Source organism: Pimephales promelas, chromosome 1 (assembly GCF_988280905.1).
Source record: "Pimephales promelas chromosome 1, fPimPro1.hap1.1, whole genome shotgun sequence".
Lineage (NCBI taxonomy): Eukaryota > Metazoa > Chordata > Actinopteri > Cypriniformes > Leuciscidae > Pimephales > Pimephales promelas.
This window is the reverse complement of record NC_142769.1, coordinates 32,921,626-33,065,804: the sequence shown is the minus strand read 5'-3', so window position 1 is coordinate 33,065,804 and position 144,179 is coordinate 32,921,626. Positions and strand designations below refer to the sequence as shown.

At 38.8% G+C, this 144,179-nt stretch overlaps 2 protein-coding genes across 2 annotated transcripts; one reads left to right on the top strand and one right to left on the bottom strand.

Moving 5' to 3' along the window:
- Positions 1-36,634: 36,634 nt before the first annotated feature.
- On the bottom strand, positions 36,635-136,365 carry nfatc3a (nuclear factor of activated T cells 3a). Its single transcript, XM_039688554.2, has 10 exons — positions 135,871-136,365; positions 100,058-101,231; positions 87,702-87,864; positions 71,184-71,383; positions 66,900-67,072; positions 66,676-66,816; positions 58,584-58,639; positions 58,173-58,299; positions 54,420-55,436; positions 36,635-40,937 (listed from the first exon to the last, which is right to left on the bottom strand). Exons 1-10 carry the CDS (start codon positions 135,959-135,961, stop codon positions 40,858-40,860), a joined length of 3,222 nt encoding a protein of 1,073 aa, XP_039544488.2. The 5' UTR covers positions 135,962-136,365; the 3' UTR covers positions 36,635-40,857.
- Positions 109,340-111,099, top strand: LOC148998457 (uncharacterized). Its single transcript, XM_089131849.1, has 2 exons — positions 109,340-110,966; positions 111,068-111,099. The coding sequence occupies exons 1-2, from the start codon at positions 109,340-109,342 to the stop codon at positions 111,097-111,099; spliced, it is 1,659 nt and encodes a 552-aa protein (XP_088987975.1).
- Positions 136,366-144,179: the final 7,814 nt, after the last annotated feature.

The following is a 144,179-nucleotide window of genomic DNA, read 5'->3' as shown; positions in this document are numbered from 1 at the left end:
AGTTTCATGGCCCTCTATCAGAATCCAGAGTTTTGAGAAGATTAGGGATTCTTAATTTTTCGCCCAAAAAAAAACGTAAGGGGTAACACTGTCGTTTTTTTTTCTGGTCGAAATTTTGAATTTCGATATCTCAGCTCTGGAAGGGTCTAGAGCCTCCATTGTTGCACTCAGGTCTATGTCTCATGGCCCTCTATCAGAATCCAGAGTTTTGAGAAGATTAGGGATTCTTAATTTTTCGCCCCCCCCCAAAAAAAACGTAAGGGGTAACACTGTCGTTTTTTTTTTCTGGTCGAAATGTTGAATTTCGATATCTCAGCTCTGGAAGGGTCTAGAGCCTCCATTGTTGCACTCAGGTCTAAGTCTCATGGCCCTCTATCAGAATCCAGAGTTTTGAGAAGATTGGGGATACTTAATTTTTCGCCCAAAAAAAAAAACGTAAGGGGTAACACTGTCGTTTTTTTTTCGGGTCGAAATTTTGAGTTTAGATATCTCAGCACTGGAAGGGTCTAGAGCCTCCATTTTTGCACTCAGGTTTAAGTCTCATGGCCGTCTATCAGAATCCAGAGTTTTGAGAAGATTGGAGAAACTTCATTTTTCGCCCGAAAAAAAAAAAACGAAAGGGGTACCACTGTCGGGTTTTTTTTCGGGTCGAAATTTTGAGTTTCGATATCTCAGCTCTGGAAGAGTCTAGAGCCTCCATTGTTGCACTCAGGTCTAAGTCTCATGGCCCTCTATAAGAATCCAGAGTTTTGAGAAGATTGGGGATGCTTAATTTTTCGCCCCCCAAAAAAAACGTAAGGGGTAACACTGTCGTTTTTTTTACAGGTCGAAATTTTGATTTTCGATATCTCAGCTCTGGAAGGGTTTAGAGCCTCCATTGTTGCACTCAGGTCTAAGTCTCATGGCCCTCTATCAGAATCCAGAGTTTTGAGAAGATTGGGGATACTTAATTTTTCGCCCAAAAAAAAAAACGTAAGGGGTAACACTGTCGTTTTTTTTTTCTGGTCGAAATTTTGAATTTCGATATCTCAGCTCTGGAAGGGTCTAGAGCCTCCATTGTTGCACTCAGGTCTATGTCTCATGGCCCTCTATCAGAATCCAGAGTTTTGAGAAGATTGGGGATACTTAATTTTTCGCCCAAAAAAAAAACAAAAACGTAAGGGGTAACACTGTCGTTTTTTTTTTCTGGTCGAAATTTTGACTTTCGATATCTCACCTCTGGAAGGGTCTAGAGCCTCCATTTTTGCACTCAGGTTTAAGTCTCATGGCCCTCTATCAGAATCCAGAGTTTTGAGAAGATTGGAGCAACTTCATTTTTCGCCCGAAAAAAAAAAACGAAAGGGGTACCACTGTCGTTTTTTTTTTTCGGGTCGAAATTTTGAGTTTCGATATCTCAGCTCTGGAAGAGTCTAGAGCCTCTATTGTTGCACTCAGGTCTAAGTCTCATGGCCCTCTATCAGAATCCAGAGTTTTGAGAAGATTGGGGATACTTAATTTTTCGCCCCCCCAAAAAAACGTAAGGGGTAACACTGTCGTTTTTTTTTTCGGGTCGAAATTTTGAGTTTAGATATCTCAGCACTGGAAGGGTCTAGAGCCTCCATTGTTGCACTCAGGTCTATGTCTCATGGCCCTCTATCAGAATCCAGAGTTTTGAGAAGATTGGGGATACTTAATTTTTCGCCCAAAAAAAAAAAAACGTAAGGGGTAACACTGTCGTTTTTTTTTTCTGGTCGAAATTTTGAATTTCGATATCTCAGCTCTGGAAGGGTCTAGAGCCTCCATTGTTGCACTCAGGTCTATGTCTCATGGCCCTCTATCAGAATCCAGAGTTTTGAGAAGATTGGGGATACTTAATTTTTCGCCCAAAAAAAAAATCGTAAGGGGTAACACTGTCGGTTTTTTTTTTCGGGTCGAAATTTTGAGTTTCGATATCTCAGCTCTGGAAGAGTCTAGAGCCTCTATTGTTGCACTCAGGTCTAAGTCTCATGGCCCTCTATCAGAATCCAGAGTTTTGAGAAGATTGGGGATACTTAATTTTTCTGCCCAGAAAAAAAACGTAAGGGGTAACACTGTCGTTTTTTTTTCGGGTCGAAATTTTGAGTTTCGATATCTCAGCTCTGGAAGGGTCTAGAGCCTCCATTTTTGCACTCAGGTCTAAGACTCACGGGCCTCTATCAGAATCCAGAGTTTTGAGAAGATTGGGGATACTTAATTTTTCGCCCCAAAAAAAAAACGTAAGGGGTAACACTGTCGTTTTTTTTTTTGGGTCGAACTTTTGATTTTCGATATCTCAGCTCTGGAAGAGCCTAGAGCCTCCATTGTTGCACTTAGGTCTAAGTCTCATGGTCCTCTATCAGAATCCAGAGTTTTGAGAAGATTGGGGATACTTAATTTTTCGCCCCAGAAAAAAAAAACGTAAGGGGTAACACTGTCGTTTTTTTTTCTGGTCAAAATTTTGAGTTTCGACATCTCAGCTCTGGAAGGGTCTAGAGCCTCCATTGTTGCACTCAGGTCTATGTCTCATGGCCCTCTATCAGAATCCAGAGTTTTGAGAAGATTGGGGATACTTAATTTTTCGCCCAAAAAAAAATGTAAGGGGTAACACTGTCGGTTTTTTTTCTGGTCGAAATTTTGATTTTCGATATCTCAGCTCTAGAAGGGTCTAGAGCCTCCATTTTTGCACTCAGGTTTAAGTCTCATGGCCCTCTATCAGAATCCAGAGTTTTGAGAAGATTGGAGAAACTTCATTTTTCACCTGAAAAAAAAAAAACGAAAGGGGTAACACTGTCGTTTTTTTTTTCGGGTCGAAATTTTGACTTTAGATATCTCAGCACTGGAAGGGTCTAGAACCTCCATTGTTGCACTCAGGTCTATGTCTCATGGCCCTCTATCAGAATCCAGAGTTTTGAGAAGATTGGGGATACTTAATTTTTCGCCAAAAAAAAAAAAACGTAAGGGGTAACACTGTCGTTTTTTTTTCTGGTCGAAATTTTGAATTTCGATATCTCAGCTCTGGAAAGGTCTAGAGCCTCCATTGTTGCACTCAGGTCTATGTCTCATGGCCCTCTATCAGAATCCAGAGTTTTGAGAAGATTGGGGATACTTAATTTTTCGCCCAAAAAAAAAAAAAAACGTAAGGGGTAACACTGTCGTTTTTTTTTTCTGGTCGAAATTTTGATTTTCGATATCTCAGCTGTAGAAGGGTCTAGAGCCTCCATTTTTGCACTCAGGTTTAAGTCTCATGGCCCTCTATCAGAATCCAGAGTTTTGAGAAGATTGGAGAAACTTCATTTTTCACCTGAAAAAAAAAAACGAAAGGGGTACCACTGTCGTTTTTTTGTTCGGGTCGAAATTTTGAGTTTCGATATCTCAGCTCTGGAAGGGTCTAGAGCCTCCATTTTTGCACTCAAGTCTAAGTCTCATGGCCCTCTATCAGAATCCAGAGGTTTGAGAAGATTGGGGATACTTAATTTTTCGCCCAAAAAAAAAACGTAAGGGGTAACACTCTCGTTTTTTTTTTCTGGTCGAATTTTTTAATTTCGATATCTCAGCTCTGGAAGGGTCTAGAGCCTCCATTTTTGCACTCAGGTCTAAGGCTCACGGCCCTCTATCAGAATCCAGAGTTTTGAGAAGTTTGGGGATACTTAATTAATCCAGAGTTTTGAGAAGTTTGGGGATACTTAATTTTTCGCCCAAAAAAAACCGTAAGGGGTAACACTGTCATTTTTTTTTTCGGGTCGAAATTTTGATTTTCGATATCTCAGCTCTGGAAGGGTCTAGAGCCTCCATTGTTGCACTCAGGTCCAAATCTCATGGCCCTCTATCAGAATCCAGAGTTTTGAGAAGATTGGGGATACTTAATTTTTCGCCCAAAAAAAAAAACGTAAGGGGTAACACTGTCGTTTTTTTTTCGGGTCGAAATTTTGAGTTTCGACATCTCAGCTCTGGAAGGGTCTAGAGCCTCCATTGTTGCACTCAGGTCTATGTCTCATGGCCCTCTATCAGAATCCAGAGTTTTGAGAAGATTGGGGATACTTCATTTTTCGCCCAAAAAAAAAAAAACGTATGGGGTAACACTGTCGTTTTTTTTTTCTGGTCGAAATTTTGAATTTCGATATCTCAGCTCTGGAAGGGTCTAGAGCCTCCATTGTTGCACTCAGGTCTATGTCTCATGGCCCTCTATCAGAATCCAGAGTTTTGAGAAGATTAGGGATTCTTAATTTTTCGCCCCCCCAAAAAAAACGTAAGGGGTAACACTGTCGTTTTTTTTTCAGGTCGAATTTTTGATATTCGATATCTCAGCTCTGGAAGGGTCTAGAGCCTCCATTGTTGCACTCAGGTCTATGTCTCATGGCCCTCTATCAGAATCCAGAGTTTTGAGAAGATTGGGGATACTTAATTTTTCACCCCAAAAAAAAAAACCGTAAGGGGTAACACTGTCGTTTTTTTTTTCTGGTCGAAATGTTGAATTTCGATATCTCAGCTCTGGAAGGGTCTAGAGCCTCCATTTTTGCACTCAGGTCTATGTCTCATGGCCCTCTATCAGAATCCAGAGTTTTGAGAAGATTGGGGATACTTAATTTTTCGCCAAAAAAAAAAAAACGTAAGGGGTAACACTGTCGTTTTTTTTTCTGGTCGAAATTTTGACTTTCGATATCTCAGCTCTGGAAGGGTCTAGAGCCTCCATTTTTGCACTCAGGTCTAAGACTCACGGGCCTCTATCAGAATCCAGAGTTTTGAGAAGATTGGGGATACTTAATTTTTCGCCCCCAAAAAAAACGTAAGGGGTAACACTGTCGTTTTTTTTTGGGTCGAACTTTTGATTTTCGATATCTCAGCTCTGGAAGAGCCTAGAGCCTCCATTGTTGCACTTAGGTCTAAGTCTCATGGTCCTCTATCAGAATCCAGAGTTTTGAGAAGATTGGGGATACTTAATTTTTCGCCCAAAAAAAAAAAACGTAAGGGGTAACACTGTCGTTTTTTTTTTTCGGGTCGAAATTTTGAGTTTCGATATCTCAGCACTGGAAGGGTCTAGAGCCTCCATTGTTGCACTCAGGTCTATGTCTCATGGCCCTCTATCAGAATCCAGAGTTTTGAGAAGATTGGGGATACTAAATTTTTCGCCGAAAAAAAAAACGTAAGGGGTAACACTGTCGTTTTTTTTTTTTCTGGTCGAAATTTTGAATTTCGATATCTCAGCTCTGGAAGGGTCTAGAGCCTCCATTGTTGCACTCAGGTCTATGTCTCATGGCCCTCTATCAGAATCCAGAGTTTTGAGAAGATTGGGGATACTTAATTTTTCGCCCAAAAAAAAAACGTAAGGGGTAACACTGTCGTTTTTTTTTCTGGTCGAAATTTTGATTTTCGATATCTCAGCTCTGGAAAGTTCTAGAGCCTCCATTTTTGCACTCAGGTTTAAGTCTCATGGCCCTCTATCAGAATCCAGAGTTTTGAGAAGATTGGGGATACTTAATTTTTCGCCCCCCAAAAAAACGTAAGGGGTAACACTGTCGTTTTTTTTTCGGGTCGAAATTTTGAGTTTAGATATCTCAGCACTGGAAGGGTCTAGAGCCTCCATTGTTGCACTCAGGTCTATGTCTCATGGCCCTCTATCAGAATCCAGAATTTTGAGAAGATTGGGGATACTTAATTTTTCGCCAAAAAAAAAACGTAAGGGGTAACACTGTCGTTTTTTTTTCTGGTCGAAATTTTGAATTTCGATATCTCAGCTCTAGAAGGGTCTAGAGCCTCCATTGTTGCACTCAGGTCTATGTCTCATGGCCCTCTATCAGAATCCAGAGTTTTGAGAAGATTGGGGATACTTAATTTTTCGCCCAAAAAAAAAAAACGTAAGGGGTAACACTGTCATTTTTTTTCGGGTCGAAATTTTGAGTTTCGATATCTCAGCACTGGAAGGGTCTAGCGCCTCCATTGTTGCACTCAGGTCTATGTCTCATGGCCCTCTGTCAGAATCCAGAGTTTTGAGAAGATTGGGGATACTTAATTTTTCGCCCCCAAAAAAAAAACGTAAGGGGTAACACTGTCGTTTTTTTTTCGGGTCGAAATTTTGAGTTTCGATATCTCAGCACTGGAAGGGTCTAGAGCCTCCATTGTTGCACTCAGGTCTATGTCTCATGGCCCTCTGTCAGAATCCAGAGTTTTGAGAAGATTGGGGATACTTAATTTTTCGCCCAAAAAAAAAAAACGTAAGGGGTAACACTGTCGTTTTTTTTTCTGGTCAAAATTTTGATTTTCGATATCTCAGCTCTGGAAGGGTCTAGAGCCTCCATTTTTGCACTCAGGTTTAAGTCTCATGGCCCTCTATCAGAATCCAGGCTTGGCCAGGTGTAGAGATTTTTACATAAACAACACTTTTGCTAGTTTTAAGGACCTCTCAGAGAAATTCCAATTGTCACAGTCCAGCCTATTTCGTTACCTTCAAGTAAGACATTTTGTTCAATCTCAGAGCTCAACTTTTCCTTACTTGCCACCTACGTCACTATTGGATACATATCTACTTTCTCCTACTTCTCTTAATGGGCAAGTTGCAACAATATATAACACTGTTATGTCCTCAAATGATGTTTTAATTGACAGAATAAGGGGTGAGTGGGTAAAGGACATAGGTAGTGAAATACCCGATGAAGTTTGGGACGAGGCTCTTAATAGAGTAAATGGATCGACCTATTGTGCACGCCTCAACCTAATACAGCTTAAAGTCCTCCACCGTGCTTATTACACAAAATGTAGACTTTCCAAAATTTATCCAAATGTTGATGACTTGTGTGATAGATGCAAAGGTGAAAAGGTAGACTTTTTTCATATGTTTTGGGCTTGTCAAAAACTGAGTGACTATTGGACATTCATATTTAAAACATTAAATGAGGCCTTTAGCTTGGATATAAAACCTAGTGTTGAAGTTGCTATTTTTGGAGTACCAGAACATGGAGTATCATTGACAAATAAAGTAAAAAATGTTATTGCTTTTGCCACCTTATTAGCTAGAAGGAGAATATTATTGGAGTGGAAATCAACAAATCCACCTAAAGCCTCAATGTGGTTATGTGATCTAATATCATATTTAAAATTAGAGAAAATTAAAAATTTAATGAAAGGATCGTTGAAAAATTTTATCAGACTTGGCAACCCATGATTACATATTTTGAGAAGATGAGGACTCTCCCACCTATTGATCAATGTTAGATGTGATTGTCAATTTGGGTATTGTTCTGTAGTTATGTACGGACCACGAACATGTCAGAATTTCATTATTGGCTATGTATGTTTATTTATTTATTATTTATTTTTATTTATTATTTATTTCTTTTTTTGTATTTTGTATTTTGTATTTTTTTTTTTTTGGGGGGGGGGATATTATTATTATTGATATTTTTGTTTTGACTTGTATGTAATATATTGTTATTTATTTTGGCGGAATGGGTTATTGTGGGGGAAAAACTTTAACTTTGATTGTATCTGCTTTATGTTAATGCTTTCTGTTAATGCTTTGAAAAAGTTGATAAATAAATATATATAAAAAAAAAAATCCAGAGTTTTGAGAAGATTGGGGATACTTAATTTTTCGCCCCCAAAAAAAACGTAAGGGGTAACACTGTCGTTTTTTTTTTTTCGGGTCGAAATTTTGAGTTTAGATATCTCAGCACTGGAAGGGTCTAGAGCCTCCATTGTTGCACTCAGGTCTATGTCTCATGGCCCTCTATCAGAATCCAGAGTTTTGAAAAGATTGGGGATACTTAATTTTTCGCCCAAAAAAAAAAAAACGTAAGGGGTAACACTGTCGTTTTTTTTTCTGGTCGAAATTTTGAATTTCGATATCTCAGCTCTGGAAGGGTCTAGAGCAGGGGCGAAAATTTCATCAAAATGTTGGGGGGGACAATAAACATAACAATTCTCAAGAGCAAATTTTGAAGGGGACACCAATAATACAGGCAAAAAATAACAGAGGAAAGCCTTACTACTATTATTAGTGTAGCATGGAGATCATTTCATTATACTTCTTAAAATTTCTTTCTGGTTTAAGCCAGCGGCGAATCTGTTTACATACTCTCCTCACGCAGCGCAGCGATTTCATTTCATTCATTGACTCATTCTTTAACTATATTAAATGATATAAACCAACAAAATCACAGTGAAAGCGTTACAATCTAAATGCACAGCGCACCCGGACTTTCTCACCAGTGTATGGCCAGCAATATTGTAATGTTTAATGACATGAAGATAATGTCTGTTCTAAGTTATTATTGTACTGTACAATTAAAAACAATCGTTCCTGAGTCTGCAGTCTGAAAACTTTACCTCAGAGCATCCGTTTACTGAATGAATTGAGAATATCACCTGAAAAATCCAATAACCAGCAAGTCATTCAAGCAGCTGATTTCTGTAAATAAATGCAAAACTAAATGCATATTGCAGCATAGGGCGAAGTCAGGATCCGTCAGCACCGATTTGAGACAAAAATAATTTAAATTGTATATAATACTATGTAAATGGCGCTCTGTGGCGCAGCAGGGTTTTGAACACGGTCCAGAGCCGTCGCTGGGCGCCGCGGACAGACGCCGAACGGCGCCGCCGGTGTGTGTACACTTATAGAGAATAATGTGTTCGAATTTTAAAGACGTGGCGCTGCGCGACGCGACGCTTCTCGTCCGGTGTGCGACCCCTTTACTGGAGTTCCACAACTACTCAAAAACTGTTTTTCTCTCCCACCACCGGAATGTGTGTGTCTAAGGTAAAAGGGACGGAGGCGTCTGAGGTAAAAGGGACGGAGGCAGTGGACCAACGCACTGTGAGGCAAGGGAGGGGGGTCTCAAAATGTTTAGAACGCTTTTTTCGATATTGCCCCGTTTGCATTTGTGTTATTTTATTTCTTAATTATTTTAAGAACATATCAATACATTATTTACAATACACATATTTTAATGTTTTTTTGGGGGGGACAACCCTCAGATAGGGGGGGTCCTGACCCCCCCGACCCCCCCGCGATTTCCGCCTATGGTCTAGAGCCTCCATTGTTGCACTCAGGTCTATGTCTCATGGCCCTCTATCAGAATCCAGAGTTTTGAGAAGATTGGGGATACTTCATTTTTCGCCCAAAAAAAAAAACGTAAGGGGTAACACTGTCGTTTTTTTTTCTGGTCGAAATTTTGATTTTCGATATCTCAGCTCTGGAAAGGTCTAGAGCCTCCATTTTTGCACTCAGGTTTAAGTCTCATGGCCCTATATCAGAATCCAGAGTTTTGAGAAGATTGGGGATACTTAATTTTTCGCCCCAAAAAAAAAAACGTAAGGGGTAACACTGTCGGTTTTTTTTCGGGTCGAAATTTTGATTTTCGATATCTCAGCTCTGGAAGGGTCTAGAGCCTCCATTTTTGCACTCAGGTTTAAGTCTCATGGCCCTCTATCAGAATCCAGAGTTTTGAGAAGATTGGAGAAACTTCATTTTTCGCCCGAAAAAAACAAAAAACGAAAGGGGTACCACTGTCGTTTTTTTTTTTTCGGGTCGAAATTTTGACTTTCGATATCTCAGCTCTGGAAGGGTCTAGAGCCTCCATTTTTGCACTCAGGTCTAAGACTCACGGGCCTCTATCAGAATCCAGAGTTTTGAGAAGATTGGGGATACTTAATTTTTCGCCCCCCCAAAAAAAAAACGTAAGGGGTAACACTGTCGTTTTTTTTTTTGGGTCGAACTTTTGATTTTCGATATCTCAGCTCTGGAAGAGCCTAGAGCCTCCATTGTTGCACTTAGGTCTAAGTCTCATGGTCCTCTATCAGAATCCAGAGTTTTGAGAAGATTGGGGATACTTAATTTTTCGCCCAAAAAAAAAAAAACGTAAGGGGTAACACTGTCATTTTTTTTTCGGGTCGAAATTTTGAGTTTCGATATCTCAGCACTGGAAGGGTCTAGAGCCTCCATTGTTGCACTCAGGTCTATGTCTCATGGCCCTCTGTCAGAATCCAGAGTTTTGAGAAGATTGGGGATACTTAATTTTTCGCCCAAAAAAAAAAAAACGTAAGGGGTAACACTGTCATTTTTTTTTCGGGTCGAAATTTTGAGTTTCGATATCTCAGCACTGGAAGGGTCTAGAGCCTCCATTGTTGCACTCAGGTCTATGTCTCATGGCCCTCTGTCAGAATCCAGAGTTTTGAGAAGATTGGGGATACTTAATTTTTCGCCCAAAAAAAAAAAAACGTAAGGGGTAACACTGTCGTTTTTTTTCGGGTCGAAATTTTGAGTTTCGATATCTCAGCACTGGAAGGGTCCAGAGCCTCCATTGTTGCACTCAGGTCTATGTCTCATGGCCCTCTATCAGAATCCAGAGTTTTGAGAAGATTGGGGATACTTAATTTTTCGCCCAAAAAAAAAAACGTAAGGGGTAACACTGTCGTTTTTTTTTCTGGTCGAAATTTTGATTTTCGATATCTCAGCTCTGGAAAGGTCTAGAGCCTCCATTTTTGCACTCAGGTTTAAGTCTCATGGCCCTCTATCAGAATCCAGAGTTTTGAGAAGATTGGGGATACTTAATTTTTCGCCAAAAAAAAAAAACGTAAGGGGTAACACTGTCGTTTTTTTTTCTGGTCGAAATTTTGAATTTCGATATCTCAGCTCTAGAAGGGTCTAGAGCCTCCATTGTTGCACTCAGGTCTATGTCTCATGGCCCTCTATCAGAATCCAGAGTTTTGAGAAGATTGGGGATACTTAATTTTTCGCCCAAAAAAAAAAAACTGTAAGGGGTAACACTGTCGTTTTTTTTTCTGGTCGAAATTTTGATTTTCGATATCTCGGCTCTGGAAAGGTCTAGAGCCTCCATTTTTGCACTCAGGTTTAAGTCTCATGGCCCTCTATCAGAATCCAGAGTTTTGAGAAGATTGGGGATACTTAATTTTTCGCCCAAAAAAAAAAAACGTAAGGGGTAACACTGTCGTTTTTTTTTCTGGTCAAAATTTTGATTTTCGATATCTCAGCTCTGGAAGGGTCTAGAGCCTCCATTTTTGCACTCAGGTTTAAGTCTCATGGCCCTCTATCAGAATCCAGGCTTGGCCAGGTGTAGAGATTTTTACATAAACAACACTTTTGCTAGTTTTAAGGACCTCTCAGAGAAATTCCAATTGTCACAGTCCAGCCTATTTCGTTACCTTCAAGTAAGACATTTTGTTCAATCTCAGAGCTCAACTTTTCCTTACTTGCCACCTACTTCACTATTGGATACAATTCTACTTTCTCCTACTTCTCTTAATGGGCAAATTGCAACAATATATAACACTGTTATGTCCTCAAATGATGTTTTAATTGACAGAATAAGGGGTGAGTGGGTAAAGGACATAGGTAGTGAAATACCCGATGAAGTTTGGGACGAGGCTCTTAATAGAGTAAATGGATCGACCTATTGTGCACGCCTCAACCTAATACAGCTTAAAGTCCTCCACCGTGCTTATTACACAAAATGTAGACTTTCCAAAATTTATCCAAATGTTGATGACTTGTGTGATAGATGCAAAGGTGAAAAGGTAGGCTTTTTTCATATGTTTTGGGCTTGTCAAAAACTGAGTGACTATTGGACATTCATATTTAAAACATTAAACGAGGCCTTTAGCTTGGATATAAAACCTAGTGTTGAAGTTGCTATTTTTGGAGTACCAGAACATGGAGTATCATTGACAAATAAAGTAAAAAATGTTATTGCTTTTGCCACCTTATTAGCTAGAAGGAGAATATTATTGGAGTGGAAATCAACAAATCCACCTAAAGCCTCAATGTGGTTATGTGATCTAATATCATATTTAAAATTAGAGAAAATTAAAAATTTAATTAAAGGATCGTTGAAAAATTTTATCAGACTTGGCAACCCATGATTACATATTTTGAGAAGATGAGGACTCTCCCACCTATTGATCAATGTTAGATGTGATTGTCAATTTGGGTATTGTTCTGTAGTTATGTACGGACCACGAACATGTCAGAATTTCATTATTGGCTATGTATGTTTATTTATTTATTATTTATTTTTATTTATTATTTATTTATTTTTTTGTATTTTGTATTTTGTATTTTTTTTTTTTTTGGGGGGGGGGATATTATTATTATTGATATTTTTGTTTTGACTTGTATGTAATATATTGTTATTTATTTTGGCGGAATGGGTTATTGTGGGGGAAAAACTTTAACTTTGATTGTATCTGCTTTATGTTAATGCTTTCTGTTAATGCTTTGAAAAAGTTGATAAATAAATATATATAAAAAAAAGAATCCAGAGTTTTGAGAAGATTGGGGATACTTAATTTTTCGCCCCCCAAAAAAAAAACGTAAGGGGTAACACTGTCGTTTTTTTTTTTCGGGTCGAAATTTTGAGTTTAGATATCTCAGCACTGGAAGGGTCTAGAGCCTCCATTGTTGCACTCAGGTCTATGTCTCATGGCCCTCTATCAGAATCCAGAGTTTTGAGAAGATTGGGGATACTTAATTTTTCGCCCAAAAAAAAAAAAACGTAAGGGGTAACACTGTCGTTTTTTTTTCTGGTCGAAATTTTGAATTTCGATATCTCAGCTCTGGAAGGGTCTAGAGCCTCCATTGTTGCACTCAGGTCTATGTCTCATGGCCCTCTATCAGAATCCAGAGTTTTGAGAAGATTGGGGATACTTAATTTTTCGCCCCAAAAAAAAAACGTAAGGGGTAACACTGTCGTTTTTTTTTCTGGTCGAAATTTTGAATTTCGATATCTCAGCTCTGGAAGGGTCTAGAGCCTCCATTGTTGCACTCAGGTCTATGTCTCATGGCCCTCTATCAGAATCCAGAGTTTTGAGAAGATTGGGGATACTTAATTTTTCGCCCAAAAAAAAAAAACGTAAGGGGTAACACTGTCGTTTTTTTTTCTGGTCGAAATTTTGATTTTCGATATCTCAGCTCTGGAAAGGTCTAGAGCCTCCATTTTTGCACTCAGGTTTAAGTCTCATGGCCCTCTATCAGAATCCAGAGTTTTGAGAAGATTGGGGATACTTAATTTTTCGCCCCAAAAAAAAAACGTAAGGGGTAACACTGTCGTTTTTTTTTCTGGTCGAAATTTTGAATTTCGATATCTCAGCTCTGGAAGGGTCTAGAGCCTCCATTGTTGCACTCAGGTCTATGTCTCATGGCCCTCTATCAGAATCCAGAGTTTTGAGAAGATTGGGGATACTTAATTTTTCGCCCAAAAAAAAAAAAACGTAAGGGGTAACACTGTCGTTTTTTTTTCTGGTCGAAATTTTGATTTTCGATATCTCAGCTCTGGAAGGGTCTAGAGCCTCCATTTTTGCACTCAGGTTTAAGTCTCATGGCCCTCTATCAGAATCCAGAGTTTTGAGAAGATTGGAGAAACTTCATTTTTCGCCCGAAAAAAAAAACGAAAGGGGTACCACTGTCGTTTTTTTTTTTTCGGGTCGAAATTTTGACTTTCGATATCTCAGCTCTGGAAGGGTCTAGAGCCTCCATTTTTGCACTCAGGTCTAAGACTCACGGGCCTCTATCAGAATCCAGAGTTTTGAGAAGATTGGGGATACTTAATTTTTCGCCCCCCCAAAAAAAACGTAAGGGGTAACACTGTCGTTTTTTTTTTCTGGTCGAACTTTTGATTTTCGATATCTCAGCTCTGGAAGGGTCTAGAGCCTCCATTTTTGCACTCAGGTCTAAGACTCACGGGCCTCTATCAGAATCCAGAGTTTTGAGAAGATTGGGGATACTTAATTTTTCGCCCCCCAAAAAAAAACGTAAGGGGTAACACTGTCGTTTTTTTTTTTGGGTCCAACTTTTGATTTTCGATATCTCAGCTCTGGAAGAGCCTAGAGCCTCCATTGTTGCACTTAGGTCTAAGTCTCATGGTCCTCTATCAGAATCAAGAGTTTTGAGAAGATTGGGGATACTTAATTTTTCGCCCAAAAAAAAAACGTAAGGGGTAACACTGTCATTTTTTTTTCGGGTCGAAATTTTGAGTTTCAATATCTCAGCACTGGAAGGGTCTAGAGCCTCCATTGTTGCACTCAGGTCTATGTCTCATGGCCCTCTGTCAGAATCCAGAGTTTTGAGAAGATTGGGGATACTTAATTTTTCGCCCAAAAAAAAAAAACGTAAGGGGTAACACTGTCGTTTTTTTTTCGGGTCGAAATTTTGAGTTTCGATATCTCAGCACTGGAAGGGTCTAGAGCCTCCATTGTTGCACTCAGGTCTATGTCTCATGGCCCTCTATCAGAATCCAGAGTTTTGAGAAGATTGGGGATACTAAATTTTTCGCCGAAAAAAAAAACGTAAGGGGTAACACTGTCGTTTTTTTTTTCTGGTCGAAATTTTGAATTTCGATATCTCAGCTCTGGAAGGGTCTAGAGCCTCCATTGTTGCACTCAGGTCTATGTCTCATGGCCCTCTATCAGAATCCAGAGTTTTGAGAAGATTGGGGATACTTAATTTTTCGCCCAAAAAAAAAACGTAAGGGGTAACACTGTCGTTTTTTTTTCTGGTCGAAATTTTGATTTTCGATATCTCAGCTCTGGAAAGGTCTAGAGCCTCCATTTTTGCACTCAGGTTTAAGTCTCATGGCCCTCTATCAGAATCCAGAGTTTTGAGAAGATTGGGGATACTTAATTTTTCGCCCCCCAAAAAAACGTAAGGGGTAACACTGTCGTTTTTTTTTCGGGTCGAAATTTTGAGTTTAGATATCTCAGCACTGGAAGGGTCTAGAGCCTCCATTAGCCGCGTTTCCACTGCCGGGCCAGGGCCGGGCCGTGCTAGTGCGTGCCAGGGCCAGTCGCGTTTCCACTGTCACTTCCGGGGCTTGATCGGGGCTTCCTCAGGGCCAACGGCCAGGATTTCTGGCCCGTCGAATACCTTGGGCCAGAGGGGGCCATCTCGGGCTAGAGGCGTGCTCAAGGTAAAAGGCGGAGTTTATCGGTGTTATGGAACGTTATGATCTGAAGCAAGATGCACATAGGGGTGTCCATGTTTAACCTATTAACCGTTTAAAATTGCATAACAGTTTAATTTGAACTGTAGGCCTAAGCCAAATGCTGCGCAAAAATATATAGGCTACATATCGACGAATTTTCAGATATTTGTTTGATTTTTTTGCCCCTTAAACATTTAAAATATTTGACAAATTAATATGAAAAAAATATATATTTTACTGGTTTTCTGAGGCCAAATTAGAACCTGGAAATGATATTTTCCCCGCAGTGCTGAACGAGAAGAGCCGTAACCACAGCCTACAGAAAGGGGATTAGGCTATAGGTGATTTATAGGCTATAATAAATGTGTCTGATAATAAAATAATATAAAATAACGAGGCATTAATTGTTTATTAATAAAAACTATTGTTTTCTAAATGATTTTCGGCTAAAAACATATCTCTATCTCCGGATGCACATTTAGAGAGAAATTAATTAGCTACATAATTACATAGTCAGAAGATATTGGCTTTCGATTCGAATTTGTTCGTTTTAAATTGGACATTTAAAGCTTTAATCTGACTAAAGCTTTAAATGTCCAATTTAAAACGAACAAATTCGAATGCGGTGGCTGTTTCAGGTCTCGCGCTTCAGTTCACGGAGATCATGAAGCGCGCCTTGATTAATTGTTAAAGCACAACGTTTTCTTGTTATTGTGAGTTTACGCAAATAAATGTATTTGTGAATAATGTATTATTATTTTCTGTATGACCAGAAATGAAAGAGTATTTTAAGTTATTTCCACTGAAAGAAATGCAATGAAACTGCAATTCACATGGGCGTCTCGCAGCTATCAGTGCGTGCTCCACACACACTGATATGCGTCAAAAATATTGTGTTTATTTGTGCTCTGTTCCTTTTTTGGATAAAGGCGTCTTCTACATATGCAGCCTAATAAAATGTTACAATAATGATGATGATGGTTATTATTATTACTATTATTATTATTATTTGCAGACACGGAGATTTTGTGAAATGGACGTTTTGCTTATTTTCAATTGGCAATTTCAGTTTGAAGGGTGATGGAAATGCGGCTTTAACTGCTCCGTACTTGCTGCGTTTTATTTCTATAAATTAATTTCGTTTCAAATGGGGTCCAATCAGTTATTAAAGGTGTTAAAAAATTAACTCTGTATTTTGAGGTTGCGGCGCGCACACTATGCACCGGTTAACGGTTAATGAATAACTTGAAAACGTGCCCGCAGCCCTACTTGTTATATCGCGCAAAAAATCGCTGCTTGAAATGGAGAATCGCCTGTACTGGTCTCGTGACACTATTACAGCCACTGCGGCAGGTGAGGTAATATACATGCTATCTTCCTAATTTAAAAAATAAATTAATTAATAATACCCGCTGAAATGGGTTGGGTTTTATGACGTTTGATCCAGAAAGGCGTGTTAGGGGTGGGGTCTGGGGCAGCGCTGTGGGGCTACTGGCCCGGCTGTGGAAACGCAAGCCCGGTGCTTGAGGCCCGAGGCCACTAGCTCGGCTCGGCTCGCTGTTAGCTCTGGCCCAGCCCTAGCCCGGCAGTGGAAACGCGGCTATTGTTGCACTCAGGTCTATGTCTCATGGCCCTCTATCAGAATCCAGAGTTTTGAGAAGATTGGGGATACTTAATTTTTCGCCAAAAAAAAAAACGTAAGGGGTAACACTGTCGTTTTTTTTTCTGGTCGAAATTTTGAATTTCGATATCTCAGCTCTAGAAGGGTCTAGAGCCTCCATTGTTGCACTCAGGTCTATGTCTCATGGCCCTCTATCAGAATCCAGAGTTTTGAGAAGATTGGGGATACTTAATTTTTCGCCCAAAAAAAAAAAACGTAAGGGGTAACACTGTCGTTTTTTTTTTCTGGTCAAAATTTTGATTTTCGATATCTCAGCTCTGGAAGGGTCTAGAGCCTCCATTTTTGCACTCAGGTTTAAGTCTCATGGCCCTCTATCAGAATCCAGGCTTGGCCAGGTGTAGAGATTTTTACATAAACAACACTTTTGCTAGTTTTAAGGACCTCTCAGAGAAATTCCAATTGTCACAGTCCAGCCTATTTCGTTACCTTCAAGTAAGACATTTTGTTCAATCTCAGAGCTCAACTTTTCCTTACTTGCCACCTACTTCACTATTGGATACAATTCTACTTTCTCCTACTTCTCTTAATGGGCAAATTGCAACAATATATAAAACTGTTATGTCCTCAAATGATGTTTTAATTGACAGAATAAGGGGTGAGTGGGTAAAGGACATAGGTAGTGAAATACCCGATGAAGTTTGGGACGAGGCTCTTAATAGAGTAAATGGATCGACCTATTGTGCACGCCTCAACCTAATACAGCTTAAAGTCCTCCACCGTGCTTATTACACAAAATGTAGACTTTCCAAAATTTATCCAAATGTTGATGACTTGTGTGATAGATGCAAAGGTGAAAAGGTAGACTTTTTTCATATGTTTTGGGCTTGTCAAAAACTGAGTGACTATTGGACATTCATATTTAAAACATTAAACGAGGCCTTTAGCTTGAATATAAAACCTAGTGTTGAAGTTGCTATTTTTGGAGTACCAGAACATGGAGTATCATTGACAAATAAAGTAAAAAATGTTATTGCTTTTGCCACCTTATTAGCTAGAAGGAGAATATTATTGGAGTGGAAATCAACAAATCCACCTAAAGCCTCAATGTGGTTATGTGATCTAATATCATATTTAAAATTAGAGAAAATTAAAAATTTAATGAAAGGATCGTTGAAAAATTTTATCAGACTTGGCAACCCATGATTACATATTTTGAGAAGATGAGGACTCTCCCACCTATTGATCAATATTAGATGTGATTGTCAATTTGGGTATTGTTCTATAGTTATGTACGGACCACGAACATGTCAGAATTTCATTATTGGCTATGTATGTTTATTTATTTATTATTTATTTTTATTTATTATTATTTTTTTTTTTTGTATTTTGTATTTTGTATTTTTTTTTTTGGGGGGGGGGGGATATTATTATTATTGATATTTTTGTTTTGACTTGTATGTAAGATATTGTTATTTATTTTGGCGGAATGGGTTATTGTGGGGGAAAAACTTTAACTTTGATTGTATCTGCTTTATGTTAATGCTTTCTGTTAATGCTTTGAAAAAGTTGATAAATAAATATATATAAAAAAAAGAATCCAGAGTTTTGAGAAGATTGGGGATACTTAATTTTTCGCCCCAAAAAAAAAAAACGTAAGGGGTAACACTGTCGTTTTTTTTTTTTCGGGTCGAAATTTTGAGTTTAGATATCTCAGCACTGGAAGGGTCTAGAGCCTCCATTGTTGCACTCAGGTCTATGTCTCATGGCCCTCTATCAGAATCCAGAGTTTTGAGAAGATTGGGGATACTTAATTTTTCGCCCAAAAAAAAAAAAAAAAACGTAAGGGGTAACACTGTCGTTTTTTTTTTTCTGGTCGAAATTTTGAATTTCGATATCTCAGCTCTGGAAGGGTCTAGAGCCTCCATTGTTGCACTCAGGTCTATGTCTCATGGCCCTCTATCAGAATCCAGAGTTTTGAGAAGATTGGGGATACTTAATTTTTCGCCCAAAAAAAAAAAACGTAAGGGGTAACACTGTCGTTTTTTTTTCTGGTCGAAATTTTGATTTTCGATATCTCAGCTCTGGAAAGGTCTAGAGCCTCCATTTTTGCACTCAGGTTTAAGTCTCATGGCCCTCTATCAGAATCCAGAGTTTTGAGAAGATTGGGGATACTTAATTTTTCGCCCCAAAAAAAAAACGTAAGGGGTAACACTGTCGTTTTTTTTTTCTGGTCGAAATTTTGAATTTCGATATCTCAGCTCTGGAAGGGTCTAGAGCCTCCATTGTTGCACTCAGGTCTATGTCTCATGGCCCTCTATCAGAATCCAGAGTTTTGAGAAGATTGGGGATACTTAATTTTTCGCCCAAAAAAAAAAACGTAAGGGGTAACACTGTCGTTTTTTTTTCTGGTCGAAATTTTGATTTTCGATATCTCAGCTCTGGAAAGGTCTAGAGCCTCCATTTTTGCACTCAGGTTTAAGTCTCATGGCCCTCTATCAGAATCCAGAGTTTTGAGAAGATTGGGGATACTTAATTTTTCGCCCCCAAAAAAAAACGTAAGGGGTAACACTGTCGGTTTTTTTTCGGGTCGAAATTTTGACTTTCGATATCTCAGCTCTGGAAGGGTCTAGAGCCTCCATTTTTGCACTCAGGTCTAAGACTCACGGGCCTCTATCAGAATCCAGAGTTTTGAGAAGATTGGGGATACTTAATTTTTCGCCCCCCAAAAAAAAACGTAAAGGGTAACACTGTCGTTTTTTTTTCTGGTCGAACTTTTGATTTTCGATATCTCAGCTCTGGAAGGGTCTAGAGCCTCCATTTTTGCACTCAGGTCTAAGACTCACGGGCCTCTATCAGAATCCAGAGTTTTGAGAAGATTGGGGATACTTAATTTTTCGCCCCCCAAAAAAAAACGTAAGGGGTAACACTGTCGTTTTTTTTTTTTGGGTCGAACTTTTGATTTTCGATATCTCAGCTCTGGAAGAGCCTAGAGCCTCCATTGTTGCACTTAGGTCTAAGTCTCATGGTCCTCTATCAGAATCCAGAGTTTTGAGAAGATTGGGGATACTTAATTTTTCGCCCAAAAAAAAAAAACGTAAGGGGTAACACTGTCATTTTTTTTTCGGGTCGAAATTTTGAGTTTCGATATCTCAGCACTGGAAGGGTCTAGAGCCTCCATTGTTGCACTCAGGTCTATGTCTCATGGCCCTCTATCAGAATCCAGAGTTTTGAGAAGATTGGGGATACTAAATTTTTCGCCGAAAAAAAAAACGTAAGGGGTAACACTGTCGTTTTTTTTTTCTGGTCGAAATTTTGAATTTCGATATCTCAGCTCTGGAAGGGTCTAGAGCCTCCATTGTTGCACTCAGGTCTATGTCTCATGGCCCTCTATCAGAATCCAGAGTTTTGAGAAGATTGGGGATACTTAATTTTTCGCCCAAAAAAAAAAACGTAAGGGGTAACACTGTCGTTTTTTTTTTCTGGTCGAAATTTTGATTTTCGATATCTCAGCTCTGGAAAGGTCTAGAGCCTCCATTTTTGCACTCAGGTTTAAGTCTCATGGCCCTCTATCAGAATCCAGAGTTTTGAGAAGATTGGGGATACTTAATTTTTCGCCCCCCAAAAAAACGTAAGGGGTAACACTGTCGTTTTTTTTCTGGTCGAAATTTTGAGTTTACATATCTCAGCACTGGAAGGGTCTAGAGCCTCCATTGTTGCACTCAGGTCTATGTCTCATGGCCCTCTATCAGAATCCAGAGTTTTGAGAAGATTGGGGATACTTAATTTTTCGCCCAAAAAAAAAAACCGTAAGGGGTAACACTGTTGTTTTTTTTTTCTGGTCGAAATGTTGACTTTCGATATCTCAGCTCTGGAAGAGTCTAGAGCCTCTATTGTTGCACTCAGGTCTAAGTCTCATGGCCCTCTATCAGAATCCAGAGTTTTGAGAATATTGGGGATACTTAATTTTTCACCCCAAAAAAAAAACGTAAAGGGTAACACTGTCGGTTTTTTTTCGGGTCGAAATTTTGATTTTCGATATCTCAGCTCTGGAAGGGTCTAGAGCCTCCATTTTTGCACTCAGGTTTAAGTCTCATGGCCCTCTATCAGAATCCAGAGTTTTGAGAAGATTGGAGAAACTTCATTTTTCGCCCGAAAAAAAAAAAACGAAAGGGGTACCACTGTCGTTTTTTTTTTTTCGGGTCGAAATTTTGACTTTCGATATCTCAGCTCTGGAAGGGTCTAGAGCCTCCATTTTTGCACTCAGGTCTAAGACTCACGGGCCTCTATCAGAATCCAGAGTTTTGAGAAGATTGGGGATACTTAATTTTTCGCCCCCCAAAAAAAAACGTAAGGGGTAACACTGTCGTTTTTTTTTTCTGGTCGAACTTTTGATTTTCGATATCTCAGCTCTGGAAGGGTCTAGAGCCTCCATTGTTGCACTCAGGTCTATGTCTCATGGCCCTCTATCAGAATCCAGAGTTTTGAGAAGATTGGGGATACTTAATTTTTCGCCCAAAAAAAAAAAAACGTAAGGGGTAACACTGTCGTTTTTTTTTCTGGTCGAAATTTTGAGTTTCGATATCTCAGCACTGGAAGGGTCTAGAGCCTCCATTGTTGCACTCAGGTCTATGTCTCATGGCCCTCTGTCAGAATCCAGAGTTTTGAGAAGATTGGGGATACTTAATTTTTCGCCCAAAAAAAAAAACGTAAGGGGTAACACTGTCGTTTTTTTTTCGGGTCGAAATTTTGAGTTTCGATATCTCAGCACTGGAAGGGTCTAGAGCCTCCATTGTTGCACTCAGGTCTATGTCTCATGGCCCTCTATCAGAATCCAGAGTTTTGAGAAGATTGGGGATACTAAATTTTTCGCCGAAAAAAAAACGTAAGGGGTAACACTGTCGTTTTTTTTTTTCGGGTCGAAATTTTGAGTTTCGATATCTCAGCACTGGAAGGGTCTAGAACCTCCATTGTTGCACTCAGGTTTATGTCTCATGGCCCTCTATCAGAATCCAGAGTTTTGAGAAGATTGGGGATACTAAATTTTTCGCCCAAAAAAAAAAAGCGTAAGGGGTAACACTGTCGTTTTTTTTTCTGGTCGAAATTTTGAATTTCGATATCTCAGCTCTGGAAGGGTCTAGAGCCTCCATTTTTGCACTCAGGTCTATGTCTCATGGCCCTCTATCAGAATCCAGAGTTTCGTGAAGATTGGGGATACTTAATTTTTCGCCCCAAAAAAAAACGTAAGGGGTGACACTGTCGGTTTTTTTTTTCAGGTCGAAATTTTGAATTTCGATATCTCAGCTCTGGAAGGGTCTAGAGCCTCCATTGTTGCACTCAGATCTAAGTCTCATGGCCCTCTATCAGAATCCAGAGTTTTGAGAAGATTGGGGATACTTAATTTTTCGCCCCCCAAAAAAAACGTAAGGGCTAACACTGTCGTTTTTTTTTCTGGTCGAAATTTTAAGTTTCGATATCTCAGCACTGGAAGGGTCTAGAGCCTCCATTGTTGCACTCAGGTCTATGTCTCATGGCCCTTTATCAGAATCCAGAGTTTTGAGAAGATTGGGGATACTTAATTTTTCGCCCCAAAAAAAAAAACGTAAGGGGTAACACTGTCGTTTTTTTTTCTGGTCGAAATTTTGAATTTCGATATCTCAGCTCTGGAAGGGTCTAGAGCCTCCATTGTTGCACTCAGGTCTATGTCTCATGGCCCTCTATTAGAATCCAGAGTTTTGAGAAGATTGGGGATACTTAATTTTTCGCCCAAAAAAAAAAAACGTAAGGGGTAACACTGTCGTTTTTTTTTCAGGTCGAAATTTTGAGTTTAGATATCTCAGCACTGGAAGGGTCTAGAGCCTCCATTGTTGTACTCAGGTCTATGTCTCATGGCCCTCTATCAGAATCCAGAGTTTTGAGAAGATTGGGGATACTTAATTTTTCGCCCAAAAAAAAAAAAACGTAAGGGGTAACACTGTCGTTTTTTTTTTCTGGTCGAAATTTTTATAATTTCGATATCTCAGCTCTGGAAGGGTCTAGAGCCTCCATTGTTGCACTCAGGTCTATGTCTCATGGCCCTCTATCAGAATCCAGAGTTTTGAGAAGATTGGGGATACTTAATTTTTCGCCCAAAAAAAAAAACGTAAGGGGTAACACTGTCGTTTTTTTTCTGGTCGAAATTTTGATTTTCGATATCTCAGCTCTGGAAAGGTCTAGAGCCTCCATTTTTGCACTCAGGTTTAAGTCTCATGGCCCTCTATCAGAATCCAGAGTTTTGAGAAGATTGGGGATACTTAATTTTTCACCCAATAAAAAAAAACGTAAGGGGTAACACTGTTGTTTTTTTTTCGGGTCGAAATTTTGAGTTTCGATATTTCAGCACTGGAAGGGTCTAGAGCCTCCATTGTTGCACTCAAGTCTAAGTCTCATGGCCCTCTATCAGAATCCAGAGTTTTGAGAAGATTGGGGATACTAAATTTTTCGCCCCAAAAAAAAACACGTAAGGGGTAACACTGTCGTTTTTTTTTCGGGTCGAAATTTTGATTTTCGATATCTCAGCTCTGGAAGGGTCTAGAGCCTCCATTGTTGCACTCAAGTCTAAGTCTCAAGGCCCTCTATCAGAATCCAGAGTTTTGAGAAGATTGGGGATACTTAAATTTTCGCCCAAAAAAAAACCGTAAGGGGTAACACTGTCTTTTTTTTTCGGGTCGAAATTTTGAGTTTCGATATCTCAGCACTGGAAGGGTCTAGAGCCTCCATTGTTGCACTCAGGTCTATGTCTCATTGCCCTCTTCAAGTAAATGTAGTCCGATACTGTCCGGCTCTGTTTTTCCGGTGTCCCCCAGCTCCTCGTTTAAGCAAAAGGTACTTTAAAACAACGTATTACATCGAAGTTAAACCACGTTAACCGTGTTAACCATAACCTTTTAAATACTCGACCTAGTTCCGTTGTTTAGCAACGAGAAGAAACTCCTGTAACTTTAGTGCCCAACCCATCACGACAAGACGTGAAATAATCACGTTGGTCCACTTTGGAAAACGTGTAGATGTCACGGTTTAACTGCAGTGATAGTTTAAACTCAAAACCATAAATAGGGCTATACTGCCCTCTTGTGTCAAATTCTTTCTATATTTATTTTTCCAACAAATAACCCGCAATAAAAATCCATCCAATACAACTTTGAACTCAACACATTCAGTAGCTCAGTTGATAAAGCGTTGGGCTTCAATCAAGAAGACCTGAGTTCAAATCCCAGTCTTGCTTACATTAAATTGTTGTGATTTTATCAAACAAAGTGGCCAAAACAACATTTCTCCAGCCGACAAGACGTGAAATAATCACTTTGGTCCACTTTGGAAAACGTGTAGATGTCTCTCTCAAACTAGAAACTTACACTTAAACTGAAACTTAAACTTACCATAACGACCTATTGGTTTTTGACATTTTGACACCAACGACCTATTGGACCTAACGACTTTTTGGTTTAAGTGCTATAACACGCTTTGATGATTGGGCTGCGTTTGCCTGAACTTTTCTCCAAAACTATACAGTAAAATGACTTTTGATCGCTCTCTCTCTTCTCTCTCTCTCTCTCTTCTGAACTGCGAATGTCAAATTTCACAGACATATGGTTTAATTAAAATATAGTTCATACTGTATATAGAAATGGCTGGCGATATAAACATGTTCAAGATAACGTCTTTATAGGAATAATAAATAATTTCTCCAGTACCGACAGCAGAACCGATAACGTCCGAGCTTATCGATACAGCGGTCTTTCAAAATTCAGTACCGGGGCCCGTTTAATACCGGGTTTCGGTACCCATCCCTAATCATTACATATATTAATAATGAGTGTATACATATACAAACATTAAATTCAACAAAAAAAATGCTAAATAAATTTATCGATAATTAATATTAATATTCAATTTAATTTACATTACTAAAGTAGGCAATAATAATGTATAATAAAAAATCAAATTATATATATACATTCATAAACATTCATAATTAACAATTAAATGTAAAAAAAATGATGTATGATAATTAACATTATCATGAGCATGAATAAATTAAATCTTTAAAAATAAAATTTAAATTAATGTAAATCATATAGGCCTACAAACATTAAAATAATAATAAAAAATGAAAAAGTCATGTTTTTTAAAAATATATATATTTTTTGTCTCCGAATAAGATGGAAAATAGCAGAAAGTAGTGTCTAAAAAACGTAAATATTAACAATAAAAATGTATGATAATGTTTAATAATATGAACATGAATGCATTATAATTGGTATAATTAATATTTAAGCCTAGAAACATAATAACAACAAACAAACAATATTAAAAGTCATGTGTTAAGAAAAGATCATGAAATTGTATTATTTGTGTCCTGATACGATGGAAAATATCAGGCAAAAGAGTCAAAATCAATTTTGGCGTCCTTCAGCACCCATACCGTAACTGCAGGATTTGACGCGCATGCAAAAAAAAAAAAAAAAAAAAGTGCGGCTAGCTTGACCGTGTATTTTCCACGCGCAGCCCACTTGACCGCAGTGTTCTAAGCGCGAACACCCGACGTGCACATGTACTAAAAGCTTGTCTAACAGCGCCTGGTTGCTGGACTAAGTTATCTTTGGAGTATTATTTCGCTATTACTCTCAAATACACACAAGGTTTACATAAAAACATTTGGTTATGTCTAAACACAAAGCAAACCGAGAAAATTGAGAGAAATCTGCTTGTCAAATGCTCCGTGTATATTAGTCGCGTCGCGCATAGGTCTTAAAGTGACAGTAGCCCTAATAATAAACATGCAGCCGCTTGTTCTTAAAGGGATAGTTGACCCCAAAATAAAAATTCTGTCATTGTTTATTCACTGTAATGTTGTTCCAAACCTGTATTAATTTATTTCTTGTGCTGAAGAAAAAAGATATTTTGAAGAATGTGGGTAACCAGACAGTTGCTGGTCCCCATTGACATCCATAGGGAAAAATTTACTATGGAAAATTACTGTATTTAAATACTATAAAACTATATACTACATACTATATAAAATACTATATTTTCCTGCTTTTTTGTCCTTAGCCAATCACATGCCTGATTGATGTGGCATCCATATATAAAAAAAAAAGATTTGCCATATGCAGCTGTTTCTACATTTGGCACCAAAAATCGAAACTGATTTCCCCCTTGGTGTTGAATAGAACATTCCAGCTTTTGGGGCAAATTTTCTTTGTCGTTTACTCAACTTACCCATGGTTAACTTTGTTAATGTTAATGTTTTTTTTTTCTCCAGCCCTCTGCCATGGCTGCTGATATTGAGAGAGCTGTCACCCTGCCAAGCACACCTCGATTAGTTGTCCCAGGTATAATCTTCCCTTATTTTGTAAAAGTTCATTCTTTATTGAATTCATGTGTTTGACGGAGGACTGTTGCACATAAAAAAATAATTTATTTGAGTTGTTGATGGAGGGTGTACGGGTCAAAGGAGATAGTAATGTTCAAGTGGTGGTGTGGAAGTCTTTCTCCACTTGAACATTACTGAATTTATCTAGGTGGCAATAGTGTGTTGTGCAGCTTTTAGTTATCATATTGTTAATGTTTCATATCATATTGTTATCATAATGTTTTAGAAGAGATACTTCATGGCCCAGACACATGGAATATATCTGTGGAAGGAGCATGTGTGATGGGGCCCCACAGTAACCTCCTGCATGGACTGGCAGCAGTCTTCGCTGCCTACTTTGTCTTTAACTTGCAATATCCAGCAGAAGTCGCAAGCACACTTGAATTCCTTCAGAGGTGAGTTTAAACATGACACTGTCATGAAAATGATTATAGCAATTATGGAGGTATATTTGATTTAAATCAACTTAATGCCTGTGACAGTGCGATTTGTAGTTGTAGAGAAAATCCACACATTACACACACACACACACACACACACACACACACACACATCAAGAAATGTGAAGTTGTGGAGAAATTTTGCACATGCTCAAATCAGTATGTGAATTTACCCAAATCATTTTAAGCGAACTTAAAATACAATTGTGCATCATTTCATAAAGTTCATATACGTTTATGAAATGAAATGCACAATTGTATTTTAAGTTCACGCTGAAACTACATTTTTCTTTTTCTTTTTTAAATAATCCATTAAACTTGCTGAGAAATGATTGTGTGAACTAAAATGAGCAGTATACATATACAAGACATATACAAGAAATATTCTTCAAGGTTGCAACTCTCATTGGATGAATTCACATATTGATTTACAGTTGTTCATAAATTTCTCCACGACTTCACATTTCTTGATGCTGGTGTATAAATGCGTTTCACACCAAATCACTGCAGCAACTGTATCAAAAATGTGAGCGTACAAGTTCATTAAAGGGATAGTTCACTTTGAAATAAATTTTTGATATGTTTTAGCTTACCTCAAGGGCATCCAAGATGTAGGTGTCTTTGTTTCCACAGTATTTTCCATTTTGATATATTTTTAGGTCAAACCGTTCCTGTCTGTCAGTCATATAATGGAGGTGTATGGTCACCACTTCAAAGAGCATGCACAGAGAAGTCCAAATTAAACTAGATTCAATGACTCATGAATGTAAGTACACATTGATGGCCTAAGACATGAAACGAGTGGTTTGTGTGAGAAAACGAACAGTATTTATATCGTTTTTACCTCTTGTAACCACAGCCGTATCCAACTGATCTGACGGCACGGAGGCTTTGGTCTGCACAAGCCCCGGAAGTGATCTCTTGTGCATGTACACACATTGTTTACACAGACTTTAGAAGTTTAACTTTTCACTGTGAAGATCTAAACATATTTAGATGTACAGGAAATCGCAATGGAAGACGATTTCGATATTTAGATCTTCACAGTGAAAGGTAAAACTTCCGAAATCTGTGTAAACAATGAGTGACGCACATGCGCGAGAGATCACTTCCGGGGCTTTCTGGCGCGCTTGCGCAGATAGAAGCGGCCTCGCCCTCGCCCTCAGAGTACTTGGACGTCACTGCGATTACACAAGGTAAAAACGATATTAATACCGTTTGTTTTCTCTCACAAACCGCTCGTTTCGTGTCTTAGGCCATCAATGTGTACTTACATTTACGAGTCATTAAATCATGTTTAATTTGGACTACTCTGTGCATGCTCTTTGCATGTCCTAAAAATATCAAAATTGAAAATACTGTGGAAACAAAGACACCTACATCTTGGATGCCCTTGAGGTAAGCTAAAACATCAAAAGGAATTTGAGATGGTGTAATTTGGGAAAAATGTTTACAAGTTTGCAACTCTTAAAATATTTCTCTCTTTGGCTTCAAATTTACTGATACACATGCATGGCTTTTGTCTATAACTACAAATCACACTGTCACAGGCGTTCAGTTGATTTGAATCAAATATACCTCCATTAGTAATGACGAAAACGAACAGTATTTATGTTGTTTTTACCTCTTGTAATCACAGCCACGTTCAAGTGATCTAAGGGCACGGGCGCTTTGTGGCTGTGGCTACATGAGGTAAAAACGATATAAATACTGTTCATTTTCTCACACAAACCGCTCGTTTCGTGTCTTAGGCCATCAATGTTTACTTACATTTACGAGTCATTAAATCATGTTTAATTTGGACTTCTCTGTGCATGCTCTTTGAGGTGGTGACAATAGACCTCCATTACATGACTGACAGACAGATATCAAAATTGAAAATACTGTGGAAACAAAGACACCTACATCTTGGATACCCTTGAGGTAAGCTAAAACATACCAAAAATGTATATCAAAGTGAACTATCCCTGTAATGTTTCATGTCATGGTAATGACCATGTCATATCAGTCTTAAATGTTATCTGATAAGTGTGTTTCCCTCCCTGTTTTCAGAGCCTTTTGCAGCATCCCCAGATGGGCAGGCAGAGAAAAAAACATCCAAAATGTGCATTGTGGACTCGTTTTCTCATTTTTTTTCAAGAGAAAATAAAAATATATATTTAAAAAAAAAAGTGTTTTGTTTTTCTTTGCAGAAGTCTGAAAGAGGACATTTATCCAAGTTACAATATTTAATTGTAATATTTACAATATGCTGTCCTATGAAATTACAGAAAATACCTAAAATTACAGGAAATTCCTGGCTACTGAGTTGCCGTAAATATAAAATTTTGCTGTAAAATTTACAGTATTCTATCCTGTAAAATTACAGTATCTTGTTGTAGTTATTTTACAATAGCAGTCCTGTATACTGTTTACAGTAAATTTACGGCAACTATTAGCCAGGACTTTCCTGTAAAATTACAAGAAATTTCTAACAGTGTGGTCATAAAGGGATGGACATGGTCAGAAACAATGCTCAGGTAGGCCATGGCATTTAAACAATGCCCAATTGGCATGTAGGGGTCTAAAGTGTGCCAAGAAAACATCCCCCACACCATTACACCACCACCACCAGCCTAACTGTACATCTGCATCAGATACCTGTGTGTGTGTTTACGGGGGTTTCACGTCAGATACCTGTCCTAACTGTACATCTGCATCAGATACCTTTGTGTGTGTGTTTAGGGGGGTTTCATGTCAGATACCTGTCCTAATTGTACATCTGCATCAGATACCTGTGTGTGTGTTTAGGGGGGTTTCATGTCAGATACCTGTCCTAACTGTTACATCTGCATCAAATACCTGTGTGTGTGTTTAGGGGGGTTTCATGTCAGATACCTGTCCTAATTGTACATCTGCATCAGATACCTGTGTGTGTGTTTAGGGGGGTTTCATGTCAGATACCTGTCCTAACTGTTACATCTGCATCAGATACCTGTGTGTGTGTTTACGGGGGTTTCACGTCAGATACCTGTCCTAACTGTACATCTGCATCAGATACCTGTGTGTGTGTTTACGGGGGTTTCACGTCAGATACCTGTCCTAACTGTACATCTGCATCAGATACCTGTGTGTGTGTTTACAGGGGTTTAACGCGAGATACCTGTCCTAACTGTACATCTGCATCAGATACCTGTGTGTGTGTTTACGGGGGTTTCACATCAGATACCTGTCCTAACTGTGCATCTGCATCAAATACCTGTGTGTGTGTTTACGGGGGTTTCACGTCAGATACCTGTCCTAACTGTTACATCTGCATCAAATACCTGTGTGTGTGTTTACGGGGGTTTCACGTCAGATACCTGTCCTAACTGTTACATCTGCATCAAATACCTGTGTGTGTGTTTACGGGGGTTTCACGTCAGATACCTGTCCTAACTGTTACATCTGCATCAAATACCTGTGTGTGTGTTTACGGGGGTTTCACGTCAGATACCTGTCCTAACTGTTACATCTGCATCAAATACCTGTGTGTGTGTTTACGGGGGTTTCACGTCAGATACCTGTCCTAACTGTGCATCTGCATCAGATACCTGTGTGTGTGTTTACGGGGGTTTCACGTCAGATACCTGTCCTAATTGTACATCTGCATCAGATACCTGTGTGTGTGTTTAGGGGGGTTTCATGTCAGATACCTGTCCTAATTGTACATCTGCATCAGATACCTGTGTGTGTGTTTACGGGGGTTTCACGTCAGATACCTGTCCTAACTGTACATCTGCATCAGATACCTGTGTGTGTGTTTAGGGGGGTTTCACGTCAGATACCTGTCCTAACTGTACATCTGCATCAGATACCTGTGTGTGTGTTTACAGGGGTTTAACGCGAGATACCTGTCCTAACTGTGCATCTGCATCAGATACCTGTGTGTGTGTTTACGGGGGTTTCATGTCAGATACCTGTCCTAACTGTTACATCTGCATCAGATACCTGTGTGTGTGTTTACGGGGGTTTCACGTCAGATACCTGTCCTAACTGTACATCTGCATCAGATACCTGTGTGTGTGTTTACAGGGGTTTAACGTCAGATACCTGTCCTAACTGTTACATCTGCATCAAATACCTGTGTGTGTGTTTACGGGGGTTTCATGTCAGATACCTGTCCTAACTGTACATCTGCATCAAATACCTGTGTGTGTGTTTACAGGGGTTTCATGTCAGATACCTGTCCTAACTGTACATCTGCATCAGATACCTGTGTGTGTGTGTTTACGGGGGTTTCATGTCAGATACCTGTCCTAACTGTTACATCTGCATCAGATACCTGTGTGTGTGTTTACGGGGGTTTCACGTCAGATACCTGTCCTAACTGTACATCTGCATCAAATACCTGTGTGTGTGTTTTACGGGGGTTTCACGTCAGATACCTGTCCTAACTGTTACATCTGCATCAAATACCTGTGTGTGTGTTTACGGGGGTTTCACGTCAGATACCTGTCCTAACTGTACATCTGCATCAGATACCTGTGTGTGTGTGTTTACGGGGGTTTCACGTCAGATACCTGTCCTAACTGTTACATCTGCATCAAATACCTGTGTGTGTGTTTAGGGGGGTTTCATGTCAGATACCTGTCCTAATTGTACATCTGCATCAGATACCTGTGTGTGTGTTTAGGGGGGTTTCATGTCAGATACCTGTCCTAACTGTTACATCTGCATCAGATACCTGTGTGTGTGTTTACGGGGGTTTCACGTCAGATACCTGTCCTAACTGTTACATCTGCATCAAATACCTGTGTGTGTGTTTACGGGGGTTTCACGTCAGATACCTGTCCTAACTGTACATCTGCATCAGATACCTGTGTGTGTGTGTTTACGGGGGTTTCACGTCAGATACCTGTCCTAACTGTTACATCTGCATCAGATACCTGTGTGTGTGTTTTACGGGGGTTTCACGTCAGATACCTGTCCTAACTGTTACATCTGCATCAGATACCTGTGTGTGTGTTTATGGGGGTTTCATGTCAGATACCTGTCCTAACTGTACATCTGCATCAGATACCTGTGTGTGTGTTTACGGGGGTTTCACGTCAGATACCTGTCCTAACTGTTACATCTGCATCAAATACCTGTGTGTGTGTTTACGGGGGTTTCACGTCAGATACCTGTCCTAACTGTTACATCTGCATCAAATACCTGTGTGTGTGTTTACGGGGGTTTCACGTCAGATACCTGTCCTAACTGTTACATCTGCATCAGATACCTGTGTGTGTGTTTACGGGGGTTTCACGTCAGATACCTGTCCTAACTGTCACATCTGCATCAGATACCTGTGTGTGTGTTTATGGGGGTTTCATGTCAGATACCTGTCCTAACTGTACATCTGCATCAGATACCTGTGTGTGTGTTTACGGGGGTTTCACGTCAGATACCTGTCCTAACTGTTACATCTGCATCAGATACCTGTGTGTGTGTTTATGGGGGTTTCATGTCAGATACCTGTCCTAACTGTACATCTGCATCAAATACCTGTGTGTGTGTTTACGGGGGTTTCACGTCAGATACCTGTCCTAACTGTTACATCTGCATCAGATACCTGTGTGTGTGTTTATGGGGGTTTCATGTCAGATACCTGTCCTAACTGTACATCTGCATCAAATACCTGTGTGTGTGTTTACGGGGGTTTCACGTCAGATACCTGTCCTAACTGTTACATCTGCATCAGATACCTGTGTGTGTGTTTATGGGGGTTTCATGTCAGATACCTGTCCTAACTGTTACATCTGCATCAAATACCTGTGTGTGTGTTTACGGGGGTTTCACGTCAGATACCTGTCCTAACTGTTACATCTGCATCAAATACCTGTGTGTGTGTTTACGGGGGTTTCACGTCAGATACCTGTCCTAACTGTACATCTGCATCAAATACCTGTGTGTGTGTTTACGGGGGTTTCACGTCAGATACCTGTCCTAACTGTTACATCTGCATCAGATACCTGTGTGTGTGTTTATGGGGGTTTCATGTCAGATACCTGTCCTAACTGTTACATCTGCATCAAATACCTGTGTGTGTGTTTACGGGGGTTTCACGTCAGATACCTGTCCTAACTGTTACATCTGCATCAAATACCTGTGTGTGTGTTTACGGGGGTTTCACGTCAGATACCTGTCCTAACTGTTACATCTGCATCAAATACCTGTGTGTGTGTTTACGGGGGTTTCATGTCAGATACCTGTCCTAACTGTTACATCTGCATCAGATACCTGTGTGTGTGTGTTTACAGGGGTTTCATGTCAGATACCTGTCCTAACTGTACATCTGCATCAGATACCTGTGTGTGTGTTTACGGGGGTTTCATGTCAGATACCTGTCCTAACTGTTACATCTGCATCAGATACCAGTGTGTGTGTTTAGGGGGGTTTCATGTCAGATACCTGTCCTAACTGTTACATCTGCATACCTGTGTGTTAACGCGAGATACCTGTCCTAACTGTACATCTGCATCAAATACCTGTGTGTGTTTACAGGGGTTTACTAGCTACTGATGATATGAAACAAAGTCTCAACTTTCAAATATTGTCATTTAAGTAATTTAAACAATACCGTTTTCAAGTTCATATCCACCGACGTTACTGACAGCTTGTTGTCGGACAAAGTTGCTTATTCGGCGTTATGATTGGCCAGGCCACCTGTCAATCAAACCCCCGTGGGCAGCAGGGCAAAATACATTTATTCTACATGTAACTTGTGAACGATCGACCTGCTGCTGCAAGTAGGCCTATAGATGATGGCTGCCTGCGCCTTATTAGAATACATCAACCAATAAATCGCCTTTACTCTTCACTTCATTCTAGTCTATTCTTAAAACACAATGTCATCATCGACCCCACAAACTTTCGGTAAGTTTGAATATTAACTTGATGGATGTATAATTTTGCTTTTTGTGTTTGATTAAACTCTATATTCGCCTAATTGGACTGGAGATTCAACCCGGTATCACGACAAGACGTGAAATAATCACGTTGGTCCACTTTGGAAAACGTGTAGATGTCACGGTTTAACCCCTTCAAACGTGAAACATAAGGTGCGTTCCATTGGACTGTAAGTAGACTGCGAAGTGGACTTCACAGGGTATTTCGCCATCTTAAGTGAGATTCCAAAATTCGAAGGGAACGAAGATGTTCAGTTCGAACCCAGCTAAAAATGTTACGTTCCCAGGACGTTCTAGTAGCCAAATGAGTAAAACGTCTATTTTTCCGGCGTCACCCAGCTCCTCGTTTAAGCAAAAGGTTCGCTAAAACAACGCATTACATCGACGTTAAACCACGTTAACCGTGTTAACCATAACCTTTTAAATACTCGACCTACCGTTGCTTAGCAACGGGAAGAAACTCCTGTAACTTCAGTGCTGTTAGTACCTTAGTGCTTACAGATTAGGAAACATTAGTGTGTTCGCTGCAATTGTAATGTTATACTTTTAAAATAGGTTAACATCCGGGTATCCCTCCACTGGAAAGTGTTAACGCAAACGTGTAAAGGTGCGTTCCATTCGACAGGGTCCCTACGCAGTGTTCACTGCTCCCTACTCCCTGAACACGGTAACGTTATATCAGTTGAAGAGGACTTCACTGACTTCCTGTGAAGTGAATCGATGTGCCGTTTGCAGTGCCCTATAAGCACTAAGGTACTAACGGCACTGAAGTCACAGGAGTTTCTTCCCGTTGCTAAGCAACGGTAGGTCGAGTATTTAAAAGGTTATGGTTAACACGGTTAACGTGGTTTAACGTCGATGTAATGCGTTGTTTTAGCGAACCTTTTGCTTAAAAGAGGAGCTGGGGGACGCCGGAAAAATAGACGTTTTACTCATTTGGCTACTTCATTAAAACGTGACATTTTGACGTTTTTTTCGGCGTGGATCAAGGCAAATGAATCATTTTCATCTTGAAAATAATACTTTTTTGTATTTTAATTAGGCTAATAGAACATTTCTCAGTGATCGTCAATAAAACAAAATTCCATTTTTTCTCGGTTTAATGAAAACCAATAGGTCGTTATGGCAGCGGCGATTGCGTGTAGAATAGGTCAAACGTGTAAGTTTCACGTTTGAGGGGGTTAACTTAAACCGTGACATCTACACGTTTTCCAAAGTGGACCAACGTGATTATTTCACGTCTTGTCGTGATACCGGGTTGCACTTGCAACGTGACAGACGCTGTTAATAAAGATGCTGTCGCCATGTCGTGAGCTTAGAATTATAAGGTTCTATCTCCGTTTAGGGTAGTTCTGAGATATTGAGCATCAAAGTTTTTACATCCCAGCTGGCAAAACTGTTATGTAGCATAATCTTCTATTATAGCTCAACAAGACCATCACCCTACAGGTACTTTGTGAATAAAATATCAAAATCCTGGCACATTTTGAAATGGGATTTTTTAAGATGACCCCAATGGAGATAGAACCTTTTAAGTCTGAGAGCTCTGATTCTGTTTGAAATTATAAGGTTCTATCTCCACTTTTACAAATAAAACCCCACATTTCAAAGAATAATTGTATATAACCATTGATAATATAATATAATAGTATAGTATCAAAGCCAAGCAAGCAAGTTTGTAAGAAAAAAAAATATTTTCAAAGAACATGGACATGGAGTAATTACACAATACTACACCTCACTCCTCTGTACTGTAAAAAAACATTTAGGAAGCATCTTACATTAAAAACGTTTAATTTAGTAGATTAACACAAAATATTGTAACATCATGAAAATTATGTTTTCATCCCTTATTATTCTGTATGTCTGTTTTGTTATGTATGATGTACTTCATGTTATGTAATTTATGTTGTCATGACTCAAGTTTCCAACCTTCTATCTTTACTTTCTAAATACTGCCTTGTAGTATGCTTTGTCAACTGCAGGCATGTACTTGAACATGGATAAATATTAGACAGATTAGACAATGGGACCCACTGAGGCACTGTCCAGGACTCAACAGAATAAACAGTCACAGTTGCATTGCTTGGATATTGAATCTAGTGGAGATAGAACCTTATAATCCCAACTTGGTTAATGTTTTGTGAGATGGAACCTTTGTATTTTATTAATAACTACTAACAAAATATTTTTTTTTTTTACAAAAATAACACCACACAGGCATTAATAAACACCTAATACCTGACAATTGCATTGCTTAGCACCTGTACAGTACTTCCTAAATTGAAGGGTGTTTTCGTATAAAATTATTTTCTCTGTAGTTGTCTTTATGCCACATTTTCTATCTGTGCCATTGGTTTCCCAGATACTTTTCCAGTACCGCAAAACAAAGCAGTGTTTATACAAAACACAATCTTACTCACAATCTTGTCAGGCTACAGAGCTAAGAGGTGGGTTTTGATTTGTCTGTCCGTGTTCATTCAGGGTTTTGATTGGATATTGAATCTACTGGAGATAGAACCTTATAATCCCAACTCGGTTTATGTTTTGTGAGATGGAACCTTTTTATTTTATTAATAACTACTAACAAAATATTTTTTTTACAAAAATAACACCACACAGGCATTAATAAACACCTAATGGATCAGATTATGTCAAAAACTCAATTTCGACCAAAAGTGGAGATAGAACCTTATAATTCTAAGCTCACGCTGTGTGTCAATAATGTTAATTAAACATCAGAAAGAAAGTAATTTAACGTTACTGTATTTGACTGAATTACTTTTGCAAAATTAACAAGAATGAATGTTGAATTTATAGTGAAAACCATGTAGGCTATTGTATATTTGATTACTTTATATAATATAATATTATTCAGTGCTTAAAGTTTTTCGTAAGTCGATTTATTGTTTGAATGCATTGTTTGAATAATGATTTTCCTTGTTTTATACAGATAAATAAATGTTACAATCGGAGTGACATCGCCTCATTCCTAAACGTGTAATACCTTCATCTTCATATATGATTAATATCTTACCCTCACGTTCTTTCTCTCTCTCTCTTTATATTTTTTTAATTATTATTTAATTTTCACCTCTTTCTTTATTTTGATGACCATGACTGAACATGTTGATACATTGTACTACAAACTAGCGCGTTTATGATTACGATAATAAATTAAAATATGATAACAAATAACAGTTTGCAATGTCAAGACCATTTTTGTACAGCTAAAATAACGAGATGGTCCTCTCTGCAGAACACAAATGTCATTTTTGATGCATGCAGAATTCGGGTCACAATGACAGATTGACACGATAAGAGACATTTGGGCATTTATTCTTTTTATTGATACACTACCTCAGAAGAGCATATGCCGCACGGTGTTCCCTTTGAATAATTTCAAAAAGCACTGCAGTCTTAAAAATTACAAAATGTTAAATACAAAATGTACATGAAACAACAATACAAGGCTCCGTAAACATTAACTGAACCTGTACTTTTATTTTACAAACCATCCAAGCAACCCAAACTTTAGGAATGACATCCATTTCAAAGTATCAAAAATAGAGTTCTGGTGTCTGTGTTGTCATCTGCATGTAAAATGGGAACACATTGTTCCATCTTTGGTTTCTAAAGAGTGAAAATAGGTGCAAATCATGGGACCCTGCTTCATCCCAGAACTCCCCCTCAGTTTGTTTGATTGTTTTTCTGTCTTGATTCTCAAAAACACTATTCCTAAATCAAACTCAAACCATGACACACATTCTCTAAAACTGAATTTTAACACAAGTTAAGGCTTTCCTATGTAGATTTGATAGTTTAAATTAAATAGTCAAAAGTGGCATTAAAAATACCGGTCAATATATGTAAGGGTTCACATACAACAAAATATATATACTTACATACAGTATAGATGCAAGAATAACAAGCGAACCTGCTATTTGTATGTTTGAAAATGTCACACCATCATCCTTGCATAGCCTTGTGTATCAGTGTGCTTTTCCACCATTTAAATTTGAAGTTTTTTTTAAAGATACAAAAACAAATATTTACAATTCATTGGATAGAAACTGACAGAAGCGCATACACACAAAACCGTTAAGACGCTTGCTCTGTGCATGAATAGACACATCTCGACACAGAACTCTTGTCTGGCATACTACTCTATGAAGAAGCATCTCTACAGCATCTAGTCTAGAGGCATCAAGGTTTTCTTTTTTCCTTTTTTTCTTATAGGCAAAAGGCAGGTTTATAGTGCATAGCAGTTATTTTCTCTTTCAAACATAATTAACAGTCATGGATACAGCTGTCTGTCTCCCAAAGACTGAAAAAGATAAGAAAAAAATCTTACTTGAATTGTGCCAGTTTTCATGAAAAAAAAAAAAAAAACAGTTGAAAAAACAACTGTAATCTCCAAATCAAAATTTTAAGGCAAGAAACCAATACAAATTCATAGATTTGTTAGCATCAAACGGCATCTGCTCTGGCAGTGTCCGTCGTATGTGTCCCAAAAAGTGAAGTACAGAGGAAACCTGCCTAAATAGTTTTTGTCCACATGAGAGCAAATTATGAGCGGGCTGATAGGTTTGGACGCTGGTTTGATTTTCAACCTTTATGAAAAGTCCTAGAATACAGAAGGGACACAAACTGAGAGAAGCTTGCAAGTCCCTCTGTAGTAACAGATAATTCACTTGTTGATTGTCAGGACACAACCTTTTATTACACACACAAAAAGAAAAAAAGGTTATTCCCCGACATCAAACCTATGTTTTTTCATAATTTTTTCTTTGATCAAAGGCACAAAGCAAGTATCAGCATAGTCAACATATATACATACATATAGTCATAGTCAAGTATAATAGTCAAGCCCAAAATTATTCATACCCCTGGCAAATTCTGACTTAAATTCTTACTTTTATTCAACCAGCAAGTTTTTTCTTGATTAGAAATGACACAGGCATATCCTAGAAGATAATAAGAAGATGTACAAGAGGAATAATTGTGGAAAAAATGACAACTCATCTTTTATTGACATTTGAACAAAAAGTAGCATGTCCAAAATAATTCATACTCTTTGCAAACTGTCACAGTCTATGGGGAAATCCAAAGATCTATACCTTTCCAAACAGTTCAAGCTGTTCAAAAGCATCCCAATTACCCCGATTCATTGGGAATAGTTGTTTTAATCAACAGCAGGTGAAAAACAGAAACTCTCTGCTGTTGGTTTGAGGACCGTCATGGCCAAGACAAAGGAGCTCACTGAGGACCTGCAGCTGCGCATTGTAGCTGCTCACAAGTCAGGAATGGGCTATAAGAACATATCTAAATGTTTTGAAGTTCCCGTGACTACAGTGCAAAGTATTATTAAAAAATACAAGACGTTCCACAATATGAAAAAAAATCAGAGGTTCGTGGTCGGAAGCCAAAAGTGACATCTGTGCTGGCCAGGAGGATAGTGAGATAAAAAGGTAGAGTAAAGAATCCAAGGATCACCACCAAGGCCGTCCTGATAAATCTGGGCTCTGCTGGTGGCAACATCTCATGGCAGACAGTACGGACACTGCACTCCGCTGGGTTCTTTATACTTCTGTGTCGGACCTACGCCGGAGCCTCTACTCTGTAGACTACACGTTGGTTTAAATTTATACTTCTGTGTTTTTTTCCGCGTTGATGCCCCCAGAGGGAACATGTGAAACCTGAGGGAGCGGTTCTAGCAAACCAATCACAGTGCTTGCGTCCACAGAGAATTGATCGTTGTTACATTTTTGGAGAGGTGCACGTCAGGGTACGCGTGCTACACACAGCCTATGCTGTAGCTACAGCGGTCGACACAGAAGAATAAATTGGGCTTTAGTCACACAAAAACCCGCTCGGCCTTTGCAAATGCTCATCTGGACAGAGAAGAAGACTTCTGGTCTTATGTTTTATGGTCTGATGAAATTAAATTGAATTGTTTTGCCACAATGATGTAGCCTTCATTTGGCGTAAAAAAGGAGAAGCCTTTGAGCAATACATCAAAATTCTCAACAACATCAGGCAGTCTGCAGAGAAAATTAGGTGGAAACAATGAACATTTCAGCACCACAATGACCCAAAACACACAGCAAAAGTGATGAAGAAATGGTTAGCAGACAAAACCATTCACATTTTGCAGTGGCCCAACCCTGAAATAAATCCCATTGAGAATCTGTGGAGGGAGTAAAGATCAGGGTGATGGCAAGGAGACCCTCCGACCTGAAAGAGTTAGAGCTCATCGCTAAAGATGAATGGCCAAAAATACCAGTGGAGACATGCAAAAAGCTGGTCAGCAATTATAGCAAGCATTTGATTGCTGAAATAGCCAATAAAGGCTTTTCCATTGAGTATTGAGACAGGTATGAATCGTTTTGGACATGCCACTTTTTTTTTCAAATGTAAATAAAAGATAAGTAATCATTTTTTCCACAATGATACCTCTTGTACATCGTCATATTATCTTCTGGAAGTGTCATTTCTAATCAAGAAAAAACTAAAATAAGTCAGAATTTGACAGGGGTATGAATAATTTAGGGCTTGGCTGTGTATATATATATATATATATATATATATACACACTGGTATATATATGTGGACTTGATTCTCTTCAGACCTTTTGGTCTAGGGTCATGAGTTCATCTTCCCATCAACTGTACAAAACGTGTTATCTTAAGAGTCTGAGAACAATTCCTTTGACTTTTAAAGCACAGCACTGTGAAAGTAAGATTGGACTAACACAATTCACAGCATTCCAGAACACAAGATGAAGCTCAGCTACTTCTAAGTATAAAATACACACGCTGGATTTAACCATGTCCTCATTTAAAAAAAAAAGAAAGAAGAAAAAACTAATATAAATTCTCAGCAGAAAATCTGTTAACGATCACAGCTACTATATAAGGCATTTGTTCAACCTGAAGAGGAAATGGGCCAATCATTAAACATTATCTACACAGCTCATAAAGGTTACTAGACATGTGGAATGTTGCATATTATTACTACAGCGCCTGAGGGCCCGTCCACTAGAGGGCAGCACTGAGAGAATGTGTACTGGAAAAGGCGGCGTTTCCGCTGGTAAGAAGGCGAAACGTGGGCATCTATCACGGTTCGAGCAGCCCTTGGCTATCCCACTAAGGTGACTGTAAAATTGCTGCATATTCCGGTCAGGGATGAGGGTGCTCGACTGCATAGCTAGCCAATCTGAGGGGTGAATCTGCAAGCCGCAAATAATAATACATCATGCTGTCAGAGAGCCCTGAATTATTGGTTTTATTTCCAAGAGAATTAATCCAAGTTTACCCACTCAACCACGTCTGCACATGTGTAAAGTACACCTGATTTTGCATATAGTGCATAGCTGTGTTCATGAATCAAGAGTAAGTAATATCAGTTGTTTAAATTGCTTCAGGATCCACACTGGGGAAGGTGGTTTTTAGCCTATTGGGGTAAAACTCTGGGTGAAATCTCGCCGACAAGCTCTGGAGTCCTGTGAAGAGTATCTGTCGAGTCTGACATGGCGTGTTGTGGGTTAGGACTGACTGTGTGCAGATGGAGAGCCCCCATGAGCCCCTGGGGCCTGAGACATGTCTCTGCCTATGATCTCATTCACTGAAAGACACAAAAAAAGACATTATTTACATTTAGTGAAAAAGAAAGTAAAAAAGACTGTATTTCAAAGACTGATATGGCAGGAGGTACACTACTGTTCAATAGTTTGGGGTTGGTAAGATTTTTGTTTTGTTTTTGAAAGACGTCTCACTACTAAGGCTGTAAAATATTATTACAATTTAAACTTTTCATTTGAACTCTTAATGTCAATTATTTCTGATGTCAAAGCTGAATTTTTAGCATCACTGCTCCAGTCTTTATGATAATAAATCATTCTATGCTGATCTGGTGCGGCTCAAGAAACATTTCTTAACATTTTTTTAGTAAACTCAGATGCATTATTTGAAATAGAACATGTTCTTTCTAAATAGAAGCATTCATTTCTCAAAGAAAAAAAAAAGAAGGTCATACTGATGATTTTAAAAATAATTTCTACACCTAACCACTGAAAGGCAGTGTTGAGCTATGTAAAGTCGAGTACAGATGTCATCCTTAAGGGCTGATAGAAATAAAAGACAAGTAAAAGGGTGTTGAAAAATATAACTTTGGTATGTGACTACTCAGAAAACAGTTGTGTGCGAATGTGGGTCTGTGTGTGTAAGTTCTGACAGCAGCAGTCTTATTAAGATGACCACAACACAGGCTATAAAACCATTCTCCGTTTCTTTTACTCCTAGGCTTTATTGCAGGCAGTTGCATCAGTTCATTATGAGTTTAATGGCCTTTGATTACGTTTCCTCTCGCCTGTTTGGCTTGGGCTTTTAGAGCACTATGAAATGCCTGTATAAAATTGATCCATTGTTAAAACACATGTTCCATCCCAGAAGACAGTGGTGCAAGTGTGGTAATTACTTTAGCAGGCAGCGAGACTGATGTTAAGCAAGCAGCAGTTTGTCCCAGCAGGGTTCTGATTAATCCAATGGAAATGTGACCATATCTCCACATGTTCTACTGGATAGTGGACTTTCTCATATAGCATATAACATCTTGTTTTAGCAAGCACGGCGATATTGCTGCCATGACATAATCAGGCAATGACAATCATAATACAAAAGTTCATCCTCTATATATGGAGAAAAAAAAAACAACAGAGAGAGAGAGAGAGAAAACTAACTAGGCAAAGACGGTTCATTACCTTATGGAAAAAAAGATTGTTCCTTAGGAGAGATGGCGAGTTTTGACACACTCACCACAACATTCAATCACCAGATTTCCAAGCTTGTCATCGGAGTAAAAAACATCTATAAAAGGTGATGACAAATCTGAGGGAAAAGCCGAGGAGCAGATAAACAGGTTTGACTGTTGAAGTGGGCCTCAGGTATCATTCATTTGGGAGCCTGCCTCTGCAAGCGAGTTAATAATCCCTGCATTCCTTATCCAGACAAACCATGACTGACTGGGATGGACCATGTTTCACCACATTTTCCAACAGAACCAAAAAAAAACAAAAAAAAAAACGGTGAGCTCAGTCATAGTGAACGAATATTGCCTAAACAGGACAGTAGACATATATTATATTTGGTAAAGAGATCAAAAGGCAGAGAGCAGGGCATGGTGATAAAAATAGCATGAAAGGTAAATTAAAGAATATGTGCGTTTAAATGTGAACTATGGCAGAGGCTGTAACAAAATAAGCGGTAGAACACCATGTAAGGGACAATGCTGATCTGCTCGATAAATCGAAATAATGAGCATCTGCTATTATAAATAGTCCTTGTGTAGGGTGAGTATTTAAAGCAGTTGTGTGGTGTGCATTAGTATGCAACGCTACTGTTTGTGATTGCTTACACACGACTCTTTGGAGTTTAAAAAAAATCTAAATGTCACGAGAACTAACTATAGCGCCATCACATTAGTATCGTTCAGTTTACACGTGCCACATTTGCATAAGTATTGTAGTTATTCGTTTTTACTGAAGATTATATCTTATGTTGCTTTGTGCACAGTCTTTTATTAGTGTTTTTATTCATGTTGATTAGGTTTATACTATTCACAGTTATTTTGTGTGTTTGAAGTTTAGCGCTGTTTTGGTACATTTCTCATGTGGTGGATGTTATTATTTTGTGATGGGTTTGTGTGAAAGTTGCATGTCTGAGTGTGTGTGTTGTGTTTCAAATGCCCAGCCGCTGTCACAGATCATCCTGTTGGCGTAGGCGGCTCTTCCTCTTGCATGAACACACTTCACACATGCAGATTGCGTGATTGCGAGTTCTGCTTTAAAAGCCACTCGACGTGCTGTCTGCCTCTCACGCCGCACAAACAATCTAACAATCTCACTCACACACACTGCACAAACCTGCACTGCACAACCTCACACACATTGTAGTAGATTGATACAATTGAAACATACTGAGTAAATATAAATGTCACCATCCTCTGCACACTTTATACAGTAATCTGCAACTCTCATCAAAGGTGTTTAAGGCATATTAAACAAAATAAATGAATTATAGTGCAAATTCCACTAAATGTGCCATAAACGACTAACTTTTGAAGATGTTTTTAAAAGCAATAATAAAATAAACGTTATTTTAAATTTGGATTTAATGGCACAATATGGTTTAATTTAGCCATTGCCATGGAGCATTAAACAAGCACACTTAAACATCTGGTAAAGAGAGGGGGAAAAAAAGAAAAGCAAAAAAAAGTATGTCAGTACACAGTCAGTCAATAAATCCAGACAGCTATTTAATCAGCGTCTGTGGTGTGCCTGTGGTATTGGCAGATTTTTAAGGGTACCGTTTTTTTAGAGAAGTCTAATAAGTCATCTGCCACGGTATTTACTCTACTTTGAAGAGGACTTTCCTATTTTAAAACGTTATTTTCCTGTCTCCTCCTAGATCAAAAGTTTTCTTTTCTCACTTTTTCCATTTTGTGTGACACAAAAGCACACTGTAGTTTCCCATGTTCATTCAAACACACACATACACGCAGCAGTTTCAATGCATGCTCTCTTTGTTTAACGTTTGGACCAGTTTGGAAAGCAAGTCACCTCACAAAATTCTGGATTTACAAGTCGTTCCATTCCCATTACAGCTATGCACTATATGCAGTTATATAATATAACACAGCACAAAGTACAAATCTCAACAACAAATTGAGGGAGTAAATGTCTAAACTGAGACCTGAGTTCTGTCGATATTAGCGATGCATCTGACTCAGTGAAATACGGGAAGTTACTGTGCAATATATCGCAATATAGCAGCAACTGACTTGAGAGGTTTCAACATCGTCTTTCCCCACATGTAAGAAAGCATGATTCATCTCGATCTCTTTCGCACAATGCTTAGAGTCTCAGCTAAGAGTCTTTAAAAAGGGGATCCTCTGTGGATGAGTGGAAGGGGCCATCCCTTATTAACATATAATATACAGGGTCTGAGTCTGAGAGCTTGCCGACAGCAAAACTCTGAGCTGGGGTAAATGATATTATTTGGCGGTACTGCCCCAAGACTGTGAATCACTGGACTAGCCGCTACACTGGCTGACCGTTAACCAAGGCACTTTCAAGATGGCTGTCACATTCTGACTAAATGGTTACTGGATCAAACTATTTTTTTTTTCTTTTAACTTAAGGGGAATACACTCATTTGTTCCCACACAAGTTAGCCCTACTGAGTGACATCTTAATTTAAGCAAAATTTGCAATACTTTTACCAATTCTGGAATAGTTTTAAAAATGTTGTGCATTTTACTTAAATGTATATTGTAAAAAAACAAAAAACAAAAAAAAAAAACAAATCAAATAAACTAACATTTTAAACTGCATTTAGAAATGAACAGAGTTGCAAAATTGCAAAAGTTAAAAAAAAATTAACCCATTTCCTAAAATAGGAGCTATAAAATGTAATTCCATTGTAGGTGAGATCCTGTTGATATATATTTTTGTTCTATTTTCAAAGCAGTGACTGTGTTGTGTTATGATGGAAAGTATTATACTAGGTAAGACTGACCTCATCAGCCAGAGAAACTGATAGAGAACATCTTTTCCATTTAGGAAAAAAAGTCAGATGTTAAAATGAACTTATCTGTAGCTTTAAAATTACAGATAGTGAAATGTGAAATGTAGACTGTGTTTCATGACAGGGTGTTTTTTTTTATTTTTCAACCCTTATGACCTCGGCCACAATGTACAGTAAACTACACAACTCCAAAAAAGAGTGTGCAAGTAAGAGAGGCAAACGGTGGCTGAGAGAGCACAAAGGGAGCAGTTAGTTTGATCAGTGAATCATATTGTGGATTCCCCATCTAAAGAGTCAGCCAGTGATTCACCCCATGCATTTTCTTCAACCAGAGGCTTCAGCAACCTCTTTAACATGTTTTACATGATTATTCACTCACTTTAATGATCAGTACAGCATAGAAAAACTGCATACCAGTGTAGGTGCCGTAAAAAAACTCAAGCCAATCGTCGCATTTTAATGTGTGTTTTTTTTCAATTATGGAAAATAAATAAATACTTAGGAGCTCTTCGAGTGGCTAGATTAGACCAGGTGAATAAAACAAAATGTTCCTAATGAAAGTTCGGGAGGAGCACAATCTTATAACTAAGAAGATGAGATCAAAGCACAAAGTGCATACACACATGCTGCACTCCTTACCATAATTATTCTGGCCTCCCTCCTCTAAATACACATTTTCTTTTTAGAACTAGATTAATTTTTGACTGAGTTATTTAGAGATAGACAGAGGAGAAAAGTTGCCAACAAAACAAATAAAGGCAAAATTCAAATTATGACATTCGAAACAGAATTATCTAGTACATTTAACCATTTAGCACACACTTACAACTCAACTTACAAATGAGAAAAGACAAGCTCAAGCAATTTATCAAAGAGCAATTTATCAAAAATATTGTAACAATACTGTAACAAAAGCCGTAAAAAAACTCAAAGCACAAAGTGCATACACTTTGTAACAATATTGAACATAACTTACAAACCCAAACATTTAAATTCACAATTTTCTCACCCTCGTGCCGTTTTAAATCCTGTATCTAATATTTATTTATCTGTCCTTTCTTCCGTCGGACATAAAATAAGATTTTGGAAAAATGCCTTGAAAGGCATTAAACCTGTGAGGTTACAAATATTCATCAAAATATTTTTTTTTGCTACACAGTAGACAGAAAATTAATTTTCATTTTGGGTAAACAAAACAACAATACAGAAAATATATATATATATATATAAAACAGAAAGAACGTTTTATTTCCCACTCAAAATATACCCATAATGAGTAGGGCCCTATGAAATCATTTTTTTTTTTTTTTCAAATTCCATTAAAATATTTTGGGAATTAAATTTTGGTAATCAAAAAGCATGTCTAATTAATTGAAATCATAGAACTTATACAATTTAACCTCAGTTTATTACAAGTTTAACAAAAAATAAGTTGTTTAGTGCACTAAGTAAAACATTTTTATTTTTATCAAATTCTTTGTTATCTGTTTTAAGCTTTTCTGGATTCCATTTTAATGGTTGAGTTAAATTTTTAGTAATCAAAAAGCATGTCTAATTTAATAAAAAAACAACAACCTAATATTAATAACAAATATGTATATGTATGTATATATATATATATATATATATATATATATATATATATATATATATATTACATTTTTGTATTCTCTTCTGGCAATCAAATATTGGCATAAAACAATTATTTCATTTTAGGCCTGTCACGCTAAATTTATTTTTACAAAACAAATTCAAAATTATTGCAATAAACAATAATATTGTCGTTCTGAGACCATTTACATCTAAAATAATGATAATGACATGATAATGCAGGTAGGCTACACCTTTTCAAAGATCAATAAACCTTTATTTCTAAAGACTATTTAACACACTGAAAATGGAAAACATTTTAAATATCCACAATAAATGAACAAAACAACCAAAAACAATAAAAGCAATGTACTCTCAGTCTCTGTTAACAAAACATGCACTTGAATAAATACCAAAACCAATAAATAAAGAGAATAAGCTCTAGTTCACTCCTCCTAGGCTAAGGAACCGAGAGTTGTCATCCAGTCTCTTTGGTAGAGAGAGAGATACGAGGAAAACAAACAAGCACGCGAATGGAATTATCGTGGCCGGAAAATTTATTGAGTTAATTTTTTTTATTGTGCGATTAATTGATTTATTGACTATCACTATAGGCCTATTTCATTTATTTTTTTATCATATGAAATTAAACAAACTTTTTTGTTTTAGTGATTGAGCTAGCAGGCAATACTAACTGCCGAGCAGACAGGATATCAATTTACTTCACACGTTCCATGTGAGATGTGCAACCAGAGGGAATAATATACTCGATAAGATATATACTAATATGGCTCACGTACACAGAGCTCAGGCGTACCCCCACCTGAGTCTCTCTGACCATGTTTCACTCTTCTTATACCCCTGCTATATCCCGAAGGTCAGATCCACTAGGCCCTTAATTAGGTCTGTTAGGACGAGGCCTGATGATGCAATCCCCAGACTCCAGGATTGATTTGACTCCACCGACTGGGACATCTTTAGAGGACAGGTGTTGACACCGCTCTCTAGATGAATTCACTGAATCAGATTTGGATTACTGTACATCAACTTCGGTGTGGATACCGTTACATCTTCGAAGCAGGTCTGTGTAGCTCAAATTCTGGATGACACCAAAACTAAAAACATGAATTAACGCCAGAGATATAGCTTATAGATCTGGAGACACTGAGGCATACAGTGCAGCCAGGGCAGCTCTTAGAAGGGGCATCAGATATGCCAAATTGGCATAGAAGAACCGCACTAAGCCACACTTTTACAACTCCTCAAACCCCCGGCAGGTGTGGGAGGGCATTAAGGCAATCACAGACCAAGGGAGTGACATCCCTCCCCAATCTAGCTGTGCCACCTTAGTTGAAGAACTTAACATCTTTTATGCCTGCTTTGACAGAGATAACAAAGGCTCTGTGTTGCTCCCTCTCCCCATTATGACGCCGCCCTAGTCTTATGCACTCATGATGTCAGATTTTGCCTATGCAACATCAATCCAAGGAAAGCAGCAGGACCAGATGGAGTACAGGGTCGGGTGCTTAAAGACTGTGCAGCAGAGCTAACAATGGTCTTCACTACCATCTTTAATCTGTCACTGGCGACCTCATGGTTTCCTGTATGCTTGAAATCAGCCATAATAGTTCCAGTCCCCAAACACAATGCCTGAACGACTACAGGTCAGTGGCACTCACCTCCATCATTGCGAAATGTTTTGAGAGACTGGTCATCGCACATATAAAAACTGCCATACCGCCTCACTAGATCAATACCAGTTTGCATACAGGAAGAACAGGTCAACAGAGGATGTCCTAGCTATTGTGTTACACACTTTGCTAGAACATCTAGAGCACAAGAACACATATGCGAGGCTTCTATTTGTCGATTTCAGTTCAGCATTCAACACAATCTTGCCAAATAAACTTTGCAACAAACTACTGTACATGGACTTGGACTGGGCACCACATTATGTAACTGGATACTGGACTTTCTAGCAAACCACACACAATATGTCAGAGTAGGCAAGCACACGTCCTCCTCCCTGATTATTAAAACCGGGGCTCACTTAGTTTTCACACATGACTGCAGTTCTTTCTCCCCATCCAACTATGTAATAAAATTTGCCGACGACACAACAGTGCTCGGACTCATCACCGTGAATAACGAGACTGCATACAGGCGAGAGGTCCAACTGCTGGCGGCATGGTGCAGCAGCAACAACTTGACCCTCAACACAAAGACAACCAAAGAAATCATTGTGGATACCACTGTGCAGTGGAGAGTGTGTTGACCTACGGGTTACTGGTGTGGTTTGCTGCCTGCACCAGCTCAGAGAAGGAGGCCCTACACAGAGTGGTGAGGGCGGCAGGAAAGATCATTGGGGTCAATCTCCCAGATATCCCAACTGTGTACCCTCCCATGAACTGAGTGAAGAACATTCTCCAGGACCATTTACAACCACCACATCACCTCTTCCATCAGGTCTATCCGGGCCAAAACCAGTAGGCTGTAATAGTCTTTATCCCCATGCAGCCAGACTGTTTAATGAGCAGTCTACCCCCCATTCCCCATCGGACATCCCTCTGTGACATGTTTCTGTTCATATACCCTCAATACCTGTGATCTGGACTTTGTGGCAAAAACACTCCAACAACCTTACCTTTATTAGATTTATTAATTGCATCATGTATTTTACTGGACATAGCACTTTGGGGTTTACTGGTATCTATGGGGGTTAAATTAGGTACAAAGTTATGTGTAATTTAAATTTAATTTATGGGGACACATATTGATAAGGAAAATGGGCGAGCAACTTAAATCTATATGCCTGTCTAGTCTGTTTTTTTGGGTACTTTCCTGTTATCCGGACCCCACCATACCATTTCTGAACTATAGTCATCCCTGATTGGTCTTAACCCCAGTCACGGGTAGGTTTAGGGGCGGGGTTAGGGGTAGGGCATCGTGGGGTCCGGATAACAGGAAAGTACCTAATTTATTAATATTAGTGTCAGTATTATAATTACATTGAAACGTAGCTAAATTGTACTGTACAACTTTAATATATTTCTGTCACAATTTCAAGCTAAACTCAAATTCCATATTATACAGTAAATTCAGTTTTTATGACTGGATTCCGAGATACCGTCCATGTTTTTCGCATCGCAGAAATCATACTGCATTAAATGAGGTGAAAATGTCATGCAAGAGAATGAATAAGTCTGAGTTGGAGTTTCCTAGTCAGGGAGCACACCCATGTCACATCAATTCCCAAGGATATTTGCACCATTCTACATCTCTGTAGCCAAACACCACAGCATTGCAAACTGGACCGACCACAATGCCGCTGCACGCCTCCGCCAAGACCTCAGAATTATGCTCCTGAAACTAATTGTACGGAAAGATGACACAAAACCAGGTTTCCACTGGATTCAGAAGAGTTCTCTGATTGTGTTTAACGAGCTGTATTTGGCCCAGAGCTCTGTTTTTTCCCTTCTACACTCTCTTTTTTTCCCCCAGAGATGAGAGGAGTTGTGTTATTAATTTGACAGCCACTGGCTAAAGACTACAGACCTGGGATATGTTGCACAATGAAGTTTCCGTACCCACAAACGGAAAGAGGAAAACAGACACAAGTAACAAATGAGGGCAGCATATGATATGAGAATATATACGTTACAAGGAGCAGTTCATAAAATCTGATTATTGTTACTTTAGTAAGTTCCATGTTCAAACAAACTCTCATCCAATGGCGAAACAGACTGACACTGATATATTAGCTCCGAGTTTGTGTACAGTACGACAGGGATGCGGGACCCGAAGACAGCAGGCTTTTGCCTATTATTAACCCAGATCAGTGCACTCATGCCGGGCTGGCAGCTGCACACAGACGTCCACGAGAACAAAGCAGCGCAAGCATACTCCTGCGTACACATCTCAAATACAGACCTCTGGGAGGAAATTAATTAAATACAATTGACATTAAAAAGAGAGGAGAGGAGAGAAGAGATGAGGCAAGAGAAAACAGAAGTGACTAAGGCTAGAGTATAAGTACAGACACACACTGTTCCTCCTGTTCAGCATGAGGGAACTAATCCAAACTCATCAGGGAAAATATGGCACCCAACTCCTTATGCTCGCCTAACACGGACACACACACATACGGCCTGGCCTCCTCAGCACATAAGCAGTCTACATTTAATCAAGGATATCATGTTGAGAGATACACGCAGTGGTACGAATAGTAGACTGCTCAAATTACAATACTCTTTTAATAACTATATTCTATTCCTTCTATGACCTTTCTGTTTGAGAGTGTGTGTGTTTGTGTCAATTCCCTGCTTTTTTGTCATCCATCTGTCAGTCTGTCTGTAGCCCCTCCCCAACACCACCTGCAAAGAGTCTTTGACATCACCTGTGCCATCTGTTCACACACACACACACACACACAAACACACACCGCCGTATTTGTCCATGAAAAACCCCAAACCGTTTCAGCCCTTTAATATTAGCTTTCTATATAAATAAACTTTAATCCATCCAGTTGTAGTACTGGCTCCATGCAGACCTGGAATAAAAACAATAGAACCAGAATATCAGGTGTGATTCCTGCCTACCACAATTTGCTAGTAAGCACTATTAAAACCAGTTTAACCAGTATCAAAACAGCTTTGGAAATGAAAGCCGGTGTGATTTGTAAATAAACACAAGGTTTTAAACGATCACAGAAATCAGACATCTCCCAGAATGCACTATCACTGACAGAGTGACTGAATTCTACCACTGAATTCTGCTGAAAAGTGATTCATCAAGTATCTGGGGCCATAAAAGTGCCAGGAAAGTGTGATTAAGAACTGCAGTCTGACTGATACATAAACTTACATTTAAATCTAGTGAAACTCTCAGCCAGCTGCAGGGCACTCGCTGTTAACCATAAAAAGTGATTCATGATTCTTATGAATGAGACAAGACAGCAAGAAAGATTTAAACGTTGAGTCTATACTTAAATGCAATAAACAATCATATTTATGACATGATACATATTAATATATGGGATATGGTAAATAAATAAATGTCATTTGAGATGAGATAAATAAATTGTCATTTGAGAACTTTATTAGCATTTTTCTAAATTGTGTTTATAAATTTGCAGTTTATTCAATTAGGCCAAGCATAATGCTTTAGCAAAACATGCTGTACATTTCAATAACAGTGGCAGCTGTATGCTGATGTGAAAGAAGGTTTATGTCAGTGACTGGAGCTGTGTTCTGTTCTATTTGCAGTTCATTTCTGACCTCCTTAACAACTCGACAGTGCTCAAGAGCTTCAGTCAGAATGACACAGACCCTATTTATAGTGTGTGCTTTAGGGAGGATACAGTCTCTGGTGGAATCAGTTCAAAATTTCACTTTAAAAAAAGGTTCAACTTCATCACATCTCACACACTGACTGCATGAAGGCATATGTTACAGTACACATGAGCAACATGTAGGCAGTGAGTATTTGTGTGGTTGAGCATGCCTACTTTGAAATACTGAGCGTGTATGAGTGTAATTCATTTGATATATAGATCTTGACATTGTTGGCCTGTGGTCTTTTTTTTCCATGTCTTACTCTCACTGTGCATATAACTTAAAATATTTAATTTTATACAAGAAAACAGCTCGTATTAATTAATTAATCAATTATTAGTAGCCTCTTGTAGTGTCTCAGGAGATCTTGCTCAATGCTTAATGCTCATTTTTTTGTGAGTACCAAATCAGCATAGAATGATTTTTTGAAGGATGCGACACTGAAGACTGGAGTAATTGCTGCTAAAATTCAGCTTTGCCCTCACAGGAATAAATTCAATTTAAAATATAAAAGTTATTTTAAATTGGAATAATGTTTCACAAAGCATATTTCACATATTTTTCAAAAATATTGGGTCATATTGAGTACATTGCATTGTGGGAGCATGCACAATTGTATACAGGTCGGACTCAACATTTAGCCTTGTCATGTGCTTGTCCTTTAAACAAATAAACGGGCCATTCACTTGTCCGGAAAGATGAATATATATATTTTTAACATACTATAGTATATACTGCAGAAAGAGCGAGAGTAATAAAGTAGTAAGCGACTCCAAACACAGCCTCTCTGTTTCCCTCCCCCACACTACTAACTTTACTAGGTCTCATAATTCTTGCTAAGAAGGATTAACAGTGTAATGAATCCGCCCCATGCCATAACACTCTTAAGATCTGGAACCTGCCAACCACTCTAACGTCCCAGGCAACTTGTGCATGCAAATTCATTTTAGTAAATGAAGCATTAACTCTACTAGTTCCTGTTATGAATAAGCTACTACTGCACAGATTCACACATATGTATTTACCCATAATCTATTATTCACACACTTTTCGACTGATTAAATTATTGCAAATACCTGTCATTCTCTAATATTCATGTCATATAGGAATAAAGTGAATAAAAGGGTAATTATTTCAGTGAGTACAACAGAAACTACAACAAAGGGAGGAAAACAGACATGCCTGCAGGCGGGACTCATGCATTGTAGTTTTGGTCATCATAGCTAGGCTAAATCAAATACAACCTGGAGTGGCCCAGTCAAAAGTCAGTGGACATTATACATGCCAACTGTCTACATATTTAAAATCTAAAATCTCAGAGCTACGAAATCTTCCGGTATAGTATTCTCCCCCAGAAAACTGTTGTAATATTGAACTCTTTCTGTCATATTTTTATGCCCTGTATTTTATTTACATGTCAATCACAATGAATTATATTATAATCAGTGGTGGAGGAAGTACTGAATCTCAGTACTTAAGTAAAAGTACAAATACCCAGATAAATATTTACTTTAGTAAAAGTAGAAGTAACACAATGACAACCATACTTAAGTAAAAAGTAAAAAGTACTTTATTTTCAATGTACTTTAAGTATTAAAAGTAAAAGTACTTGCATAACAATGTATTATCTTAATGTCTATTTTCTTATGATTAATAAAACATTTAATTCTAACTCATTCAACCTAATAGCCTACTCCTATAATGATGTTCAATAATGATGGAAAAAAATGTCACCATTTCTGAAACAAGCTTGCAATTAGGCAATATCATGCTTATCCTTACTATATGTTAATAACTATGTTTGGCAGTAAACGCGATTCATTTATGGTGTAATTCTGAACCTCTTGGCTTGCCATAATCCTAACCAAACCAAACGTATATTACACACGGTGTGTTTCCTATGCACGTAAAAACAAATTTTCGCGTATGAGTTGCATGATAAACACACTGCGTGAGTGCGTGCGAGACGCATTTAGTGTGACCGGGTTAATATACTGTATCTATGGCAACCAAACGTCACTGGTGAGACAAACGTGCAACGAAGGGATGGTCAGATGACGTTTTGGCAGGGGAAAAACTGATCAGAAAATGTAACGAAAATGTAACAGAAGTTGTAGAAATGTAGTGGAGTAGAAAGTATAATAATTGCTGCAAAATGTAACGAAGTAAAAGTAAAAAGTATGCACTATTTATTGTACTTAAGTAAAGTAAAGATACGTGAAAAATGTACTTAAGTAAAGTAACGAAGTATTTGTACTTCGTTACATTCCACCACTGATTATAATATAGTATAATACATATATTAACTGTAGTAAACATAACATTTTATATTATATTAAAACCAGATTTTGAGTTTTAGAAGCTTTACATGTCTTTAGTCTAAAGGTAATGATATAATATCAATATTGGTTTGTCCTGTTGTGGGAGTATTCCTGAAGGTTTAATTTTGTGCGTAATTTTCTCACAATTTCCACACACTGTGCTGCACCGGAGGATGCGGTGGCCACTGTGGCTAAATATGGAAGTGATCAGGCACATTCAAAATGTTATTAAGCATCAAAAGATGAAAATACACTGTTTAACAAAGTGCAAAGACTCACCATCGTCAAGCGTAATGTCCTGCAAGCCAATGGTACGGAAAGTGGGCTCTCTATCTTCTGGCTCCTGTTTGATGTTCAGTCTCTCTTCCTGTTGGGTCAGGGGGTGCACCAAAGGACCTGAAGGGGACAACCCAGCCAAAACAGGGCTGCTATCCTGCGGGGAAGGCTGTCCAGATAGCGCCATGGGCCCCAAAGGGCTGCTGGATGTAGGAGACGGGGAGGTAGGGGAATGGTAGGGGAGGGAATGGATCTGGGGGGACGAGGGCCCAGAGTGGGGAGATGGCACCATTCTAGGGGGAGCACTGGAGGGTGTGGGGCAGGAGGCAGACCGCTGCCCGGCTGGATGGTAAACCAGTGGACGCTGCAGCTGTGGGACCTGCTGTCCCAGCGTGTGTGTGGGTGATGGGACCTGCCCTGGAGTGGGACAGTGATAGCCTAGGGAGTGAAGGTGAGGGGCAGAGTGGGCCATGACCTGGTTGCTACCTGTACAGGCTGCAAGGCTGAGGCTGGGGCAAGACCCCGGCGGCACTCCAGAGGTGGGTATTGAAGAAGCCGGGCCATACACCATCCCCAAACCCAGGGTGTGACACCCGGATGGATCGGCCTGGAAGGGCAACCTCTCGTAGGCCTGTGCTGAGCTCGCAGTCATAGGAAGACTGTGCTGGCTGTTGAAGGGCATGTTGTGCTGTATGGGTGGGTAAGATGGCCTGGCAGTGGCAGAAGGGCCTGGGTGGAAGGGCATCTGGCATTCGGGAGGCGCATTCAGTCCTTGAGCCTGAAGATGGGGCAGGTGGGGAAGAGTTGGGGAGCCCGTTGGGGCGCAGGGGGCCTGGAGTGGATGCAGGCCTGCAGCCAGGCCACGTGGGGAGCTAGACAGAAGGCCGTCTGGTGGGTGGGAGTGCTCTGGGGAGGACAGCGGCTGAGCGCAGACCAAACTGGCAGCATGGACTAAAGGCATAGACATGGGTGGCACGGCAGGGGAGTCCAGATCATCCCTATGTTCCTGCTTGACCAAGACTGGAAGGATAGAGAAAGATGGAGTGAGAGTGAGAGTATGAGTGTGAGAGAGAGAGAGAGAGAGAGAGAGAGAGAGAGAGATAAAAATAATGAAGAGAAAAAATTTAATTCATAATCTTAACATAACATACATCTTTAGCTATAAAATGTCACTGAATTAGTCTGAACAGTAATTATCTGTTTCACTAGTTTGAATCTTTTCAGTAATATTAGTAATACCTCTAAGTATTTTTATTTATACTTTTATTGTGATCGCATTGAGAGTTATTGAGATCTCATGATGCCATTACATTAGCATATCAAACTGATTAACCATACTGGTTTGGCAATTTCTTTTAAAGTTTAATAGATTCACAGTACTAATGAACTCTTGTCCCATTTCCCATCTCAGTTAAAACTGACAGCAAAATTATATGACTGACAAATGTTCAAGAACTATGCTCAGTATAAAAATGACATATATTTCATAATGATCCAGTATTTCCATCAAAGTCTCTTCTTCTCTTCTACATGTGCACACAATGAGTAATAGTAACACAGTGTTCAGTAACCCATTTCCCGATCTGCCATTTCCCTGGCTCGCATGAGTGGGGGATATTTTTACTTGCTGTGGACTCTGAGAGAGCATATGTTGCCTGCTTGAGTGCCATGCAAACCAGTGCTGAATTTGGGAACTGAAGAATGCTGTCTGCCCTCCAGCAAATGGGAACCAAAATCCAGTTCACAGCCCATACGCTGCTGCAAGGCCATTACTGCAGTACTGCAGTTTCCTGATCTGAAGCGCAAGTGGTGACCATGTGTGGGAGAGAGTGTGAATGCATTTGAGTCATTGTGCATTTACAATACATTCGAAATAAAGCTTGGTTTTAGTTGATAAATACAACTAATAGCATTCATTTCCAGGTGAATTTTGGACCAAAGCTGGTGGATTTGTCTGTGACCAACATAGAAGCCTCAAACATTCAATTAGGTGAATTACAAACTACTTCCTTGCAGGCCCAACAGCATTCCCATTCTATTTAGTTTAAATCTGGATTAAGATATCTGCTCATCACATCAGACATGTTATTCATTACCCATAAAAAGTCTGGCTCTACTCTAACAACACAGCACCTCAGCCCTTCCCCCTGCTATGCCACTTTCTCAGTGGGCTGATGCCATGGCAACCACAGTCGCCGTGGCCTGTTCATAATATTGGCTGCCTGCGCTGTCGTCTGATTGGCTGAAACCCAACGGGTTAGTGTGGAAAACAGGAAACCCTAATTTGAGTGGGTGCTTTGTGGAGCGGAGAGGGTGGGCGGGAGGCTGGGCCTATCTCGCTCTCTCACTCTCCCTCTCTTTTTGACTTTCTCGATCTCTTTTACAGGTTAGCATGCAACTTAGAGACAAAGAAAAAAAGTTGCTCACGTGTGATTCAATTACGCCAACGCTGTTTTTCGGTTTGACTCACTTTGGGAAATTAATACCAAACCAGCTTATAGCTTTGAGAACCACACACAATTACACTTCATTAGAAACTCTATAATCCATAATTAGATTTCGCCTTTCACTGCACCCTGGATGTCGGTCTATTCCATCAGATGTATAAATATCAATTTCAAAAGCAGAGCTAATAATGTGCTGATGTAATGCATGTCAATTCAACATGTGAGACAAATTATTATTGCCATGTGAATCATCAAACTCATGATTCAACCGACTTATCATAGGGAAAATCTTCCAAAATGCAAAGCAGTTCTGCAGAATATGACTCTTAAGACAGATGAAGCCAACGGGAGATTGAAACAGAACGAGAGCATTTAATGAGAACGAGAAAAAAAGAAAGACAAAGACATTGAAGGGGTCCAGTTCTTGAGTACCCCAAATTTGCATGCCCCCTGCCACATGTAAATCATGCTGATTCTTTCTTTATGTGTTTTACATGAGCGGTTACCAGGTGCTCAACTGTTACTGGAACAACCTCATCCCTAACCACACTGGTGCACAGTGCAGAGGAACGCTGGCATGATCAAACGGGTGACTATGTTGTGAAAACCCACATATGTACCATTCTTGTTACTGTTAGGTGAAGTTAGCAAGAAACTGCTTTGCATGAAGGCCAGACTCAATCCAATTCTTGATGTAATGTGGACATTAAGTCGGATTTGTCATAAATTATATAATAGATTACATGATTCAATATACTTTATATTGCATTTTCTTGTTTATATTATGACTTATCAATAATTGATTGATATTATTGTGGTTATTGTTGGTTTTTTTTACTGTAAAATGTAACCACAATTACAAAAACATATTAAGAAAATTGATAACAGAGCTGTACTGAGTAAAATACAACCTGAACCTGTGAGGCACTTAAGATTTTTACTCTTGTATTAAAGATTTCCATTTCACATAAATGCTGTTCTGTTGAACTTCCCAGTCATCTAGAATCCAGAAAAAAGTGTTGAACACTGGAGCAATGGCTGCAGAAATTTCAGTTTTGCCATGACTGGAATAAATTACATTTTAAAACTAAATAAAATAACTGTGTGTGTATATATATATATATATATATATATATATATATTTCACAATAATATTTTTCTTGTATGTTTGATAAAATATATGCAGCCTTTGTAAGCATACAGAAGTCTATATACTTTTCTATGAGGCCATACAAGTAAATGACATTGCTAAGTTAAGAGCACAAAATATATTCCGAGCTAAATTTGTAATGTGCTGTATAATACAAACCTGGCAGATAGGTAAAGCGGTGTGACTGACTCCTTTTCCGTTTGCCATTGCACATGTAGAACTGCACCTGCACAGCTGAAGTGACCGTCTTACTGTGATAAGGAGGCACCTCCACCACAATGCTTGACTACAGATGGAGACATAACTTTACTAAACAACACATCATGGATGTCTGAGGCAAACCTCTCAAAGTTGATCCACAGAAGAATACAAAGTTCAAATATAGTCAAAACATTACATGGCCTCAAATCTATCATGTGATAAATATTCAAAAGACTGAAGAGAATTTCAGCTTTTAGTTCAGTTAAAGACAAAACAGACTGGAAAAGGGTATGTAGACATTTTTATGTCTGTGCTTTTGTTGGCAAAACAAAGCAATGTAGACATGTAAAAAGGAAAGCATTTACTTACTCCTTGACTCTTTTCTCTGATGATCTTCGCCTCCACCTCCCACTGCGGTCTTCCATCTGAAGAAAGAAAAGCGTTAGCTACATATGCAGGAACAACATATTAGGTCAGGTAGCATCCACAAGAACTCAATGGACCAATATTTGCCCCTCAAAATTAGGTAACTTGACCCTCTCATCATTACTGCCCAACTATCATCATGTCTTCCAACATTCCTCTGAAACTTTCAAGATCTAGGTTAAAAATAGCTAATCAGCAATAGGGAGCTTTACTCCTGCATGTTTCTACAGGTGCTCCAGCACTGAATCCAGTAAGAAGCTTGAAAAATTGTGCTTCACCTTTAGAATAATAAGATGATTAATTGAATTTGCTTGCAAACGATAAGCCTTTTTCCACAAAGGGAAAGAGACTCAATTGCTCAAATAGATCAAAATGTCAGCTCTGTGCAAGGACTGCGCACAGCAATGGCCTGACCATGAAAACAAATGTTATATTAAATACTTCCATGAAAGAGGGCTAGAAATGCTGGAGCTTTATTAGCAGAGTGAGTTCTTCACAGTGGGCTACTCAAGAGGCTCTTTAATGAAAATCAGATCTCACTCTGTTTGCCCTTTACTGACAGGAATAGAAAAAGACTCTTAGGCCTCTAACAGGTAATGATGTCATTTATAAGGCCGTTAGAGTCTTAGAGAGATGTGTGGAATAACTTTATTTATTGTTGAATAATGGCAAGATGCGTGGAATAAATGTATTCATTGCAAAACACCTCCACGTGCTGTCCGAGGAGAGGCACAGAATCTCTCAGAAACATGCTGTCATCTAATTTTTCCTTTGAAATGAAGCCAGTCAACTATGCAGATGTCTTACAGACAGAAAATAAAAGCCAAGGTACCAGCTGACTGGTTAAAGGAGCTGTATGTAAGAAATTTATTTCAAATAATCATAAATAGTCATAATAATCAAGGGTCGGTGCTGGGTCCACTTTTATTTACCATTTATGTGAATGATCTTGGCTCAAATGTCCATAACGCTCTGTTTCATTTTTATACTGATGACACAATTATTTACAGTTGTGGAGAAACCCTTCACGAGACTTTTCAGTACCTGCAGGATGCCTTTGATGTTGTACAATCTAGGCTTTTTGACTTGAAGCTTGTGCTGAATGCAAATAAAACAAAGGCAGTCTTGTTCTCAAATAAAAGGAGCTCCACGGCTATCACTCCAAATATTGTAACCCTGCAGGGAAATGTAATTGAACGTGTGGCTGAGTATAAGTACCTGGGGCTTTTACTTGATGAACATTTGACTTTTAAGGCTCATATCCAAAATTTAGCCTGGAAACTTAGGTTAAAGCTTGGATTCTGTTTTAGGAACAGGGCCTGCTTTTCCCTTGCATCAAGGAAAAAATTGGTTGAGGTTACCTTTTTGTCTCTTTTGGATTATGGCGATTTTTTTATATATGCACGCGCCAAATAAATATTTGCACCAACTGGACTCAGTTTATCATGGCGCACTTAGGTTGTAACCCCTTACAACATTGTTGCACTCTGTATGATCTGGTCCAGTGGCCCTCCCTTGCTCAGCGCAGGCTAACCCGGTGCCGATTGTTTATGTATAAATCCATTATTGGGACATTGCCCCCTTATTTATGTAGGCTTATATCCTTCAAGGCCAGCACTCGTTCCCTGCGGTCCAATGATTATCTCCACATGATTGTGCCTAGGGCTCGAACAGAGTTAGGGAAGCAGGCATTTAGAATCTCTGCCCCATCAGCGTGGAACCTATTACAGAATGACTTAAAACTTGATAACTTGGTCTCCTTTGGTCACTTTAAGAGGCTAGTAAAGTATCAGGAAACAGCCACAATGGGCACCTGTCCCTGCTTCCCAAATTAGGATAAGTGTATAATATTTTAATTTGTTACATAGTATTTTTAACTGTTGTAAGGTCATTGTATTTTACTTTTTAAGCGTTGTAATTAATTGTTAATGTATTTATAATGTCTTGTATGTTTATTGTATTTATTTATTTATTTTTGTTTTGTATTTTATGTGAAACCTTTACTGCGGCCTTCTTGGCCAGGGCTCCTTCGCAAAAGAGACTTGTACTCAAAGGATTTCCCTGGTTAAATAAGGGTTAAATAAAGTAAAAAAAAAATGGCCTTGATATGCCATTAGACATTAAGAAATCATGTTAATTTCAAATACTTTACTGACAACAGTAGTCCAGACAGGATATTGTCATTTAAAAAGTGCAGTTGTAGCCCTCAACTGATGTTGATGTTGTCATGTTGTGTGTTTTGGTCTGATCTACCAATCACAAAGTCACTAGTGTTGCAGCATGCGGGTTGCCAGCTCTGCTCTAGTTAACACAGCTGCAGCTACAAACGTGTCGGATAAAAAAAATGTTGGATCTGGCAACCTCGAGTCAGAGGGGAGGGGATACACTGCTCTAAAGTAATTTGAAAGTGATTGCAGTACCAGTTTTGGCCACAATCTTACATACGGCTCCTTCAAGACAAATCCTGATCCTGGTATGAAAAACAGTCACTTCATGGACCATAAATTACATTAACTAAAAGGCACAGGTCTCTTAAACACATTTCCAGCTTTGAAGTTTGTGCTTGACACAAGTCTAACATGGAACAGACAGCAGTATACTCCCAAGAATGTCTGAAAATGTGAGAATACAAACAAAAAACCTTTCAAAGGGGTAATGTAGTGGGCACTGTTTGAGGACTGCTATCAAACTGAAGATACCAATGTGAGACGTTTCATTATCACCTGGTGCATTACACTCCAGAGACTGCCGTTTACACAAGGTAACTGTGTAGACTCAACTCCCCTCAGTGTCAAAAGGCATTTTGTTCATATAAGAATGACCTTGGACGCCTGTAACTTCAGCAGTAGTAGTACAGCAGCACATGTTGACATTCATCGGACACCGGAGAGGGCCCCACATGAGGGCAGGTTCAAACAGGAATGAGACTCCCAAGCACACACACTCGCTGTCCTAATTCTTCAGCTCAGAAACACTGCTGTTCTGTTATCACTAGTGTGATAAACAAAACTCACGAAAACAATTAATTCTGGCAAAACCATACAAAGCCTTTATGTGTCATTATGTGGAATTATGTCCTGCTGGCAAGCAAAAACTAGCCTCAATTGAAACAGATGGTAAATGTAACTCTTCACTAATAATTTCCTGAATCATTAATTATAAAAACTTTTTTTTGTTAGCTTTCCTGGGTCTGATTTTTTTTTTCCATAGTAAACACTCAATTGCACTTACTATTTCTTATCTGCCATACATATAATGTCACTATAACCAAAACAAATAAATTAATGTTTCAGAACTATAGGGGGAAAAGAGTGTTAACCCTGTAAAGCCTGAAATATTAATAATAAAAAAACAACAGTTTCATGAACCAGATTAGTTTTTTTTTTAATACAATAGACTTTTGGCTCATATATAATAGAGCAAAATATGGAGTTTGTACTCTAGGAAGAAAAACAGAGAATGGGTGAACTATCTTTTAAGTTTCTTTTTATTCCTGAATACAAGGATCTGAATCATTCAATTAGATTATACACAATGTGTCAAATTTAGACATTTAGTTCAAATTTTCAATCCCCTTCCTCTCATATGTCCTGCTTTGTTCCCTACTGCTAGAGTGGTCCCAAGGAACGAATGTCTCTCAGATGGATGGCTCCGTGCCAGTCTAAAAGACTTCTCCTTATATTTTGAAATGAATTGTGGATATAATTTTATGAATTCCAGACTCTGTCAACTTTTATCCAGAGATCTTAGACAACAAGATTCAGCATGGGTTATTGGAGCACGAAAAAAGTCTCAGTCTTAACCAGTCAGCTCTAAAGATTATAATACTGCATCAATCTGTGGCATGTTCTCATGAATAATACAAAAACTTCACTCTATTAAGGGTGCACATAGTAAATACCTTATTACAAAGTTTTACACACACACACACTCACAGAAAAAAGGAATAATAATAAATATTCTATTATACTAAACATTATAGAATTATACTAAAAAGAATAAAACAAATCCATGTTAAGAAAACATGAGCTCAAAACTACTCATTTTTATCTCACTTGTTATATTTTTAATGGCTTATTGCAAATAGAGCATCAGTATTAGACATCAGTAACCAACAGTTTGCTGCCAGGTCGATATAAAATCCAAGACCAGTGTCATATTACTGAGCGCTCCTTTAAAAACATGTAGGATTTCAAACACAACTATGGAACACATTCTTGCAAATCACACAGATACTACTTGATGAGCTCCTGCTCAAAAAGATATTAACTTTTCCCCTGGAGCTGCTCAAGGCCAGATGTGAGAGCTAAATTTCCATCCTACTTTTAAAGCAATCCAGGACTTTCCATTTTTCTACAATGCAACAAAAGCATGGGTAATCACCATATAGATTGCCTAGAGGGGTTGCCACTTCACAGGGAGCCAATTAGAGGAGAGGTAAGTTCCAAAGGGTGTCTCTCTGAGTCAGTTTGTTGGGTTAGTACAGCCCTATGTGTTTATGTGTAAACTCCTATTGATTGAGTCAGTGTGTCATTGTCTCAAACTAGAAACACACACACACACACACACAAGGCAGGCCAAGACTCGTATTCCCAGAATGCCTTTCATTCATTGCCTTCATCTGAGGCAGGTCCTAACTTGTGTTTAATTACAAACAGGTGTGTCCATGAGTGATGGAAATGGAAAAAGAGAAGTGTTGCTTATCAAAGAATTTCAAAAAGAGTACACAAATGATGCAGGAGAGAGACAAGGAAAAATATGATCTACTATGCTAGTTATAAAGAGTAATAGAGTGTCAGAAAAAAATAAATAAATAAATGAAAAAATAAGAAAGGAAGGAAAAAGGGAGACTGTCTGCTGGAGAAGATACACTCTGAGGGCACCATACAGACAGAGCACTGCTGAGGCTTACAGTATGAAAGTCTCATAAAGCCTCTTGAAAGCACAGTGACTAAAAGCTGAGGCTTCAGACTGATGGCCACATGGTAGGCCTTAAGGCCTATGTGTCAAATGAGAGAGAAAGAGCAACATACAACAATTGAGCTTTATTCACTTATCAGGCAGACGTAACTAGCAATATTCAAAACTAAATATATTGAAAACGGACTGATCTGGTGGTTTGTCTGAATGAATAGCCGACTAATCAGTCCTGACTGTCAGTTGAGAATGAGAAGTGAGAAATTGACACTCCCTAACAATTTACACATCACTCCAGTTTCCCAAAGCTATACTGTACATACTTTAACTATAAACCACCTGATCTTGATGTTTTTAACAATGGTTTAGCTTCAGTAAGACAGAGATTAGTTCAGGTATAACTGTGACCCAAGGATTGAAGAAGACGGAAAACGGGTAAGGAGTAGGGATGCTCCGATCAGGATTTTTGGGGCCGATCACCGATCCCAGATTACTGGAATCTGTCTCACCCGATACCGATCACCGATTACAGGGATCACCAATTACTGGGATGCTTTGTTAGATTTTGTGGCCATTTAGAGAGGAAGAGAGAGATTGAGAAAGAGAGAGTGGGGATAGAGATTATGAGATTCATTTCTCTCCCAAAGCTTACTTCTTCCTGTGCGTTTACACCACCGCCGGCGAGAGCATCAAAGTGGCCGGAAGTCGTTCATTTTCAATGAGAGGCGGCGAGCTCCGGCGAGGGCGGCACGACGCGTCTTGGACGGTGAGATCGACAAGGAGAGTTGAAGTCAGGTCAACTTTATGGTAATAAGCAATGACTCGGTTTGGCAGTAACCAATTAGAATGTAGAAGTGCTCCATTTGAGAGAATTTCAGAGAATGCAGCACTGTACACACCGGAACTCTTGTTCCGATCACATTAGTTCCCAAGCAAAATACAGGAAGTTGATTATTTGAATTTGATAAGAAGGTGTGCAACACTCAGGCATGTGATTTTTAGCTAAGGACCAAAAAAAGCAGGAAAATATACTGAGAATATACTGAGAGTATATTTTCAGCAAAAATAACGATTTTGATTTTAGTTTTCAAAAAGACCATGCGTTCGATCTATGTCAGAGCATCAGAGCGAATCTTTCCACGGCGTTGTTGGCAAGGGTGTGAACGTACGGTTAAAGCTGCAGTCGGCAAGTCTGGCAGATTGAGTGGACTTAGGCAAAATTTTGAATGTTTACAACTCTTGTGCCCCTCCCCACAATCTCCCACGAAGTTCATGCTCGTCAGTGCGTGCACCAGCTTTTCTGTGAACGCGCCCGTCTCATCAACATCCATCAACATTCTTCCAAAAAGCCGAACTTTATTCCATCATCTAGACATGTTTATACACCTAACGTTACGTTCACACGGATTTCAGAGCAAACAAAGCTAACGAACCTGCCCAACAAGTGCTAATGTAAACTATCCATATCAACACACTTGGACAAACAAGCTACTTAGATTACTGACGTAACACTAAGACATAAAGTAACTGGTTGATAAAGCGCAATTACCTGTCGAGAAGAAATGTTGCAAGCTCTGCATCCAGCTTGAACCAAATTAAATTACTTAAATGTCCACCTTTCAAAATGGCGATATTGACAGATCTCACACCCCCCTGCGCTGATTGGACCCGATGAACCGGGAGCGGTGGATTTTTGCAAAACAAATAACACGCTCCAGGTGGCGTTAGAAGCTCGGGTTTTTTCTAAAACCACTTTATTTTTGTGTTCCGTCAGATTGTAGTGTCGATTTCACTGAATATGATAAAAAAAATGTTGCCGACGGCAGCTTTAAGCAATCGATATTTTAGTAAATAAATTTGTTTGCAAGAACCCTTGCTAAATTATTTTAAACAGATTAAGAAAGCCACCACTGCTGGTCACATGGTTAAATGAATTTGTTTAGAGCTAATGAAGTCATGTCCTACCACTTTAAGGATTGATATTGTCCCCCACCAATTTTTGTAACATTGAGGCACGGATATACCCAATACAAATAAATAAAGCATCTCCAGTTAAATAGCAGGAGCATTCAAAATAAAAAAATCTAGCGCTAAAATGTGTTTGTTTGTTTGTTTCTGAACACAAGCTGAGCGCTCGTTGTCGCTGCTATCAGTGTCAGGGATATAGTGTTCTCTGTGGCTCGCGCAGTCTTCACTCGGACGCTTGCTTCAATCTATCGCCGTTGCGGACGGACTGTATTCTTTCCGGTGATTTTAAGGGTTGATCAGAGAGGCTGCACAGTTTGACAGTTTGACACAGTTTGAAGCGAAAAGCGGCGTGGTACACACATTGCAGATTGATTGCTAATGAATTGTCCTTTTCACACACCTTGTAGAATTGCCAGACTGGTGAAGCCATTTTTACCAGGGCATAAAAAATTGTCTTGCGAGTTTTGCGTCATCTGATCGGCTTTTCTGGATCGGCCTTTATAGAGACCGCAGATCACACATCCCAAAGCAATTATCGGCCGATTATGATCGGCGACCGATCAATCAGAGCACCCTTAGTGAGGAGTAATATTTGCTCACAGTGAATGATAAAGACATTTACAGTGCATACTGGGCTGTGCTTGCAGAGCTTGCAACAACCTGCTAAAAGGATTTAGTACTAACCAAACTCAAGTAACGATGCTAGGTGGAGGGATCTAATATCACTCTAAAAGGGGTTAATTTTGATATAATGACCTGCTGACTGAACATTAGCCAGCTTACGTACACAGCTACTTACCAAATAAATAAATAAATGGGTATGAAATATTGATTTGACTTTAAATTATGTATAAAGTGAGGAAAAAGTATGCAAGAAGAGAGATACTCGAGAGACTCAAGAGATATGAAACTGGCATTGTTATGTAACTAACTACTGTATGTAAATTGTTTCCCTTAGACAATTATTTAATATATAAGGAAATATAAGGAAATGCATTTTTTAATAATAATAAAAAAATAATAGAAATGACAGATCAAGTATTCCTGAGAGCCATATAATAAGCAAAAACATTACATGAAGAAGAAAAAAATGTCTAAAACTCCCATCTAAAATAGCACTTGAACCTCTCATGTGTAGGAGCATTCTTACCTGGACCTTTCTCCAGAAAAATGACCTTTGACTCAGGGAAGAAGTTGGAGCCAGTGATAACCATTTCCTCTCCTCCACTCACTGGGAAGCTGCTAATACTGGCCTTCTCCACCTGTGGTAACTCCTGTGCTGAGCGTTGGGCTATTTAATCACAATTACAGATAAGACAGTCAAATCTACAGAGAGAATATTTTCTTAAATATATGTTTATGTAGAAAACGTACAGCACTCCACTGGAATTGAAGCAGCCTGCAGTGAGACCACTTTTCCATTAGGTTGTGGGATGTGAACCCGGAACACCACGCGGACTCGAGTGTTTTTTCGTCCAATATCAGTCTCTCCTTTTCTCAGCTCGATGTCAGAGTTCCTCAACTTCAAGATTCCAGCACAGTCAATACTGAAAAACACAGCAATAGAAGCATGTCAGTAAGGAGTATCCATGTATATGTAGCAGGGTGACTGAATCCACTTAGGAGGATATCATTCACCTGTGCTTAATTTATTAAGCCCCCTCCCCTTTTCTTGATATATATGAGATGTGTGGTGGCCACTTTGTATGCGTCTTGGTATCGCCCGCTTGACCTCATCTGTGGCTGCCGCAGGTATGTGATTGTATGGGGAAACTCGTGCTTTCCTGTCTTGTGCTGGCGGTTTTATATGAATTTCTCTTGCTGTCAGGTTGCGGCGGTGGGCTGTTTCTCCCGCTGCTGCATGTTTGCTGCCCACTCTCTCAGGTATGTGTAGCCTCTTCGTTCAATGGGCAAAAATTGGCTGTGGTTGGCAACTTGTGATTTACTATCTGCAGTGGCAACGATAGAATGTCATTTATATGAACCTGAGAAGCTGTTTTATATTATGGTGTACGACAACGAAGCAGTTTGTGAGCAGTATCCCTCCGTGGTATGTAAGATTATGGTTTTGGGTATTAATAACTTGCTGTTGTTGTCTAAACTGTATCTTTCTGCTCGGCAGGCCCCCCTGCATCACTGAGTCTTTTGGGCTAATCCGGGGAACCGTGTATCACTGATGACGTGATCGTGTATACCTACGACTGTGTCGCTGTTTTGCCTCGACCTAAGTGATGGAAACCTTTTTTTACTGCTGTAATTCTATCGCATGCCGTTTGAGAAGTTTGTGCATCCATTTGACTTTGTGGAAGGCCTGTAACTACTGGTCGCCGCCGATCGGAGCTAACGAGTGCCAAACGGTATGGTGTGCTCACATCGAGTGTGTCTTCTGGCATTTAACCTTCACGTGTGCAGTGGGTATTTGTAGTGAACTATTGTGGGGGGTTTGTCTTCCAATTCGCAGCTGACCCATACCTCCAGACACCCCCACTCTTAGTTAATTTGTTTTATTTAATGTTTGTGTGTGTGTGTGTGTGTGTGTGTGTGTGTGTGCGTGCGCATCTCATTATGATGCTTGTGAAAAGTTTTAGATTTTGAATTTTTAACTGTTTAATATTTTGTCGACAAACAAACATAAACTTTTCTATTTGCTAAGACTCATGTCTTTTCACCCATCTCATGCAAAACGAACCTGTGTGCCCTTAGGGCTATTTCCCTGGTTTTCCGGGATGGCGTAGCAGATCATATTATATTGTCACTTCTGTTAGTGTGGTAAAACATAGGGATGCAACGATACCGTTTTTTCAAAACCGATCCGATCCGATACCAAAATTCTGAGTATCGGCCGATACCGATACCAATCCAATATTTTTATTTTATTTTTAAACTAATAAAAAATATAGCAATTTCCTCAATTAGCCCCTTAAAATATATCTCCAGTATATAGTCCTAAACAACAGTTGATTATGAAAGATTGCCACCCTTTATTCAAACACTACTATATATATATAAGAAAATACAGGTACTTCAGTACTTAAAGCTAGCTAGCTACCAACAGGTTTAAAGTTAAAACAGTTTAACAGCAGTATTCTAGATTGTAATGTGTGTGTTTAACACAATCTACTTAATACAGACAGCTTCATTATAAAGATAAACAACAAATCACCAAAATATATGATCATAATCTATGACAAAAATGCTATTATAAACTAGATTAGTGAATAATACATATTGCTCTTTGTATTGTTGTAAAATACATTCATGAAAAACAATATAACAAAAATGAAAAAGATAATTATTTTAGATATAAGGCTACTAAAAAATTGAGACAAGTTTTAAGTGTATAGCACAGCTATTTAATGAGGCAGCAACATTAATAATTATTAATGTTAATAAGCTTTAATTGCGTGACTGCATTATGATATGAATGACTCCAACACAGTGCGGCACAAAGCGCTTATGCGCATTCCGAGCGGAGAATGATGCGCTTGAAACCACGTGGAGTAACAGCACGCAGCCGAGTATGCACCCTATGCATGCTGCGCGTCGAGTCCGCTTTGAAAAGTTCAAAGCACAAAGGAAATATATACAGTATGTATCTATAAAATAGTTTATTGAACCTTTTCTTTAAACAGTTTTAAATTTCAGTTACTGTGCGCGTGAAGAACAATAGTGCTGAGTGACTCTGTTGAGATCTAACCGACAGCGTCCGACACCTGGTAGTAACACGATTAAGTTACAGCAATAAAGTCCAGCAAGATAATGTTGTTTTATGCGAAAACATAGACCTTTATCTACAGATTAAGTATAATAGTATAAACATTGAATCATCTTGAAGATAGTTTCATCATTTACTGTAACCGAATGCGACGCGCTGTTTGAGTGCTGAATGGAGAATGACTGACAGCCGCGAGAGGGAAAAGTTTATGTGATCTTGAATTTAATGACTTAAATATTAATTTCTCTCTCACATAATGGCTTCAGAACAATTACAATAGAGTGCACGAAAACGTTATGGTACTTTAGAATGTTTTTGTGCCTTCTGTGGGGCTTAACAATAACATACTGGAGGAACTTAGGGCTTTCGGGAAGCTATAACCTGAGGAAATATCACAAGTATCCAGTCTGTAGAGTGGAATGGCGAGTGAAGTGAAGTGAAGACACCTGAGAGGGTCCGCTACTAGCTGGTTGAAGCGAGTACATGAGAGGACACAGGCTCCACTCGGAGATTTAGAATCTGGCGAATGTGTTAGGTGTCGCCCAGCCTGCAGCTCTGCAGATGTCTGCCAGCGAGGCGCCATGCGCTAGAGCCCAAGGGGACAACACACTCCGGGTGGAGTGGACAGTCACACCAGGGGGGCACGGTTGACCTTGCTGCTGGTGTGCCAAAATAATGGCATCCACTATCCACTGGGACAGCCTTTGCTTGGAGAGAACCTTTCCCTTCAGCTTCCCACCATAACAAACAAAGAGCTGGTCTGAGGTCCTGAAACACTGCGTTCTGTCTACATAGGCACATAGAGCACGTACTGGACAGAGCAGTGCTAAGGCTGGGTCTGCCTCCTCCAAGGGCAGCGCTTGCAGGTTCACCACCTGGTCCCGGAAAGGAGTGGTAGGAACCTTGGGCACATATCCAGGCCGGGGTCTCAGGATCCCGGGCTACTAAGAGTAGCCCAGCCAGAATTGCAGGCACGCTTTGTCAACGGAGAATGCGTGCAGGTCCCCTACCCTCTTGATGGAGGCCAAAGCAACCAGAAGCGCTGTTTCATTGACAGGACTGGGGATGGAGACGCCATTCTCCAGGGAGGGGCTAAAGGAGTGAGAGGGTGAGAGCTTGGTGGTGAGAGCTCGGGGTGAGAGCTCGACGGCTGCATGGTTCAGGGCTTCGTGGATATAAATGGCATGAAGGGACCTCAGATGCTTCTGACTCCATATGAGGAGGTGGCGAGTTGCGACATACGGCGGAGTGCAGACCACCATGACGGTTGATATACGATACGAACATTTCGCCAATATTGTTCTCTCTCCATTGACTTCCAGTTAAGACTGGGTCCTCCATACATCTCTGATCTCCTTTCAGCCCACCATAATGTTTTTAGAAATCTCAGGTCAAGCAGTAGTCTACAGCTGACTGTTCCGAGGACACGTCTACAATTAAAAGGAGACTGTGCCTTTTCAGTGGCTGCTCCACAGCTTTGGAACATCTGCCATCTTATATAAAGACTGCACCAACATACATTGATTTTAAATTGTTGCTTAAAACCCACTTATTTACTGCTACTTATGGTCATATGCAGCTCTAGTGGTATTGCATTGTTTTGTGCATTGTTTATTTTTGGTTTATTGTTTTATGGATACTTGTTTACAATTTGTACAGCACTTTGACTGTTGTTTTTAAATATGCTCTATAAATAAATATGACTGACTGACTTTATCATTCAACATGTCAACTTTACAATTTTTTTGTAAATACATTTTTTTTGTGAGGGCTATCTTTAATGATAGGTAGGTTAGGGGATAAACAATATTATTAGGCCAAAATAAAAGCAAAAGAAGTCAAATGGAAAGTCCCCAACACAATAGAAAAACAAATGTGCATGTGTATGTGTGAGAGAAATTAAGAGAGAATCAAGGTTGAAGTAAAGAACTGCTGGCAGGTACCTGGCAGACATATTGTTTTCAGGAAGGAGAGGAATCTCGAGAACTTTTGTGCTGGTGATGACAATTTCCTGGCTTGCCGTGGCAACAGTTTTTCCTGTGATGCGGTGAACCTGGTAGAATGCGTGCGGCCTCAAATAACGGTCATCCGCTGTCCCGATGAACATTTGCAGGTTTACTGGCTTCTCACTGAAGCCAACGAGCTGTTAAAAAAGTGAAGAAATTATTAAATGACCCCACTCAACACCTTTTTTTGATCAGTATATTTTTCTGTACTAATACAAAAAGTCAATGGAGAAATTCTATGGGCTTTTTGACGATGGAATCAGGGCGATGGTAACAAAATTGCATCATCCCTGTAGCCCTTTATAGCCCAACTCTTATATTTTTGACAGGCTGTATTCATCTAAAGGCACTGGACATTCAACCAGGTCAAACTGGCAAATATTCTCCATTTGTATCACAATCATTTCCCCCCAAAGCAATCTGAAGGACACTGTGTATGTGCAATTGCTTCTCAAATCCTCATCCATGCACACTAACATCAGACGTTAGCCCACTTTTTCCAAGACGAATCTAAAACACACTGTAACTACTAATTAAAATCCAGACATGAACATAAAAATATGTTTTTGAGCCACAAGCCACAAAAATTAAATAAATGAGTGGGAAGAAAAGGTGAGAAAAGACAAACAAAACCATGAAAGACATTCTACTTTTGCTGCTAAAATAGTATAAACAGGACTTATGGAAATAGGGAAGTGAAAACCCCATTAAAATGTGATTAATTAGAAGTAACACATCATTCTGAGGTTGTTGAAGTTACAGAACAAAAAGCTTTTACAGAAGCATTTTTCTTCCTGGTGCTGCATACATTTGTACAAACATATGACCTGCCAATAAGCTTCCCAGACAGGTGAGGAGTTCACTAACAGAAGGGAGCTTTTCCACTGACATGCATGTGTGGGTGGGTGTTATTTAGGTTGAGCACACAGTCTCCTAACAATCTCTCTACTGTTGAAATGTTATGCTTGGTAAATACTGATCCAATGTAGTGAAAGAGAGAGAGAAAATGGGAAAGAGACAAAAAAGGAAGGAAGAAAAAGGGAGAGAGAGAGAGAGAGAGAGAGAGAGATGACCCATTACAGGTAACAGAAGGACCAAGCCAACCACAGCAACACAATAATGAGAAAAACATGCTTCACATTTAAACTGACAGGTCTTGAGAACAGAGCCAGACATTTGTGGATTGAGGAAAAAGAAATACACGTTGGGAAAAGAGAATCAGGCAACAACGAAAGACTTGGATTGTAGTGGGATTTGGTTATGTAGTTCCCAGGACAGCTTGGTTTTATCGCACATGTGTAACTAGGAAATTATTAAACCAAAAGGCTATGCTTTGTTTAAAAAAATGTATGGTAACTTTTTACAATAAGTTTCTATATATTAAGATTAATAGTTAACATGAAATAACAATAAAAAATTACCCTTTAGCATTTATTGTAAGGTATAAAGTACATTCAGCTGGTTGTTATTGCAGAATAAACCCACACAGCGTGATTAGGACTTGGATCACCCAAGTTGGTTTATTTTGCGATAACAACTTGACAACTTTTGCGATAACAATTTTTTGTTATGCAACAGAAGAATCTCCCTTCTGATGTGCATTTTCTCACGTATTGCACTCTACTTCCTGCTTTAGTAAATAGTTGGACACAAAATATTGATTTTTGTTGGAAGTATTTTATTGACTCACAAAATCTTTCGTTGATCTTTAGAACACAAATTAAGATATTTTTGATTAAATCTGAGAGCTGTTTCACTCTCCCATATGCTTCTAAGTAATTGAAAATTGCGGGCCCAGAAAGTTAGTAAAGACATCGTTAAGTGACTAAAGTGGCTCAACCATTCAGTTTATCAAGTGACAGGAATACTTTTTGAGTGCAAAAGACAAACAGTGAGTTCACGTAAAAGCGCAGTGCTTCTGGGTTGTACATCAGAACGTAGGCACACTATTGGCCAGCATCACACACATGACCAGCATTGACCAATAGTTAGCTTACATTCTGTTACACTACGTGATAATGTGACATTTGGGTACACCTACCTAATGTACGCCTACTGACAGTGATGTGGAAGTTACTTTTAAAAAGTAGTGTATCTCGTTACTCATTATTTCTTAAAAAAAAGTAATTCATTAATTTACTTCATTACCCCATATGGAAAGTAACTTTTTACTTTACTTGTTACTTTTACATTACATTTATGTTGCTTGACTTTTGGTAGAACCCAATATCTGTTCCTAAATGATTAGGTCTACATAAAGTTCTACTATGCATAATGCCATATATAATGCCATAAATGCATCATGCATTTATCAAAATGTTAAATATTTATGAAGAAATGCTCGTTAATGGATATGCATATGCATGGGCGGCGCTAGGGAGGGGCTAGAATGAAAGCCCCAAAGAAAAAACAAAGCTCCCCGTTAGCGCCCCCAAAAATAATTTCTGGAAGCAATTATATTCAGGCTGTATTCAATGGAAGTCCTGAACCGCATGATGAAGAAAAAAAAAAGGAAACAATCTAGATCTAGGAATCCCTTGATGAAAAAACATTGCACCGCAAAGTTTTTCCAAACGCTTTATCAGGCTCAAACTCTGTGGGATCCTCAATGTAAAGTTAAAGGGCTGTTTGGCAGACATTTAAATATTAGGAGTGTGGCAACTAAAGACGAACAACTGGAAAACTTCTAGTATTGATTTTCTTGGACTGTCAGAGACTTGGTTAACTTGTTTATCTCCGGAGGCACTTATTGTCATGCCAGGATATGATGTTTTTAGGAAAGATAGAGATCATGGGAAGATTGGGGGAGTTTCATTATATGTGAAAAGTACTATAAAATTTAAACAAATTGAATGGCTTAAGAAAACTGATAATGAATGTGTTGATGTTAAACAACTCTCTTTCAGTTGAAATTACATTTAGTTTAATCTGTCTATATCGAAAACCATCAGCAAAGCTTGAGTCCTATGATCAGTTAAAAAATCTCCATAGTTTGGATTTTAACAAAGAGGTTATATTGATGGGGGATTTTAATGTCAATTGAAATGATAAGGGTGGAAAAAAAAACCATTAGTCTATTTTAATCTTACACAGTTAATTGAACGGACCAACAAGAATAACTATTTCCGTCTGAAACCAAAATAGATTTATTGTTCACCAATTGAACAGAACGCATTAATGAGACCCTTAATCTAATGACAAGTATGTCAGATCAAAATATTATTCTTTTTGCCTGGAAACTAAAAAAAAATATTGTTCTTTTTTCCTGTCAAAACATTATGTAAATATGAATCAGTTCCAACTGATCAACAGGAAAACCTTTGGGTAGCATTAGGAGAGATTGAATGGAACGGAGAAAAGCGGAGTCATAAGAAAAACAGTGACACATTGCCCTGGCTAAATGATGAATTGAAACAATCCTTAAAATCAAAAATTACCCAATTAAAAAATAAAGTAATAAAAACACTGAGACAAGCTAAAGCCAAATTTTTCATTGATACTTTTAAAAATGCTGGAGGAAATGGGAAGAAGATATGGCAAACCATCAACAAGCTGATTGGCAGAAAACAATTATAATAATAGAGATATAGAGTTGAAAATTAACACTGAACTAGTTACAGACCCAACCATAATACAGTAGCTACTGAACTAAACACTTTCTTTTTAGATTTTGTCTATGAAATAACTCCACTTTTTAATTCACATAGCTACTCTTTTTGCTCCATTAATTATGCACAGCCGATTCTCATCTACAACAAATAACTGAATTAGAAGTATTACAAATTATGAATAGTTTAAAAATCTCGAAGGCCATGGATATCTATGCCCACACATCTGATTGATCAGTCCTTAAGTCAATCCACCACACCATCATCATGGAGGTTGTTCCTAGTCACACCCGTTTTTAAATCAGGGGAAAGATTAGATATGGATAATTATCGGCAAATCAGTATTTTACCTGTTGTTCCTAAAATAATTGAAAAATAGGTGGCCGAACTACTGATTTAACATCTCAAAAAAGCGATGATTCACTTCACCACTTCATTTGGTTTTAGGGCCCATCACTCAACAGAAACAGTTTCTATTGTTTGTTTTTGGAAAAGGATAAAGGCTTGAGTTCTTGTGTTGGTGTTCTTTTCCTAGACCTAAAGCGATCTTATGATACTGTTAATCACAAAGTTCTTCTAAATTAACATATTTTAATTTCTCAGAGTAAGCTATCAACTGGATAAATCATAGAGCATTGTCCTGTAGAAAGCAATGTGTTCGTATTAAGCAATTAAGCAATGTGGTCGTACATTTTGCGAATGTCCTGTAGGGGTCCCTCAAGTCTCCATACTTGGTCCGATTTTATTTACACTTAATATAAATGACCTGCCAGAGGCATATAAAAATGTTGATGTCCAGATGCAGATGATGGCGTAATATTTACACATGGTAAGAACTATCTGGAGATAGCATCCACACTCACATCGGCAAAGGCTCACATTGATGACCGGCTCACTAAGTCATGTCTCCATCTAAACACCAAAAAAAAAAAAAGTCTGTATGACATTCACCAAACAAAGTATGAAGGCGTCACATTCTGATGTATTCTTTAGAGGACAGGAGCAGGAGTTAATGAATTCAAGTATTTAGGAGTTATATATAGTGCCTCTGTATAAGGGGACTGTTTGATACCATTTAGATGTACCACCTTTGGCCAAAATATATTATCAATAATAGGTGGTTAACTTTGGAATAACTTTCCCCCTTCAATACGAGAGTGTCCAACATTCGACACTTTCAAAACTCAATTAAAAAAGTGGCTCTTTTTTTTATTAGCCATTCACTTTCATCGTTAAATTAAACGTAGTATAGTGGTGAATGTATGTCTTTGTTATCATGTTTTTTGTTTGTATTTATGCATTGTTTGTAATATCAATGTATATTCTAATCCATGTTACAGTGAATGACTGCTGGTTATCTTTTTGTTAGTTGTTTTTGTCACCGGCCTAGGGACTGCAGATGAAAAGTAGTATCTTTTTACTAATTCTGGCATATTTACATGGTGTATCATACAACAATGTTCAAGAATATGCATGGTCCCTATCAAATAAACTAATAAATAAATTTGTGTCTGTAGATTTCTCCTAAATTCAACAAAAGTTGGCGTTCTAAACCAACATGCTGCTCCGTGATCGTTGTCTGCACCATGTCATCACATTTATCGTTGGAAAGCTCTCTCTCATACAATGTTTTCAGATCCAAATATGGTCATTTGCAACCAATTGCAAAAATCAAAGTGAAATCTCATTGGCTGTTGTCAATTTATGACAACGTGATTCGTTCAGAATGCATCACGTGACGTGCTCTGACATTTCCACGGGAGTTCAAAATGTCGAAAGAAGCGTGACTGTCTGTGTCCTCCAAGCACACATATAGAAAAAAATGGTTGTAAAAGTAGAAAACTTCTTAAAAAAATTATCACTTTTTTTCATGAAATTTTTGCCTCATCCTTCTCTTAAATACTTTTCCATCAAGCAATGTTGTTTTTGTGAGTGCAGTGAACTCTGTGAGGTGAACAATCCCCGACAGAGAGAGACCTACAAGCAATGGGAGATTCAGGAGCAGAGGCCATGTTTATGCTCTAAGACCTGAAAAAGGTGAAGAGCTCAACTGAAAAGAACCATGACCCTGCCAACACTAAATGCTTGTAGGATTTATTTCAGTGGTGAGAGTGAACCACCCCAGGTACCAGCTCCAAACCCAACTGGCCAATTAATTTTCATTGTGTGTACGCAAAGAAAAACAAAACAAGCCTGTGTTGTTTGTGTGAATGTACATGAAACTGGCTTTAAGGTTTAATTAACTAACACTCCAATCAAAAATGTATGGTCGGTAAAAAATGTTTAATGTTATGAAAGAAGCATCTCATGCTCACAAAGGCTGCATTTATTTGTCCAAAAGTAATATTGTGAAGCAATATATAGTGATGCACTGATGTGAAAATTGAGGCCGATACCATTAACCGATATTATTGCTGTTATGGCCGATGTCGATATCAATACATATATTGTGATATAAAAATAATTTCACCAGATGACTTGAATATCTCTATTTGCAAAGAATGAATCATTCTAGAATGACTGATTTTGCCATGGAGTAAATCCGCATAGAAACTATTATTAATAGAATGTTAACTGATGTAGTTAACTAGACTTTAATAAATGGAACCTTATTGTAAAGTGCTTCCGATTTAAGTCTCTTGAGTTCAGTGTTGGACAGATCAGTTGTTTTAACCATTCATTAAAGTGAATCGGTTCAAAGGAGTCATTAGTTTGCGAATTGGACGTGTCATTAACAGACCACTGCACACGTTGTGTGATTATCCAGGCAGTTTAGGACATCGCACAGGATTTGTCTCAACACAAAAAAAAAAAAAAACATTTCATCACTAGATACTTTTTTTTGGTAACACTTTATTTTGATGGACCCCTTTGAACATTCTGTTGACTATAAGTATTGCAACTACATGTCAACTAACTTTTATTAGAGTATTAGCAGACTGTCTGCTAAGGCTAATAGACTGTCTTCAGTAGATTAGTAGACTGTCTTCTTGCATTTGATGTTTAAACTGACCAGACTTGCGCTTGTAATGTATGCGCTCGTGCAAAAACAACATCCCCGCCCCCACACTCACACATCGGCCCTATTTTGACATCGGAACGATACCACTGTATAAAAAATTGACCATATTGGTCGATATTATATTGGTGGGCGATATATCGTGCGCCACTAACAATATACAATTTAAAATAACAGTTTTCTATTTGAATATATTTAAATATACTGTACCCTCTCTCTAGTCTTGCACAGTGTGCAAGATGGATCTAAATAGTGCATCATCTCAACCAAACCTTTTGCAAACTCTGGGCAACATCAAATTTTCAATTTAATGATGGTATATGATATGAATTAAATCAACATGAAACCACATTCACAACTTATTTTACTTCCAAATTATAATTCATTTCTGACTGAGTAAAACTAATATTCTATATTCAATACTCAAATAGGAAGAGTGGACCCAGAGTTCAATAGCATAATGGAGCCAGTAATTACATTTTGATTCAAAATTGTGAAGACAAACATTTCTGTTTGAAATAAAGTGCACTGATGAATCATGCACAATAGGACTAAGAACATGTATTATATTAAAGTAAACGGTGTCAATTTTGATTTCATGTTTATTGTAAGTTTACCAAATTCATTCATTTAGATTCTGGAACGTTATAAAAGTAAGTATCCCAAATCCCTAATGGTCATTATGATGCATTATAATGTAAAATCACTTTACAGGATGATATATCAGTCCATGAACATTTATGACTTTTGGAAATTCCATGAACAAGTTGCAGCCTCAGCAGAGTTTCAGAGCGCTGCTTCAGTTTCAAGACATTTAGAGCAGCTACAAGGCGCCACATCCACAAGGAGTTTCTAAAGGCCTGCGGCTCAGCCTCTGTTGCTGACTTCAGCATGACCCCTGCACTCTTTCTCTCTCTTGACCTGTAATTTCCATTCAGAAGATATTACCAACCACCCTCAGTCCCTCCATTAAGTTAAAATAATTACAGCTGATCTCCTCTTGTATTTGCCTGCAGTGTTTAATAGTGTTTATACACTATTGTTTAAAAGTTTGTGGGTTTTTTTTTTTTTTTTTGACTGTCTGTAAAGCACTTTGGATCAACAAATATTGTCTTTATGTTGTGCTCTATAAATAAATTGACTTGACTTGAGGTTGATAGCATTTTTTAAATGTTTGCGAAATAAGTCTCTTATGCTGTCCAGGGTACATTTAATCAATAAAAAATACAGTTAAAACAGTATTATGTTTTATAATTGGAAGTTATGATTACAATTTAACTGTTTTCTGTTTGAATATATTTTGAAATCATTTATATTTAATAATTTTTATGTAATTTATTCCTGTAATCCTGCCAAAGCTGTATTTTCAGCATCATTACTCCAATCTTCAGTCACATGATCCTTCAAAAATTATTCTAATATGCTGATTTGCTGCTCAAGAAACATTTCTTATTATCCATGTTGAAAACAGTTGTGCTGCTTTATGTCTTTGTGGAAATCCTATTGTTTTCTACTTTCTAAAGGTAGTGTACGTGTTAAGCATTTTGTGGATCAACTGTGATTCACTCTACAAGGAACAGAAAGTCATTTGCATTTTGTACGACACCACTTTGTGAAGTGTCTACATTCATGCTCTATTGCGACTTTTTTTCTTCTTTTAATGCTGAAGAAAAGCTTAGAGAGGTGGCCGCGTGCTGAGAGGAAAAAAAAAACACGAAGGGACAACAGAAAAAAAGTCTTGAATGAGTTTGTGCCATCTCTCAGCAGCTACAGAAACCATTCTCTCATCATCGGCAAGCCTGAGAAATCCACAGTGTGTGTTTGTGTGATATTTCACAAGTGTCCCTGCACTGCTATTGCACTGCAGTGTCCCTTCTCTGACACTGGTTATATTAAACTGCTGACATTAAAGTCACATGCTCCATTGCTGAAATAAAGCTAGCAGGAGCAAAAATAGCCCCCCTGGGTTGCCTTCCATATTGAGGACTAAATAAAGATGTCTCATTCTGTCTGTTTCTCGTTGCATTCCCAGGTTGAAACACAGAATCAGGTGGTCTTAAAAACAGCAGGAAGACACAGTGTAGCATTCAACAAAAGCATGTGCAGCGCATGTTTTGGTGTAGCACGTTTTGCGCTGTTGTACTTTTGGCTGTATGTTTCATCGTGCCTTAACTCCCTTTATACACCCTTTACACTCTGAACTTCCCTTAAGCTTCATGTCTCGTTCCCCTGTTTCCACTCCTCCCTCTTTCTCCATCTCTCTATCCATCTTTCTCCTTCCTACCCGCTGCTGGCAAGTTGTTTCCCTGTGTTGCTCTGTGGTTGCTATGGCGAAGGCCAGCCGGTGCGTGTGTGTGCATGCACGAGTATGATTGAGTGTGTGTCTGTGTGGGTAAACCCGAGCCTAAGGGGGTGGGGAGGAGACTCAAGGTCACACAAAAACACTCGCACTAATAAACACACACACTGTGACCTCTTGCCCCAAAACGTGGATTAGCGCTGACATACTCTCTGTGCTTACTGGACAAAGTAAGAGTCTGTTCACCGATGCAGTGTTTACACAACATATGCCTGTGTGTGTGTGTGCGTATGTGTGTGTGTGTGTGTGTGTGTGAGAGAGTGTGAGTGAGAGAGAGAGAGAGAGAGAGAGAGAGAGAGAGAGAGAGAGAGAGAGAGAGAGAGAGGGATAAATAGAGGTATACACACAGAGAGCACTCAGACCCAGGAGGCTGGGTAACCTGTTGTTTAAATAAGGTCAATACACATACTCTCTCTCTCTCTCTCTCTCTCTCTCTCTCTCTCTCTCTCTCTCTCTCGCTCTCTCCCCCTCACACACACACACACACACACACACACTGTTTAAAAGGCTACACTAGGACTCCCACACAAACACATCAAGATAAACATTTGTTTAGAGTGAGTACAGCATTTACCATGGTGTGTATCTCTCTCACCCCCTCCGTACGCACTGTGCTGTGTCCTACCCTTCACTCTTCAATCCACATCAGATATAGCCTCAGGCTACTGTACAACAAAGAACTGCACTCATGAGGGTGTGCAGACAACAGGGTTGCTCCCCAGGAAAAACAACAACACAAATGTCTCTGGTCAGCACAGAAAATCACCCACCTTGAGATCTGAGGGTCACCAAGGTCAGCCATTTTGTTTTTCTGTAAACTGAATTGACAGACTATTAAGAATTTAATTGTTTTAACAAATATATGATTTTGAGTTTGTAAAAACAAATACATTTTTTTCACAAAGGAATTACTGAGTTTTACTTGCCCTGACGAAAATACTTGAAATATTTATTTTTTCATTAGCTAAAAAGTGTTCCTGTAGAGTATGGTGCTTGCATGGGTTTGATGCTCAGAGAATGCATGAACAAATGATAAATGTATACCCTGAATGCAATATAGTCACTAAAAGTCACTTTGGAAAAAAGGAAATAGGCTCATTTTACAACTCCACCAGAGTTAAACAGTTGTGTTTTACCGTTTTAGAATGTATTCAGCCGATTTTCTGATATTTAGAAGAATATCAGTAACCAGACAGTTTCTGGTCTCATTGACTTCCATAGTATATTTTTTTCCTACTATGGATGTCAATGAGACCAGAAACTGTCTGGTTACTGATATTCTTCTAAATATCAGAAAATCGGCTGAATACATTCTAAAACGGTAAAACACAACTGTTTAACTCTGGGGGAGTTGTAAAATGAGCCTATTTCCAAAAAAAGTGGAGTATCCCTTTAAATGTTGTTTGATTTTCTTTTTACTCTCTATCCAAATAAATAAATAATAACAATTAAAAAAAAATTCTTCACAAATAAGTTCTTTAAAAAAACATGGTAAATTAAATTTATAAACAATTTAGGGCCCTGATAAACCCAGTTTCCATGATTTTCACACAAGAAAACCAAGAACAAAAAATTTTATGGCGCAAAATTTCACCCACAGGAATTACATTGGTGAAAAGTTCCCTGCTTAGTGCCTGACAGGCTGATCATCCCTTCAGGCTTGTAAGGGCAAAGTTAGAGTCGGTAATTTTATACAATGGGCATGTTCAAAATGGTACTCCCAACTCAAAAGCAACATTTAAACAAGTGCTCAACAAAAACATTGGCTTTGCATTTCTGCTTTTAACCTCTCCAGCACAATGGCCATTATACATCTTCTCTGTGGTAATTGACAGCCTGCAACAGATGCTCTCAGTAGAGTTAACCTAGAATATTCCCTTACCATCATCCTTTTAAAAACACAGGGTAATTTATTTTTCATAAAGCTGATTTCCACCATCTGTGTTGATTCCACTTAGCCTTTTTTAGCCACATAAAAGCTCTGGATGAAAGGTGCAAGTGACTTTCTCTGAGAATAAAACACATGAACAGATCCTATGGCATATGTAAACTCTGCTGCCCTTTGTGAGCGTCTGTTTGTTTAACCAGTTCAATTGTAATCTTTCACTCACACATACTTACATTTAGGAAAGTCTAAGCCAGATGGGCTCAAAACTTCTCTGTCTCCACCAACATGTGTGCTGACTTTTGGTTAACAGCAAACCCAGCGAGACACGAGCAAGGTTTGTAGGGCATTACACAGCATTCCTCATAGATCTCTGAACTGTGAATTAGCCCAGTCCAAACACTAGCAGTAAACACTGTCACTTTGTTTTGCTGGTGTTTGTCTGGCTACTGTACACTGCAATCCGCATGCGGCCTTCTGTTATGGCAGCTTGACTTACACACAACTGATAAAAACACTCACACACGTTTCTTTCGATTTCACCAGAAATCACGTCTCTGTTTCTCACACAATAATTGGAGTGGTAAAGTATGTGTTTCTGGTTAAAACATTGGTTAAAACACTGCTCTTTCCCCAGTAAAGCTAATTTTACGACCATCTCTTAACCTTGTGACCTGTGTTAAGTCTACTATCCACATAAGGTCATAGTACGTTCGGGACCGAGAGCAGCTACAGATGGACTGTAGGTGGGGCTGCAACAACTAATCGATAAAATTAATTACAATCGATAATAAAAATAATCGACAACGAATCCAATTATCGATTAGTCATGTCTGCACGCAGTCACTTTACAGTAGTAAATAACACATTTCTTTGGACAAAACGCATATGTAAAATAACGGAGGAGTCGGACACAGAGCGAGCTACTGCGGGGAAAGGTGTCTGACCCAATTTATCTGAAACAAGAGAATGCTTTATATTAAAGGGGTACCTTACCGATGGCAAAACAGGCTTTCAGTCTATACAGTAGGACTAGGATGCAGGACATTTGCTGACAAATAAACATGAATTTCTCAGTCCAGGGAACTCAGAGAATGAGTAAACATGGTTCACTTCATATTCTACCAACACTGTAACAATACTGTAAAGGGGGTTGAAAATCGTCAGTTACATTTGATGCAGTTCAAACAAAAGCGTAAGCGTTTTTTGCCACATCTTGCCCTGCCATACTTTGAGAAATGCATGTGTTGAATGCTTTTGAGACAAGTTTTCCTCAGTACATAACTAACATTTTACTGTTATATGCTTATCTGTAAATTAGGTCTTTAAATCCCACGAGTATTTCCATGTTGCATTTTCCGACAATAAGCGAGTCTCCGTTAACCTGAACAGAATTCAATAACCAAGCATCAATTTTCTGTTCGTTAGCTGCAGTCCTAACTGAAGGTGAAGTATCCAGTCAGATCATCCACACACAAACACTGATTTACATTCACTTACACATTTTAGTTTTATTTATATACTATTATAGTATTTATATAGCTTTTATTTTAATATATATTTAGCTTTCTTTTTCATGTTTTTTTGTGTAATTTTGTTGTGCTTGTCTCATTTTATCCGTTTTTGTTTTTTTTCTATTTAGGTTTAATTTATTTTATTTGCAAAGGCAACATTTCTAAATTCTAAGTTCTTCATCTAACATTTATATTTTATTTCAGCTTTTATTAACAAAACAATTTTGCGAACAGTTACACTGACTCAAATGTTCTTTTCAGGTTACTTACAACAGCTTGTTTTTTTCAGTTCCATTTTACGTTTACATGGTTTCTGAGTTAAAGGCATAAGGAACATCATTAATAAATACAACATTAGAAGAACAAGTATATTTTGTGTAGCTCTCATTAGTGGCTATACTAGTGGCTGTTTGTTCACCTATTAATAGCCACCTTCTTTTTGGTTCATTAGTCAACAAATGCTTGGTAAACACAGCAAGTGCACAGCAAGTAGTAATAGATCACATTTCAAGTTAATTTCAATATCGTTCCATTCACATACTATTTCATCTCAGATTTTTTATTAATGTTTTGATTTATTTCTGTAATAACTATTTTCTAATTAAACATTGTTTGAGGTACTACCTTCTTTGCCTCCTCTGTCAAACACCCAGATGCACACATAAAAACACACAAACAGTGTCTGTAGCTTACACCTGGCATACATGTGTATAGGTCTGTCCTAACTGTCCTGACTAATTGGCAGTGCAAGTGCTGCTGACGGCAATATGGCTCAGGGAGTCTGTTCGCCGTCTCTAAGGTCCAGTCACCACAGAGCAGCTCACTCCCGGGACAGATGGAGTCTGCGGTGTCACCTGCTGACGTCACAACAACAGATACTCCACAGTAGCAGCCTAAGACTCCAGCAGCGCATGCCCCAGAAAGCATCATGGGAAACATTATCGCAAACAGCTGTTCGCTGAAAGGTCTGAAGGTATGGGAGAATTTCCATGTGCAGATTTTTCCAAACGGAACCAGGGGGTTTCAAAACCACAATCAAACAGCATAAAAGAGTCAAAATAAACAAAAACCTAAGACAAGATTAATTTAGATGAATAAATTCTGTAAAACTATTGCTAATTAATACTTATGCATTAACTACTATTAATCACCTGAAATGATAAAATAATCTAAATTATTGAAGTTTGTTTAGATCCCACCATTTTTATTACTTGATTGCTAAGTTTTATCAAAGAACTGCAGATGCATAGGCTGACCAGCTGATCTTCTTATTCAGATCGTTTGTATATGTGTATAGATGCCAATTGCTTATATGTTAACCTTTGATTTTTTTTTCTGTTCAAGTATATCTGTTCAGAATATTATTACCCATAATAGCTTTATACATAATAAGGCTCGCATCACATTTTCCCTATTTATTGAATGTGTCTTTTGTAAATAAATAAATAAATAAAATTATTTAGCCATGTTTTCAAGCAGTTTTTCCCTGTGGGTGGATCAGTGTGTGTCTACCACTGAACAGACTTCATTAATGTGAGGTAATTATGCATCCTCAGTCATAGTGTGTGGGCTATGATGTTAAAAAGTTAGTCATTAATACCCTGAAATAGCAAGTATGGCACGCTCGCTCGCACAACACTGATTCTCATGTGCATACAGGTGGTTGATGTTTAAGCATGAAAGCTGGGAAAGCCACTTTAAGCTGGAAGTGGGAAATAAATCTCAACAAACAAGACAAAAATCTGTTTTGCATAGGACAACTAAGCCAGTTTGAGATGATATGAGCTTTTTTGATATGGTGCGCCTGTTGGAAGTAGGTATCAGAAAATGGGTAAGGTCACTGTGGTCTAGTGTTGTCACGGTACCAAAATTTCAGTATTCGGTACCAATACCAGTTAAAATTCACGGTTCTCGGTACCAATTTCGGTACCAAAGCTTAGTTTAAATGTACATATATTTAAGTGTTTATCACGGTTACAAGTATGGAAACTATACATTTGTATTATAAACACTTTAGAAAAAGATTAGATAAAATGACCTAAAATAAACAATAGTATACACTAACACATTTTTAAAGTTGTTTGTAAAGTTTTAATCCATTATTTATTTAATGCACAATGAATTAAGTGAACAAACATGAACAATCAGGTGTTTGTAATAAATAACATTTTCAAACATTAATTAATGTTGTAAAAATATATTGTTCACTCAATGTGTTGATAACTAAGTAATGTTGATGAATGGTATCTTTGTAGCATTACCATAAAACATGTTTTATTTGACTTGACTGTCCTTTTATTTAATCTAAAACTGCATTCATATTTAATTTTAAAAAGGCTTTTTAAACCTGCTGAGTTATAAAGGCAAGAATACGCCTAGAACTGGCACTGACATTAAATGACAATACTAATACCAGTAGCCTACTCTGGTGTCGGGTGGATACTACTGTGCTCATTTACTCGTAAAACTACCCCGAAAGCACTTTAGAGGCCGTTCACATGTCGCGCGTGTTTTTTAATTATATTTTTGCGCGTGCTTATTCTTTCCAAAGCGCTTGCTCTCACGCGGCGTCTGTCGTTGCTATGCAACGCCAACGAGTTTTTATTATGAGCGCGCTTGAATCGCGCCTATATTTGAAATTGCGAATTTGCATGTAATCGGCCTCTTATGGCAACGTGACATTAGCCTAATCCAAAATATTTCCATATGTGGCTCTTTCCTCCTTTCGTTTCAACAAGTGGATTCAGAGAGAGAGAGAGAGCCATATCAGCGTTATAAAGAGGATGCAACTGTGCACGTTTCAGACATCGCGTCTAGAACAGAACTGGATTAACCTGGTACTCGGTACCTAGAAAAGCTGGTACCGTCACATTTTTTTTTTTTTAGTAGGCCTACCGACTTGGTACCGAAGTACCGAGTTTTTTGACAACACTACTGTGGTCATAAAGGGATGGACATGGTCAGCAACAATACTCAGGTAGGTTATAACGTTTAAGTTAGCCTGAATTGGTACAAAAGAGCCCAAAGTGTGCCAAGACAATACCCTCCACACGATTACTCTACCACCACCACCAGCCTGAACAGTTGATACAAGGCATGATGCATGTTGATTACTCCAGATTCTGAACTAATCAAGAGGAATTGGAACAAAGGGCATTGTAAAGTCAGCCCTGTAGTATAAAAGATGGAAGATGTCTGACAATGAAAGATGATCATGCAGGTAACATAACGAAGGTCATAAACAAGGAATAACGGCCAATTACACCCCAAAGACAGAGGTGTGACGTGGCAGAAATGCAGGTCTGTTATTGTGATGGTTTAATGGACCATTCGATGCCAGAGGATATGATTCAAGGGAAAGGCCTTCTTTTTTTCCTCACACGTTCAATGATCTTGGCTCCTGAGTTGTGTGTGCTTCATTAAGGCTACCACAAAAGAGGCCACTGCCTCCAAGACTATAAAATATTTACCAACAAGCTCTCTGTCTCTCTCTCTCTCTCTCTCTCTCTCTATGAGAGTTAGTCTCAATATCTCAAGAGAGTGCCAGGTAAGTTTACTTATCCGTTCAAGAGTACCACAGCAGGTTAGTAATTTGGCTTAATTTTACATAAATTATGCCATCAACTCTACTGAAGTACGCTCCCACCGGTGAGCAGCTAGTAGTAGCAAAAATGTAGTCGGTATTAAATAAAATAAAGTCTCTAATCAGACTACTATAATGCCTCCTTAGATCTAACTGAAACCAACACAGTCCCGCACTAGCTGTTACCCAGTAAAATGAATTTTATGACCAGTAATGAGGTTACTAGGCCACATAGCAGACACTTTCTGTGTGGTCTCGCTTCTCAAGTTCTGCTTCCTGTGAGGGAACGGATGGAATCACGCTGTTCCCACTTTTGTGGCCAGCGTAATGAGTTTAAAAAAAAAAAAAAAATCAAGGCTACAAGGCTTTGTATGAAAATCCAAAACCAAATTTAACCACTGGTGGTAATCAACAAACAAATGTATTCAACCAGGAAATAGCCAGGGAAAATGACATCATCAGTAAAAGTCCTGTTGTGGAGACTCACCTTGACAATAGGGTGTCCCCCAGACGCGGCTTTGACAGCCCCTCGGCTGCCTTCTGTCTCATAATGAGCTCTGTGATGAGCTTTGGGGTGAACCTCAATCTTTAGTTCATACTGCCCATACTGATTTGGCAACGGCCAGTCCAGGGGAGGCAGGGATGATACCCTGTACACAGACCAAGAGCAACATAAACAGAGCAATTACACAATGCATAGTGATGGGTCATAGATATTGTAATATTAAGACATACAAAACATGATTAATCATTGAGCAGCTATGCAACATTTTAGGATGCATAAATTTTATGTTCTTTTGCTTGTCGCAGCCACAGAAATACAACAAATCTTGAATGGTGCCAGAAGCGGTTCTCACCCCTCATGAAAAAGTGCTATGCAAGACTGTGATTCCGGACCAGAAAAACTGGCTTTGCACATGCTTCTGCACCTAGATAAAATAATACAGCTGTGGTGTGTGTGTGTGTATTTCGCCATATGTCTGTCCTCTGAGATACAGTAAATATTAGAAAGTTCTCAATTAATAGGACTTGTGATCAAAGACCATGATTACCTTTTGTAAGGGCCGGTTAAATGTTAACAGTCAGTAACGTAATATGTTTTGTGTTGTTCCAAACACAGAAGAATATTTTGAAAAAACAAATTATTTAAGTTACCATTAACTTTTTTTGTTTTTACATAAAATAAGACATTTCTAAAAATATCTTCTGCAATGTTCCGCAGAAGAAAAAAGTAATATAGGTTTGATCAAAATGAAGGTGATTGACTGATGAATTATTTATTTTTGGGATATTTAACGATATGCGAAACTATGTATTTTCTAAATCAGGTAATTTTTCAACTATTTTTTTCCCCACAGTTTTTATCTTAGTCTAGCTCTCTAACAACTCCTCTTACTTTCCTGATCACCCCTCTCCTGTAATATGACATGTACATGCCCTGCTGTCATGGTAACGTGAGATGGATCGTCAGGGGAAATTTGAGAAGGCTGTGTGTGATGGTAGTGACCTAACGATAGTGGCATAGTGGCCAGAGGAAACCAAACAGCTTTACTTGGTGAAAATGTACATTTATTATACATGCACAACTGCGGTACACAAAAAATACTTAATCTTTATCCTTAGTATACATATGACAATAAACAGGGATATTAACTCATACATTTAAATATAAACAACATATTTTAATATATAATACATATAAATGCCACATAGATCCTTTCATCAGCATTGATGAGTGTTGACGAATCACTGAAACAGAATACAGTGAGAGAGGTGCATTTACTATGTCATTCAGATAAAGTACCTCGTTCTTAAATACAGATCTACATGTTGAGGTAATCACTCCTCATAGGAACACAGCTTGTCATAGTCGACGTCGACTGAATGGCGATCACGCTAGGGAGCCAATCATCTTCGCGTACCATTGAATGAGCCAGTGGAATTGGCGTGCATGACTCGCATCACACACTGAACAAGCTTGAGGAAAATTTTAAATTGTTGCATACTTTCTCCATTTTTTAGAAAAATCTCAAGGAAACATTGTTAATAACAAACGGTTGTTGAACATTTTGTAATTGTTCTACTTGCGGGCAAAGCTTGCGGTCAAGCCGCCTCCTCTTTGCATGCCATGGAGTTGTTGCAGGTCTATCAGGCCAAGACACTCAGACATGGGTATGCACGAGGGTTGTCTAGGCCGAGTGCTCATGAGTGAGCTTCCCATTGCTGCTGACCTCACCCTCACGGGCATGAGTGTCATAGCGTGCACGGTCACTCTAGCGTTGTCCACCCTAGTGGTCCAGGAGCCCCATCGTTGGCTCAGCCTCGTTGAGATGGTGGAGGTTCGATTCCTGGTCTCCCCAAATTTCCAGGTTGGGTTGTTCGGCAATGCAGTGGAAGAGCTGCACCCAACAGCTTTCCACCACGCAGGTGCAGACGGAGGCCACCAACACTTCCTGTTCCGGCGTCCTGCTGTTGCCTCCACTCCACCGCCGCTGGCAGTTCCTCCGCCTGCTCGTCACCGAGGGCATTCCCTGCCGCTGCCTCCGGTTCCACGGGGCTCCCGCAGCAGTGTAGAGCCAACAGCAGGCAGGCCGCCCAGTCTTTCTCAAGCACTGCCAAGCCAGGTGGCAAGTGTCAGATGTAGTGTCCCTGAGACAGGCCACCTAAGGATGGGGGGGACAAGCTCTTCATATGGTTACTGTTCCGCCACTTTCTCCCTGGAGTCCAGCAGTCTCCAAATTGTCAAGAGAGCAAATTCGTTCATCCCTGGGTCCCAAGAGGGCGAGGCTGGCGTTGTGTGACCCTGTAGGACAGCCTGGCACCCCTCAGGCCCCTCGTTCACCAGCCAGCAGTAGGGTGCGTTCCAGGACCCGATCATCTGCCTTCTGACGCAACTCCTGTAGCCCCGTGGAGACAGGTAAGTGTTGCACCGCACACTCAGACTCCAGTTTTTATAAACTCCTTCTTCTTGTACCTATTATGTGGTGGGTCATGATCAGAGTGCCCCACCCCCAAGCTTGGTCCGCAGCGCTCGACCTGAATGATATGTACTTCAAATGTCTAGCCTCCGCACCACAGGCTATCCTGCATGTTGCGATTGAGGGTTCGAAATATCAGTACAGAGTCCTACCCTTCAGCACTGCCGAGGTCTCAAGAGAGAGTCTCAGTCTCACTGCCGAGGTCTCAGTCGTGGCAGTACGGCATGCCTGATGTGACAACAGATAACTCGACCTGCCGCCAAACCCTCAGCCTGTTTTCAGACCTTTCATTGCTCCTGGCCAACCGCTCCTAGAACGAGGTCCACTAATATCGACAGAGGGGCCATATACAAAGGGCATGCTTTAAAAGAGGACTGGGTGACCTCCGACTGCATTGGTATTCATTACCTCGAGTTGTTGCAGTTCACCTCACTTTGAGCCGAGCTGGTACTGGTCTAAAAAGACAGCTTTGCATGTCACAACTCGCCCTTCACCTCCTCCTTTGACTCAGAAGCTTCTGAGGTCAGTCCATTCCACTATTTCTTCCGTCCTACTCAATCATGCTGCCTCAAGACAGCTATGACCAGGGAGAATGAAGACTCCCTCCCCTGGTAGTCCAGCTACGCAAGGACCACATTGTTTTGGGCCGCATTTGCCTTTCCGGATTCGTTCCTCTGCCAGTTGCGTTATTTCTATACGAGTGGACAACCCTTGGACAGAAACTGTCTCTCAGCTGGCCCCAGGGCTCAGAAGAAATGCGTTCCCCAGTGAACCTTTTAAAAAAAGCGTCTATGCGATTCAACTCAGTGAATTTCGTCACATCTAGTGTTGAGCAGTGCTACTGTCTTGAGTCCACATGTCACTTGCACATACTGTGCGCTAGGTCAGGGGTGGTCTTGATAATTGGCCCTAATCGGCCCAACCAGACCTAGTTCCCCTAGACCGCCTTCCTGACTTCCCCTTAATACATTTCAGGGACGGGGTATGATGGCACTCACGTTCAGACCGCTGGAGAGATTCCAGGCCGGTCCTAAAAGGTAGACGCGGAGGGTCAGGTGGCTACCACAGGAATATGTAGTAGTTACCATCACTTCAGCAAGCACCCCCTAAAAAGAGGAAGTTGTGTTTATGCCAAACAGAAGTGGAACCTATTTGTTGAGTGAGTCTTCTCTCCATGAGGAGATTCTAAAGGCATTTGGTCATTTCAGAGTTCTCTTTCCTGCAAGATGGGTTGGAGTAGGCTGTTTCCTCCACCCTCAAAATGATGTTGCCTCTGTTTTTTCTTGACACATATCATGATGAAAAAGCATGGGAAGCATGTCCTGATTGCCTGAATCTGCCTCGGCCCCTCTTTATCCTCTTGGGCCTTATATCTGGTGACCGGCCCTGAGCTGGAGTTAATTAGGGATGGACCGATACAATCTTTTTCAGAATCAATCCGATCCGATACCAAAAATTCTGAGTATCAAACAATACCGATCCAATACCAGCGCTTTATAAAATCAAGTACAATTTCTTTAAAGGGCACCTATTATGCCCCTTTTTACAAGATGTAATATTGGTCTCTGGTGTCCCTAGAATGTATTTGTGAAGTTTCAGCTCAAAATACCCCACAGTTAATTTATTATAACCATTTGAAAATGTCATTTTGGGGTCTGCTTAAAAATTAGCTGTTTCGGAGGTATACGGCTTTAAATGCAAATGAGCTGCATATCCCCGCCCTGCCTTTGGATGAGGGCATAACTTGATACCTATGGCAGTCGGTAAGCAGAAGGGGAGAGCGAGAGACGCGCTGTTTTGAATGTCATTCAGCGTACGTTTGAATCGGAATATATAAATAGTACGAAGAGACTCCGGCAGAATAAATACAAATGAGAATGGACCAGTACGTCTCGGTATGGTTATTTGATACATTTATGTACTTTAGCGTTGTAATCGCGTCCCCTTTGAAATGATGGACATGTGCAACACACAGACACACAAACACTAATGTTGGCGCATTTTTTTTTTAAATTACATACACATACTGTGATAAAGTTTGCTACGTACAAGCGAAATTACATTTATGCGAGGGACCTGTGGCGTCATGTATGTTTACTTGTCATACGGGTGCTTCTGTGGCAAATGTGAGGAGATGGCTAACTTACAGAACAAGAACATATATGCAGTTTTTAATACAATATCTTTAAATATATAAAAACGTGTGGTTACACACTATACAAACAAGGTTTAAATTATATAGCCTACACAGACATCCTACGACGACAACAATTTTAGACGCATTTGTTGTTGAATTGGCTGACATTGACTGAAAAGACTATTTGCTCAAAAATCATAAAACACACTTACTGTTACTGGATGTGACGGTGGATCGCAAACAGTAGATGACGATCCACAGTTGAGGATTAACTTTTAAGCTACAACAACAGGATTAACCCACGAGTCCACGACAGAACACTTATGTTTCCAAGAGACATTACCGGCTGTCGTTGAAACAATGGAGGATGTGTGTACAGATCACAGAGGGCGGGGTCTTTGCCACAACCACACTGTCAATCAAACCCCTTTCTCACTTTCTACGTCACAAAGAGCTGGATCTCAGAACAGCTCGTTCTGAGGTAGTGCATATGATTTATTGAGATTGTAAAAAAACCACTGGGTGGATTTTTATCGTTATAGGGTGGTTTTGCTCACACACTGCCAACACACATTTATGTTCAAACACCATGTAAAAGTGAATTTTCCATAATAGGTTCCCTTTAACTCTGTGTGTTGAACTGTTAATCACACTTTTGTGAGATAAAAAACAACTCCAAAAAATATATGATCCTAATCTATCACAAAAATGCTATTATAAACTAGATTAGTGGATAATACACATTGCTCTTTGTATTGCTGTGAAATACATTCATGAAAAATAAGATAACAAAAATCAAAAAGATAAATTATTTTAGATATAGCCAAGGCTACTATAAAATTGAGACAACATGTTTTAAATGTAGAACACAGCTGTTTAATGAGGCAACAACATATGATATATAGGAAAGAACAAGAAAGGCTATTAATAAGCTTTCATTGCGTCACTACATTATAAAGCTCACTCCATTATGATATGAAAATTAACACGATTAAGTTACAGCAATAAAGTCCAGCAAGATAAAGTTGCTTTATGCAAAACCATAGACCTTTATGTTCAGATCAAGTACAATAATATTAACATTGAATCATCTTGAAGGTAGTTTCATCGTTGACTGTAACGAACGCGACACGCTGTTTGAACACTGAATGGAGAATGACTGACAGCCGCTGCGGAGGGAAACGTTTACGTGATCTTGAATTTAATGACTTAAATATTAATTTATATCTCACATAATGGCTTCAGAACACTTATAATATAGCGCACGAACACTTTATGGTACTTTAGAATGTTTTTGTGCCTTTTGTGGGGCTTAACAACACAGAATAGTATATGCACAATATCTAATTTGGGTCGGCCTCGTCTGATCGATACCCGATTCAGCAAAAACGGCAGGACTGAAGCCGATACCGATCCTGAGTATTGAACCGGCACATCCCTATTAAATAAAAAAAATAAAAATAAAAATAAAAAAAACAGTTCTCCTGGTCACGTGGTCTCTACTAGAGGGTAGGAACTTGCTCGCTTTCAGTCAACAAGTTGCGCCTGGAATTTGGGCCGGCTAACTCTCACAAGCTGAAGTTTCCTACCCCTCCCTTTCAAGGGACCAGGTTGTGAGCCTGCAAGCACTGCACCAAAGAAGGCAGACCTAACCCTGGCTTTCTCATCCACTTCTTTGCGGTTATAAGTGCACAGAATGCAAGCCTTAGTACCTCAGATCAGCTCTTGTCTGTTAAGGAAATCAGTAGAGAGGGAAGACTGTTTGGAAGACCAAGCGAGGTTGGCCCAATGAGTGGTGGCTGCCTTCATCTTGGTGAAAATCTTGAGATACAAATGTCCACTTAGGTGATAAGCTCCTCTTAAGCGAGTGTCTTTGCTGTCAGATATTCTAGAGTTGGGGGCTGGGCAACACCTATAGTTGAACCGCTGCTTCCTGTGGGCTCCCTTCTCATGACGCCAGTTTCATCGTGAGCCCAGTTCGAAGTGTCGGCTTGCTGCGCCATTCCCCTCCTATGGACTAGATACCTGCGCCATTTCTGCTCCAGTTGAGTTATCTTTAACCGAACTTTGTTGAGCTCCTCCACACCACTCCAAATTCGGACATGACGGAACGTCCAGTGTTAGGCCTACCACTCGTAAGCAGTGTGGAACCTGTGTTAGGCTGGGCCCATATGTTGCGATCCCTACGGTGATCCCATGTTTATTCTTCCACGGTACGGCTCCCCACGGCAAGGCAGTGTCTTCCCTCGGCAGAGCCTACTCTGCTGTCACTGTCGGGTTGAGTCTCTCCCGTCATAGGCTGGAGCCACGTCAGTGACATTCCATATATATTGTACTGCCTGGTCATCCACTCAGGCACCCTTCGGGCAGGATGTGGCTTTTCGCAGCATCCCTTCCTTTCATGTACGGGGAACGCTTTCCCAGTGTTCCTGTAGGAACAGCAGTTACTTCCCTGGCCAAAGCCCTGTCCCTTCTCCGCCTTAAAATTGCGGAGGGATCAGGAGGCCTTTGTCTAGGCACTGGAAGGTGGCAGCTATAGTGGCGTTTTAAATGGCTGAACCCTATTCAGTCGACGTTGACTACGTCTGACATTCTCGATTGAAAGGGAACGTCCTGGTTGCATATGCCACGCAACATTAGTGAATGAGATTAGTGAATGAGACCCATTGTCCATTAAATACATTGGCCAGTCCAAAGAGTGGGCAGGTGGGTCTTCATCTTAAAGTAAGTTATGTTTAGCTGGCTCAGCCTGGCTGTCCTAAACTAGACCCACTATAGACTAAAGCTCAATGCTGTGCCAACTTCATCAACTCTACCATAGCACTCCCATCTGTTAAACCAGTCAAGCTTTTAGATCTTTCTACTGCTGCTGACTAATAGAGCAATCAGCACACACACACACACACACACAGGTCCAATAGCAGACAGCAGAGCTCTCAGCTCATATAACAGGGGTCAAGTATCATGTCTCTTTTGTTTGAAGGTACAGCCATAAAGATGTTAGTCAACACTGCTTGTACATGTAGCTTTGCTGAACATTTCTTGACATGTTTGTGAGAAAGAGGTTGTGTTGTGTCTGACTGTGTGCTTTATCATTTGTGACTTCTGCTGTACGTGAAACTGTAAGTGTTTACATTATACATTGTGGATTATAAATGAAGGAGCCTGACTGAGTTAAAAAGTGTGTTGTGTTGGTGCGGTCGATAACAGAATGACTGTGGGTAAGGACACATTTGCGACCCACAGCCACACGCTCTCTTTACTGATTTATTGTGACAGAGGCCAGGGCACACACATAGGTGTCTTCATCTGACTAGCACACACACATACACAAAACCATTATCTGATGCACTGATATGGATAGCAGACACAATTATAACTCTTTGTGTTCATTGGCTCTCTCAACTAACTCATGCTACTCTAAATTTATATTAGCCCTCTGGTGTTGCTTTTATACATATAAAGTTGGGAGAACAACTATTTGATACACTGCCGATTTTGCAGGTTTTCCCACTTACAAATCATGAAGAAGTTTGTAATTTTTATCATAGGTACTCTTCAACTGTGAGTGACTGAATCTAAAACAAAAATCCAGAAAATCACATTGTATGATTTAAGTAATTCATTTGCATTTTATTGCATGACATAAGTATTTGATCACCTACCGACCAGTAAGAATTCCAGCTCTCACAGACCTGTTATTTTCTCTTTAAGAAGCTTTCCTGTTCTCCACTCATTATCTGTATTAACTGCACCTGTTTAAACCTGTTACCTGTATAAAAAGACATCTGTCCACTAGGGCTGTAACAACGAATCGATAAAAAAAAAAAAGATAAAAATCAGTTATTAAAATAGTTGGCAATGAATTTCATTATTGATTTGTTGTGTTGCACGATTTATTATGCCAGTCAATAATTCGCAGAGATGTTTCAGTATAAATAAAAAAAGTTGAGTTGAGCACAGAGCGGAGTAGATCTATGAGGCGCTTGGGCAAAGGCGAAGTAACCTCCGAGAGCGAGTCCGAGTGTGTCTGCGCGCGAGAGAGACTGAGTGAGTCTGAGCATTAGTAAGTTGGTACATCATTCATGGTACATAGTTATATATAATTACTATATAAGAGGCATGGAGGTTCGATAATTGGACAACCACTGAATTAGCAGACAGTGATTTGAATCAGACCGAAGATGAAAACACTTTCTTGTCTGACCCAAGTAACACTACAAGGGGAATATTTTTTCCTCAATTTGCAGCAAAGAATTTTTCAATCTTTACTCTATACAACCCAATTTACTCTAAACTGTGTGCTCGGAAAGGATGAGCTGTAAAATACCTTACACACCACATGAGGTGCTCAATCCATTGTTTTTTTTTTATATTATTTTATATTGTATTTATATTTTATATACATTGCATTTATAATTAATATTAGGATAGACCACTGATCTATACAGAATGACTGGATAGCTCATGACATCATAAACAGTGAAGTCACCGCACCACCATATTGGTATTCCCTAGTGAGCTCATGCGTTCTATTGAATCAAAAGGCAATTTGCATGATTTGACTGAGAAAACATTGCATAACGAGACACAGTTTTTAAATCTAAAGTCTCCATGAACAGCCTTACAACACAGACATCCTTAGCATTTAAATGGGTATTTGTCCCATTTAAATGGGTATTTGTCCCATTTAAATGGGTATTTGTATATTAAAGTCTAAAAGTTAAGTATATGTTAATTGTGAACTTAAAATCTCTTTCTGGTTGTGTTTGACAGATAGATCAGTAGTCTTTTTAAGTATTTGATTAGTTAGCAAGAACATGTTTAGGACATGCATAATACAAATTGTATGGGTATGTACACTTGTTTCACCTCTGTTTCACCTTATTTACACTGCACAAACCTAGGGGCCTTACAGCTGTCTGCGACACGGGTACCGGAGTTGATCGCGCCCACAAATCGGCAAATCTCATGGAATTGCTCCTGGTGTGAGTTGACACCGTATGAAGGTAGGAATAAAACATTGTCGGCATCGCAGATGTGTGCATTGTAAATAAGGTGTTTACACATAGGCCTACTCCGTTTGCAGTGCATATTTTTTTACCATATCGATGTCAAACTGTTGGAGCTTTCAATGCACACAGATGCCTGTCCAATTGCGGTGCATATACAGCAGTGCAGAGATCACCAGTTTCCACACCAAGTCTATTTCTGCTGTGCTGCAGTCACTAAATTAAAGTGACAGAGCATGGTTCGTGGTCAAACTGAACACGGATTGACATGAAAATATAGAAAATAAATGCATTTAATTAAATTAATAATAAATAATGCATTGAATAATATGTTTATTGGGTTTAAACTTGAATAACTCTGTGAAAGAACGCATAGTATGCTATACATTTTTTTAAACAACACGGAAATAGCGACAATTGTGCAATTAAATTACTATATATGGGCTTAAATTACAACCTGTGGGCAGTTTTTCTAGTTCCTTTTGTGAACTTTGTTTTACACTTGTTGATGCACAGCGGGTCATCTTAAAAGCGCCGTTGTAGCTATTGTACCAATCTCTGTATAACAGCCGTTGTAACCCTTTGCTGGTAGGGAATCGTAAGATGGCCGTTTTCGATGGCTTCACTGCCTGGTGGCAGTTTAGAACGTCATGAGCTATCCAGTCATTATATAGATCAAGGGGATAGACTAGAGATTTTATCTTCTGTTATAATTATTATTGCTATTATTATTACCTATTATCCGACTGCGCGAGACATGTCTTTTGTGTGCATTTGCTGTTTGAACTTTGACAAAAAAAAAAAACAAGTTTGTGAGTGTGTGTTTCTGTGAGTGTGAGTGCAGTGCAGAGAACAAGTTCTGACATTCAAACAAATCAACCTAATTTCAACCTCAACCTAATAAAAGTAAGGTTTTATGTCTCTAACAATTATAGAATGTACAAGCCCCTTTATATATAGCTAGGCTGTATAGGAATCTATAGGATTTTTTCCTTTTTTGCTACTACCAAATTACAGTAATCTGCCTAGAAATTTAAAGGTCCTGTCTATTTTAACATGAATATATATATATATATATATATTGTATTTACAATGGAAAAAAACGGTCCATAATTATTGCATAAATATTAATTAACAAAATTCTCTTAAAATAAAAAAAGGAAAATAGTATTGAACAAAAATATATTACATTGAATTTACTGAAAATAGAAAAAGTAATATTTTAGCAGTTCGGCCACTTTTGAACGTGAACACCACAAGCATGACTCCTGAATGAACAATATCAGTGGGTTAGCTCTGTTCTAAATGTGGTTCACTACATACCAAGAAATTATTGTAAGGCATCACTGACATGCTTCTGAAATAAAAGCGATAATCATGCTGCCTTCTAAGATTGTTTTTGGCCAAATTAGAAAGCAGAATAACATATGTTCTCCACGTTTAAAGGGATCATTTACTCATCCTCATGTCATTCTGACTTTCTACTGTGGAACATAAAATATGATGTATGAGAAAATATGAGAATTTTCACCAGGAAAAAAAATAAATGTCATCTGAACAAGCAACATCCACTTTTATTCTGATTCTGACATTGCAGTAAATCACGCTGAGTAAATTTAAGGCAAGCTAAGGCAAGCAGATAGTGTTGAACACTGTCTGGTTATGTATTTTCTCAAATATGTATTTTGGATTATTTTTAATCCCAAAAAAGCTATGCTACGGACTGTAGCTTTAAAAGTTGCCTATTTCCATAGCCAGTACTTTTATATGCCCTGTGTGATTTTGTGCTTATAATAATTGCATTTTTAGCTTAGCAACAAGCTAAACTCTGCTGGGGTAACGATGCACAATATAAAAAGCTACAATACCAGGTATCAGCTGATATTAAAAATATTTTAATTAGGGCTGAAGGAAAAATAACAAGTTGGCATCAAATATTAATATTTGCTGTTTAAAATGTATACATAGTTTCACTCCCTTTAGTAAATTACATTAGTAAATGCTAAAGTCAGATATTTTAAATACTGTCTTTATGTTGTTTCCACAACAATGTAGTGTTTTGTTATGATTCAACATTTTTGTACTTATGATTCCAAATTCTAAATGTTAGGAGTGATTAATCATTATTAATTCTTCTTTGAGTAAATATAAAATGTATCGCTATTGAATTTTTTTACATTTTTTACATTTGGATTTCCTTTGCCATCAAACACTCAGAGTTAATATTTAAAAACACTGTTAAATGTAATCATTAGCAAATCTCATAATGATTATCCATACTTTACAATTGTATTTAATATAGTTGTGATGCCTTAAATGACTTGAAGCATTTACTTTTTTAAATATTATATGATTTTAATATCTGTCATATATTGCTTATTTGACATAAGATAAAACAAAAATAACTACTGGTATATCGGCCATGTCTAACTGAAAGTTGAGTCTCCTATGCGTGTAATGAGCACTATTTGTGCATGTGACTGACCATTAAAAAAAAAGTTACTGCCAAATCAGTCACATGATGTTCTCTTTCAGTTTAGATGCTGCCTTATACAAGGCCACTGACAATGCAGTATACAACTCTCTAAGTTTTGAGAAAAGAGCTAACGTCTACACACATGAACGCCTGTAAGAAAAAGCATTATAGAGCTGTATACCTAAACTCTAAAATGGTTACCCTTACTTGCGTCTCTTCAAAGCAGAGGAGGGTGTTTACCTGAAAATAGGTGTGTGTCCTGGTTTGGGTTTGTTCCATGTAAAGTGAGATGGGACAGAAAGAAACTGCTCTCCAGATCCATCCTTCTTTATTCCGTGCATGGCATCCTCACCAGGTGAGTCAAGCAAAGGAGATACATTCCCAGAATCATCCATGCCCATGTCACCCTTCCCTGTCTGGATTGCTGCTGTACAGTCCTGGGAGGTCTTCCTGGTCTTGGAGGGGATGTCAGCTTCAGAGGGACAACATTGGAAAGGGGACATACCCATGGATGGGCTTCCTATCCAGGTGTCTTCAGTCACGCTGCCCCTGGGCGAGGGGCCGGGAGTGACAGTAGGGGAGTGATGGGGTGATAAAGAGCCCAGGCAGCATATATCAGCGCTGGAGTGGCGTCTCTTCCCACAGGGCGATGTCGGGCGCGAAGAGGGCCGTGAAGGCGAACGAGGGCTCAGCCAGTTCTCATCTGTGACACTGGTACGGGGCGAGTGACAGGGCGACTGGCGGGGTGAGAGAGAATGGCCGTGTGATTGAGAAAGGGAGTGAGGGAAGGCCTGGTGATGATGCTGCTGCTGTTGCCATACCTCCTCCTGTGGTCCAGCCTGCGGAGAGCAGCCAGGCGAAGTGAGCGGTGAGCCCAGGGTAAAACGCGCCGCTGCTTCGTTTAGTTCCGAATCCACGTCATCGTACACATGTGAGATGGATTCGCAGGACGATGCATCTGAGAACCAGCTTCGTGAGGAAAGGCTGCTACATGGACTCGGGCTCAGGGACGAATCTCGATACGAATGATCTAGAGGCAGGTATAGGTGGTCTCGAGACAGAGGTCTGTCGTGGTAGTCTCCATCCGGACCCTTGGCTCTCATCTCATCGTCGCTGGCCTCCATCTCCTGCTGGCAGCTTGGGGAAATGGAGGTGATTTGGATGCTGGGACATTCAAAGGCCTTTGGTGGGCCGTTCCCTCCGCCACCCATCCCTGTGGGCGTGTATTTAGAGTCCTGATGCTCATAGCTTTGATCATAGGTCTTTTGGTGGGCCTGCAGGGAGGGGGAGGTGGCAATGAGTTGGGATGGGGGCGGGCATCCATGCCGCTGGAGACCGTGTGATTGGTTCACCAGTAAAGGAGGTTGGCCCACATTGAGGATGTAAAATGAGGTGTTGTCATCCGTTTCTAGATCTAAAAATAAAACAAAACAACACAAATCAAAAACAATACATGACGTCAATGCAACAATTTTTTACAGACTGTGGAAAAAGCTACATGCCCAGAGCTACTAAAAACTACGACTTGGTGGTGCTCACAAACAGACTATTTTGCTTAGTGACAATGAAAAGCAGAGGAAGAGTCTGGAACCGGCTTGTTTGTATTTGTACTCTTGTATTTGCCATTGCTGTTAAAAAAATGTAAATACTGTTTGACTTCCTTTCTTTTTCATGACAAGTGGGTGCCAGAAACATAAAGCTGTGCACTGCTTCCCTTGTAAAAGGCTGTATTTCTGCTTTTCTATATGTGCTACCTACTGTCAGAGAGTGAATTTGCATTGTCTTGAAGTCCATCTGCAAAAGATTTTTGTCGCATAAATCTAAACAGACAAGTCGTATGCAAAAATCAAAACCAAATATTTGTGCAGAACATTTGGGTTGAACAGGCATTTAATGTCCCATTTACTTAACTGTCACATACATATAATAAAAGATTAAATGCAAAATATGAAATATCGAGAAAAAAAAAAGGCTTATATTTACACAAGAGGTGGGTGATCATGATTGTTGACCAGAAAAAAAAATGTCTTTGTAGTTTCCTGCACCCCTTTTCAGTGGCAATGCAGTGATACAGTAGCCTGGCTGCGCCCTCCTACGCACTTCCGCTCAATTTCATTTTACTTCTGTACTACGTCTGGGATCGCTCCATATCCTTAGGTTTCCAGAAATCAATTTTTTGTAGGACCAATCAGCGAATAGAGGGAGTGGCTGAGAAAGATGACGTTGATGTAAGCGCGTCAGTTTCAATTTAGTAATGGCAGCGGAGAAAGACGTGAGAAAAGCTATTCGGTCCGTTGTTGGAAAAGAAACTGCCGAATATACAGAATTTAAAGCCGGATTGTTATCGTCTAACCTCTTGTTGCACAACTGAGGACCAAGTGAAGGAGGCAGAAAGTTTGGAAGTTTGTGCTGGGCAGCTCGTGCACGATGACCGTGACATTTTGGACGGTCGGTTTAGCCTGGTGTTCGCGGTGTTCAGAAGCCCCGAGTCCTAGCTGCTAAACTATGGTTGAAGATCCGCTCAGGAGTCATGTCAGTCACTCATATTCCCAACTGTATATTTACTGATTCTTGTGATGAATAGAACATTTCGAGCCCCTTTGTGCACTCGTGCAGGAGGTTGGTGTGTCAGTTTTACATGTTGTAAATCATACAAATTGGTTGTGATTTAAAAAAAATAATAATTGTCATAAATAAAAATGTGAAAAACCATACTTTGAAGATATTTGACTTTCAGTTTTAGATGGCAATGGTTGATTTGTTTTACTAAAAAAAATAAATGCCACATAAAAAAGTACAAACACATACTTTGAAGACCATAATTAAGGTAATTAAAAAACAATAAGACGTAATATGAAAAATTGTTGTTTATTACACATCTGCAGATAGAGACAGACTGATCATTCACTGTAGCTGCTACAGCATTTGCGGCAGATCAGAAAACGACCACTGCGGCGTATTTGTAATGATTAGACACAGCTTCCACCGTTGAATGAATATATCACTGTCCTTCGTGTCAAATATACATTTCGAATTAATAATTGTTCCTAGATTAACAAAACCTGTGGCGCTCGTTGACTGAAATCCTATTGTAAACATAATCCTCTGATCATTCGGACTTGTTGTTTCCAGCCATTTCGGCGCGTGACATACGTCACTTTGGGCAGATCCAATAGATTTGAAGTTTAATAGTGAACCCGCCTACAAGGAAGGAAACGTTTCTCAATGGAGCGGTTCCAGACTCTATGTGGAAATGAAATGAACTAGAGTCTGGTTGAACCAGGCTAGTGATACAGGACATTAGGGCCAGAAAACCAGAACTAAGGTACTCAATACCAATACAGACAGGAGTGTGCATGAAAAAAGTCACTCACAGAAACTGCATAACGTTTACCGAAGTTTAGTGTAGTTGATGCAGTGTAATTGCTTGTATAACTAACACATAAATAATTACTGTCTATTGAGGCACTTCAAGGTCTGCGTCTGTCTGCTGATAAGGGAGATGAAAGAGAACAGGCTATTTTCTCTCCTCTCTCTCTCTCTCTCTCCTTTATTGGACTGCTGTTCTGATAGCCTTGAAAAGGAAAGATTTGGGCTAGTTGCAAACAAGCCACTGGGGAATCTGCAGACACTACAACACTAGCAACAGGTTAACAATAAGAGTGTTATGGCACAAACGGTACTGATATCTCAGTATCAGCGCAAGGGGAAGGGGTGAGAAGAACAGAGAGAGAGAGAGAGAGATCCATAGAGTCTGATCCATTTAGAAGCGGATATAATGAGATAGAGAGCCGGTGGGTTAGTCAATGGGGAGAATTTTGGGTGGGGTGACAGATAGGCTCAAATCCAGAGAGGAATAACCCATGCACACGTCATCTATCTCAGTATGTGAGCAAAAAACACACAAATTCGAAAACAAATTCGCACATAGGCGTATGCTTCAGCCCGTCACCACATAGAGACCGACCTTATTAATAACGCCAGCTCGCGCACACACACACAGATGGCTATTAAGCTCTAATACTGTACAGACACACACCCACATAGCATATTGTGCCTGTGGTCTATTAAAGGTTATTGATGAGCTTCCAGTGACTGGGCAGAGGGAGCCTGACAGGGCCAGACAGCAGTGAGCAGTCAGTGAGATGCGTTTCTACAAGCTGCATTCAGCCCTACAGAGTCAAAGAAACAGTGTTGTGATTTAACAATGTAACACAATCAGGACAGGTCTTGTTAAATATTATCTTGATTCTCCACTGGTATGTTGCTTTGGGAGAAAATCAGCTTACATGCATGTAATGAACTGTTTGAACATGAATGACTGTTTTATTTTTCTCTCTATAAATGTTTTTCGACCCCATTTCTCATCTCTCTATTCCTCTCCATCTGATCAATTTATTTATAGATGCTCCACACACTTGCTGTCATAAGACATGCCTATTTGTGATGACAGAGCTAGAGAGACAGGAAGGGGGACAAACCAACATGTCACACAAGACTCAACATGCCAATCCAACTGTGAACTCTGACCCTGCGGGAAACAGACCGCTGGGAGTTCAGTCTATCAGTCTGACACACACACTGCAATATACACAAGTAAACTAAAACATGAACTAAAACATGTTCAGAATAACATTCTACTACAGCGATCTTCCAAACCATGAGATAATCGGCAAAGGCAAAACCCATGTTTTCATTGACCCACAATTTCATTCTGAACTTAATTTTTGCTGCAAAGGAGGCTTTGATTAATCAGCCAGTTCATTAGCATAACGCTATGAATAAATGCAATGGTCATGGAGGGATAAAATAAAGGAGAAACAAGGCACTAAAAGCTTTGAGCATTGGAAGTAGTCGTGGAAAAGCAGGCTGATGATTTGATCTGATATAAGGCTCAGATCGAACATGTAAAGAGATGCTTGAGACATGTATTGTAATGCTATGGGATGGGTGTGCTTCAATGGACATATAAATTAATTTTTATTTAGTCGTCGTAAGTGATTCAGCCTCACTCTAAAATGGCTTTCACCAGGTCCCGTTTCATCACAAAATTTGTAGTCATTCAATAATTTCTATAGCCTAGCCAATCACCATAAAATATTTTGGTTTTGTAATGCACCTTATAATGCATGTATGATCTTAGCAATAATTTTAACCACAGTTATAAAACATTACAAAAGTATATTCATTGAATACCCTTTTAGAAAGTATAATGCATTAAAAAAAAAACATAACAATCATCCAATTTCAGATGACAAAACTGTCCCCGTTTATGACCTATATGATCTAAAACAGAAAATGTGGTGAGATAGTCTCTACCCTGCTTCTCAAAGTAGAGGTCTGTGAATGAAGGGAGCAGAGAGCATATGCTTCTTCTCAGCACATTAATCGTAAGAACAAAAGCATTTGCGTCAGGCCAAAAGTAAATATGCTGTTAGGCCTTCCTCAGTCGTTCCTAGATGTTCTACAAAGCTCTTAATTACAGCTTTGGAGACTCACCAATAGAGCATCAAGTCAGTTCAAACCATTTACACGCTTTTTAATTTGTACAAAGACTCTGATATTATGTGTGTTTGTGTGTGTGTGTGTGTGTGTGTAGAGAAAGAGAGAACAGAATAACAGAAAATGAGTGATGAGCAACACAACTACAGTCCCTCTCCAAGAACAGCTTGTTCCCCAAAAGACCTTTCAGACTCCCTAGCGGAGATAATGAATATCATGATGAAAGCAGTATGGCCATCCGCTGGCCCTTAGCTCACATGATAAAGATAAATACTGTAATGTGATTGCGACATCTGCATCATCTAAAAATGGAAAAGTGTGGAAAACCAGCAGCGATTACTGTCTGTAAGTGCTCTAAATTTATTCCTGTGATGGCAAATATATTATTATCAAACAGCCGCTTTATATTTCTGTAAAAACCATGTTACGTTTCTTCAGGATTATTTGAGGAATCGAAAGTTACTCAAAAAAACAGCATTTATTTGAAATAGATGTTGTACAATAGATAAGTTGTATAATATTTTGTTAAATTTATTTACAGAACCTCTCAATCAATTTAGTGTATCCTTGCTGAATAAAAGTATTAATTAATTTATTCAAAATAAATAAAATAAAATCTTACTGAACCCCAAACTTTGTCATATTTTATCTGTGCAGTACAAATACATTGCATACTTGAAGATGATTGTTGCCTTGTACACACACACACAGTTCCTGCTACCTTAATAATAATAAAAATAATAATAATAATAATAATAATAATACATTTTATTTATAGGCGCCTTACACTCAAGGACACCTTACAGACACAATAAAACAAATCAACAATAATCAAATACTCATTATTACAACCTTGGATAGCCCTACACATTAAAAAAAGTAATAATAATAATACAAAAATAAAAAGTAATAATAATAATAATAATCACATAAAAGCCTGCCGGAAAAGATGGGTCTTAAGGCGAGATTTAAAAACATGAATACTTTCACTGTTTCGCACATCCTTAAATCTGCTGGGAACGTCAGTGAGAGAAAACCTGACCCAGATCAACCCAGAACCATCTGCTGGAAGAAAATGGGGGAAACTGCAAAAGTGATTCATGACTAATATGGCATGCAGTATAGTATAATCTATGATGAGGAAAGTACAACTGATCTCATGCAGTATGAGTAGAGGAGTCTCAGTGTTGCCTGCTGTTCAGATCCACAACAGACAGGCTATCTGGTTAAATAAAGAGCCCTAAGAGGCTTTGCTGTTCCTAAGCTAATAATAGTGGGAAATCACTGCAGTGCGCTGAGAAGCACTCAATGCCTTGCCCAGTCTGTGACACTCCTAATACACAGGCTTTCACCAATAAAGTCACCCAGAGGTGAGTCCAACTGTCCCTACCTGCTGCAGTGTGTCTGTGTGTTAGTGTGCATGTTGTGTGGTTTAAGACAACAATATCAAATACAGGTTTGAGAGGGAAATCATGTCAGCGAGCAAAAGTAGGGCTGCACGATGTATAGTTTTAATATCGGTATCGCGATGTGCACATCCGCGATAGTCACATCGCAGGATGTGCGATGTGAAGTATAGGAATCGTAGTAGATTAATACATGTTCTTTTTTTATTCATAATCTCCCCATTATTCTTGCGTGAGTTTGTGTGTTCTGATGTCACATAGCAACTGCGCAACCTTCCAAAGCAATGCAATTCATTAAATTATTGGCCGTTTACTTGTCACTCATAGCACTTTAATCAAGGCATAGGCTGTTTATGATTCAGGGACGGTGGACCAAACTTGTTATGTAGTTTCATGTCTTTTTACATTAATACAATTAAGTGAAATTATCGAGATTATCGAACCTTTTTTCTATTGTTAACGATAAAGGTATACCGATAATGAATACAGACACTGTTGTATCAATCAGGCCTAATCAGCGGTTCTCAAACCTGGTCCTCAAACCACCCAAGCATTGCACATTTTAGATGTCTGTCTCCCTAAACAAACAAACCTGATTCAACTCATTAGCTCATTAGAAGAAACTCCAAGACCTGAAATGTTGTGTAAAATAAGAAAAGCATGTACAGTGTACAGTTAAATGTACAGTACAGGGGGAAAGGGGTGCTCCAGGACCTTGTTTAAGAAACACTGTGGTAGATGAATCAGCACCAAAAGGGCTTTTCATCTTTCTAAACCATGTTTTCAACAGAGGCAGAGGAACGTTTCATAATTGTAATTTAAAAGCAGGGTTAGCACTGCTTTTTACCCAGGGTCTTATTTGCATTTTTGTTTTATTTTATTTGCACAGTGGGAAACAATGTGGTGTTAGAAAGTTAAGGCTAGATGCTTTGCAAAAGACAGCCAATCGCGTGCCTCATAAACACAATAACGTGTGTTGTAAACAGTAATCAGAGTCAATTGGAGTAAAGAAGAGACATTTTACTCCATTGTCCAAAGAGTCCATTCAGGAAAAACTTGATAGTACATTCAGCAATATATAGGCCTAATATGAGGATGCTAGAGCCTTTATGTTAACAGATCACGTGTTGTGCTCGTCCAATCAATGACATCGCATTCGCAAATATGCAACTAAGGACCTTAACCCAGAGTTTAGGAATGTACAGCGTGAAAAGTCTGTTTATGAATACCAAGTATTAATTGTTATCCCAGAGTAAAGTATGATGTGTGAAACAAAACAAAAAAACAAATAATAATCGTTACAAATAATAATAATCTAACCAGGGTTAGATTAACCCAGGGTTAGGCATTTAAAGTGTGAAAAGCCCTAAACTGCAATTATTGGTTGAGGAATGCACTTACTTCAGGTACTCATTTTGGTTTATTGAGAAGTTACTGTAGGAAAACAGATCATTTAAGGGCGTAACAACATTTAAAGGGGATAGTTCACACAAAAATAAAAATTCTGTCCGGAATTCTGTCTTCTGTCTTGTCAAATGCGATTGACAATTAGCAGTTAGGATTGGCAGTATGGTTCTGTTCTGGGCAAGAACTCCCGGCGAATCCATGTAACCTAGCATGGATAAGAGCAGGGAGAGCGGCAATAACCCTCCTTACATAAAACAAAAAAGAACCAACGTGAATGTATTGCAGATTTCATTAATTAATTTTAATGCACAACATAATTAGAGAATTTTTGTCACATTCAAAGGTAATCAGAGTGCCAAACCCTGACTAGGGTTGCCGCGGTGAGGAAAATTTCCCACCGGTTAATCGACGTGTGACAACACCGGTAATCCCGGTGTCACCGTGGAGGGCAGGGCGGGGGGGTTAAATAGCTTTTAAATGCGTGCGCGTTATACTTTCACTTTCGAAATAAGCGTCAATTGCTTGAATGGACAAAAAAAAAACAACTCGCTGATAATAAAACTTTTATTTATAGACTTTTATTAGCATAACGAACGAATAAAAATAACCCCATGCATAGGCTGAAAAAAGTGAAAATCGGCAAAATGTGGGGCCAAACAAATAAGAACCATAAAACTGTCATGATTCTGCCATCATGTCTTAGATTTTTCCTGGTCTTGTGGCAGGATCGTGACAGACCCATGTTTTGTGTACAAGCGCATGGCCTGTGTGGCCATGTGCTTGTGTTGTCTCGTTACATAACCCCGCCCTCTTGTTATCCTCGTCTTGTCATTATTGTCTAGTCAGTGTCACCTGTCCTCGTCATTAGTGTTCCCTATTTATTCCCCTTGTGTTTGCTGTCCTGTGTCGGTTCATTGTGAAACCTACCGTGAGTTCTGTGTTTGACTTTATCATACTTTGTGTTTGTATCAAGCTGTGAGTATCTAGTTGAGAGTCTTGTCAAGAAGCGTTTGTTTCTATTGTTAGTTCAAAGTCTTAGTCTAGTGTGTTATACCCTGTCCTGTTTTGCCCCATCGTGGGTTTTTCTTTCTGTTTTGTCCTTTAATAAACCCCTTTGCACATCATCTGCTGTCTGCTATTGGGTTCATCAGCCATCTTCATGACAGAGGAGAGAGCGGCGTGGAGAAGCAGCCATCCACATAACAGAATGAACCGACCAACAAGAAACCCAGCAGACAGCAAGCCTATTTACCCTACTCTGCAGCCGTCAGACCCCGAACAATGGTGGCAGTCGGCCATCACCGACAGCCTGGAAGGCAAGCTTCCTTTCCCTCCTCAGGGAGAGTTGACCCTGAGGAAGTACGCCCAGGTCGTGGAGAAGAGGAGGTTTTTCTTGCCGGAGATTCTGGTCAACCGCTACTTCATCGCGGGTCTTAACGTCCATCCTCCTCTAGCTGAACGTGAGAGACTGGTCAGCCGCCCGTTCCACAAGATGGTGGACAGTCTGTCACAGAGGGAGCTGCAGGGTGCTACAAGGCCTTCATCTTCCGCTACACTTCCTGTGATCCCTGAGGGTCGTCTGTTAGCTGTTGCTACACTTGGGGACCAACCCAGTCTTGCCGCGACTCCTGAGACACCTTCCACGTCCATCAGTCTTCATGGTAAGCGTGGAAGGCACCCGTCGTGGGAGTCAGCATCCGAGTGTTCCTGCCCGGAATCCTCCTCGCCTGCAGTGAGCTCACCTGTTCCGGTAACGGTTCCTGCTTCACCTCCCTCTCCGGTCACTAGTCTGGCTACCTACTCTGCCCCGCGACCCAGGAGGAAGAAGAGGAGGAGAGGACCTTCGGGTTCGCCGTCTCTACCCCCTCCTGAGTCCGTGATGGCTCTCCAACCCGCCGCTGAAGTCGGAAGCGCTGTTCCCTGCCCCGCGGCTGTAAGCGCGATTCCGGTGGTTGCAACAGGAGACACCGTTCTTCAACCTGCTGCAGAAAGCGCCTTTTCCCAGTCGGCGTTGGGGAGATCCATCCCAGAGACTTGTACTGAGAAGGTCGTCTCTGAGTCTTCTGCTGTGTCTGCAGAGGAGAGAGCGGCAGCAGATTCCGCTGCAAGGGCTGTGGTACAGTCCGTTTCGGCTCATCAGGAGATGCCAGTCATCATCGCTGCCAGAGCCCTGTCCGAGTATTTATCCCGTCTGGTCAGAATTCTTGATTGCCCAGTCAGTCCTGTCTCATCCCCAGTCTCTGTTTCGAATGCTCCAGAGAGCGCCGATCCCAGTCCAGAAACAGTCTTCGCTGATCCCAAGTCTGCTACACAGAGCACAGATCTCAAGCCAGCTGCAGTCTTCGCTGATCCCAAGTCTGCTAAACAGAGCACAAATCCTAAGCCAGCTGACTTAGAGGCTGATCCCAGGCCAGCTGCCAAAGCTCCACAATCGACTGTTTCGCCCCGTGTCTTGTGTCCCGCACCTTTGCCTGCTTGGTCCCCCGTCAGAAGTCCCGTTACCTCATCCTCTGTGTCCTTGGAGTCCTCTATGTTGGAGTCTGCTGCCGCCAGTAAGACTGCATCCCCGTCTGTTTTCCCGGTCTTCCCTGGCTCCTCTAATTCCCGGTCTGTTTCCCCATTTGTCCCTGTCCCCACTGTTCCTGGACTTCCGTTTGTCTCCCCTGTCATGGCTCAACCCCGGACTGTTTTTCCCTTGTCCCACACCACTCCTCCCAAGCCCGCTCGGTCCTCTCGTCCTAAGCCCACTCCCCGTGGTCCCAGGACCCCTGTCCCGCCCACCCACCCTGGACTGTCGCGCAAAGACATTGTGTTTCCTCCCCCTCCTCTGCCCTGTATGATGTTTTTGATGTTTCATCCCAATCCTGTCATTGTTTATTCTTGTATGCCCTTATTATTATTTGTTATGTATTGTTGGTTCTTGTCTTTGTCCCAGTTGGTCTTGTCTCATGTTTGATGTCTCCTTGAGGAGCGTCTGGAAGCCGCTCCTTAAGGTGGGGGTTCTGTCATGATTCTGCCATCATGTCTTAGATTTTTCCTGGTCTTGTGGCAGGATCGTGACAGACCCATGTTTTGTGTACAAGCGCATGGCCTGTGTGGCCATGTGCTTGTGTTGTCTCGTTACATAACCCCGCCCTCTTGTTATCCTCGTCTTGTCATTATTGTCTAGTCAGTGTCACCTGTCCTCGTCATTAGTGTTCCCTATTTATTCCCCTTGTGTTTGCTGTCCTGTGTCGGTTCATTGTGAAACCTACCGTGAGTTCTGTGTTTGACTTTATCATACTTTGTGTTTGTATCAAGCTGTGAGTATCTAGTTGAGAGTCTTGTCAAGAAGCGTTTGTTTCTATTGTTAGTTCAAAGTCTTAGTCTAGTGTGTTATACCCTGTCCTGTTTTGCCCCATCGTGGGTTTTTCTTTCTGTTTTGTCCTTTAATAAACCCCTTTGCACATCATCTGCTGTCTGCTATTGGGTTCATCAGCCATCTTCATGACAGAGGAGAGAGCGGCGTGGAGAAGCAGCCATCCACATAACAAAAACGTTTATTAACGAATAAGAAAATAAAATAGGCCTAAATAAATTACACAAAGTTTAAATGAGATAAAACCAATTAAAAAGAGACAAATATAAAATAAAAACTTCAAAACGGACCTTAGCCTACATAAATGACATACTTTCACTTTCGAAATAAGCGTCAATTGCAATTCAGCGTCAATTGCTGGAATGGACAAAAAAAAACAAAAACAAAAAAAAAAACAACTCGCTGACAATAAACTTTTATTTAGACAGCACTTTTATTAGAATAATAAACGAATAAAATATAGACAGAACTTTTATTAGCATAACGAACGAATAAAGATAACCCCATGCATAGGCTGAAAAAAGTGAAAATCGGCAAACTGTGGGCCCAAAAACAATAAACGTTTATTAACGAATAAGAAAACAAAATAGGCCTAAATAAAAAGGACCTTAGCCTACATAAATGACAGCACTCTATAAAAAAGTAAAACACTATAAATTGGCATTTATTAACATTAATATATATTGGCCAAAATATTGCCAAACAGGCGCTTTTGCATTGCGTTTTGACACCAAATCTTCCGCCATTATCTTGCTTTTCTGTAATTTGACTCGTTCTCGTCTCCACACGTGCTAAATGGAATCCTGATGCTTGCTGATCTGTGACGTGACGGCACGCGTTGCGCAGTTCATTTTTAATTATAATGCTCTCTTCAGAACTAAATAATTGAAAATTATTATTTTTAATTAATTCAAATAAATATTTTAGCAAAAACGAATACTTTAAAAAAAAAAGTCAAGACATCGCGGTGTCACGGTGGGAAAGTGATGTCACCGGTGATGGGGCTTAAAACCGGTAACACCGTCAACACCGTCTATCGCGGCAAGCCTAACCCTGACTGGGCGAGAGGAGGAGCTAGGGATGGAGGAGGGTAAGGATCTCCTGAGAAACGCGATAGCTGATGATAATACTGATGGAGCATATATAGTGATAGGTGTCCTATTCCTATAGGTAGACGTGGATGCTAACTTGACTAGCAAGACCAGCCAGAACTGACGCTACGCTTGATTTCTGTCATCATTTACACACCCTCAAGTTGTTACAAACCTTTATGAATTTCTTTCTACACAAAAGATGATATTTTGAAGAAAATTGGTAACCAGACAATTGATGGGCCCCATTGACTTCAATAGTATGGTAAATTAATTACTATGGAAGTGAATGCGGCCCATCAACTGTTTGGTTACTGACATACAAAATATCTTTTTTTGTGTGTGTTCAGCAGAAGAGAGAAACACATACAGGTTTGGAACAACTTGAGGAGTAAATGATGACAAATTTTTCATTTGTGGGTGAACCATCCCTTTAAACACTCAAGCTTAATTTGAGTGTCCGGCTTTCTTCGATTTCTCATTTTGGCTTTATTTTCAAGTCTTGCAATTTTCCTACTTGCACATGATGTTTTGTTTTCCTAGCTTCTCTACCCAGAGTCATTTATTTTGCTGATTCTTTGTGAAAATCATGTAATAACTCAAGAATAAGCTTTAGGCCATCGATAAAATGTCAAAAGCATAAGTACACTGTTATTTTAGACACCTTAATTTGAATTCACAGAACTGACAGCCTGCGTAAACTCGTATTAGATATGCAGGTACCTGCCTCAAAGAGGGTAAATTCCTGAATTGCTTACACAATGTCCTAATCTGAATGCTTGTGAGTGTGGACATGGATAGAAAAATGGTGCAATCTAATCCGGAATTCCATATGTAGAACACATTCGCATAAATTAAAAGTTTATCAGTCTATACTGTACAAATGCCCTTAACCCCAAAATAAAACATTATAAATAAATACAAAAGTTAATGATGAAGACTTTAAATAAGAGCTTTTGCTTGACCGAACAAGCTACCTCCTAACACAACCTGCTTCTAAGAACTGCTGGCAGAGTGCCATCACTTCTAAACACAGAGTCTCTGACGTAAACCACACAGAGCAGCCCACACCTGTAGCACCGACATCTCTGTAGCACACAAATAGCCGCTTAAGAACACAATGAGACACACAGTGGGAGTGTGCGCACACAACTGAGCATGTCAGCCTTTTTCTAAGCTTGCATACGAGTGTGTGCAATATGTGTCTTTCAGTCGATGTTGGATTCTTTAATAAATCAGTTTTTTTTTTGGTTTGCTTGTGATAATGAATCCACACGAATTACTTATCAATTATCTGGTCCATTGAAAATATTCAACAGGTGAATTTATAATAAAAACAACTGTTAGTTGCAACCCTACACTGGTTATTTGTGGGCAGGCTCTATTAACAGGTCTCATAATTTCCCAAACTGATTTCTAGAGTAGCAAATACTTTACTTTTTTTTTTTTTTTTACAAGAAAAACCATAGCTTTAGGAAGTGAAAAAAGATGACTAGTCGTCTTTTCAAGAACCAAGTACATACTGCTTAGTTGTAACAGACCCAAGACTGATGATCACTCTACATATTGGAAAATATATTCAACATCACCATATCAGGTGAGACAATGAAATGGATACGACTGAAACAATGAAATCATGTTTAATTTGGACTTCTCTGGGCATGCTCTTTGAGGTGGTGACCATAGACCTGCATTATATGACTGAAAAACATGAACGGTTTGACCTAAAAATATCAAAATTGAAACTACTACAGAAACAAAGACACAACTTGGATGCCCTTGAGGTAAGCTAAAACATACCAAAAATTAATTTCAAAGTGAACTGTCCTTTTAAGCTGCAGTGTAGAGTTCTTCCTTTTTGTCGCCATCTCTGTTCGAAATCTGCAATTGCAGTTATTTGCGGAATTATCAACTTTACGTGAGTTGTAATTCAACACCTCGACAGGGCACAGCGCGGATGAACACAATGTTTAAGGAGAGTGTGAGGCTGTCAGTCGCCGCTGATTAAATCTAAAAATCACTTATCATATCATGCGAAACCGTGCAAATTATACTTTGTTCTCAAATTAAAGTCAGCATTGCATGACTACATGTAATGTGTAATGTCCTTCCGATATGTATCCTTGTTTTTGCATGTGCCCGGTTGCAGTCTTTTTTTTCTGTAGCCACTCCGAAGTCCGAACGAAGTCTTTTGCATTTTACAACGGGTGAGTTGTAATCAAATTGATAAGTTTAATTATATCAAGTGCTGTGAGAAAAGGCTATAAATCTCCATCTCCAACAACCTCTCTCTCATAGCCTACTAGCCGAGACTCCTCCTTTATGTGTACAGATGTGACGTAATGATGCAAAGACTAGAGCCAAACCGATTTATCGGCAGGCCGATATTATCGGCCGATAATAGGTATTTTCCAAAGTTTCGGTATCGGCAGTTATAATGGCCGATAAATGAATATTTCAAAAATAAAGTAAAAATGGACGAAACACGCTTCAACCATGTCATGAGTGTTGGAGTTGTATAGTTTGTCCACCAGAGGGCACTCTACAACGTCCCTGTTGGCAACACTCGTGTATAACGCGCCACACATCCCGCAACCTGCTGATCCAGGTTGCAGGTAGCTTATAAGGCAATGTAGGGACTAATTATTATTTTATTTATCAGAACTATAATATATTTTGATGTTCCTCTGTTCTGTTGTGTGACAATGCATTTTATTTTAAAAAGAAACTTGCTTCTTTTATTATCATATTATTTTAATAAAAATCATTAATAACTACAAATAACTAATGTTAGGGAAATCTGTTAATGTTTTGTTGCGTGTTTCTGGGAAAAAATAAAATAAAATAAATTATCAGCCGATATATCGGAATATCAGATTTTAAAACCAACAAATATTTGTATCGGTATCGGCCTTCAAAATCCTTTACCGGTCGGGCTCTAGCAAAGACATGCTCGAATCTGTGTTGTTTTTGTTTTTTGTCAGTGAGAAAAATAATATATTAAAAATATTGCTTGGATTAAAAGACCTGTGTGTGTTTTATATCACTAGTGCAGTATCCATTCTCTGAGCATGTAAGCCCTGCTTGCGTGAGGCGCACCACTTCTTTATTTAAATCTATCCTTTGTCAGTAACTTGTTAGTAAGAAAAATATTAGACTACTTTATTAAAAATATTGCTTATGTCAACAGACCTATGTGTGAGTGTTTGTGTGTGTTTTATATCACTAGTGCAGTGTCTGTTCTCGGAGCATATAACCTCTGCTGGCATAAGGCGCGCCACTTTCCAAAGGCTGCACGATATATTAAAACCAATAAAATTCATAATACAGCACAGTGCTATTGTGAAATCACAAAAGATGCGATCATGCGATTCAGTTAAATAAATAAATGCACTGCAGGTTTCAGGGTGAAGTGCGACACTTCAATAATTTACATGCATGCAGGTTACTTGTTTCTCAGAGCTGCTCAATTACACAGCAAATGCTGAAACAAACTCATTCTCTGCATGCGCTGTTTGTGAGTTACCAAATGCACATTACTGGTAGTGGTATCCAAACAAAGTCTGACGTGCTTTGCATCATTTACATGCATGGAGCGTGTTTCGAACTCCATCTCTGCATACGCTGCGAGTTTGGGTTTCTTTTAATATTCATCTGAGAAAACAACGTGCATCATTTCACCAGATTTGTAACGTAAATTTATTTATAAACCTAAGCCAACACAGGAGAATACATCAATTTGTGCGAAATGTTGTTTATTGTGATTTCAAAATAAAAGTTTGAAACCAGACTCGAAATTTGCATGTTTTGATGTCAAGTTCACATGTTCTTTGTTTAAGAAATTGAAGAAAAAAAAAAACTCATTAAGCGGTGACCAAATAATAAAGATTACGTGGACATTTTAATGAAATGTTGTTTGGCCAATATGAAATAAAGATTTGATCTGCTGTAAAATGTAACAACAATCATCACCATTGTTGGCGCCATCTGCAAGCATTTGTTATAATTTATAATATTTAGTTAAACGTGTTATTAACAGCGTTAACACAAACCCATTTTAATAGTGTAAAATAGTCTTTTTGGCATAACAAACTTTGTAGTTTTTTTTTTATTAAAAATGTGCGGTTAATCGTGATTAAATTGTTTAATCGTTTGACAGCACTAGTTATAATAGATTATATTACATTATGTATTTTAACAGTGTTGATCAAAAAAAACATGAATGATACTTTATTTGAAGTCTATTTCTATTACCACAAAAAAATCTAATTACTCGATTAATTGTCAAAACAATTGACAGACAGGTAGCCATACTAAATAATGTAATGTACTTAATATGATATTAGCCTGATCAGAAGCCTTTCTTTCTTTAATAATGTTGTATCTTCAAAAAAGGAATTCTGCAATCTTATTTAACTGAAATTGAACAGAATAAAAGTATTTTTTTCTTCCAAGGAGGATTAGATTCGTTTCTTTGTTTTAGCAACATTCACTAGCTTTTTGCATCTTCTTGCCCGTGAAGGCGTGTCACTGCTGCGGCCCCAGTTCTGCAGCCAGTTACATCACCAACAAGCTGCGGATGTCCGCTGTGCTAGGTGATGGAAGCCTAAGCCAACATAAACGTATGTTTGCTTTCTAAATAAAGCTCCCTAATTAAACCATCTCATGCTGTGATAACATTACAGGATAAACAAAGCTCAGCCGGTAGAGGGAACGCCTAAGGTTTATCTAGTCCCAACCTTGTCAATCACTGCCGAAATAACCAAAGCAATAGAGTTGGTTTCAGATCTCACATCTTGGCAATTGCAGTTCGCATTACAGAACAGTTTACAACACCCATAATAAATGTAAATAAAAGCCTTATGCCTCTTTTTATAACCGATTTTAGCGTTTTACTTCCGGTATTACTACTTATTACACTAAAAAGTTTTAGTGGTCTAAACTATATCTTTTAAGCAGAGGATGCAGCCATTTACATGACTGGAAGTATATTTGCTGAGATGAATCAAAATGCACATCATCTTAGCTGCCAAAAGTCTTAGAGCCTCATCTGTTAAATGCCACAACCACATTCAAAACACACACACACACACACACACACACACACACAACGGCCCGAGGGTAAATTGTGTAACAGTGCCTTTGGGACCAAAAGAAGGGGAAGGAAGTGAAGCAGTGACTCGCTGGAGAATGAGGGACCATTGGTACAATGCAAACAAGTGTGAGGGAAGGAAAGACTGGTCTAGGAGATTACATAATCTAGCCTCAGAATCCCATTCAGCTTAAATCCAAGTTTGTGCATAAAGATCATCGGATACAAATGTGAATTTGAGTTAGGGGTGGGCGATATGACAACAATGTCATTTCACGATTTTTTTCCAGGAAAATCACGATTAACGATTTTATCACGATTCTTTTTCATGTTGGTTTTACTAATTTGCAAATGACTGAGCATTACAGCCAAACTAATGTCCCTATTTTAAAAACAAAGCCTTGGGTAACAAAATATAAAATAAAAAAGAAAGGCAGACATTTAGGCCAAAGTGGCGAAGATTTTTATCTTTGTCATTATTGTCTTTGTTATTAAAAAATAAGAACAAAGATACACATTACACAACTTAATGAAGTAAACAGTGCTTTATATCAGCTACAGTACGTGTATTTAACAGTTGCATTGAAGAACATAATTATAATGAACAAATATGAAAATAACACATAACATAGACATCACGACTTCACGAGTTGCACATTTGCACTACAGTACATGCGCACAGATTTGGCTTACACAAACTTCCCCAGCAAAGTGAGTAAACATAGAAATACGCCAAATTGGCTAGTGATTTGACAGCTCGCCAACGTTAATTTTTACCCACAATGGGCGGGTTGGAGGGTGTTAATTTTAATCCCAGAATGTTGCACTCCTGTTTGTCCATTGTGCACGAAACATCAATTCGGTGATGACATCACGTTGGGGAGAAGTGGAGGAAAGGGCACCTCAGCCTAGTATTAGAACTATGGCGACTGACTGGGATGAGGAAGAGTTAGCAAGAAGAGCCAACATGCATGATGGCCCGCAATTTAATGTGGTTCTCAAACTATTTTAAACACCTTTAACAATTTGGTCTTGAGTGTGGAAATGTGCACCAATCAAAGTAATTTCTTCTATGTTAGAATCATTTTAAATGATTACATTTTCATGATTTTTATGCACAAACAACAATTGATTGGCATGCTCAGGGTGAAGAGAGTGACAGCAGAATATCTCGCTTAACTTCATCATACAACCGCGAATCGCCATTTCTGTTAAAAATGTTTATGCTTATAACCATAACCAACTGTGTTTAGAGGATACTAGTAGAAATGTGAATACTTGGTTAGTATGTTGATTTATGCTGTGCCCCTAAAATTTTCAGTTAGGGGCCACTGTGCTCTTAGTGAAAAAAGTTAGTCTGGAGCCCTGCCTTTATAGGCAAACACCATATAAAAGTGATTTTTTGCACCCCATAACCCCTTTAAAGCACATATAAATAATTAAGATTTGTGAACTGCAGTGTCCCGTTCCCCTGCGTTAACATTTGATGTGAATATACGTTGTGTTGTACAGTATGTTGTTTGAGACGGAGGCGCCAGAACTGCAACTGATAGAATGCACTATAGGACGATACTACAATATTTCTTCAAAAGCATATCATGGAGATATTTTAATTGTCCACGATAAAAAAAATCATGAAATCGCACACCCCTAATTTGAGTTGGCTACATAAGAGATAAATAATACTCAATTAAATAATAAAACAAATCTCTTCTGATCCATTCAGTTGCGCTTTAGAAGGTTGTAAACAACTCCTAATTCTTTCCAGAGTGTCTGTTGATAGAAAATCATGTGTTGATGCAATTTTCACAGACAGACACTTAGGTGTAACCAACTGCAAAATTAAAATTGAGGCTTGTGTTTGACAAGTTGCTATGAAAATTCCGATCAAATGTGAAATTGAAAAGAAAAAACAATGAAGTCACAAAATTATTGGGATTTCATAATTATTTGTGATTCCACAGACATTGCTTATAAGAAAATAACCAAATACCAGCTCAATACATCTATTTGGCAGATGATTGACGAGAGAATAATAGTGTTTTATAAACATGCAACTTACTGTAACACCACCACATATTGTACAGTACAGTAATGCCCTATGGCGAACACAAGGTCTGAAATCAACACTGTCCCTCTGCCAAACACTCATGCGAATGTCATTTTTAAAGCAGTTAATTCAATAATTAGTACATGACATCCAGCAGCTTTAAACAGCAACCAGACTTCATTACACAGACATTTAAAATTTCCCTTTATAGTTCACATTTTTTTGTCAATGCTTTATCTTAGACTTCAGGATGTTTGGGGTTCCAAATTTTTATTCCTAAATTATTTCTTAATTGACCAAACAAATAAATTAATAATATAAAAATATGAATGAAAATATTCATAATTTTATATTTGTAAAAATGAGGGCTGCAAGATGTATAGAAAAATTATCGTCATCGCGATAATATGGGATATCCGTATCGCAGAGAGGTGCGATAAATTACTTTATTTAATTTAACATCCCAATTCTCCCGGCAAATTAGTTAAAATCTCCCGGAATCTGGAGCAAGCGAACAATAGCGTGCATGCGAGATAGAACACGTATACTTGTGCTCCAACCGCGTCGTGTAGCGTGTGAAGAAGCGTCACAAATGCAGGTACTGTGTAAGAGGCCGTTCATATATCGCGTCTAAAAACGCCTGGAAAGTGCGGTCGCGACGCTCTCCTTCTTTCCACAAGCAGTTGTGTCTGTCGTTGCGATGCAACCATGAACTGTGCTGAGGGCTGTCCATGATGACAAATAAGTATTAGCAAAGGATTAATTGATTTCTCGCCCTTTGGAGATGAGAAATAAAAACCCGCCCTGTACAACTATGATCAGCCGTTTGGGCCGAGCTTTCGATGTTGTTACGGAAAGGCCAAAGCTGATTGTTGGCTTTTGTCCAAAGCTTGAAAATGAAAGCTTGCAGCATTCTGAAAAGTTGAAATGTTCTCATGTCATCGTGGCATAGAAATTTTATATCGCAAGAAATATTGTTAGATACTCAACAACATCGCATATTTCCCCAGTATCATGCCGCCCTAGTAAAAAAGGGTAATACTTTTCATCAGTTCAAAAAGGTTTCATCAGTTAACAGTTCACTGTATTGGTTAACATGAACTATCTTAGTTAAAGCTGCAGTCTGTAGCTTTTTTGGGTTAAAAATTATCCAAAATAAAAAAAAATGCATAACCAGCCACTGTTCAAAACTATCTGCTTGCCTTAGCTCGATTCAAAAAGGTGTTTTTAATTTCAGGTACTGGTGGATTTCCGGGGGAGATTCGAGCATGTCTTTGCATCATTACGTCACATCTGTACACATAAAGGAGTCTCGGCTAGTAATATTGCGCGTGAGGATGCTGGAGGTTTGAGATTTATAGCCTTTTCTCACAGCACTTGATATAATTAAACTTATGAATTTGATGGCGCATCCAGAAAGGTTCAAACGACAATCACCAGTGACAACAGATTCACCCGCTGTAAAATGCAAAAGACTTCGTTTGGACTTCGGAGTGGCTACAGAAAAAAAGAAATGCAACCAGGCCCATGTGAAAACAAGGATAAATATCGGAAGGGCATTACATGTAGTCACGCAATGCTGACGTTGAGCATTACCAATTTGAGAACAAAGTATAATTTGCAAGGTTTTATGTGATATAAGTGATTGTTAGATTTAATCAGTGTGATTTACTGCAATGATTTCCTTAGTTGGTCAGAACCAGAACAAAAGTAGATGTTACTTGTTCAGATGACATTTTCCGGTGAAAATTCTTATGTTGGTTATACTTCCAAAAAGAATAATCTGTGATTTTGAGTGACAGTATCCACACAGTCAATGATCCACACCAGCACGGTGCACACTCTCCCCAAACATTAGATTCATCCGCGCTGTGCCGTGTTGAAGTACAACTCACGTAAAGTTGATAATTTCACGAATAACTGCAATTGTAGATTTCGAACAGAGATGGCGACAAAGAGGAAAAACTGCAGACTGCAGCTTTAATGTTACTCTCATCATTTACCATTACATTTTTAAGATTAAAAGTTGTTTAAAATTTGTTAACATTAGTTAAAGCACTGAACAAACGTGAACATTAAGATTTTTAACTAACATTAAGGGAGGTTAATAAATGCTGTGAATCAGAATATAACAAATGAGACCGTATTGTAAAGTGTGTAATACAAGTCATTTTATTTGTAAAATACTTTTAAAAAAATGTGGAAATTTTAATGAATAAATTATCTGGTAGTAAACTAACTTTTTAACTACAAAACATTTTTTGGAAGATTTTTTATTTTGGAACTCTGTTAAAATATGTAAAAACCACAGCAATACTGCAAAATGTTATTTTATTTTAATTTAAAATATTTTTTTGTTTAATATATTAAAATGTAATTTATTCCTGTGATGGCAAAGCTGAATTTTCAGTCATTACTTCAGTCTTAAGTGTCACATGATCCTTCACAAATCATTCTAATATGCCGATTTGCTGCTCAAGAAAATATACATAATTATTATGAATGTTAAAAAAACAGTTGTACTGCTTAATATTTTTGTGATATCTGATAAACATTTTCAGGCTTCTTTGATGCATAGAGAGTTAAGAAAGAACATTTATTCTGTTTCTTCTGTTATGACAAAACCTTTACTCTCTCTCACTTTTGATCAAATTAATGCATCCTTGCTGAATAAACATAAAACCTTACAAACCCCAAACCTCTGAACAGTAATGCACTTTTACAATAAACTTTAAACAGGTTAACTATTATTTTTTGTAAAGTAGTAAGTCATCTTATCTGCTTTTTGTTTGTTTTTTAAAGCTAAAGGATGTTGCCAAATGATCTTATGAGGCATTCCATTTGAAATGTAAAATCAGCTGGCACCTGCGTCTGATCCAACAAGCTCCCGTCTCTCTACCTCTTACTATGGCCCAACTCTGAGACTTCAGAAATGTCCCCTGTGCATTAGCATCCAATGAATGTCGCTGGTTTCAGTTACACTAAATTTAAACTAGACAAATGCCACACATATCTGCTCGTGCCTCGCCCCAGGAAACAAGCCCCTCAAACCCACCACATTATAGATCCCCTCTCACACAGTGTTCAGATTCTGTAACAGAAAACACACCTTCTATGACACCCGATGAGTCAATTCACTGGTATAGATGGTCCTTTTGCTGGAGCTAAGCTAACAGCTAAACTGCACCAAGCATAGCTAGAAACAACTTGTGGGACATGAGCTTGAAATAGTGATGGCCCTTACAATTAGTATCAAGTCCCCTGAATGCGTGTAAAGTTGATTCACTGTCATGTATTACAACACCACATTCTGGCAGCAAATCAACATGAAGCCCAGAATAAGAGCGGCCGCGCCACATGGATGTGACTACCACGGACAACATTCAGGGTCTTGCTGTAGCATTAGCAATACATGCTTTAGCGTTTCCAGAGGAAAAGAGAAAGAAGAGGAAGCATTTTAACCAGATCATATTTGTTGGACTGCAATAAAACCTGTATGACTTTCTTTCTTCTGTGAAACTAATGAAGTGACGATATTTTGAGAAATGTTTTGGTGTTTAGTTTTTGGTTCATGGAAGTCAATGGTATTCGCCAAAACATATTTAGATGCCTCTAACCCAGCAGAGGTGAACTGGCATGGCTGTTGAAGTTCACCTGTTGACAACGTACAGGTCGCACAGACCAACTTCTGTAAACAATTGAATAATAAGTAGGGCTCCAGACTAACTTTTTTCACCTCCGTCCTGGAACCGTCCTGAATGACAATTTGAACCGTCCTAAAGTGAATGTCAACCGTCCCAAAATAAAACTTTTGTTTCTGTACCTGCTGTTATCATCCATGACTTTTACTTAACTAAAACAATTCAGATGACTAAAATATAATGGGTTTAGTTCAACTGTAATGCATTAATTTAGAATTTCTCTAAAATTTCCAAACCTACACTTCCAGAGAAAAAAAAATCTATTAAGCAGTTAATATGAATGATTTTAAAGTTTGAACATGCAATACAGATACAGATTTAAATACTGTGACTTAAAAAAATACCTTATTTTTTCCCAAACAAAATTATTATTTATCTTGCCTGAATGTTTGCGCTAATTGCATTTTTACAATGGGGAAATGTTGTTAAGAATTTACACAACACAAAGCTTGATTTAAATTGTTCAAATTGAAAAAAGTTGCACAAATAAATTATACAATAAAGATACAAATAAAGACAAATAAAGAGAAAAGTTTTTTAAGGTCTAACACTATATTCATAGACAGAAACTGAATAAAGTAATCAAATGGAAAATAACACGGATTTTATTTTAGTCCCGAATAAATTAAATAGGCCTACATAGGCTATCATTCCTGATTCCTTTAACTTTAATTCCTTAAACTTGTTGTTTTGACGACCAAATTAATGACCGACACATATGGTTGCTGTCTCTTTAAGAGTTATGGCACGGATTCTGTGTTCATTGTGCTGGCATGCGTTTTATGCTTATTAAAGACAAAACCGACTATGTTTAGACTATTATACTCACGAAGACAGAAATTGACACAGTTTTGCATGTTAAATGCAATATAATCCGTGAAAAATAACTTTTGTTACTGGCCAGCTGTTCTTGAGGCGGATTTTCTATGAATGTGCGCAGTCATCCCAGAGAGCGCGCGAGCACTGATCAGTTTAAAATCGCCTGAATGTTTAAACTAGTAAGACTTAAAAAGACGTGCAAATGGTAAACTTCATTCACGATGCACTGCTGGCCCGATTGTGCAAGTGAATATTCCGTCATGTCCCACTCCTGAACGCGAGTGTGTATTATCGCAGCAGCGACTGATGCTTGCCTTCCACAACATTTTGAGAGAAGAGAAGACCGCTAAACACTCACGGTGTTTGTGAAATGGCGTCTGGCATTTTATAATCTACAAAGTATGTGGATTACGATTGCGGGAATATCCCGCATTTTAATTAGGAGACCTGCGGGAATGATTAGAATTCGAGGGCCGAAATTCGAGCCCTGTGTCTGTGTGAACACACATACAAAATGTCTTTCGTCCTGTAGGCGTCCTGGAGAATATTTCTGTTCGTCCAAAACACATTTTCTATCGTCCCCAGGACGATAGGACGCCGTTAGTCTCGAGCCCGGATAAGTCTAATGACTGAAATTTTGTGGGGGAAAAAAATCATTCACTTCCATGTAGACTTCCATGTAGAGTTTAGCAACCTTCTGAAGCTACAATATCCATAATATCTCATCATGGTTTCTCTGCAAGCAGATCATTCACACGTTTAGGTTGCATGTGAACACGGTGTTGCAGAGGCAAAAATGAGTCAGCACTGTTAGCCTGCTTTAAACCCTGGGCAAAATTGAATATGAATATAAAAATGAAAAAAAAAATGCATTTCATTAACACAAACACTTGCATGTTTGAGCAGATGATGTTTATGCTGTTGAGAGTTTTATAAACTATTTTAATGCTGAATATTCACTGCCACAATGTTAGGGTGATGCAAGTTGTTAGGTTATTGCTAGGTGGTTGCTAGGGTGGTTACTACTAGGTGGTTTCTTACTAGGGTTGCGTACCGAAACTCGGTTCCAATAGGGAACCGGTTTTGACGTAAACGGTAGTAACCAGACCGAATAAGAATGAAAATTTCGGTGCCTGATTTCGATTCCTGAGTCTATGGCATGAGGCGCACACACGCAGTCTCTCGCTGTCTCCCTCTCCAACGTGTACTGTCTGATCTGTCTCGCACGTGCGCTCTTGCTCGCTTGCTCTAGATTCCGGGAGATTTGAACTAATTTGCGATCATCCTGGAGCCGTTATCAATATGTGGGAGACTCCCGGAACATCTGCTGATAGCGAGGAGATTAAACACACGTGAAATGTACACGGGAAATGTTTGGCTGCATTTCACGTGTAAAATTAAGAGTCAGAACAACGATTGTCTATGGATATACAATCACCATTCGCGCCGCGTTGACGCTCACGTCATCATATTATATTGGCGCGCGCATCATCTGCTCCTCAGAGTTCTCTGCCGAAAAAGGAAGCTTGTCGGCAGCGTGAGATATTTGGCAGCGAATGCAGCGTCTTGTTCCCTATTCAGAGAACATGGGTTACACAGAGACGTTCTCTTTCATATGTTTACTCAAAGCTGCGTATAAGATGCAGTGAAAACGAAATATCAAACTGGCTAAGAGCTAGTAAATGACAAGATAACTTGCATGACTAGCTGAAGCAGACAAAACATGGGAACCTGTAGCCATGTCGATATTATATTACCCTGGTAGTAATCTCTATTAATCTCCAGTATAATTACATTGATATAATATTGTTTTATTTGATACTATGTAAATATGAACTTTTATTTTATATTGGTTTATTTATTATTACCATATGTTACTTGTAGGCCTATTTATACTGTAAGTTAATATTGTGTCCAGTTTGGCCCTGTAAATTAAGGGGTATTATTTTTTGACAAAGTGTGTGCAGTTTCGTTTTCTCAAGTACCGTTTCAAGAACCGTTTAGGCACCGGAACAGTTTAAAAAATACAGAGTAGGTACTGGTATCGGATAAAACCCAACCGATACCCAACCCTATTTCTTACTTAAGTCAGAGAGAGCCAACCCCCTGCATAAGGCATTCTCTCTCCTTCAATGCAAATCTAGAGGAGTATTTTCCCAAAATTTTTGTAACATTTGCCAGGCAAAATTCTTCAGCCCAATGTAATGGGACATCTCCTAAACAAGATGTTAGGGGTTAGGGGTAATGGTTTATAAAGAAATACAAATCTATTAAAAACCAAATACATTGATGCCTTCTTTAGGAAGGAGCAACAACAATTTTTCAATAAATTTTTTCCCACTCAATGTTTAAAATTGTTTTAATGTCACAATAGATGGTAAAGTCCTACCACACTAGCAGCTTGCAGTTACACTGTTGTGGTCTAAATAAAACTGCCAGGCTAAGCTACACCCCATTACTCGTCCCCTGACCAACAAGCGTCAATGATACACCCGAGTCTGCGGCCTCACCTGAGGACGAAGCGCACAGCATTTTAACACTTCTCTGCTGCAGCGTGAGGCGGTGCAGGGCTGAAAGGTGTGGCGATTTGTCCGGTGGCACTTGCTGGCCGAGGGGGGAGTTCTCCTCTGACAGGACTAGCGAACCTGCAGTCTTGCCCTCTACCAATTTTGCTGTGGCTTAAAATAACCCACCCTGAGAGCGATGTAATTTCAGTCTTTCCCACGACTGAGACAGCCAGCCAGATGAGCAGATCCATGCTAGCAGACGCTAAACACTGCACGCCACGCTTTTTCTTCACCGACATTTAACTACCCACTCCAAAAAATACCTCTAGACTGGTGCTCATACACTGTCAACATGTTTTTTCAGAGCCTGATAACTGTAAGAAGATACAACATCCAATCATAAAAGAACACAAAACACACACACACACACTTACAGGTGGCATTTTGGGCCAACTAATGGAAAAGATGAAGATGCAGAGAAAGACTTTTCTGTTCTGTCTAAGCAAGAGGGTCTCGTGCCCCTCCCCTTGAATTCCACTGCCATCTGAAGACCACATGCTGTGCCTGGGCACTACGTCAGACAGCTACACATTATCTGACTTTACCCAGCCCTGAGAGAGCACCTTCTGACCTACTACTGCCACCTCTACAATGGAAGAGGCCACTTTTACTGGCCACTCAACCTCGGTCTTAGAAACAAGGGACAAAGTCTTCATTCTGAGGGCATAAAATAATTTAGAATAATTTAGACAAACCACAAACGTCATGCTGAGTGATCTAGTTCAGCGAACTTCTGAACTGTATGAACAGCGTTTGGGCATCGACTTATCGAGACTATTTTCTAAGATGGCTCCTGTCTGTATACATGAAGTGAACTGTCTTTATAAAGCATCTTCTTATTAAACGGTCAGTACACTTACAAAGTTCTCAATGCTTCATTTTGCATGTAAGGACCCTAATTATGTTACTGTGTGAGTGTGGGGCTATTTTGAGCCTTGTTAGTACTATAAACTAACGATTTGTTTTTGCTTAGTAAATGCCCGATTATCATGAAAACAAATCTTAGAGAACGGTTGACTAGGTACCGATGTTTTATTAAACCAAAGGTTTATTTTGCACCGGAGTTCTCCTTTAATGTTCTTTATACACCACTGAAAATTGGATGTCTAATTGCATTTGTGTTAATAGATACTCAAAATTATTACACATTGGACATTTAATGTTACAAATGGACTCTTATTGTACTGTTAGCATTTCATCTAAATCCAAATAGTCATGTTTAAAGATGTTCATCTTTAAATATCTACACAAAGGTCATAGCATTGAAATTAGACACATGTATGTAATACTCTCTTAATTGCTTGATGAGTATTGAATTAAAATAACAAAATCTGTATTATAATGATGGTAGAAAAGAACTGAAATAGGATGCGTTTCTGATTTGTTTATATTCTTTTCTCAGCTGAATATTTCAATTAGCTTTCTTATGTTATGTCAGCTGTAAATATAACTTTGCTATATCACAAATGCATAAAAATGACCAGCTGGATATAAACTAATGCAGATGATAACTAATAGATGATAACAATCCTGACATTTAACATTTGGATTGGACTTACGTGTGTTTTTATCACATTATTTTAACAGCTTGGGGTAGGCTATTAATGTTCGCATCCTCTCAGCCTCGACGGCAAACATACTGCTGTTCTCGACTAATGCAGCATCAAGTCAACAAAATGTATTATTTATAATAATATGAAAACATGCAGTGTACATACTGTTTCATTGTCTTAAATCCATATCTGAGGTGTCCAACTATGTACAGCCTCATGTGTCAAAATAAACACCACAAAGCATAAGTGGTGGTTTTTATGTTGCCTCTAGAGGCCACTCTCATAATGTATAAGTGCACCCTTCTCAGCAGCTCCAGCAATGGACGCAACCCAGGAAATCTATTGGCCGGCAAAACCGATCAATCAGTCAATTATTAATACTGTGGCGTCTTCAAACACTTTCTCACTGAATCTCTTAGTGCTGTGTAGGAACAGTGTATTGTGATAGCCCATGAGAAAACCTGTTCTCAGATTGCGCTGCGCTGTTATTGATCCTAGCTGTTAAACAGTCCGCACAGCGGAAAACAAAAATTTGAATGAGCAAAAGTCAATAAAACAAAACAAAGGAACCATACCAGGTACACAAAGTAGATTTAGATGACTCCAAAAGAGCACAACAAGATTGTAACAGGGTTCGTTGTTGTGGGAAGGAGGAGGCGGGAGCCGCGAACATTTAAAGTTTGCGGGTATTGATGGTGCAGTGGATAAGACACATGCCCTCCTTGAAGCAACCCAAAGGCAGTGGACATGAGGGGTAGGAGGTAGCTATTTCAGATCGTGATTTTGTTGAGGCCTCTGTAATCAATGTACGGGGCGGGCAAAGGCTACCATCTTTTTTGCTCACAAAGAAAAACCCGCCACAGCAGGGGAAGTGGAAGGCAGGCAAACCCCGCAGCAAGGGTTTTCCTTAATATATAGGGCCCTATATTTTCAGCGTTCACGGAATCGCGTACAGAATCGTGGAATTGGCCAATTAACGCGGAATCTAGTGTTATTGCGTAATTTCACAGAATTTTGCATATTTGGAATGAAATTCTGTTTTTGTGTGGGAGAAGAACGTATGTCTGGGGAAAATGCAGATGGGGGGAAGCAAATCTGGGCAACACAACCCCTCTCATCATTTCAGCCATGGGGGTAATCCATCAGCCAGAAGTTGAAGCCTCGCGGGAGCCGCCATTGTAGCAGAACTTTACCTGCTGTTAGACTCCCAATCATTTTGGCATCACTTTGACAGCGAATAACATCTGAGGCGTTCAAAGACTTAAGACTTAATTTGTCCATTATTTATTTCTAAAGAAACACGACAATGTATAAAATGCTCCATTACTTTGTATCTTACGTTATGGCCCCGTAGAAGCTGTTTTTGTAAAAATAGGCTTAAGATTGCGTCATAACCATGGGACTTTCTGTCGCACAATAGAGACATATTTGCAGTATTTAAGCGGTTGATGGAAAATAAGCTAATGTGCAGTCTAAATTCGAATTTATTATTTTTCGCGATTTATCACATTACCGAATACCGGCATGTTTACGCGAGAGAGACCGAGACTGTCCGAGAGCGCGCTCGACAGTGCACGAGAAAGAGTGTAACTTTTATTAAAACTTATATAAACTAATATAATTTATTTTACTGGACAGTTTAAAGCTCATAACCATTTTGTTTGTTACTTGAAGTACTTAGAGTGCAGTGTTATCTTGCATCATACATTATTTGTGCTGAAAAGTAAATGTCTGTTACCTCAATAAATTTAAGGTCATTCCTATTTTATTTGTACATTTTAATCATTAACATTAAAGGCACACTCTTTATACAACTAAAATGACAGTAGAGTACTCAAGAGAGGTCAACGGGATCTTGGGACTGAGGAGAAATGTATGAGGAACTTGAGAAGATGCATGTGGCATGACAGGTGGTCCCCACTCAAGGATGGTGTTGGTGGACCAGTCGATATGGGGGTTGTGCCAAAGAAGCAAGGGATAGACCAGGATTACAGGGAATGCAGAAGACTGGATGAGATGGAAAGATATCTCCTCTTGATGTTGAAGAATGGAGAGACATAGTGGGAGTGTTTGACGAATGATATCTCCATGGCCCAGAGGTCGCCCATCCAGGGCAGTAACAACCAGGGAAGACGAAAGGACTCAGAGGGAAGGGTCAAATTCTCGGCCAAGGAAATGTCCATAAAATTTCCATCTGGACCTGAATCCACCCAAGCCTGCAGAATAGGGGTGTCCATGGTTAACTGATTAACCATTAAAAATTGCGTAACCGAGTGAAACATTTTGCTCGGGTAAGTGGCGTCAATGGCGTGCATTGAATTTAGTTTTAATAGATTTTTGCACCACCAGAGACCGCCAGAGCGCTGCCAGACATTTGTAATGTCCACAAGAAGTAGTAATGACCACCAGTTTTCAAATATGAAGCGTACAAAGAAAAGCACAGCGTGAGATAAATCCAAAAAGTAAACTCCCCCAAAAACTTCAATATAGCAAAACAAAGGAACCATACCAGGTACACAAAGTAGATTTAGATAACTCCAAAGGATGGCACGGGAAACACGGAGTAAATTACTCAGGAGAAGGTTGACTTAAATACACAAACAGAGAACAAGGCACAGGTGACAACAATAAGACAAAATGACAGAGACTGAAAACCAACACGTGACACAATGGGGGCCTCTAGTGGCCAAACTTCTAAAACCTTAAAATTAAAAAAACTAGTGCTGCCGCGATTAGTCGACTTATGCCGAGTTCAGACTGCATGATTTTAGCCACGATTTTGGCTCGCCGACAGGTTGAGAAATCGCCGACAAATGCCCGAAATCACAGGCAAATCGGCGCTCGTTCACGCGAGTGACAATCACGCAGTGTGAATGAGCAAAGACGCGAACTGAGAGAATCACCGACGAGTCGCCGACGCCCGTGAGATATTTGGCATGATAAATATCTGGACCTGTCGGCGATTCAAAATCCTGCTGTGTGAAAAGTGTTTTGACTGAAAACTACATCGGCGATCACCGGCAGCCAGTGAGAGAGCAAGATACAGAGCAGCAGGGAGTTCGGGGAGGAGTTATAGATCACATATCAACATGATATGGCATTGTTTCAACAAAAAAAAGCTTCTTCTCGGTCTATTTGGACACAATAAATGGAAGAGAAATTAGTAGAAATTTGGCAGGAGCACTCGTGTCTGGTTCGTGAGAACTCCGGTCTTGCACGCGTGGTGTCGCGCGTTGTTTCCTTTTCATATCTCACGCGTGTTTGTTGCGAAATGTAGTTTGCGTGCAGCGATTTTTCTAAAGTCATGCAGTGTGAAACCTTCTGTCACCGATCAATCGTCCAGTGTGAACACAGCAGCGACTGAATGCTGGCCAAGATAGTCATGCAGTGTGAAAAGAACAGCGACCCGACTACTTTGAAAATCATGCAGTCTGAACTCGGCATTAGTCGACGTAATCTACCATGCAAATTAGTCAACAAAAAATTAGTCGAAAGATTAGTCGTTGCAAAATTAGTGGTTAATGGCAGCACTACTAAAAACCTGATTTGTTTCTTTTTTATATGCAACAGAAATGGTAGCTCTTAACAATGCAACATCTAACAAAATTTACTTGCACCAGCAAGAAAAAAGGCACAAAATGTGACCATTTGTTCGCAGTCCGGAGTCTGATCAAGAAATTGTGGTTTGTTGAATTCAGTAACATGATATGAAATTCATGTGAAAGAAAAAAGGTGTTCATTTAGTTATGCACCGATGTGAAAATTGTGCAAAAGATTAAGACATTGCAAAAGATTTGTCTCAATACAGAAAACATTTCATCACTAGATTTTTTTTTTTTTGTTAATTGAAAGTGTGGTTTATGTCATCTGAATGTGTGGAATGCTTAGGATAAGATAAGCCAACATTATTTTAGCACAATTCAAAACCAGTGGTTGGTAGTTCAGAAAAAAAAAAACTTTGGTCTTCCGACCTTTTACCATCACGTATTCTTAAAGATATCCAGTCAACTCAATTCATTAATATCCGCGAGGGAGAGAGAACAAGACAGTTTGAAGACGCTGCGAGTGCGCGTGCGTCCAGGGCTTTCACTCAGGGCTTTTTTTTAAACAAGCACACCAGTCAGTCATCTACATCACTCACCGGTCAAATAAGGCTTTGGCGGGACAAAAATACACCGTAGTAAGACTGACAGAAAACAGCGCGCAAGTTCCAGTCTTCTTGCTCTTGATGTTTAAACTGACAAGACTTGCGCTCGTAATGTATGCGCTCGTGCAAAAACAAACATCCCCGCCCCCACAGTCACATCTACACACATGTTGAATAGGCTACATAGGAATGATTATCGGCTTGTTCACATCGGCCCTATTTTGATATCTGAACGATACCAATGTGTAAAAAAATTGACCATCTCGGCTGATTTTATATCGGTGGCCGATATATCGATCACCCCCAAGTTATAACAAATAAATAACAAATAAATAGTTTAATATTCAATTAAAATTTTATGGTTTCTACTTTTCTGGTCACACTAATAAATGTATTGCAACGTCACATCCGGTTATGTTTGGAAAAACTACACAGGAAATTTCAAATTAAAAGTTGCCTCATGTACTCAAAATTCTTCTGGGGTGAGTCATTCAAGGTGAAGATGGCCACTACGCAAATATTCACAGATTAACCAAATGAGCAGACAGTCCTGTGAGATAGCTAAACAACACTGAGAACTATAACAGAACTAGAGTTTCTTTGAGTGTGATTAACCCTTCTAACAAAATTTAAAAAAAAAATATATATATATATATATATATATATATATATATATATATATTATTTTTAAGATTTTTTTAAATACAGGAAAATAATACAACAAAGTTTGTTTTTAGAAGAAAATAGCATCTATTTCCTATTTATAAATTAAATAGGTTTGACAAAAAAGATTACATGTGAAATATTTTGTAAACCAGTTTTGTAAACAGGGTTGAATGGTTGAATCAGACAAAAATGTTGATGCATTGCTGTTACTACAAGCAATAACAAATAAGATTTGTTAGAGACTAGCGTTATGATGTGTGACTGATTTTGAGTGAGACTGAGAGCATACAGTACATGTGCACTAAAACGGTCTCTAACGCTACACGCACTGCTGGTCAGCACTCCCGTTACATCACGCATGTTATCATCTTTGTTGTTTAATTATATTAAATTAATATATAGTTTTTTTCTCCTCTATCTAACTGTATACTAACTATTGTGTTTAGGTGAATTTCAGTAATTAAGCTTGAAAATGGGCATGCTAAAATTCATAAACCTTTAACATTTGTATTTTTAATATAAATCGGCAGAAATTACAGATTGCTGTGAATCTATAAAAATGCCAATGCCTACAATAATCAGCATTTCACCTTCAAGTGGCCATAATGTCATGCTTGGAAAGTTCTCAATTCTGTATTATAAAGTTTCAGAGTTACCTTTTTTTTGGTTAATAAAATGAGTTAACAATAATAAAAATAAATATAAAATAAAATTACTAGTCATCAAAATTGAATAGGATGTGATTATATTGTGACATCTTACAAAGAGAGACCTGACCTAATTCAACCGTATCAGCTTTATTAACATGATTCAGTTATCTTTGTCTAAAAACAACCAGAGGCACAGAAAACACAGATGAGTGTCTGTGTATAGTAAAAACAGCCCTGCCCTTTAGCTACATTAATTCTTGCATGAGCGGACACCTACATACCTTCGGATAAAACCTGTTCAACAACTTAAAACTTATAAAAATACCCAATTCTCTATTTTTCTTAATCCTCCACACTTCTTAGGGATAAAGTTGGACTATACGGTAGCTGAAAAAAATAAACAAATTTCACCACCAATTCTAATTTACAAACCTCTTATCAAACCGGTGTATGCGTGTACACAAATCCTACATATGGGCCAAATTATACAGACTCCCTTGCACAAAGTTTTTTTTATTTCCAACATTTAGTCCAAATACATCCTCCCAATTTCTGTCTCAAATGAAATGTTTTCTCTTTTCTTCTGTCAATTTCCATACAGACCATCAGGCAGTCGTGTGTGAGGTGAAATCGCACAACAGTAATCTTTCCACGGATACCTTTAGTTTTTGAAGTAGCAAAGTTACTGTTCACACCACAATAATGCAGTATTTTACCTAATAACAAAGCATGGTGAATGCTCTTTTAAAATATGATAAAATGCTGATCATCATGCAATACTTTACAAAAAAAAAAACAACAACACACACACACACAAACAAGGGGTCCACCCACACACAGGCATTCTGCTTTCACTATACCCAAATCTCTTTCCTTCACGACACACTCGAGCACACTGACAGAGGCTGATAGTGTTGCTGCTTCTCACACTTTTTTTTTCATTAAGCAATTAAACAAACAGACACACATATAAGGCATGCCTGGTGGCAATCTGCATTGCTGATTAGGCAATATATTATTATTATACAAAATAATGAGGGCAGGAACAAAACAAGTGATTATCAAATAATCAAAACTCTGGTATTAATTAAATTTCCACATTAAGTGGTTACACTTGCTGAGATATTTAACAACTCTTAAAACTTTTATAATGCAAAAGTGTAATGTTTCTAGGAAAATATTCACATTTATTACAACACTTAGTTCTAATCTTACAATGTGATAGGCATGTAATATTGCTTAATTCAATATTGAATAGCTATGTAGATTATGTTAATGACAAAAGCAAGAATACTTCAACAAAGAGTAGGCTATATCAAATTTAGCAGTTATTATTTACACAATAATCGACATCAGATGGACTACACTCAAAATGTGTTCATATTCTGGAAAAGGAAAAACAGATACACCTCCCTGAACTGAACTGCGATGGGGATTTATTTATATAATCATACATTTTAATAAATGTGTATTACCTGCACACTCGGTGACAGAGCTAACTAGATACTGTTTGTATTGATGTAAATATGGAGAGGTGGAACAGTGTAAGTTCAGTATTAGTGGAAACTTATGGGTTGAAACTTTTTCCATGTGCTCTAACTGAAGGCAGGAGCAAATGATAACAGAAACTTTTATAGCATTTCACTGTGCAGCAGCTGTCAGATTCGTGGTGGCTCTGTCTCAAATCTCCTCAACGCGCCTATGTTGTCCCACTAAGGCTGTCTAGGTAGTTGTTTTTTTGTTTGTTTTTTTTTTGCCTTCAGTAAAGTGTATACAGGTGCTTGTTTGTTATATAGTTCATTCACCCGCCTAAACTTGCCGCTTCTCGTTTTCATTGGCTAAATTTACAACCGCACAAAAAACTAAACAAAACTGCAGCTGTTGGTGTAAAGCGAAAAGCCGGCGAGTGCTGTCGTTAACTGTGCTTTTGATAGCGTGTTTTCAATGTGCTATCGACCTGCTCACTTTTTCGATGCATGATTCATGAGCTAATCTATACTGCAGGAGTGTGAGAGAGTAGCTATCCCGAAGAAAAGACACTGACCTGCGGGGCCTAACGGCGGCTGCTGCCCGTCCTCCCCGAAGATCAGTCTGAAGTCCAGCTCTTCATTCCCGGAGCAATTTGCAGTAGTCATCGGGTTTGACAGCTCGGGCTCACCCCGTCAATGTACGCCGACTCTTTAGTAAACTCACTACATTGACAAATGTTGAAGGGAAAACTTTTTAACTTTTCCTCCGTGCTGTATTTCTCTAAGTCCGTGCAGAAAATGTTATTGCTTCTCCCTCACAATAATCCAAACAGCTCGATCTTTTGTGGAGATTCAGCGAACTAGCAGCGGCTTCAACTTTTTTTTCCCCGTGGCGTGAAGGGGGGTGAGTGTTGTGCGTCAGTGCGACCGTTGGTCGAGTTCGTCCGTAAATTTGTTTCTGCTCTCCGTTTCGAGGCTCAAGCTCCTATCCCAACTTTTACTAACAGCGCGTGACAGGGCAGTTCCAGCGGTGACGTCAGGCGAGTCGGCAGACAACACAAGCGCGCGCACACGCTCATATACACGCACTCAATCACTCACTCACGCACACACATACACAAACTTAGTGGTTGTGGGTCTTGTAGTTTCTGTGACGGCTGCAGTTGAATCACCCGTCGTTTTTCAAACAAAATGTGTTTCAGTGTATTTTATTGTAAAAGCAATAAACTACACACATGACATTAATATAAACTCTAATATTTAAATAATTTAATATAACGGAATAAAATGTAACATATTATCATTTTGAATAATTAATATAAATGAAATGATAATATTTATCATTAATTCTGCTTTGCGTCGTGCACTAACCCTCTTCATCCGTGCCTTATTCACAATACAGCAAAGCATCTTCCTAATAGCTTAGGCCTACTTTTTTTGTACACCATAAAGTTTCATCGTTTACATAATTTCTAGCTACATTTTATAACTTTTTGCCAGGTTGATATTAGATTTTGAGTTCCAGATTTTTATGGAGACCTCCGATTTTTGTATTCCAATCCACAGTATATTCATTTTCGTGAGCATAGAATTATAAGGTTCTCCACTTTTGGTCTAAATTTTGTTTTTGACATAATCTGATCCATTAGGTGTTTATTAATGTCTGTGTTGTGTTATTTTTGTAAAAAAAAAAAAAAAAAGATTATTAGATAAAGCTATAATAGAAGATTATACATAGGCTAACAGTTTTGCCAGCTGGGATGTAAAAACTTTGATGCTCAATATCTCAGAACTACCCTAAACGGAGATAGAACCTTATAATTCTTAAGCTCACGTTTTGAACATAAATGTGTGTCGGCAGTGTGTGTACACAACCACCCTTACAAAAAGAGTGGGTGGATTTTTACCATACATAGCCTACAGAACGTTTGTATGGATTTTTACCATAGGCTACATACAGTCTGATGGGAACGCTACCAGGAACGCCCCGTCACGTGATGTGAAATTAGGGGTAAACAGACCTGTGTCTGGAATAAAGCTTTATATTTTGCCTTATTGGCGCTCATTGAAATACACGTGACAATCATGCCGAAGAGTTGTCATGTCGTTTTTTTCTTTACTGCCGATATAATTTTTCTTATAAATTGAGGTTTTACATCCTTCCTAATAAACGCACAGAACCTGTGAGCCTCCAGGGACTTGTAATTTCTGAGATTAGCCTACTGTGTGTGTAGATCCCTGTGTGATAGAGTAGTGGGTGTTAAACTCGTAGGTAGTGGGCCAGATTTGTCTACTTCCCTTATGAAAAATAACTAATCCCATACGATTTGTATTATGAAACTTCTGTGATTTTTCTGTAAGACCTCTATAGTACAGTACTTCTATAGTTTTTCCCAAAATACTATAGTATTCATATAGGATTACTATATTTATTCTAAAATACTAAGAGATTCCAATGGTTGTTTTCATAAAGGATGACTCATTCACATCGGTGTCATCAGCTGAAGATTGATTTGATAGGCCAATCGCTACGAAATGACACCAGCCATGAACCTGTCAGCACAGTCCCTCTGCAACTTCGTAGCTACTGATCACCGTTTTACAAAAGCATAGTTTGGAGTGAAGTATACATATAATTGGTAAGTGACAAGGTTTTATGGAGTTATAGTATGCAACATATGATTGTGTTAGGCTAATATTACCGATAGATAACAGTATATATCTGGAAACGACACCATTTGGTTGGACATTGACCCAGTTTTTAATTTAATAAAGGCAATCCATTCCCCATTTTCAGTTAATTTTCAGAAAATCGCTCAGAAAACCGTATATGAGAAGTTTAGACTTATGGCTTAAAAACGTATGCAGATAACAAAAACTTTCATGAAAAATAATCTAAACCAAACCAATGTTTTAGTTTGTGGCAGAGTAGGCACAAAGCTGTACAGGCTCTGCCCTCTTCTGGAAAGCTGTGTAGTGACCAGCAGCTCATTTGCATTTAAAGATACATGCACAAAAACGCTCAAAAATTATCTCTGGGGTATTTTAATCTGAAACTTCAGACACATTCTGGGGACACCTGGGACTTATATTACGTCTTGTAAAAGGGGTGTAGGTCCCCTTTAAATAAACCATATATCTTTTGCAAATTATAATATCAGCATTACAAAATGAGTCAAAGTTGAATTTCTGAATTTTTCAGTATTTGTTCTCCCTTGTTTGAATGACAGCAGATCTCAAGCTGTAGGAACTGCACAAGTTCATGAAAAACTTGATTTTCATGTGAGCTGTACCAAAGAGCATGTTGTGCATCACTGAAAACCAGAACATTTGGCTATTTATTTAGAGGAGTTAGCATGTCCAATGTCACACATTTTTGATCTAAATATTGCAGAAATTAAACATTTCCTTTTTAACATAAAGTTCATTTTGTTTTCTCGAAATAATTAGAAATCAGATTGTTTCCACATTTAAATTTCTTTTAAACTACAGATTATCAATGTGGTGTCAGACATTTATACCCAACTATATGCCAGTATATTCTTTAAGATTTGGGTTTTGTTAAAGAATTTCATTCCAATATGTATACTGTTTGGTTACCACAGACAGAGATAGCATTATTTTCATAATCTTTAAATTAGAGTGATGACATTATAATTTATGTAAATAAAATGCCTTAACATCTTCACACACACAACTAACTTTAATCAGTCATCACACACCCAAACTTGAATTAATGTGCACAGTTCTCTCCTATGGAAACATACTCACAAAATAATGCACAGTGCAAACTTCAGTCCTCATGTAATTTAATGCAACACAGGAAAAGTGTTATGCCACAAGTCATCAGCAAAAATACTTAACCAGATTACTCAGCTTCGTGGAGTGTTTGTTTACCTCATTGTTTGAGTCATTGAAATATTCTAAAGTGTTATGAAGTTATTTTTGATGTACATTCAGGAGGAGCACAGACTCATACAAGAGATTTTTTTTTATATTTGATATATATGTATATATCTTTAATTTTCCGGTTAGATATACTTTTGTGTAAAAAAAACACACAAACAAAATGATAATCATAACTTGTTGATCATTTGTTTTCTTCTCATAACTTGATCTAATTGTTTTTTGCACTGTTGTCAGCAGGGTGCTGCGTTACGGCTAAATGGAAAACACAATATCAGACAATATCGAGAAAAGGAAAAAAAGTACAAAATGTGTGGACAAAGCAGTTTTATATCAGTGACAGGGAATTCACACCGCCAAACAAGAATGTTTTCTTTGACGCATGTGGGCGTATAAACCATATCAACAACCATGTTCACATTTCCTGTGGTCTTTATTTACTTGATGTCAACTAATCTACACATTAAATGCAGAACTTTCATTGAAAACTCATTGAAAACATGTTTGAACAGTTAGGCTGCTATTAGCAGGCTGGAGTTGCAGAATCAGTTGCAGAGCCACTTTGCTCTTAACCTGGTCTCAAATACAAAGCATTAACTAAAGACTTTTTATCTTTTAATTGAATAATGAACTTCACTCTAAACTAAATCAACCAGAATGTCGATTTTCTTTTGCAAAAACTCTACAAGCCTACTCACATTTTTGCAAACAGCACAATTCTGAAAGTTTGTATGAGAATAACAGAAAAAAATAACAATAAGAGTCCTTAAAATTTGGACATTATAAACTGGGTCCTTGATAGTTGTTTTACTTTCAAGGATGCCTCAATGAGAATGAATAACGCTGCATATCATGATTCATCTGACTGATTTATTTCATTGTTAATTAACATTTCAGAGATGAACACAGACATAACCATTTTATATAGCGTAAAGGGCAATGGCCTGAACACATGCTCACACTGTTGAAATAATCCTGCCAAACTCATTGTTTACTATTCAGAATACCTGTGTTTTTCTTCATCTCTGATGACCTTTGTGGGAGGAAGATAGAGAACACGGTATCCGTGGATTGTGTAGGAGGGGGACGATGTGGTTTTTGATACTGTGTTCTCGTAAAGACAGTTAAGAAGAAAGAAAACTTTCTACTCACACAAATCCGGTTCAAAACTAGTTTTCTTTACAAGGATTGGTGGTTTGGTAATGTGTTTTCTGCTTGTAATGTGCAAATATGCATTGTTTCAAAATCACTGGATAAGCAAAAGCCTGCGTAGGTTTGAAGTCCGCAATACATTTTATTAAATGAGTTTTGATTCGTTTAATTTCTTTTTGTGCACATTAGTTTTTATTCTTCTTTAAAATTAAAATATAATTTATAAATAATAGTAACAATGTTGATTGTATAATCAAAACCTGATGTAGAACAAATGACACTATTTTTTCTTTATCAGATTGAGCTGTTTAGGAATTATATTACAGTAATATACATCTGAACATACTATTTAGCTTAGTTATCATCCCAGTTTCATCCTCATTTTCATCCCAGATGGACTCAGGATTCAAGATTTTGTTGAATCTGATTTAGAGAGCAAACTGACTGACCAAAATAACAAAATAAAAAACTGGAATGTTCGAAACCATTGCTTTGAATGTACAGTAGACTTCAAATAAGCACAGTACAAATTTACTGAAATACAGTGTATACAGTGTAACTATTTTCAACTGATGCATGCTGCCCTCTGTTGGACTATTCTGTTTAAAAAGAAATATGGCTAAAATGTGAATCATAGACATCATGCACTGTTCTCTCTCCTGGAATATTTAAATGAATAATAATAAGTCAGGTATTTTGAATATTACATAATGGTTTAACTATATTACACAGCATGTGTTGTTCTCTCATAGGCCAATATTATCAAACTGTGTTGGGATTTTCCATCATTTTTAGGAACTAGGCCTAAACTAGTGCTCTAATCAAACAGTTCAACAATATCAACAATGGATTCACAAATTTAAAGGTTTCTTGTATTATTTTTCTGCCATTCACTCATAAGGCCTTCAGCACGATTTTTATCTTAGTGACCTGGTAAATGGTAGTGCATTTATCTTCTAAGATTGTAAATGCAATTGCACATTCTGTACACACCCGAACCACTGGCTATGCGGGACATGAACAGAATCCTCCTCGACTCCAAGATCCACTTAAGTTTGCGAACAGAACAAGGTTATCTTTGCAATGTGTCCTACACTCGGTGTTGAAAAACTCATTAAGCATGCAACAGGGGGAGTTACAAGCCACTGGTTGTCTTTGACCCTTAATAAGTTTATGAGAAGCCCAGAAAAGGCACATCAAGGTCTGACTATACACAAAGTACTAGCACAATACAAAATAAAACAGATCTTGGTGAATAAAGCTATTACTGTAGATTAATTTAATATACATTTTTTATAGTACTTAAAAAAAATACAATGAAAGTATGCCATTACACCATGTTACACATCCAAAACATCTACCAAATTTAATAATATTGTCCTATGTGATGTTGTCCTACTGAAAAAAACCGTCAAATAAATGGCATCAACCCCAGTTAGTTAAAGCTTTCTCAGTTCAGTTTTATATAATAAAGCGTCCTTTCAGTTGTAGGTAATATTTGCCAACAGGGGGGGTTAATGAGTCAAGGAAAAAAAAAGTCACCAGTCACTGCCATTCAGTACACTACAGCAGAATGCTTTACTCTTTATAATGCACAGCAGACACTTATAAAAGGCTATTCTATCGTCACTGGTAGAGAAGAAAAAATGTGACCCAGTGATTTAAATAAACAGCTGTTGCAACTGTGACCATAATAAATGTGTCGAAATAGACTGAAACACCATGCTTTAATATTGCTGAAACAATTAAACATAAATGAAAGACCGTTTTGGTCACATTTTGGAAAAAATCAAACAAAATTTTATTAGGTTCATTATTTAGGTAATTATTAAGTCTATTATTTATTAGGTTTATACATTAGGCAGAAACTGATGTTTTAGTTCTTTGTCCATGTCATTTGCTCTTGAAATGTTTGCTGTGTTTTAAAATGGGATTAAAATAAAATGGGGATCATTTAGACAAATTCATTTTTCAGTAGCAAATGTTTTGATTTATTGATCGAATTCAATCCTTCATTTGTGAGATTTACCACAGAGAACGTACGCGATGTAAGAAAAAGTGTGGATTCAGTCAAATCCAAAATAATCTAAAAAGAATTGAACAATGCACTCTCTCATTGCATGCCAGCTTGTTCTTTGTTTAAATGTGTGTCGGTGAGCAACATGTGACTCGGTCATTAGTGTGCTGTACTGCGTTGAGAATACTTCAATCAGATGGCTGATCGATGCAACATTTGGGAGTGAAGTCAGAGGATCCATACTAATCCCCCACAATACACACACACTTACCCATGCTATATAGTCTCTGTGTAACAGGTTTTCAGAGAAAGTTTGCTTAATCTGACCTCTGTCTTCACAAGCAGTAAATGACAGCCCATTCTCACTCCCAAGGCGTCACCTAACTGACGCCTTGGGAAGCATTTGGACATGCTTCAATATCTGACGCTTTAGGCGCCCTTTAGCGTCAGTTAGATGACGCCCTAGGATCGCGTGTACCCTACCCCCACCCCACACCTAAACCTAACCGCGTCCTTTAGCAGACGCTTTCCTTTAGCGTCAGTTAGATGACGCCGTAGGATTGCGTCATGTAAGTGACGCTAAAGGGCGCCTAAAACGTCAAATATTGAAGCATGGTCAAAGGTGACGCCTTGGGGTGAGAATGCGTTGTAAATGATAGCCAGTTCTCCTAATCAGGGTCTCACAAGAATCAGTTTTTTTTTTCCGAAGGCAAAAGAGGACAATAAACAGGGCAGATAACAGCAAAGTAAAGTAGAAACAGGCCTTTACTTTTGGATTAACACTAAAAAACTTAATTTCCCACAAAATATATTTTAATAATGCAATATTTGTACCTTAATATAACAGCTTTAAAGTCATTTTGGTGGTAAAAAAAACAACCTGTTGTGGTATAATAAAACTTCATGGTAAGGGTACATGAATTTTCATGAATTCATGTATAAAGTCATGTATAAATTATGCATTCATTCATGCATTAATATATCATGAACCATCAGGAACTGACATGAGTTCAATATTTTTCATTCATGACTTTCATGACTGAACAACACCTTAGTTAAAACATTGACTAAGATCAGCACATCATCATGAATAATGATTTATTACATCATGATGTTTTCTTTGTTGTTTGTCTAGGTCAGTGACCTAGTCACCACTTTAGTTGAGGGGCCACACACAATGAAGTCATTAATAGATAATGCTTAGTTAATGATGACTTCTGTATTGGACAGACCCCGAAATAGACAATCACAGCTCATAGCACACAAATTCTGTTCATCAAATACAGTAGTCACATACCTGTCAAGTTCTGGATCAGAAAATAAGGGAAATTTGTCACCTACAGTAGCTACCTGTTAGAGGCTAGTGACAGAGATTGGGAATGTTTTTATTTATTTTTTTTACTCCGCCCGGGGTATTATTATATTTTAATTTAAATACGGGAGATTTACGGGAAAATACTTATACGGGAGGATGGTGGGTAAAATACGGGACTATCCCTGCCAAAACGGGATAATTGACAGGTAGTCATCATTAACTAAGCATTATCTATCAATGACTTCATCATGTGTGTGGCCCCTTAACTAAAGTGGTGACTAGGTCCTTTGAAACACAGAGGAACAATGTGCTATTAATGGTGGCATAACTGTGAACAAATCAATCAATCAATCAATCAATCAATATTTATTTATTTATACAGCCCTTTACATCCCTTTTTCAAGGTGAACCAAAGTGCTTTCCAAAATAAAAAAAAAAGAAATAAATAAAAAAAACAACAACAGCAATACAATGCAAAATTACACAGAATGAGT

Excerpts from the sequence above, each read along its gene's own strand:
- LOC148998457 (XM_089131849.1), top strand. The coding sequence starts at position 109,340 with ATGAACCGACCAACAAGAAACCCAGCAGACAGCAAGCCTATTTACCCT. Across the intron at positions 110,967-111,067 it reads TCCTCCCCCTCCTCTGCCCT|TTGGTCTTGTCTCATGTTTG; the intron begins GTATGATGTTTT and ends TCTTTGTCCCAG.
- nfatc3a (XM_039688554.2), bottom strand. The coding sequence starts at position 135,961 with ATGACTACTGCAAATTGCTCCGGGAATGAAGAGCTGGACTTCAGACTG. Across the intron at positions 101,232-135,870 it reads GCCGCCGTTAGGCCCCGCAG|ATCTAGAAACGGATGACAAC; the intron begins GTCAGTGTCTTT and ends TTTTATTTTTAG. Across the intron at positions 40,938-54,419 it reads GGACATTACGCTTGACGATG|TGAATGAGATCATAGGCAGA; the intron begins GTGAGTCTTTGC and ends TGTGTCTTTCAG.